Source organism: Neofelis nebulosa, chromosome 8 (assembly GCF_028018385.1).
Source record: "Neofelis nebulosa isolate mNeoNeb1 chromosome 8, mNeoNeb1.pri, whole genome shotgun sequence".
In the NCBI taxonomy this organism is placed as follows: domain Eukaryota; kingdom Metazoa; phylum Chordata; class Mammalia; order Carnivora; family Felidae; genus Neofelis; species Neofelis nebulosa.
This window is the reverse complement of record NC_080789.1, coordinates 27,878,445-28,022,623: the sequence shown is the minus strand read 5'-3', so window position 1 is coordinate 28,022,623 and position 144,179 is coordinate 27,878,445. Positions and strand designations below refer to the sequence as shown.

The following is a 144,179-nucleotide window of genomic DNA, read 5'->3' as shown; positions in this document are numbered from 1 at the left end:
CATTTTCACACCCACAGCAAACATCTCAGGGTGAATTAAAAGTAATTCTTTTGAATTTGGCCTCTTTTTTCCTCTTGTCCAACAGTGAATTCTGGAACTCCTTGACAAAATATCTAAATTACAAAATTCACCAGTGTCTTCTCCTCACTGGAAAATGAGGTTGTTCGTGGTTTTTGACCATAAAACTTATGCAACTTGTTCTATCAACTTCCTCGAATCATTATTCCCCTTCTGCTTCACCATGATAATAATTATCATGGAGTCTTGGCAGAGTCCTTGGATAATCATCTCTAATGTCATACATCAGCCTTCCTGTCTCCGCAACCTGAGCAGAGGTTGGCATCAGTCTTCCCGATGTTCCACCAAAATGCTGCCCCTCTCTGACGAGCCAGATGAGTCTTCAGTTCCCTTGGCAACCCCAAATACTTCATGTGGTCCCCTAAATCTTCTTTAGGGTTAGAAAGCAAAAGGCCTCCATTTGCTGGGAAGGATTCAGAAGTAGTAGGAGGGATGACAAAGCCAAATTAAATTGAAATGAGTAAACACAAAGCAATACAGTTTTGTCCATAGAATAAAGTTGGAGAAGCTAAGAACGGTCCACCGTATCCCCAGGTGCAGCCATATGATTGGACCCCATGGCAATTAGCCCAGCCAGACCTGTGGGATTTGCCCAGTCTTCATCAGGCTGTCTTTCCATCCATAATAGATCCCAGAGCAAAACTGCATTGACGTTCCAGACGGCATTTTAGGTATCAACCAGCTTTGACTCAAATAGATTGGTGGAAGGAAAACAGTAATGACATTGTTTTCCAGCTCTTGGAACCCGTTCTGAGTTTTAATCACATAGACAGTTCCCTTCAAAGTTTAGTGCCCGTTCCATTTTGCAATATTTGAAGGGATATAGCCAGTGCCACATGTTGAGGCATTTATCCAATTCGTTTTCTGTACCTGAAAAATGCAGGGAGTCAGCAAATATTAGGCCCACCTGCTGCCACAGATCCTCCTGTAACCAATGTCCACACTGAGCATCAATGACTGTGCTTTTTTCACGCACTCCAGATACAGCCTCAAAAGAGTTCTCTGAGCGTCGGTCGAAAAGCACTCAGGGTTGACAGTTAGGATGAAACTTCTTCCTCATCCTGGACATGCCCTTGCTGTTCATGGATTGAAGATTTATAATTTTAGCCATTCAGAAGCACCCCTCAAGAACATGATAGCTGCATAACTTGGCTTAGTCACACAGTTGAATCACTTATGATGAAAAGATCCCTCAGCTGATGAGTGAGCCTAACGCCTCCCAGTATCTGTATCTCAACACAACATCTTTCTCTCTCCTGCTTTCAAAAAAAAAAAAAAAAGTGTTTATGAGAAAAAATATGGGCTGTGGTAGTATTTATTAATTTGGAGATTTCATAAAGGATCTTGTTATTTAAAAGTCCACTATTATAACTACTACATCAGTAGCCATGCATACCACCTCCCTGATTCTAAACTCATTCATCCCCTCCTGCTATTATCTCAGTCAGGGACATAAATATTCAAACACTTGTTCAGAACAGAAACCTGGAAGCCAAGTTTGAAGTGCCCTCTTAGCACCCCATACCCCAATCCATGAGAACATCCTATAGATTCTACCCCCGAATACATCATGATCTGTTTGCTAATCTTCCACTTCTGTTGCCGCCATCTTGGTTCGGGTCATCATCATCTATCTCTTTGCTAGAATGCTGGTCCTGACTGTTCTCTTCTGCCTCTTCTACCCCACTCTCTGTTCTGTAGCCACAGATGTCTATTTGAAAAGTGAATCTGATCATGTGTTAACACCCCCCCCCCCACCACCACCAACTCCCTCACCACCAAATGCACATTCACAGGCACTGGAAATCTTTTAATATATGCCCACTGTATGCTCAAAGTGTTGGTCTGCAACAAGGTAAGGAATTTACATCAGAACATAAATATAAACCAGCACACTCCTTTTTTTATTGAGCAAGTCTTGCTAAACGTGTGTCTGCGGGTGTGCATTTGTATAAGCTCGGTACAGTGTTCTAGGTGACATAACTGATTTACATCCACACAAGCTCTTTTTCTTATCACAGACGGGTAGCAGTTTGCCCACTAGCAACCCATGTTCAGACCTCAAGCTGAGTAGCACAGGCTTCCCAACCCCAAATAATGAGACTCCTGCCTGTCTCTCAAACTTGATTTTGAGCCCTTCTTCCTTTTATTCCTCTGCTGCAACCACAATGCACTGCTTTTGGCTTCTAGACATAACCATGTTGTCTTAGAGACATAACCATTGTAACCATCGCCTCTCCTAGAGACTTTGAACTTGTTTTCCCTCATCTGAGAATACCTTTTCCCTGACCTTTTATTTAAATGACACTTCCTCAGGCTCTCCTTCCCTGGCCACTTAGGTAGAACTTCCTCTCTATTCCCTATGACCATTTGGTCTCCAATTTGACACCAGTTTTTTCCATCTGCAAGTCCATATTTATATGTGCTGGGCTGCTAATTGTTTGTCTTCATGAACAGACTGGAGGCTCCATGAAGGTAGAGCCCTTATTGGTCTCTCTGGTTTCACTGCCCAGAGAATCACTGCTTTAGGCATGGCATATCCCTCAAGTGTGTTATGGCAGATGGAAGCTTAGAGAACACACGGCCAGCCACAGTGACCCTTCAAGATGTTAATTTATTTCTTCAAGTCTTCCAAGGATCATTTGCAAAATCTGAATAAGAACTAGATTCTTGCACCCAGGTTGCCCAATCTACAAGTGCCCAATCTCTCACTTTATAATTGCAACAAGTCTCAGCCAGTTGAAGGCTAGGCAACCTATAAAGGAGAAACAGAATTACTTCATGTGAGTAAACAACTCATTATCCTCACTTGGGATTTTCTCACTCTGAATCACTGCAATGTTGTCATGTGCATTTATGTCATTGTCATTCTCCTTAGAGACCCCATCTTACAACAGCTAAAATTTATTAAACAGCCAAAAATTTAGATGTCAAACACTGAAGTCTCCTCAGGGAACAAGACCACTCGGACTCACCTTCATGGAGCTCATGGTTCAGTGAGAAAAACCCACCGTAAACAAATAATGAACTTGAAAAGAGCGGTGGGTGGGGAGAACAGGGTGCTGCAGGAGGTACACACTGAGGGACACTAACAGTTTTTAGGGGTTAGAGAGGATGGCACCCAAGGATGGATAGAAGGCAAGTAAGGGGGGCAGAGGAGTGATTCAGGCAGCAGTGGGGCTGGAAAAGGCCAGGGGAAAAGAGCAGGCTTGGTAAGTTCAAGTCCAGTGGGGCTGGACTACAAAGTAACGGGAACGAGAAGACAAGGAATGAGGCTGGTGGGCAACCTGGGGCCAGATCTTCTATGGCGCAGCAGGGAACTTGGACTTTATCCTTTTCTGCCGGGACATGACATGCAACACCTCCTGTCTCCAAACCTCCTACCTAGAATTTACTTACAGTGATGTTGTGCATGAAGCACCTGCTGAATACATGTTAGTGACTATTAGAGGTTCATTAAAGGATAGGAAATGATGAGCAAAAATAACTGAGACAATGTTAGCATCGGAGGAAGACAAATTGTAATAGAAAGGACATGTAATCCATATACTATGTGACTCAACTATGAAGAATATTTGTCTGTGTGTGTGTGTGTGTGTGTGTGTGTAGTGCTAAAAAGTATTTTACCAAATATATGGTAAGACTGTATTTGAAACGTTTGTAGGCAGTCAGTAGCCAATACCCGAAACTGGAAAATCAAGAAATATCTGTAGAAACAGACATTAATTATTAGTCATTATTTAGAAATAGGAAAGTCAATACCAGAATGAAGAGTTGAAAGATTTGTAAGCAGTCACTTCTGAGGTAAAGAACTAGAAAAGGGAGATAAGTTGGGCTAAGTTAGGGCCGGGCACTGTTCTTATTTTATTACAATCCTTGTATATGCTTTACTTTGTTATTTTTGCGATTATAAGCTCTGTATATGTGTGGCTTTTTGACAGAGGTATAAAAAAACAGACACACACACACACACACACACACACACACACACACATCCCTAGAGAATACTAATCTAAAGAGAAAAAAGAGAAAAGAATAGAGGGCAGTCAAGATGCCCCCTACTGACCTTTTGCGGATGGTTCTATTGATGAGTCATTCCCCTATCTGACTTGCCTGGGTTCCTAAACCAATCATGTCAGCAGCAGGAACACAGCAGCCCCTTTTGCCGGACGTGTCATGGTTGGACTGCCAGACAACTTTTGGATTTGTAGTGCTGGGGACAAGCATGTTTACCTGCTGAGATTCCCAGTTGGCTCCACTGAAGGAGGCCCTGAGTACAGATCAGGGCCCCAGGGAGGCAAATCTTTCAGGAGTTCCAGAGCTCTCGGGGTCTTCAGAGGAAGCCAGGACATGAGGGAAGTGTGAGCCCCATGTGCAGGGAAACAAGATCCAGAGATGGAACTCGTTTTGATTTGGCCGACTCGTTCACTTATGGGAAGTCAATGGACCCACCAGATGCTGAAGTGTTACATCTCACTACTTCATACCCCACTAGCTGGAGATGTGCGATACTTAACAAGGACAAAACTCAAACAATCTTCTACTACCGATGAAGGAAAAAAATAGTGAGGGGAAGATCATACTTGAAACAATCTCTTGAAGCAGGGAAGCTGTTTTTAAGTATTTTCAAGGACTTTAGAAGGACTCCTTTTACTGACAGTGTTAATTAAAAACTGTTCTTATTTATTAAAGCAATTCCCCTAATTTTCTCTACCAGACAAAATTTTATTAGTCTACTTTCAGTGACTGGATATACTTGAAAGAAAAAAAAAAGTGCTAACATGTTTTATAGATGAAGATTTTTACTTCTTCAGAATAAGTTTTACATGTAGTGTTATAAGTTAAGTGTTATGTTTCCTAATGCAATTTCTCCACACTTAATGTCAATGAGGATATTTATCTCTTCTGAGTACAGGGTGGTTTTTTTTTTTTACTAAAAACAGAATATTTTCCCAAAACAAATGCCAACTATTTCCTCATTATATCTTAAAAGGATAACTTCCATGTAAGTGAATGTTCATGTCAAATGTTATTAAGCACAAACAGCACAATAACTAAAAATAGCTCAAATATTGTCAAAAAATAGCCACATCTTGTCAACGAGCTTGTTCTAGCCAAGTTCCCCATTACTTGCACAATCTATATTTTGGGAAAGACAGAACCTAATTGTTTCCAAACAAAATTTCAAGCCTGTATAGGGTTTTCTTCCTCTGATTGGTTTCAGTTTAATGAATTAATCTTTTAAAAGGGAGAATGAAGAAAGAGGGGCTCCTCCAAAAACTCACTTAACATGTGCATTTTATCAAGGGCTTTAATTATAAAGTTTAATGGATAATTTTCGTTACAATCACCTTTGGAGAGATTTCAATTTTTTTAGGGCATTACTTTCATCTTTTGCCTTACATTTTTTATGGACAGATAGAAAACAGCAAATGCCAACTTGGAGAAAAGACATTTAATGCTATTTGGGCCTGAAAGCAGAGTGAAAAATTTTTTTCTAATGCAATTCAAGCAATACTGTATTAAAAAAAAGTTATCAGCTCATTCAATCACCTCTTTTAAAGTAAAAAAGACAAGTTACTCATTTAGGACCCCCGGTAAACTTTTCCTGAGGTCATGAATGTTACTCAATAGATTTGTTTAGTACCCCTTTAAAAAGCACCAAAATTTTAAAATTGAAAGCATAGTTTGTGGGCACATGGGGAATATGAAGAAGTCTAAGACACAGTTCTTATTCCCAGTCTGATTAAATTGGGAGAAATCATCTTACTGTGGGCATTTTGTCTCAACTGAATTAGACTTCTCTATTAATAAGTCACTTACAATTCAGACAAATTTCAACACTGGTCATGCAAGCGAACAATTAAAGTCCTCGAGGTGGCAGAGAGAGAAGAGTAGCAATGGAAACAGATCCACACTAGAGCTTGGCATTTTACTGGTGGAACGCCCTCGAAATGGGATCCTTAAAAGCATCCTACACAGTGACTTCTACAATTAAGGGTGCTATACTTTATATAAAATCTTATTTAATCCTCACAACACTTTGAGGAAGATCCTATAAATATTCTCCTTTTACAGATAAAAAGACCAACACACAATGGAGGTCGATAGTTTGCCCAAGATCACATGGTTTATTGAGTGGCAAAGTCGGGAATTAAATCAAGGCAATTTGATTCCAGTACATGTGCTTTTAACAAACATTTACAGAGTGTTTATACCACTTTGGTTTAAACGTGATTATGCATTGCAGAGACATATATCTTCATGGGGAAAAAACGGGTGTGTGTGTGTGTGTGTGTGCGCGCGCACGCGCGCGCGCGTGCGCGCGCGCACATCCATGCGGCACACATGTGTAAGCATTGATGTCATTACAGATGTCTTCTGGATGGCAAGACTGAGTGATTCTTTCCTTCTTACTTATGTGAACTTAAAATTTGTTATTACCATGGGTGTGTGATGCTCATGTAATAAAATAAATACAAAATGCCACTTCAAAAGCAAAATTAAATAGAAACAACTCAAGTTGATTTAATGACTAAGTGAAGACAGTGGATTCTATTATCTCACTATTATTATTAACAATAATAATAGCTGTTTAAAAATAAACATTTTAAAAGATGCACAGGGCTGTTTGCAGGCATTTTTCAGGAAGAACCCTGTACCAAGCCCTGTACCCATATTATCTCCTTTAACCCACACAATTTTTCTTACAACATAGATGTTATTTATCATCCTCCCTTTACAGACGGTGATGGTGAGATACAGAGAGTTTGTTCTTTGTCCCGTAACTACAAGTGGCAAATCTATAGTCTGAAGCCAATCTCCAGAGCGTAAACTCCTAACCTCTTCCATGAGACAGGGGTGCTGGCTGGGAAGAGAAGGCACTTCCAAGCCTGGAAGCTCTCAATTCGGAGACTGAGAGATGTGGAAGGACTGGTGACGATCTAAAGTCAAAGCTAGACAGCTGGAGTCTTTCTCTCAATTCATGTCTTAAGTAGAAAACATGTAAAGCCATTTTAAAGGTCTCGACGCAGGAAGAGGATTCTTCTTAATCTTTAGTATTTTGTAAACATAAAACACTTAGACAGCCAAAATACTTGTCAGTATGTTATGGCCAATTTTGTTTAGTTTTCATAAAATCAAATACAGAGCCCAAGGTTCTAAAAAATACGTCCATAATTTAAATTTGTTTTAAATCCCAAATTATAAACATTTGCATTTCATCCCGAAACAGAATTTAATATATGTTTAGGCTAAAAATTCTATTCGAAGCATGATATAATCACCTACGCATCCACTAAGAGGACATAAGATTCTAAATAACCAAAGGGATGAGTTTGAGGGGCAAATTTTTATTATTATCCTGGAAGAGATAATTATGGAAATTTAGATGTGTAATGGCATATGGATTTTTAAATAAATTATTGTGAGACACTAATTAATCTTGACATTTAAGAAATTACTCATGAGACCTGTTCGCATATTTTGACAATATGTAGAAAGTTTGGCTGTTTTCAATCCACCTGATGCTAACAGAGTCTCAGATTCTACAGATAATATTCTTCCAGGATGTTGTTGGAAGTGTTCCTTAAACTGCAGGAGCAATGATACACATGGTTATGGAGTGATTATTCACCTATTTTGTTATTTCATTTTTTCGCTCACAGTGATGTTTAAATAAATATCTCCTGAGGCTGTTAAGAGGTCGCAAAAATCTCTGCCATAGTTACCATCTAGTTCTTAAGACAGGATGCAAATGTAGCTTAAGACAATTCTTTCCAAGCGAGTGTTTTGTGAATAACTGAATACATTTCCTCCTAAGAGCAACTTGAAATACTTCAAAGCTGGCTTATTAAGAAAGAGTCTCACTTTCTCTTGCAGAGCCTTAATTTTCATTAAACTCTTCATGTTTTTATCCCCAGTGGGTTACTTAGACTGGTTTCCTTCCCCGTACACAGGGAGAATTGTCTATCTATGCTTCTTTAGTACTGGACAGCACTGTGATACATTTCAAGCCCTAACCATACATGCATGTTAAAAATAATTATATACTGCCTGTCACCCCCTAATGGCATTGTCTAGTGGACCCATTAAATTGTTACTAGGTCTTCCTGTGGCACAGAATCTATCAAGCTCTTTGCTTCCTGCTGGAAGGGTCTGAAAAGCCAAGAGACATTTTCCTCTCTTTTTCCTCTCCCCACTCTCAATCATCACTCCTACATTTAACTGAGTTCCTAATTCCTTTTGCTTCTTCAGGAGAAAAAGCACAACGGCTGTCACAGGCAAAAATGTTCTTTCTCGCCCTTTTGTCTCCAGGCAGATGAATCAATAAAATATGAAGACAAAAGTGCTCCATGTTCTGGCCAAGGATGAATGTTCACCAACAGATATTCCTGATTGTAAAGGGAAGCATTTCATCTCAGGACCCAGATCCCAGAGACAATTATTGATGAATCCTGCAATACCATCAAGAATAAAACACTCTTCTCCCAGTCTCAGACTTGAAAGAATTTTCTTCCACTCTTCTTTTTTTCCTTCATTCACACCTACCAACCCAAGTCGGCCAACAGTGCAGACTTTGGCTTTGCATCAGACAAAGCTGTCCCCTCTCTGCCTCCTCATGTCCCAGGACAGGTCACTTAACCTTTTGAATCTTCAGTCCCCACATCTGCGACATAACTATCAGTGGTTTCTACCTTCTAAGTGATCGTGAGTACTAAATAAAATAAGATTTCTAAAATACGGGGCCCCGTATCACACACAGGGAAGGCACTCAATAGATGTGAGTTGCTCTGATTATAATTATTGCTGCGATGTTTTTGCTCTTTTCCATTTCCATTCAATTCAATACAAATTTTTCAATCCTTCCTATGGTCAAGATGCTAAGCACAGCAGTACAATTTTTTTAATGTTAATTTTTGAGAGAGAGAGAGAGAGCAAGAATGGGTGGGGAAGGGGCAGAGAGAGGGAGACACAATCTGAGGCAGGCTCCTGCTTCTGAGCTGTCAGCACAGAGCCTGATGCAGGGCTCGTACCCAGGAACTGAGAGATCACGAACTGAGCTGAAGTCAGACACTTAACCCACTGAGCCACCCAGGCGTCCCACCGGTACAATTTTTAAACACAACCTCTGCTTCAACAAAGTAATAGTCTACTGGTAGTGACAAAGAAGAACTTAAATAACTTTAATATAAGGCAAGATATGGTAGATGACAAAAAGAGTCACCGAATGCTCCAAGACAGTGCTTCTCAAACTGTAATGTGTGTATCAGCCGTGGGAGGATCTTGTTAAAATGCAGATTTTGATTCAGTAAGTCTTGGGTAGGGCCTGAGATTCTGCATTTCTGATAAGCACACAGGTGCTGCTGATGCTGCTGGTCTGAGGTCTATCTTAATTTAAGCAGCAAAGTTCTGGGATGTTTGCGTATGATACAAACAGGGTTTGTACTTAGCTAGTATACGTCAGTATATCTGTACTGGTTTCTTAAATGCTAAATACACTCTGATTGGCCATGATCCATAACCTATTGTTAAACCTATGGTTGAGTATCACTCTGGCTATAACCACTACACTACTCTGGTAGACCGCGTAGAGGTCAAGTTTGGTTTTAAAACAGGAGGCGTGGCGTTCAGGGAAGGCCTTGAAAGATTAGCAAAACGTTACTCATTTCTACTTGCTTGTCTAGTATACCCACTCTACCCTTCTCAAACACCACGGTTACTGTTCATTTGGAATATAAAGTGCCTTCCGATGATTCCCTCGAAAACAGTGCTCCTCTGAACCTTCAAGAATAGATGACTTCTTATAAGAATTATGTCGCAATGGGTCTTCCCATGTTCTTATGGTTTCGTGGCAGCTGTTTCTGATTTTGAAATGAAATTAAACAATAAAAACATGCAATGGCATCCTCTATATTACAGACAAAAATCCCAGCCCCTCTCAAGTTGAGGCCAACCGTTCTTGTGTTCTGGTGGCCAGATACCCACTGTTGACTGGGATACCAGTGTTTCACTGGGGGCTTTCACATAAAAATCCAGATACCCAGCTTGGAAAATTGGGAAGTCCACCTGCCAGGAGCCTAAATTCACACCTGGAAGCCATCAGCTGGGACAGCACAGCGGACTGCCTTGGGGGTTAGGGGTTGGGTGGGGGTGGGGTGGGGGTTGCGGGGAGGGGGAGCTATGTTTCAAAGTCTCCATACTCCAGGCAAATCTCATTATCTATCACATCTGACCGGCTTTACTCTCTCCTACAACTATGTAGGTATTTGAGTTTGTGATTTCATCCTCAAAATCCCAGGAATCATCTTGATTTAGACAAAAGTATACGGTATGTCATTAATGACACAGAACCACTGACACATGGTGATTTTCAGAATACAAGGACAGCTAGCTTTTTTCTAGGACAATAAATCTTAATATAATAATCAGACCAACTTGAAAGCTTTAGCTTTCTTGATTTGCAGACTTTGTTTTTATCCATCATTTCAGTATTTAGTTCCAGTAGTTTGTTTCTTTCCTTCCCTCTTGTGGACATGAAAGGGAATCTGAGTAAGGAGAAAAAAGGTAAACCAAGGAATCAATACCCCATTTCATGAGCAAAACATTTCTAAAGGTTATGCCAGCAACTTTGTGAACCACTAGAGAATTCACATAAAGTAAAGAAACCAGAAAAAAGAATGTGTGACTTTTCCCAGCCTGGGTTCTCTACTCTCAGGATTTTATTAGCAACTCGGTAAAACCTGGGTAAATCACTTTGGCTTCTTATGCCTCATTTATGCCTTGTGAGAGTTCAGAAAATCTAGAGAAGTAATAACAAGAAAATAAGTTTTGACTCATTTTAAAAGCTTTTCAGATTGATGATGTATTTACTCACTTAAAATATTTTGAGATTTTTTTTCCCTTCCATATTTAAAGGTAGTCAAAACTACAAAATGCACCCATACCAAGAAAAAAGAGGCACTAATTGACTTCTTTCAGATACGAAACATTTTATATATTTTTAAATTTTCAAAATAGATGACCATCCTCTAGCATAAGTGTTGCACAACTGGAAATACAGAGGGGCTTCTAAGGAAGACAGGATCGCTGCAGGTTTAAGGATTTCTTTTCACATAGCTTAAACTATATCACTGTTTCTCCATTTGGCTGGATGGCGAATGTGCTGGAAGAACCTGGCTTGTTTTAAAGTTACAAAGTGACATGAGGGGAGGGAGGTGGGAGACTCCCGCGCACAAAGTGACATGATACCGGGGCTGATATCTGACCCCATTTAAAATCCATAGGTTCATGAATATGGTATATGTGGCATCAGCACAGGAGCTCGGAGTCCACAGCCCCGGGCAAGGACCGCACCCCTCACCTGAACTCAAGGCCAGAGCTAGTGAATGCTACCTCCCAAGGTTGTTGGCAATGATCGAGTCAAGAGATTGGAAAGAGCTATACTGCTGAGAAGCACGACTCAAAAGCAAGACACGATTCAATGAGTAAAACGCTTAGAATACTGCCTGGTACCTACGTCTTCTTGGTTTAAAAAAAAAAAAAGTTCCTAAGATCTGTGGTTCTACACACTATTATGAATCTCTTGGTAGGTAGTTACACAGAATATTTCCATTGTTGGCCTTTTCTTCATTCACTATTTATCCCACCCTAACACCTCCATAAATAACTGTAACACAGAACAGATTTGGTCTTGCTAACACTCTTACCAAAAGGTCATCGAAAACAGACGCTTAATTCATGGGAAATAGCATTTAATATTAAAAGGTACGTAGGACAACCAACGCACTAAGTTAAAAGGATACCATATAGAAGCCGAAATCCAGGGTGCTATTCAAAATCCCAGCCATTAGGAATGGCTCACAAAGCAGCGGGGAAAGGAGGGACCCTTTCCTAGGTGAGCATCACCAATGATTCCTGGTGTGGAACCTCTGAGGCAGCAACCCGTCTCCCGGCTTCCTCCACTTATATCCTTCTCATCACAGCTTCTGCTATACACCTGTCTCCTTGGATTTCTCCGACCTCTACCACTGACACACCTCCAGCCTCAGAAGATGGATTCCTGCCTCCCTCATCACTTCTCGCTCTCCAGTCAATGGGCAAGATGCTATTTCCCCATTTCTTGACATAACTCAGATCATACGACACCTGCATGTATTGGTGGTGTTATGGATAAACTGTCACTTCTTGTGTATTACCAGTCTCAGGAGCACTGCACATCGATCAGCTGCCTATTGTGTATAAGGCACTGGTGAGTAGAAAGCTAAATAATTTCCTGTCTATAAGCAGTTTATAACATCTAAGGCATCTATGTCGTTTTCTCGTATATAAAAAGGTATATAATTTTTTAAAGTATGATTGTATTCTGTAGGAGTACAAAGGAAGGCAATCGTCTCCTTGCTGGTCTTTCCATCACCTTCTAGCCCTTTACCCTCCTTTACCTTACTTTATTACTTACCTCCTGTATCTCCCTTACATGATACATATCTACTTTTTTGGTTATTTATCAGTAGCTATTCCCAACTGCCAGAATGTAAATTCCATGTGAGCAGAGACTTTGTCCTTGATCACTGCTATGCCCCAGCCCTTAGAGCACTACTTAGCAAAGGGAAGGCCTTCAATAAATATTTGTTGAAAAGCAGGTCTTCCAAAAGAAGTGGCATTTGAGTTGGGCTTTGGCCAATAAGAAAGGCCTCAATAAGTGAGACATGGAGAAAAGAGTGTTCTGGAAGGAGGCTTCAGCAAGAGCACGGAGGTTTCGAAGTACAATTTAAATGAGGTAACAAAGTGGTTTTAATACCGAGAAATGAAAGGCTATGGTGGAATTTAACTATTTAATTTTAAGAAAGAAAACAATGTTTGCACCAGCAGTGTTCTATTTTAGACATTTCAGTGACATTTACGGGCCAACCTTTAAGTAGTCTTAGAGTAATTCAGGTCCCAAGTGGATAAACTGCAAAGTAAATATACACTTATTAACAATATGGAGGACAGATTGAATCCAGAAAGTAGGGGAGCTACGGAAGAGAAGGAGAAAAGAAAGAACGAGGAAGGTGGGGGGAAAAAAAGAAAGCCAGAGCTCTCACCACAGCTTGCAGAGTATCCTTTTATTTTTTTTTATATGTCTTCTCTAAGAAACCTGTGTTTCCATTCCTGCCTACCCTGCTTTAGCGGCCCCATCTGTGGGTGACCGCCATCCTGGATTTTGACTCTTGGTGATGGTACCGCATCAGGGAAAACAGATGGGAGTTTGGGGGGGGGGGGGGAGGCGTTTTAGTTTCTGCTAACTTCTCTTAACAAAGACGGCAAGTTTCCATCATCTATAGAAATCTCTTGCAATTCAAGAAAAATCCAATACCATTGCCAACGTGAGTCATTAATGGGTGTGAGGAAGAACAAACATTGAACTCTGTCTCTCTATTTCCACACGCCTCTTCCACAATGTGGCAACCTGATGATTTTTTTTTTTAAGAACAATGTTTATAGCTTTTAAAATAGTATTTGTTTAATGGATTTATGTCCAAATCATTCCTGTGGAAATTCATGGGCTTGCAGGGGATGTTTGTCTGCCACACTGTTCCTACCTGCCCTGAATAGGCTATGACCTCACGCCTCTGTCTTGCTTCAAGTCAGAGGTAAGTCTCTCCTCAGCATTACAGATGCCTTACTGAATCAGCTCCTGGGCTGTAGCCCAGGTAAGGTAGGCTATAGATGTAAGGTTCTCCAACCTTTGTTTTGGTCCAGCTTTCGACCATGTCATCCCAGCCCATTTTCTGGTAGGAAATTTAAAACTCGTCATGTTTCTCAGTTCCCTCTAGGTGGAGGCTTCCATTGTCCTCACCGGGGAGAGGGAGCGGATGATGAGTTACATCACATCTGCCTCAAGAAGGGAACTGTATTGAGGAACAATTTATTCAAACTCATCAGGTCTTAATTATTGAGAGCATACAGCAAAGAATTTGAAATTCGGAGCCAACTAGAAATGCTCATTTGGCCTCTAAAACTCTAAAACAATAAAAGTCCTTAGGGAAGACTGCATTGCTCCTTAGTTGCCTTAGAAAACAGACGAACCCGACAATTCCAGGAATTTGGATATTGAGCTTACCAACCAGCCACCCGTAGGGGATGCCAACCCACAACACTGCCTGCAACCAACTGGGTGATGTGGGTTAGACCAACTCTGGGAACATTTTCGATGCTTAAAAAGAGCCCAAGGGGGACCAAACAGAGAATGTGGTAAAAGTGTCCATTGACTTTTTTTTTTTTTTCTGTTCATCATCCTCTTGAAATAAAAATGGATTTTTTTTTTTTTTAATGCAAGCTAGAGAATAAGCACTTCCATTCTTGCAATCCAGCCAGGTCTGGGATGAAAGCAACTTCTTCAGAAAAACAGGATGAAACAGCAGCACACAAACCATGTAGGGGAGAAAGGATTGGAAGATGAAAACTCTCTTAGTGTCCTCAAAACAAAAACTTGATCAAAGCACGCACCTCCCAGTCTTGAAATGCGGTGTAAAGACTTTAGTGTGGGGAACAAAAGACTCAGGGAGGAAGAATGAAAACAAAGGAATGGCCAAAAGAGAGAGATGGGGTGAAACATCGCCATTCTTCCAAGACCAGGAACGAAATTCGTCCCAGAAATAAAGGGCATAAAAGAAAGACAACTGCAACACAGCAATAGAAAGTGCGCATGACACGTTGGGCCAGGAAGCCAGTATGACAATATTTTCTCATAGGACGATATTCTATTTCATCACCATATGCTTTAGGAAAATCCAATATGTTCCTGCCAGACTTCTAACATTTTTTCCCAAGATGGTAAAAGCTTTAGGGAACGTGTCAAAGATACTTAGCACCCACTGCATTTTTGACTATTACACATCAGTAATTCTCTGGCTCATGAATTTTAATAATTCCATCACAACCCAGTTTGCCAATCACTGTCCCCAGCACTAGCTGATGAAAACACATGCAGCAGCAGATCCTGTTTGGGTTTTGTTCCCGGGCGCTGTTGAATCTGCAAATGGAAATTAGATAGGTCTACAACTCGTTTAAAGAAAATGTATGCCAAGATGGGATGCAAGCGTGATTTGAAGAATTATTTCAAAACATGGGTCGATGCTACTTCAAAGTACAGCTCACGAGGTACCCAGGGAAGGAGTGAACATTAAAGGTTTAATCACTCAATCACAGACAGACTACTGCAGACTAAGTAACTCAAATGGGAATTCCACAGGACACGAACCATGAGTCGCATGTGCCATTGGCTCCTCACACCCCTTGGTGGGGAGCACTTTCTCAGCTGCGCGCATCCACAGCCTTCTCCCCGCACCCTCCTGCATTTGCGTATTTCCATCCAAATTTCTGGTGACTGTTCCGGCTTCGTCACCCATGACGTACCACACTTGGACGGGTGGCCAGTAAACCATAAGGTGGCATATAAAAACCGAATTCGGTGCTACACCATGCATCAGGACGTGTGAGCATCAAATTGAAATCATCTGTTTTTATCTGGCTCCCTTTTCTTCGATTTTCTTTCTGTCAAAGGCTAACTTTACCCCTCCGGTCACCTGAGCTGCAAATGTGAGCGTCTTTCACACTCCTCCTTCATTGTGCTCTCCAGTTACCAAACTCTGTTAGTTCTCTAGTAACTCCTAACGCAGCCTTTGAACCGTTGTCCCCTTTCTAGTCCAATTTCCCCAAGCCAGACCCTCTGCGTCTCAGACCTACACTCTGCTAAAAATCACTCCAGAGCTTCCTGCTCCCAGCTTGAGTCCTGTCCAATTCAGCCCTTTTGTTCACACCTGGGAGATCTTTCTAAAAATGCTACTTTAATCTTGTGGCTCCTCTGCTCAAAAGCACTATTTACCGGATAAAGAACAAAGCCCCCGTTTCATAGCCCACGGCCAAGGTAGGTACCCGACTCTTTGAAGCTGCACCTTCCACGGCTTCTCAAAACAAGCCCTTTGAGGCAGGTGCATTGTTCCAGCCCCAGAAACTGAGCAATTGCCAGTGGCTGCTTGCCCTGCCCGAGGCACCTTCCTCCTCTTCCCACCTATGAATCCTAGTTCCCGTGAGGCCCCAACAGCTTCCCGAGCCACCTCTGCCCACTGGCTCTGTCTGCCTGGACACTCACTCGGGTGCTCGTTCAAGGTCTGCGCCTCCTCACAGGGCTGCTGGCCTGCCGTGCTGCTGTTGAATCTGCAGAGGGGGCTTTTGTTTTCCCCAAATAGATGCAAGCTTTGGGAGGACCACCGCCTTCAAGTAACATTCATTAAGCACCTGCTGTGTGCAGAGTCCTTCTTGAGGTGCCACAAAGATAGAGCAATATCTCAGTTAGGGCTGCTATGACAAACTCCCACAGGCTGAGTGGTTTATAAACAACACAAATGTATTTGTCACAGCGTTAGAGTCTGGACGTCAGAGATCGGGGTGCGAGCATGACCAGGTTCTGATGAAGAGACCTCCTTTCCAAATTGCAGAGGACAGACTCCTCACTGTGTGGAAGGAGGCAAGGGATGTCTCTCGGAGCCTCTTTTATAAGGACAGTAGTCCCATTCGCCTCATGACTTAACTGCTTCCCAAAGCTCCCACCTCCAGATACCGTCACCATTGGGGTTGGGATTTTAGCCTATGAATTTGGGAGGTCACAAAAACTCAGACCGTCACGGGAGCATTATACTTCTTTGGCTTTCCATGACAACAAACAGGGCACTGTGCATATCACAGCTGTCCCATGTGTATTCTGAGTGAACTGATTTCCATAAGTTTTACATTGTAAAATTATGATTTCACAATCAAACTGTCAAAATTAAATCCCATAAACGCCTTCCTCATTTCATAGTAGAGAAACTATGGTAAAGAAAGATGGAAGATCTTATTAACCCGATGTATTGGTAACAAAATTAATATCTGAACACACATATTTTTCTTCTATTTTCATGCTCTAACTGGCAAACCTTTCTATGTCACTTCAAGAAAGATGTGCCCTAGATTCAACTTTTCTTTCCACTGGTAATTAATGAATTGTTCATCTGCCCGAGGCACTTTCTGGCTTCCGTCCCCTGTCCAACAAAGCACGGAGTCTTGCGTTCTGATCTCTCATTTTTTCATACGGTTCTCCTAATTTAGACTCAATCATGAGAAGCTCAAATCCTGTGGAACTGTAGCCAAAGTCAAACAAATGAAAATAGATGTTTCTTACACTCACATTCCCATTGCCTCAATTTACAGCTACACAGATAATTCCTGAGTTTCCTTGATAATTATGGGAATTTTCCCAAAAAAAATGTGTTTGGTCACATGCCTAGTTTCCATTAGATAAAAACACATGTGAATCCAGGAGTATCTTATATTTATCATAAAGAGACTTTGGTGCAAGAAGGATTGATAAGGCACATGCGTTGTCTTCACATTGTGTTAATTGGGAGGATGAGAACATTCCAGGTGGTAAGTCTTCACATTCGTTTAGTACAAACAGGTGATTCAACACTGAAAATCAAACAGCCCAAACAAAACATAATTTATAAACACATACATTATCAAAAGTACATAAAATGAAACAGATGCGCAGAAAAAAAAAAAGCCCTAACACTAAGATATTAACAAAGGTTTTTTTCCTCCACCTGAGTAGATCCATTCATTCATTTATTCATTCATTCACTAAGCATATACTCTTGGAGAATTTATAGTGTCAGACACTATGTTAGGCATTGAGTTGTAAGACTTTTTTCAATTCTCCAAAGTTCCATGACAACATGTATTAATTTTATGGTGAAAAATGAGCTTTTTCAATTATAATTCGTTGTGATGGTTAATTTTATGTGTTATGTGTTATGTGTTAACTTGGCCACAAAGTGCCCAAATATTTGGGAAAACATTCTTATGCGTGTGTCATAAGGGTGTTGTAAGTATGAATATGCATATGTATATAATATGTAATGTATGAAAAATGGTTGAAGATAGTTTAAGATAAAGTTTAGCATATGGCACCACATGGCCTGCTGAACAGTTCTCACGAAGCACTGAAGCTCCTTTAGAGATGAGGGTCTGATAAAAATGTTGTTCCTTCCTATCTACTTACCTGGCTGTTTACTTGTTTTTCCATCATTAAACATAAAGCTTAAAGAAACTGATAATTAGGGCTTCATTAAAATTAAGAAAATGTGTTTCTTTGAAGACTCTACTGACAGAGTGAAATGCACCAAGCCTGGAAGAAGATACTTGTAATGTATGTACCTGACAAAGTACTTGTATCCAGAGTATACAGAGTATGCCTAGAAATCCGTATGAGAAACACAGACAACCCGTTAAAAATTGGCAAAGGATTTGAATACGCACTGTACAAGTGAAATATTCAAATATAATTAAACATATGAAAAGGTACTAAACATCATTAGTCATCAGGAAAATGCAAATTAAAATTACAATAACTTACCCCAGTGCACACCAGAATGGCTTGAAATTTATATAACCTAGGGGCATGTTGGGTGGCTCAGTCGGTTGAGCATCCAACTCTTGATTTCGGCTCAAGTCATGATCCCAGGGTCGTGGGATAGAGCCCCATGTCAGGCTCCGTGCTAAGCATGGAGCCTGCTTGGAATTCTCTCTCTCTCTCTCTCTCTCTCTCTCTCCCTCTGCCCCTTTGCCCCTCTCCCCCACTTGCACTCTCTCTCTCTCTCTCTAAAAATTAAATAAATAAATAAATAAATAAATAAATAAATAATCTAACCCGACAATTCCAAGTGTTGACAAGAATGTGAAGGAACTGGCATTCTCATGCACCCTAGTGGTAGTTTAATGCTGGTTGGTAAATGCCATTTTGGAAAACTGGGAGTACCTACAAAAGCAGAGCATTTATATCACCTATGACCTAGCAATTCCATTCTTTAGCAAATGCCCCATAGAAATGCATGTGTGTACCAAAAGACACACACAGGAAGGCTTGTAGCAGTAGAAATATGACAGCCAAAACTTGAAAACGACTCAAATGTTCTCGTCAACAGTAGACTGGAGCAAGACACTATAGTATTTCCAGAAAGGCAAAGTAACAAACCACTGCTACCGGCAAAAGTGTATGTGAACTTCAAAACAATGACTGAAAAAAGCTAGCTACATGGGAGTGTATATTGTCTGGTTCTATTTACATAAAGTTCAAGTCAAGCATAACTAATCTCTGCTGGTAGAAGTCACGGTGGCGGCTTCTTCTGTGTTTAGGGGGTGGAGTAACGAGGTTTCTGGGGGTGCTGGCGGTTTTTTGATCGAAGTGGTTGGTTACACAGGTATTTTCAGGGGATAAAATTTCATTTAACTATACACTTACAATTGGTGCGTTTTTCAGCGTGTATGAAAAATAGTTGAAGATAGTTTAAGATAAAGTTTAGCATATGGCACCACATGGCCTGCTGAACAGTTCTCACGAAGCACTGAAGCTCCTTTAGAGATGAGGGTCTGATAAAAATGTTGTTCCTTCTCATTCATCTCCAAAAGAGTCAGTGATCTCTTCTCTTAGTGTTTTCAGTAAGGACAGCCTTTTGACCTGGATTGTGTTCTTCATCCATTTCTTCCTGTCAAAAATCCTTTCTTCCCCTTTAAGACTGAGTAAGCAGTTCCATCTTCTTGATGAAGCCTTCCTTGACTTCCTCAGGAAGCATTTTGATCAAGCTTTACTGCTTCATCGTCCACCGGTCACGTTCACTGCATCTGCCTAAATCCCAGTGTCCCTGGGGGCACTTTTTATTTTCCTTTAACTGTTTATGGCATTCTTCCCTCCTATTTTAGTTATTTCTATTTTTGTGTTTTCACTGCTTAAAGGGAAAGGTTACTTCTTCACCATTGTTTAAAAATATTATCCTATTCTATAGACAGCGCCTTGGACCTGTGTCTACTACTTATCCTCTCACAATTTCCAAAGTCACATCTCCTGCCAGCCCTCTCCCTGGAACGAGTCCTGTGTATCCACCTGCCAACTCCTTATCCCCACTGGGATTCTAACAGGCACCTTAAACTTCACATGGCCAAACCCTGACTCAACCCCCTCAAACCTGCATCTTCCATTCTCTGAATAAATGGCGACTCTGCCAGTTGCTCAGGTCAAAAACCTTGGAGTCATCCTGCACTCGTCTCTCTCTTTCTCTCAACACCCTATATCTGATGCATTGGTAAAGCCTCTCAACGGTGCCCTCAAGATATAACCTGAGGCTGACTGACCCCTTCTAGATACCTCTGCCACGAGCACCTTCTTCAAGTCACCATAGCCTCTCCCCTGAAATATCCCAACAGCCACCTGTCTTTGAACTTCGCTCTTCGGTCTGTTCGCACACTGGCTAGCATATCCTTTTAAAAATCTACGACAGATCACATCAGCCCTCTGCCGACAGCACCGAAATGGCAAAAGCCCTTGTCTACCCAATCTCCTCCACTTCTCCTCCTCCTTTTCCCCCCTGCCCCGCACCCACCCCCTGCTGAAACCCTGCTGGCCTCTGTGCTATTGCTCCACTGCCCAGGCATTGTCCCTACTCTGAGGTCCCTTCCACCAGGAACGCTCTTCCTTCTAGGAACCAAGGTGCTCACTCCCTCACCTCCTTCAAGACCCTGCTCACACATTACCTTCGCAGTGGCCAACCTACATTAGATTGTATTCCCACTCTCCTCACTCCCCTCCAGCTCCGTCCTTGCCTTTCTTTCCCCCCCAGCACTTAACGCTGTCCATATTCTTTTTTTTTTAATTTTTTTAACGCTTATTTATTTTTGAGACAGAGAGAGACAGAGCATGAATGGGGGAGGGTCAGAGAGAGAGGGAGACAGAATCTGAAACAGGCTCCAGGCTCTGAGCAGTCAGCACAGAGCCCGACGCGGGGCTCGAACTCACGGACCGCGAGATCTGACCTGAGCCGAAGTCGGCCACTTAACCGACTGAGCCACCCAGGCGCCCCAACACTGTCCATATTCTTTATAGACCCTCTATATATTATTTAGCTTTGTGCTGTCTGTCTCCTCCAACTAAAATGTAAATAGCACAAGGATAGATATTGGTATCTATTGTATTCATCAGATTCATGAATTCAAAAATTCATCAAATTTTTGCTGGATTCATGAATAAACAGTAGGTCCCTAACACATCACCTAGGAATGAATGGATAAATGAACAAACAAAATAACCCATAGAATTTAGTTTTCCAGAGACACCATGTGCCAATTTCTATCCTCCTAATTTATTTTACCACGTTGGATAGAAATCTTTCCACATTTCACATTAATCTGCCTCCTTAAATAGATGGTATAGACACCATTTAACTCTGTCTTTGTGACTCTGGGTCATTGACAGGAACCTATGTTGCTGTACAGAGATACCGTCAAAGGTTATCAAAACTTGTACAGTTGGCTTTCCCTCCAGTAAGTTCCGTGTCTGCTGTTATCGTTTCTCTCCACCTTCCCACGGTGCTTTCTGCGAATCTATTTTGGTCGAGGCTTTCTCTAATTTGCATTTTCAAAGTCAGGCTTACTAAGCTAGTTAGAAATGTGTCTGTTGGCCCTGAGTGACAACTAAGGGCTTCTCCAAGGAGTCAAATTCTAATACTTCAGTCCTCATGTGGAACTGAACATCCCTTTTACTCCTCAGAAGTCAGTCTGCTTCTTTCCCAGTTTTACTAGCAATCGAAATGACAAGGGAAATGACTTCTGAACACTTGAGAAAATGAGCTACTAATGAAATGTTGGGTAATATTTATATGAATATGCATTCCGTGGTATGTATATGTGCAAACATATGCATTGTGAGATATTTCACAAGTCTTCTTCAACACTAGCCTTCTTCAACACAAAAGGCAATGTAAAAAGCTGGATTATACTATTGCTAACTTACTTTTTTAAGGAAAATTATGTACTAAAAATTCTCCAAATTTGTTTCAGTTACATAACACACTCATGCTTATTACACTTACTATTTGCCTTTTCTCAGGTTCGAATTTAACAAAAAAAAATTGTGAATTACTTTCCAAAGGTTGGAATTATTTTAATTGCTGTTTAGAATATGATGATCCTAGTTCAGTCACGTAGTATTAGTTCCACCTCTCTGTGCAACCCATTTAATAGCCCTTTTCGCCTGTGGACACAGGAAGTAGTTCAGAAGTATTGAAGATATGTAACCAGAACCCCTTTAAGCCCAGGATGACCTGATTAGGTTAATAGAAGCTCCATGAACAACTTAGCCATTCTGCTGGGAAGCATCCATTGTATGAGGACCCAAAGCAGTAATCTGTCCTGGTCTATTCTATAAACTTTGTCCTGGGGTCAGTTGCTTAAAGCCACAAGATTCTTTTTGTTTTGGTTAGTGTTTTGTTTTGTTTTGTTTTTACTCTGTCAACAATGGAAAAGCAAAACATTGCTTCAGAGAAAGACACTTTTAACTTCCCAAGGCTGATTTCTGTTTCCGGTGCTCTGAGCCACGCCTTCCCACACTGATCTCCCAATTAGGCGTGTCTTCCTTGCTGTCTTCATTCTGCCTTACTTCCTCAACAGAAGTTCTTCCCTTCCCCCCACTACCCTCCAAAAATGACTTGAAAGTCACTAACTTCGGTTTATGTCATAGTGTTGTGGGCTGAATTGTGTCCTCCCAAAATTCATATGGCATAGTCCTAACCCCCCAGCACCTCTGACTGTGACTGTAAGGTCATGTGGGCAGGCCCTAATCCAATATGACTGGCATCCCCCTAGGAAGGGGAGGGCTTGACACGGATGTGTGAGCACACATGGAAGATGACAAGACGATCCGAGAAGAAGGTGGCATCTGTAAGCCAAAGAGAGAGAGGGCTCAGAAAAAAACAACCTGCTAACATCTCAGCCGTGGACATTCAGCATCCACAACTCTGAGGGGGCAGAAAAAATCTGTTGTTTAGCCCACCCCGTCTGTGGTCTTTCGTTATCGCTTACTTATTGTAGCGAGGACTCTTCCTAGTTTTAAGAGTTGTTTGAAGAAGTAAGCAAAACATATGATGTTCCTAATTTTATTATATATGACATTACAGAAAGTTTTCAGATTTGAAAAACTAAACAGCATTATTACATATCATATCATTGGGCCTCCGTGTTCAGTGTGCTATAAAAAATATAAAGTTCTTAATTACATCCCATTTGAAACATAATCTTTGACCATGGATTTGCACATGTCCTATAATTTTGTTCTGTCCTTTGACAATTGAACTACAGTTGACTGGCTTAAGACCAATAAATGTCTAATTAAGGATAAATTGTCTCAGTTTTTGGCATCCATATAATTTCCATCTTTTCCTAAATTGAATTAAGTTTATGAGATCAAATTGCTCATCATTAAAACCAGCACTCTCACACTTTCCTTTTTCCATTCCATGCATTTTTATAAAATATGTCCAAAAGTGCAATAAAATTCACATTACTGCATAAAGCACTGCTATAAAGAGTAAAATGGAAGATGCCCCCAGAACTGAACTATGAGCTGAGAGGCAGCTCTCCCAGGCTAAAATCATCAATTTGTCTTTCCACAGCCAAACGTCCAGATTTGGCCTGGAGAAAGCAATTAAAGGATCAAATGTGCAATGCTCCAAATGTGGTTTATATGCAGGTAATCACTCTCTGCTGGCTGAGTGCCTTGTTCTCAATAAGCAATAGCTATTATTACTGTTGTTGTCATTTTGATTATAATTTTTGGTGTCATTGCATAAATGTACTGTGTTTCGTGTTGCCTAGCAGGATTGCAAGGGCCCACAGTCTTCCAGCAAACATTTGTGGAGCCCTGACTGTGCCAGGGGTGGGACTGGGTGGTGTGGTGAGAAGGACTGTGCCCTTTGGTGGCTTCCACGCCAGCAACAAGTTATATAAATGAGCAGATCAGCCCCAGGGCAGCATGGCAAATGAAGCGCCCACGTGTGTGGGGGACGCTCAACTATCCCCCAGCTATCTGTCTCTTGCACAGAAGGGTCACGAGAGAACAATCCGGGGAGGTCTGAGAAGGCTCTGAAAACCTGAACAGGGGAGCAGAAATTTAAAACTTATCTTCGATCACAGTGTTGGCTGCATAATTTGTGTTTCAGTGTTTCTGTAACTGTTTTTCAGGTTTGCTTTCTTCAGAGGCCTCTCTCCTTGGCTGACAGAGGACCAGCTTCTTGCTGTGACCTCCCATGGTCTTCCTCTGTATGCGCTCATACGTCTGGGTCACACTCTCCCCTTCTTCCAAGGACAACAGACATTGGATTAGGGCAGGCCTATGTAACTTATCTTACCTTACGACCTTTTTAAAGGCCCCATCTCTAAATACAATCCTACTTTTCTGAAGCACTAAGGGTTAGGACGTCACCAGGTGAATTTTGGGAAGACATGATTCAGCCCATAACACTGTGATGTGATCTAAAGTTAATGAGTCTTGGGGCGCCTGGGTGGCTCAGTCGGTTAAGTGGCCGACTTCGGCTCAGGTCACGATTTCACGGTCTGTGAGTTCGAGCCCCGCATCGGGCTCTGCGCTGACGGCTCAGAGCCTGGAGCCTGTTTCGGATTCTGTGTCTCCCTCTCTCTGACCTCCCCCGTTCATGCTCTGTCTCTCTCTGTCTCAAAAATAAATAAACGTTAAAAAAATAAATAAATAAAATAAAAATAAAAATAAAGTTAATGAGTCTAAATTCAATTTTTACTCTTCTTTTGGTCACTGCTTAGCAATATTCTTTTAATAATTCTACTAATCATCATGCCCTTGTATGTACAAAGGTTTCATATACACTTTTTTTTTTAGCTCCAAGACATTGAGTATGGAATAGACACTGTTATGTTTCAGGTGAGAAAACTAAAACCCAGAATTGCAACGTTGTCTGATAAAGCTTAAGTAGTTAGTAAGTGCTACAACAAGTTGTCTTGGTCAGTTCGGCTGCTGTAACAAAATACCACAAACTGGGTGGCTTATAGACAACAGAATTTTCTTTCTTACAGTTCTGGAGGCTGGGAAGTCCAAGATCAAAGTGACAGCAGGTTCAGCATCTGGTGAGAGACTGCTTCCTGGTTCATAGATGGTTGTCTTTTTACTGTAATTTCACATGGCCAAACAGAGGGAGCTCTCTGAAGCCTTTTCATAAGCGTACTAATTCCATTCACAAAGATTCCACCTTCATGACCTAATCGTCTTCCAAAGGCCCCGTCTCCTAATACCATCCCTTTGGGGGTTAGGTTTCAACATGTGACTTTTGGAGCACACCAACATTGAGTCTATAGCATAGGTGACTGCTTAGACCTTCTGACCTCCTTCCAGAAGACCATCAGATGTCTAGTCCAGGGTACTTTCTACTATACCATCATGCCCTGTGTTATTGGGAAGCAACTCTCTTTTATAAAATGTAGAGCTATGATGTGGAACGTAACAGCCGATGCTTTCCCCAATTATCCAGACTGTCCAAACAATTCACATTAATCACAGACTCATAAATAAGAAGATAAGGGGAATTCTAAAAACCAGCTAGTTCAACTCTCCACATTTCACTGATAAGGAAACCAAGGCCAAAGAATGAATAACACGTCCAAGGTCACATAAGAAATAAGCTGGAGACTAGGACTAGAAACCAGTCTTCATCCTTCTATCCTGCTGATAATTCAGTAACTTATTAACCAGACGTCCGTGGAGCAACACATGTAGCAATTTAGAGAAACAAATCCACAGCCAAAGTCTCCTGGACTGGAACATGTTTTCCATGATCTACACCAGCTGTCACTTAAACTCCTAGAACCTGGTTCTCTTCTGAAAAATAGGAATAATAATACCAAGTCAGAGTTAAATGAGATAATACAGGTAAAGGACCTTGAGTTGCAACAAATGTAGTAAGTACTCCATGAGGGCCATGTTCATCTTTATGACATGTTACATGGGTACTATGTAGCTACTGTAATAAATAACATGTTAGTTTCTCAGAGCTGGAAATGTTTTGCCAGTCCCAATGCAGGATTGTGGAATAGAGTTTCACAGACCACAAAGGACTGCCTTCAGTGGCTGCCTTTGGGGTTACTACTCCAAGTTTAGGAAATTTAAAGATAGAAAATTGCTGAACCCAGTGAAATGCCAGATGTTTCAAACAGAGGAGTAGGTCTCCCAGTCAAGTCAGTATCACATCTGGATACATACTGGTCATTAACATCTCTCTCAGTAATATCCATACAGTACTAAATCTAAATATTCTTTTTTAATTTTTTTTTAACGTTTATTTATTTTTGAGACAGAGAGAGACAGAGCATGAACAGGGGAGGGGCAGAGAGAGAGGGAGACACAGAATCTGAAACAGGCTCCAGGCTCTAAGCCATCAGCACAGAGCCCGATGCGGGGCTGGAACTCACGGACCGTGAGATCATGACCTGAGCCGAAGTCAGACGCTCAACCGACTGAGCCACCCAGGCGCCCCTAAATCTAAATATTCTTAACAGAGAAGAATATCCTGGATTTCTGTGTATAACTTCGCTCAGCCTTTACCAATTATAATGCTCAATGCCAGATACATTTTTGCTAGTGGGTTACAACCACACAATTAGCACCCTTTTCTCCCCGTGAAAGAGTCTACATTTCTGACACTGCCAGAGGAAACAAAGCAATTTTATTTTTAAACTACCATTGTTTTTAGTTCCTTTGTCCACAAAACCATAATGAGACACACACGGGGTATCCAATTTTAGATTTGGTGTGCTACCAGGATATTTTCTTTCAGGAGAAAAAAATTAGAGGAAATTACTGTACAAATAATCATGTCCCTCTGGTGACTATGCTGGTAACCACTGGGCAAAATAGTTTGTCACTCCTGAGACTTTGTCATGGAAACCATCATATCTGAAGTGGCCCCTAAAGAAACTGCACGTTCCTCATGACCTTCCCAAATGGAAAAAATCTGGTTTGAATAAGTTAGAAAGGCAAGAAGAATTTGCCCAGGAGTCATAGACTTTATAATCTAGGTTGAGTTATTACTTTTCTTAATGCAGAAATTTGGCAAAAAAAAAAAAAAAATCAAATAAACATTCTGAGAATTTTATAGAAAGAGAAATCTCTGGCAATGATTAAGTTCAGCTAAGTTGGAGCCCGATCTTTCAGCTAAAAGGCAGCAAAGGTGGAGAACCCCAATTCGAACTCAACTGTTAAGTCATCCCTGACACTTGACTGTGATACAGCTGGTCCCACAACTTCCTGTTTTGTTTTGACTTGCATATATCACTGAGTAATTTGCAGAAATAGGGATTTTTTTAAAAATTACATACACATATAAATTGCATTTGTATATAAATTACAGCAAGAAGATTAGAGGCTACAAGTCCATTTCTTGTTTTTTTGCTTTGGGTAAAAAATAAATGAAAATATACAAAAAATATTCAGGGGAGGAGATCATTATGAGACAGAAATACATGCAATTCTTTCCTCCCCTTCTGTTTGTTAAGCTGGGAGAATGAGCCTCTCCTCTCTGCTCTTTGGGCCTCTAGAATATACCCATGCTCACACATATCAAGAATTGTATTTCCATTGGTCTTTATGCCAGTTCTGAGAGGGAGGAAGAAATGCATGAGAAACATGGGCTCTGTTGGGCACAGCTCCAGGCGTTCTGTCATTCATTGTGCCAGCTGCCCTTCAAGGAGACTTCAGCAGCCCCAAGTAGACATAAAAAGTAAGCCTCAGGGAAATTAAGTGACTCCATCCAGGTGAGGGCAGAGTGAGAGGTGGGACAGCATCTGTCTGTCGGAGGGCTGTTACAGACATCACTCGATTAGGACCTGCCAGATATAGATACCCTCCCACCCCCCTGCCACCCCAGCTATGGGAAAGGCCACGCTTGATGTTTGTTTTTTAATTGCAACGAGATAGAAATTTCAGAAGAGAAAAGAGGGGAAATTGGGAGGGGAGGGAGGAGAAGAGGACATTGAGGAGAGGAGAATCTGGGAACAGCACCCTTGACCTTCTAATGCTGTGGGTTTAGAAGGCTAGGCTGCCAAGCTGCTCAAGGACCTGTGAAGAAAATAAGTTCTCTCCCTTCAAAGAAATGTCTTCAGGAAAAAAAAAAGTGCCATGAACAGCTTTCTTTTCCCAGAAACTAGAGTGTTTTCCCCTTAGGTCAATGACCATTAGATAACTGACCCTATTTTCATTTTTGTTTTGGCCCCAAAAACTTAGAATGACATTTACAGCTCAATTTTATTAACTCTGTAGTTAACTCTCTAGTCCGTCTAAACATTTATTCCATCTTTCTACCTGGCCTTGTCTGTTTATAGTTATGTATTCTCAGGTACCATTTTCAACTATTGTATGTTAGCTAGTAAATTATATATGCTTGTAGACAAACGCCATTCTTATGTGACCAATAAATAAAATAAATAATGATTTCATGCATCTGATCAATTACCTGATATAGTTATTAGCATGTATTAATTTTCATTGACTATTTAATACGCTTACTTTGCATTATGGCTTCTACTGATTGTATTCAAGTTACTTTTCCCTTAGTTCAGTCAACAAATATTTATCAAGTGTTCACTGTATGCCAGACACTGAACTGTGTGCTGGGTTCCCAATGAAAGCAACACACACACAGCCTCTGTTTTCAGGAAGATGTTGCAATTGTCACATGAAAAGTACAAGGAAGAAGAAGTACAGGGTGGTAAGTGAAAAGTACAAGGAGGGAGAAGAAGGGGGTGGACTAGAACCACCCTTGGACCTAGAACAGGTGAACTTGAGCTAATCCCAGGGTTTCACGACTGCCCCAGGAAGGTCACATTTGACTTGATATCTATAGGGCCTTAATGAAGATAAGTTGGGGAGCATTTCAAGCAGAGAAAACAACACGTACAAGGCTCTAGGGTACAAAGAGCTTTAACGGCAAGGGAAGGAGGTGATCTTGAGGTAGGAAGATTGTGTCAACATGTAGAGAGACACGTTAACCTAGAGAGAGAGTCATACTGAAGATTCTTTGTCCCAAAAATGTTGATGAGGCTATAAAATGACGTGCTCAAAGTCATCCAGCCAGTGAATAAGGATGTGTATAAGAAATATCAACATAGCAAAACTGAATCAGCTTGTAGCTAATAATACATGCTAAGGGGAAAACTGAAATGATCTTGAAAATTATTTCTTTAGTGCTTTCACATATAGGGCATTATCAAAATTGCTGTTAAATCAAAAAAAATCAACACAGATGTTGTTAAATAGTTATTATTAAATTTAGTCTTACATACCCCAGTTTACATAGGGCAAAACTGATGTTCAGAGGAGTTAAGTGCTTTGTTTGAGATTACTCCAAAACAGTAGCAAAACTGGGAGTAGGACTCAAAAAAAAAAAAAAAAAAAAAAACTGGGAGTAGGACTCAGGACTACTGAATCCACATCTTGTGTTCTGTCCATGAAGCATGTCCCACGTGGTGCTTCTCTGATTCTTTAAATTCATGTTCAAGACTGGGTCCCAGGGAACGAGCCAGAGGATGAAAACTTTTCTGTAAAACTGCCCTTGAGCTGTTATTGAGGCATATAAATGACAGCGAAGAAGAAGATGTGAGGTAGATTTTATAAATTATTCTAATAAATGGGAAGTCATTAGATTATTCATGCAAATGCATGATCAATCTTGAATTTTTACAAAGGAAAGAAAACAAAACATCTTTCACCACTGAAAGGTAATTTGAAATTTGTTACACTTAAGATGTTAAAAAATCGAGGCAAACCTTAGCTGTGCATGCTTTGATTTTAAAAAGCTTTCACTCTTGGGTGGGAAATCAAACGTTCTTATTCCTATCCCTCATGAGAGGAAAACAAAAACTTGAAGGAATATAGAGGAATTGTTTTCTTTTTTCACATAAACAATGTTCTACTGTTGAGTTGTTCTTGTAAAAAAAAAAAGTAGCTTTAAGCAACGTCAAGAAATGCAAATGGGGTTTCATCAGAATGGTACTCTTGACAATAAAGGAGAAGGAAATCTCACGAGAAGAAAGGAGCCATAGAAGAGAGACGAGAGTCCCCTCAAAGTCATTTGGCTCCAGAGGCTGAAGGATCACATCAGTTGTGCCACAGCAAGAGTTATTGGATGGTCTCAGCTCTGCTTCCGTTAGCAGGCCCCACCTTCCCTCTCAAGCGCTGTCTTCCTTCTCTACACAACCCACGGCGCCTGTTGAGATCTCCTGGGCCTCAGGGAATGCGGCTGTGACCCTGGGCATGGTCTCTGCCTCCCTGGCCATTAGAGCTCATCGAAACTCCCTGCCCCATCATAATCACTATCAATTTTGTCCTCTGCTCCGCATCTTTTCCCTACCTTATACCTCTGCTTCCTCATACTTTTAGATGACCATTGCTTTGGTTTGTTTACAGCCCCACTAGACCTCTGTGGCCCTAAGGCCTCAGTCTACCTGAGTTCTGTCCATGGGAGTTTTGGGCGTCAGCCCCTGCCTTCTCTATTTCCATCCTATATTCCTCAATTCGCACCGTGAGCGAAAACCTGATTGGCCTGGTGAATGGCCATTCACCCATTCTGATTTTGACACTGCTGTATCTAACAGGTCCTGCCATTGACTGCTGTTGGGCTATGGATTCGCCACCCTTGGTTCAGGCAGTCACCACTCCGCCAGCAAGCTATAGCCAAGGGTAACATCATGGAGAGTAACATGGCATACGACACGAAGACAAGCTCTGATCTGAAGTCCGTGTTAAAATGCCAGCTCTGGGGGCGCCTGGGTGGCGCAGTCGGTTAAGCGTCCGACTTCGGCTCAGGTCACGATTTCACGGTCCGTGAGTTCGAGCCCCGCGTCAGGCTCTGGGCTGATGGCTCGGAGCCTGGAGCCTGTTTCCAATTCTGTGTCTCCCTCTCTCTCTGCCCCTCCCCCGTTCATGCTCTGTCTCTCTCTGTCCCAAAAATAAATTAAAAACGTTGAAAAAAAAAATTAAAAAAAAAAAATGCCAGCTCTGTCAGCCATGGGACTTTGGGCAAATCCCTAAAGGCTTCTTCTATAAAAGGAGGGGGATTGTAACGTCTGTCTCACTGGGTTGTCGTGAGCACTAAATGAAGTAACACATGGAAAACCTTACCACTGTGTTTAGTACCCAGTAAGGGCTCCATTGATGTCAGCTGCTATTACTGTGGGTGTCTAGTGACAGTCCTCAGCAAGTGGCCACGAGCAGGCCAACTGCCCTTGGCTGGGGACTGTGGATCCAGAGAAAGTCATCAAGGACCCTGCGCAATCACAAGCATACAATGTCTTCAACCTCGGCTCTACCTGTCGAAGCTCACTCACAGATCTTTTTAAGTGGGGAAGATGCTGAGAGGGCTTTGGATTTTTTTTTCTACATGAACGCTTTTCACATGACCAATTTAATCCACAAAATCAATATACACAAATGTGGGTAACTGCGGGAATAGGCTGTCAAAAGTGCCCTTTTTCATTTGAGCCTTCTGTGACATACTCCTGGTTGTTTAGCCAGGTTTTTATGGTTGTTTAGGTATTTGTGTGGGTGTGTATGTACAGGTGTGTTTTAACAAGAACCCCCTCATTATTATGTGACCTGTTGAGATCTACAGGAATTATCTGGTAACCTGGGAAATTAGTTTATTTAAATCTGGTTCAATCAGGCCTGTTAAGTCACCTAAGTAGAACTAACTAAATATTTTCATTTGAATTAACAATTGTAACTGTTATATAACAATACAGAAATGGGTTTGGTCCAAGGCAGGGTGGTTAGTCTCTGACCCCATCGGAACTGGGTTAGAGATGAAATGGCCTGTGACACCAGCCAACTCTTGAGATGACATGAAATCACTGCGTTCCATTGTCCGACTCCAGGGAAGCACCTTTCACACTGTGTTCTAGTATATACCATGACAAAAAAACGCGACTTCTGAAGTCTAGACGATCCAGAAAAATCTCACTAGGGAAGGGAGGGGGGCAGGGCTCACAGACCAATGTTTGTCAGAGGTTGAAGTATAGCTCTCTGACACAAAAACCTGAAAATTATAAATTGGGTTATGATAATTCCCATTTTCAATGCTTCCAATAGCATAGACATGAGTTCTTTACCGTGTGAGAGTGCTGCTGCCTCTCTTTCTCTAGCTCGTGGTTCAATACACATAAGCTGCTCTGCTTCCAACCTGTGCCCAGCACATACCAAGGTCTTTCCCAGCTCAGGGGCCCAGTCCCCTGTGAGTCTTCTCCCTCACCACCCACCTGAGATTCCTCCCACACAGCCAACTCATTATTTCCTATCTCAATAAGCACCCTAATGTGTTTCTTACATAGCACCTGTCATGATTTATAATTATTTTATTTATAAGCTCACTTGAATTCTGAGATCTTTGTTCCTAGACTCAAGGCTTTCTGAAAGCAGAGACCATCTCTGTTTTGTTTACTGTTAGGCCTCCAACATTTCGCCCAATGCCTAGCCCACAGGAGGTACTCAATAAATATTTGTTGAATAAATTAAAGACAGGAGGGAAATCGAAGGGCAATTCACATACTATAGGGAAATAAATAGATGTCTTGTTCTTTAAATGGGTGAATTGTATGGTGTAAATTGTATGTTATGTGAACTATGTATCAAAAGAACTGTTCTCAGAAGAACAAAAACTTACAAATGGAATCTATGCTCAGAACTTTGAGGCTCCTTATAGGATTGTGGCATGCAACTTCATTTCGTGCACAAGTAACGCTTTACAAACAGAGGAGAATCGTGTTAATAACAAAGAAACAGTGAACTGCCGCACCATTCGTTGGTTATTAAAGGGCACACCAGCCCTTAACAGAAACTAGAGACCAACAAACCACAATTAGAGGGTGGCTGATAATACATGTGCCTAGACAGGGCGTCCCGTGATGCCTACTCAGCCTTTGGAAGACCAGAGACTGGACGAGGTAAAGAGGAAAGTGAACTTTGTTTCTGCTGCAGTGGGATCCAAGAGGTTGGTTGGGAGTGGAGGGCAGGGGAGGATTAATATCTTCTCCCCATCAGCTGTGTTCACTACTTGATCTCCTAAAGCATTCAAATGTTAAAATCTGATTACAGAAAAGCTTTTATTTCATTTTTGCCATTTGTATATCTATACCACTTGAATATGGGCAAAGCAATCTGTAATTATTATTTTTTGCCTTTATTCAAAGTACTATTATGCTGAACAGGTAGGTTGATGTTTCAAACTCAGCTATATCTGGGCCCTTTGTATGATGAGAATAACAGAATGTCCCAATCAACTTAAAATAACTCACTTGGAGGCTATCTTCTTAGGAGATGCCTGTCCTATCTGTAGATAAAGCTACTTATGGGATTTTGTAAGCTCTTTTATGGACCCCTAAAGCTCTCTAAAATTTTTTCTGGATCAAGGTGAGCATTTACAAAATAAACCATCAGTAACCATTTGTATGATAAATAGGGTGTAAGTAGCTCCTTGTTCCATCCTATAATAGCAGAGAGTCCCTTGGCTTAAAGGAATCAGGTCTTTGGTGGAATGTCCTTGCCTCTTTCTTTACAGAAAATGGTAGAAAGTAAAATTCCCCTTACAGAATTAACCATCTCTTAAAGGTTAAGATACCGCTTGGATTCAACACCTCCACAGATCCTAGAAACTGACTAATAACAGGTGCTAAATTAAAACTAACTTGGGTCTGATCCTAACTCAATCACTCTGTGAGATTATATATGACATAGACAAGTTATGTAGCCTCTTTAAGACTATCTTCCCATCCGTATGATGGGAATAGGAATACTTACTACCTTCTCTCGGAATAGGAATACTACTACTTCACGGATGAAGTAAGACAGAACACAGCAATCACAGTGCCTGGCTCACAGAAGGCACCGCAACAGTAGGCCTTAGTTATTATTTTATTCCAAGAGAAAGTTCTGTCAAAATCATATGGTGTTTCCCCACACACCAAAATACCGTATGATGAAAGCGAAACCCCTCCAAACCTCAGTTTCCCCATTTTTAAAGAAAAATAAAACAAATAGCAAAAGTAAGAATTAAAGAAGAAAATACATATGACAGCCATCTGTAAATTATACAGCTGCATTAGCCTTATTTAATATATTAGTTTTATCATTGGTGCTATCAGTACTATAATACTGGAAGCAATCATAACACAAAAATCCACAACCAGTTCAGCCTCAGGATTAAAGATAATGAAGAGACGTTATTTTGTTTCCTGAAGGGAGGAAAAAAAAAAAAACACAAAAGAAGAGAATCATTATGGAATGCAACAGCACATATCAGTGTTAATTTTTTAAAAGGGCAAAATCTGTTAACGTTTTCAACCTTACGGTTTGCACCAATGAGGAGGGAAATAAGTTAAATATTCGTACGCACATGCAAGGAGAGTAAGACAGGATCTGGTCGTAAGAAGGATTCCAAATCCTGTTGGTTTCCCTGGGGCAAAATGCAGGGATAATATGACAAAATATAGATGGCCGTCAAAAACGATATCATGAATCTGACCTCAAAATTTGGTCCTTGGCAACAAGTGCGAAAGCATCTCCATGGCACAGAGGTGACCTATTTTTGAGGCTAGAGGAAGGAATTCTCAACTTTGAGCAAGCATCAGAATCATGCAGAAGGCTTGTTAAAACACAAATCGTGGGGCCCTACCATCTCCTCTGAATGAGCAGGTTGTGGTGCAGGCCAAGAATTTGTGACAACGATACTGGTTTCTACTTTGAAGACACCGGATCGATATAATATAGGTATTTCTGCAGTAATGCTCAACTCCATGAGGATGGTTGGAAGGAAAACATGATAGTGTTTTGTTTTGTTTTTTAATTTTATTAAGGAATAATTAGCATAATTATTATATGCTATTATATACACAATAAATATAATTGTGTGTATTTAAGGTGTATGACATGATGATTTGACATACGTATATGTTGTGAGATTATTGCCAAGATCAACATAATTAAATACATCCATCACCTAACATGCTTATGCTGTACTCCTTTTTTCATTGTGTGTGTATGCATGCGTGCGTGCGTGTGTGTGTGTGGTTAAGAATGCTTGTGATCTACTCTCAGCAACTTTCAAGTACATAATACCATATTATTAACTACAGTCAAGATGCTGTACTTTAGATCCTCAGAATCCGTTCTTCTTATAACTGAAAATGTGTACCCTTTGACCTGTATCACCCCATTCCCCTTCCCCCAGCTCCTGTCAACCACCACTCTGCTGCCTGTTTTTATGAATGCATCTTATTTTATATTCGACATATAAGTGATATCATACAGTATTTGTGTTTCTCTGTTTGGCTTATTTCACTTAGCATAATGTCCTCTGGTTTCATCCATGTTATTGCAAATGGCAGGATTTCCTGCTTTTTTATGTCTGGATCCTATTCCGTTGTGTGTGTGTGTGTGTGTGTGTGTGTGTGTGTGTGTGTGTGTGTGTGTGAGAATATGTGTTTACCACATTTCCCTTATCCACTCATCCATCAAAGGACATTTCAGTTGTTTGCTATTGTGAGTAATGCTTCAGTGAAAGGGGAGTGCAGATATCTCTTCAAGATACCAATTTCAATTCCTTCATATATATATACCCAGGGATGGGATTGCTGAACCATATCGTAGTTCGCTTTAAAATTTCTGAGGAACTACCATATTGTTTTCTATAATGACTGTACCAATTTACCTTTCCACCAACAGTGTATAAGGGCTCCCTTTTCTCCACACCCTTGCTAACATTTATTATCTCTTGTCTTTTTGGTAAGAGCAATGCTAAGTGGTGAGAGATGATACCTCATTGTGGTTTTGATTTGCATTTCCTTGATTATCAGTGATATTAAGCACTTTTCATATACTTATCGGTATGCCATTTGTATGTCTTTGGAAGAATGTCTATTCAGGTCATTTGCCCATGTTTTATTGTATTATTTGCTTTTTTGCTATTGAGTTATATGAGGTGGTTTTTTTTTAAAATATATTTTGGACATGGACCCCTTATCAGATATATGGCTTGCAAGCACTTTCTCCTCATCTATACCTTATATTTTCAATTTACTGATTGTTTTCTTTCCTATGCGGAAGCTCGTTAGTTTGATGTGGCCTCACTTGTTTATTTTCATTTTTGTTGCCTTTGCTTTTGGTGTCTAAGAATCATTGTGAAGGCCAGTGTCAAAGATCCTTTTACCTATGTTTTCTTGTAGGAGTTTTATGGTTTCACGTCATACATTTAAGTCTCTGATCTATTTGTGAGTCGTGTAAGACAGGGGTCCAGTTTCATGCTTTCACATGTAGATATCCAGGGGTGCCTGGGAGGTTCAGTCAGTAAAGCCTCTGACTTCGGCTCAGGTCGTGATCTCGAGGTTCTTGGATTCGAGCCCACATCAGGCTCTGTGCTAACAGCTCAGAGCCAGAGCTTGTTTTGAGTTCTGTGTCTCCCTCTCTCTCTCTGCCCCTCTCCTGCTCTCAAAAATAAATAAACATTAAAAAAAGTTTTTAAGAAAAGATGACATGTAGATATCCAGTTTTCCCAGCAGCATTTATTGAAGAGACTACCCTTGCTATCCTTTCCACATTTTTCATTCTTGGAGCCATTGTCAAAAACTGGTTGACCCTATACGTGTGAGTTTATGCATGGGCTCTCTATTCTGTTCCTCTTTTATACCCCTACCACACTGTTTTGATTACTATTGCTTTGTAATATAGCTTGAAATCAGGAAGTATGATGTTTTCAGCTTTGTTCTTCTTTGTCAGGATTGCTTTGGCTATTCAGAGTCCTTTGTGGTTCCATAAAAAATTTTAGGATAGTCTTTTCCTATTTCTGTGAAAAATGCCATTGATATTTTGATAAGGATTGCATTGAATCTATAGATCATTTGGGGCAGTATTGACATTTTCACAATATTAATACTTCCCATCCAAGAAAATGAGAGATCTTTCTATTTATTTGTCTTCAATTTTTTCTTCAATGTCTTATAGTCTTTAGTGTACAGGTTTTTCACTTCCTTGGTTAAAATTATTCCAACGTATCTTATTGTTTTGATGTTATTGTAAATGAAATTGTTTTCTTAATTTCTCTGTCATATAGTATGCTTTTAATGTCTAGAAATGTAACTGATTTTTCTATGCTGATTTTGTATCCTATAACTGTAGTGAATTCATTTATTCTAATAGTTCTTTAGAATGTTCTATATATAAGATCATATCATCTGCAGAGATAATTTTATTTTTTCTTTTCTAATTTGGATGATTTTTAGTTCTTTTTCTTGCCTAATGGCTATGGCTAGGACTTCCAGTACTATGTTGAACAGAAATGGTGAGAGCAGGCATGCTCGTCTTTTTCCTAATCTTATTGGAAAGGTTTTTATCTTGTCACCATTATGATGTTAGCTGTGGGCCTGTCAAATATGGCCTTTATTATGTTGAGAAGCATTTCTTCTATACTTAATTTGTTAAAAGTTTTTATCATTGGGGCGCCTGGGTGGCGCAGTCGGTTAAGCGTCCGACTTCAGCCAGGTCACGATCTCGCGCTCCGTGAGTTCGAGCCCTGCGTCGGGCTCTGGGCTGATGGCTCGGAGCCTGGAGCCTGTTTCCGATTCTGTGTCTCCCTCTCTCTCTGCCCCTCCCCCGTTCATGCTCTGTCTCTCTCTGTCCCAAAAATAAATTAAAAACGTTGAAAAAAAATTAAAAAAAAAAAGTTTTTATCATGAAAAGATGTTAAATTGTGTCAAGTCCTTTTTCTGCACTTCTTGAAATGATATTTATCCTTCATTCTATTAATGTGGTATGTCAGATTCATTGATTTGCATATGTTGAATCACCCCTGTATCCAGCTTGAATCCCACTTGATTATGGCAAACGACCCCTTTAATGTGCTCTTGAATTCAGTTTGCTAGTATTTTATCGAGAATTTTTGCATCTATGTTTATCAGGGATATTGGCCCATAATTTTCTTAGAGTGTCCTTGCCTTGATATCAGTGTAATACTGGCCTCATAAAATGAATTTGGAAGTGTTCCTTCATCTTCAATTTTTTTGAAAGAGTTTGAGAAGGATTGGAATTAATTCTTCTTTAAGTGTTTGGTATAATTCACCCATGAAGCCATATGGTCATGGGCTTTTATCTGTTAGGAAATTTTTCATTACAGAACATAAGGGTGTTTGATTTTAAATGGAAGTATCACCATAAAAGATGGGGAATGGGAAGTAAAAAAATTGAAATTATGATCAAGATGCTGTTATTTGTGGAATATCTGTTCTGCGAATCAGTGGAAACCAGGGATTCCTCTGACCCTACTGGCTTGGTGAAGTCTCAAAGTGTTGGCAGGCTCCCAAATGATCCCCCAAAATGCAACTTAAATGCAAACGAGAGTCAGTTTGGCCTGATGAAGACACCACAATCCTGGGCACTGTTGAAAAGATGTGAAAGGATGGGAGAAAGTCATTCAGCAGAGACCTGAATGTTGTTCTGTCTCTTTATTATTCAAGTTGAGCAATTTCCTCTGGTATTACCAGATTCCCAGCTGTGACTGAATTCCAGGCCCATGAAAAGCACTTTTGCTATTGCAACTGGGCAAAATTAGGGATCATAATGGCCAGTACCTGTCTGGGGCTCACTATGCACGGGGCACTTTACATGCATTATCCTATATAATCCTTATATCAGTCTGTAAAGTAGGAACTACTATAATTCTGCACACCTCCCCCCCCCCATTTTTTAAGGGAGAAAACCGAGTCTAAGCAAGTGGCTCTGAGTCACAAAGCCAGTAAATAACAGAGCTGTATTTGAAAACAGAGCTCACTCACTCCTGAGCCTGGTCTACACCCAGACAGAACTTGGCACACATGAAGGATGATCTGTGAGGTACGTATCAGGAAGATTTCACCGGCGCCTAAGAGCCTTTAGAAATCAAACACATTTCTCTAAGTGTATCTTCCCACTCCTCCTGAAACACATGATTATTTCTTGTTGCCATTATACAACAAACTACACAGAGAGAAACAAACAGAATTCCCTTTGTTCCATCAGCCTCATAAATATTTTTTATGCTATTACAACAGCAGGAATTCTCTTTGTCCATAGACTGTACATTGATTTCTACCGAGGCTGGGCTGTCCTCTTCCCTTCTTTTATAGGAATCTTGGTCTTTCTCTTAGTCGCCATATGTCCCTAAGCTAAGGAAACAAACATCTGAAGAAAGCACATGGTTTCCATAATTCAGCACCTAAAAATACTTCATGGGTTTGCCTTATTTAATATTCCCAACAATCTGCAAAGCAGACACTGTCCCCCTGTGTCATGCATGAAGAAATGAGTGCAGGAGTATTGGGTATCATGGTTAATATCATGGAGCCAGCTGAGATGCTCTCTGTGTCCAGGTCCTTTGACAATAAAGCCTACTCTTTTTCTTTCTGCCTATTCTCCTTGCTCTTTCCACTGCTTCTACACTTTTCAAGCATCAATTCCATAAAGCCTGCATAGGAAGGGGGAGTGCAATGTCAAGAGGAAAAAGAAATTTTGTAAATAAAAATAAAGTCCTGGTTTTTCAAGGTCTTGGTAGAGCACTTACCCCTGAAACCCCACAGCATTGGGACCACTATTGTCATTCACCTGAGGTCTATGATGATTCTTTTCCCTTGGATTACCTAGAGAGGAATGAATTCCACGTGTTTGCTTGCATGACAGGATAAACTGCCAAGGCCAGTCTTACTATCAAGGGTTTCTCTGTCTGACATTTCAGCCTGACCTGGTGAAAGCAGTCGGGAAGGTACAGACCTTGTCCCCCATGTTTGAACTGTGTAATGTTATACTGCCACCTTGTGGTCCCTTCGTTGCGAGCTCAAAAACAAAGCCAGAGCTTGACAAAACCAGCAGTGGTGGAAACCAGTTTTGGAACTCGGGCTGAAGAAGTAGAAGTTTGGGAGAGAATATAGGAGAGACGTCCCAATTTGTCAGGAAAAACGTTAAGTCGTATATGTCATAAAATAATTTCCTGGTCAAGGGTACAGGACCTGGAGTCAGACGACCACAGTTTAAACTTACCGACTAAATAACTCCCTCTTTGGGCATTTTTCTTGTCTATATCATGGGAATAGTAATAATGTCTCAGGACTGCTATAAGAATTAAATGAGATCGTGCATGCAAAGCGTGTGGCCTTAAGCCTGGCACATAAGTTTCGCTGTTACTGTGGAGCCCAGACAAGAAAGCATGCTGTCCTCTCCAAAGCTCCAAAAGGTCCTCTCTTCCCTGTCACTTCCTGGGACCTAACCTTAACCCTCTCCCTTCCCACTCTGCTGTTCTTTGGTTTGAGGCTTAAACATTTCATCTTTCCCTACCCCTGAAGCGTGACTTTGGGGGAGTCAAGCAGAACACATTTCAAATCTCATCTTAATCCTCTAGCAGTTTTATGACTTTTGCCAAGTCATATAAACTTCCTGAGCCCAAATTTCCTCCTCTGTAAAATAGGGTGAATAATACCCATGTCTCCAGATTATAGAGAGAACTGGAAATAACATATACAAAGCATCTGGCTCAGTGTATTTCTCATAGTTGTGGATTTTTTGTTTGTTTTTTATTAGTTTTTTTAAGTTTGTTTTTTTTTTTTGTTTTTTGTTTTTTACTTATGTATTTTGAGGGAGAGAGAGTGAAGGAGGGACAGAGAAAGGGAGAGAGAGAGAATCCCAAGCAGGCTCCACACCATCAGCACAGAGCCCTATGCAAGGCCTGAACTCATGAACCATGAGATCATGACCTGAGCCAAAATCAAGAGTCAGATGCTCAACTTACAGAACCACCCAGGTGTCCCATCACATAGTTGTTTTATTCTTCATGGTGATCATTATTATTGTCATTATTACCTGTATGTATCCTTCCCCAATCCTACCCTTGTCCTTCAAGAAGCAATAAAACCTTTAAGCTCATCTTACCCATCAAAGGTCCACCAAGTAATTGGAAAAGAAAGAACCAGTCCTTCCGGTGTCTCATGATGCAGCTCCAATAAAACATTATTTTCCCATGATTTCATAACATATTTATTTTCTCAAGGCTAAAATTGTTCAAGGCAATTTGCTCACATTTTGATGTTTCTAATATGGAAGTATATTTTATAATCAATAGGTACTTCTATATTTGTTTCTTCTCTCCAACCCCTAACTCCCTCAAAAAAAAAAAAAAAAGATATAAAGGTACTACTAAATCAAGGTTAATCTTATATTTAATGACAACTTAGGACTCAAGAATATAAGTGGATTCTGCTTTCATCCACCCTAACATCCCAAAGTCTGGATCTATGGTGACATCTTAAATGTTCTTAGCCATATGAATAGGAATTTCAAAGGTACAATGCTCCTGTATGTGAAGCAGTAATGCTAAGGAGACTGGGGTGAGGGGGTGGGGGGACCCAACAGCCCCACCCACTCAGCAATATGACGATCCCCTTCCCTTGCAGCACAGAATGAGATTGGAACTCTTGTTTTTCCCACTTCTCCATGTCCCAGAAACAAATGACAAGCCCTGAGCCCTCTAAACTCAGGTGGGAAAGATTTGCACTTTCTTCTGCATATGCAGACAGCTAATCACTCCCAGGACACCTGAGCTGGCAGGGCAGATGCCGAACACTGAAATTGCACGACCTTGAGCCAAGTAGGAACCTGTACATTCGGTCACTAAGGTACAGCCGGGATCGCTGCCTGGGTTTCTAATGAATGAGGACTTGTTGCCTAATTGAAAACAAGCCTAACATGCTTCATTCATTAGTGTCAGAAGAAAGAAAAAAAAAAGAGAGAGAGAGAGAGAGAGAGAGAACACATCCTGATGCCAACTTTTCAAAATTCCCTCTGGTCGGTTTTCCTGTATAAAAACCAGCCCATCATCCCCAGTCAGCCCGAGACTTGGCAGCAACCTTTTGGGTCCACCCCTTGGCACTGAAGATAAAATGACCTTTGTAGTTGCTTCTTTGGAAAGGTAACTTCAGTGCAGTGGAATAACTAATAGGGAAGAAGGAATAAGTAAACATTTCACTCTGGCCTCGACAGGCTGTTTCAGCCACAGAGTGCGGCTGGTAGGTCAGCCAACCAATACCTTTTGCTAATTCTTCCAAAGAAAAACAAAGTGAACTTGGACACCCCCGGGGCCCTAGAGAATGTGCTGGCAGCCAAGCTCAGCTACCGCCAGTAACTGCAATATCTTAAGCGCTAATGGCTTACTCTTTCTTTTCTCTTCTCCATGCACCTCTCCTGAGGTTCCTTCTCACTGTCAGTTGTCCAGGGCACCTGAGAGGGAGAGACACCCACTAAGACACAGGTGGAAGTCGTCAAACAGATTGCCTTTAGCTGCCAGTGACCCCAATGCACAGATTTTGTGCACAAGTTCCTTCTCAAGATAAACCATTAAAGGCAATTAAAATGAGTGATCACAGCTGAGTTATTATGTCAGGGTGGTGCCCCCGCTGCCGGGAGCAAAGCAAAAGCTAAAGAGGGCTTGGTTTCAACTGAATAAAGATTTTTCTGAGAGAAGTCGCTGCTGGGTTGCCTTCAACCCAACTGTGGGTCTGTGGGAAGGCTCCAACTCCTGTGTCTCCATAGCCAAAGTCAATCTCCATAGAAATAAAGAAAGCTTATCAAAGAGCTGGTCTAGAAAATGGACTGCATTCTGGGCTACTCAAGGACAGAACGAGCAGAAAGATCTTAATCCCGAACAAGTGAAAACTCTCCAGCTGAGGAGTACCAGACGGGAAAGGGATAACAGGAGGATCATGGGAGGCTTGCAATGATAAAAATAGTAAATCATTTATCTTCAAGGAACTAAACCTCTCTTGCTGGAGAGAGACTCTTACAAGATGAATTAACCGCACTCCTCACATCTTTTAACTCCGTGTCACTTCCTAAAAGCATCAAGGAGTTAAGCCAACTTATGACACAGTTTATTTCATTTATTCCACAAACATTACTTGAGGTCCTACCACACGCCAAGCATTCTACAACGTCAAAGACGCTAAACCAATCTCAGTCTGCACAGAATATACAGTCCCTTGGAGCTGACTGCCCCTGCAGTGAGGTCATGCACTCTGGTCAGAGTCCAGGCAAGTGAGGTCAAGTTTAAGCTCTGCCATTGACCTTATGTATGACCATGAGCAAATCGTATAGGTCTCCCCAACCCTTAGTAAAATGAGGGCTATTTTTGAGCTGCCACATTGTTTAAGCTCAGGGCATCTTGAAGGCAAGATGAAACTTGTGGGAGCAGGCTGGCCACAGATCTTCTGCCCTCAACTTTGACCTCAGCTCTTCTGCCTGCTTCTGGTTTAATACATTGGAGGTCAGGGGCACCAGGGTGGCTCAGTCGGGTAAGCATCCTACTTTGGCTCAGGTCATGGTCTCACAGTTGTGAGTTCGAGCCCAGCATCGGGCTCTGTGCTGATGGCTCAGAGCCTAGAGCCTGCTTCACATTGTGTCTCCCTCCCTCTCCCTGCCCCTCCCTCATTCATGCTCTGTCTCTCTCTCTCTCTCTCTCTCTCTCAAAAACAAACATTAAAAAAAATAATACATTGGAGTTCATAGTATTGTTTTTAATATTTTTTAAGTTTGTTTATTCATTTTGAGAGTGAGAGGGAGCACAGGAGGGTCAGAGATAGAGGCAGAAAGAGAATCCCAGGCACTATCAGTGCAAAGCCCAGCGTGGGGCTTGAACTCACGAACTGCAAAATCATGACCTGAGTAGAAATCAAGAGTCAGATGCTTAACCAACTGAGCCACCCAGGCATCCCTTGGAGTTCAGAGTATTTGAAGGAAAAAAATTTAACAGCTAAAATGAATTTTGAAAACTATTGCTCTATGATTTTAATATATTTTTAATGTCTATTTATTTATTTTGAGAGAGAGAGAGAGCAAGCAGGGGAGAGGCAGAGAGGGAGAGAGAGAATCCCAAGCAGGCTCCGTGGTGTCAACACAGAGCCCGATACAGGCCTCAAACTCACTAACTTCGAGATCATGACCTCAGCCAGAATAAAGAGTCGTATGCTTAACTGACTGAGTCACCCAGACACCCCTGCCTTAAATGATATTAAAGTCCATTCCCATTCTGTGGTTTGTTTTCCCAGATTTCATGGAGTTTTTCATCTCTGGTAGATAAATCACCCAGGGAAATCTCTCTGAAAATAGTTCCTCTCCTTGGAACACAGACTTCTCTCATGAATATTATCCTACCACAACCTTGCATGGCTTGTCCATCTCTCCTCTGAACCCAGATTTCCTCTTTTCCTCCATCAAATATAAGTTCACCAATATATGGTCATCGCTGGTATGATCAGCTCATTTCCTCTCTAAATTACCATACTTGACATCTTTTTCCTAACATAAACCACGGTGTTTCCTATTTTCGCCAACATTATAGGCAGCTTGTCCTTCCTGGGGAAGATTTTGGGTTTTGTTGCTTCACTGTCTTATATTCCAACTTATTCTCAGAAAGGATCTGCAGGAATGCATAAAATACAAGTGCACGACATCTTTAATCGATATCAAAGTAATTTATATATACACATTTAAAAAAATAAATAGTCTGAAGAGAATTTTAAAAATAGTCCCACTTCCCAAAGCCAACTACTTTAAATCACGTAGCTGTTTTTTTACAAATCCTGGCCATTGCTTTCCTATCTCTTAATAATATGCCGATATTGCTATTTGTTGATTTTTACACTTTTTTTTTTTGCCAGATCCATTGATTTCTGCTATTATGAATGAGGAGTTAACACTCACCTTCCCCATTTTCCCTAGATAAGTGTGCCACTATTTTACGTAAATCGATATACATTTTTCTACTGTGATGATTATGTATATGTCGTTTCTGGAAAGGCCAAGCAGTTTGCTAAGCATGCAGCTTAAATGGGAATCTAAAAGTGGAGAAATAAAGGCGAGGAAATAAAAGAGAGCTGGCAATAATTTAAGATTTAAATGCATACTCGACAATATATGAGTATTTCTCTGCTTCCATGAATAAACCACCACTGAGATCAGTCTCGGACTTACAACGTGCATAAAAATCACATGGGATCTTGTTAAAATGCAGATTCTGATGCAGTAGGTCTGGGTGGGACTTGAGATTCTTGCATGTCTGACAAGCTCCCAGGTGACGTCGATGCTGCCCGCCTATGAACTACGTTTGCAGTAGCAAGATCGCCTCTGATGATTTCCAACTCTTCTCCACAGAAAGCCCTGGCTCTTCTCAATAATCTCAGTCTGTTCCGTTTTCTATTCCAGAGTGAGCGGCAACGTGGCATTCACCATAAGTACTTGCACGTGGGGAGGAACAGGTGTCCCATCTCTGTCTTGCAGATGGGAAACACTTTGGCAGGTAAGGGACTCATGCGGAGCTAAATGACAAAATTCTCTAATATAGAAAGAGTGCTTCAATTTCCACCTTCCTTGCTAACAGTCTCAGATGATGTCTAAACACTTGGAAACAAGCTACAGAGCATGTCTACCTTGCATCTGATGGAGGTGCAAGTCCCTAGGGTAAGCAGAGGACCAGCCATACTTCCTGTTTCTTTTTAATTATCTCCGTTTCTTTGCATTTCTCCAGGGTGCCCTCTCTTTGCTCATATCCACCTGGGCTGCCAGCAATCTAGAGACACAGGTTGATGGAAAAGATACCAAAGGAAGCCCTGCTCTCCTCTACTACGGCTGTCCTCCATCACGAAAGAAACTTCCTCCAAATAGTCTTAGAAAGTGGTACCTGTCATTTGTTACAGATATAAAGGCCAGTGGGTGCTATAAATGTTTAACCACTGACTGGCAAAAAAATGAGGCCCTGATTTGTAGCATTGCCAAATGCCATTGTGTAAATATTCCCACTCTGGCCAATTTCAAGCAACCGATGTGACTTTTCTGAACACGGAATTAGAAGGGGACGAGTACAGTCGGCTCTCACGAGCTGGTCCAAGCTGGCTCCAGAACATTGCAAGAAAAGCCTATCAGTTTAAAGCCAGACAATTAAAGCTGTATATTCAGTAAAGATTTACAGCTGTTTTATCAACCTTTTCATCACCTCCCTTTACTACCAGATGAAGCTGACCTGGCAAGGTCTTTAACAGTTGATAATTTTTCTTTATTACAAAGTATTTGGCAGAAATGTTCCCACCACATAAATTAGGCCCTTGGTCTGTAGATAAATAGCTTTCTTTGTCTCCTATTGAATATTGCTTTGGACCAGAGAAATAGAATTCCCTTCCTGATGGTTCCCATGCATTTGGTAACCCTCTGGAAAGAGGAGGGGGAAAAAAAGTTGCTACTCATATGCTAAAATTAAAATTAAAAACATTCTAGTATGTGCTTGTTGTATATCTCAAGGAGTTTATTTCTGATATTATAAAGGTGTGTTTTAAATAAACACATTCATGGGGTGCTTGGGTGGCCCAGTCGGTTGAGCATCCAACTCTCAATTTTGGCGCGGGTCAAGATCTCGCGGTTCATGTGTTCGAGCCCCACATCAGGCTCTGCGCTGACAGTGTGTAGCCGGCTTGGGATTCTCTCTCTCCCCCTTCTCTCTGCCCCTCCCCCACTCGTGCACTTGCATGTTCTTGCTGTCTCTCTCTTAAAATAAATAAATAAACTTTTAAAAAACACATTCATAAACTGAATTTGCTGTCTGAAGGAAACTTGAGAAAAAATTTGTATACAGAAACAGAAAGATCTTATGCCTTTTGATCCACTGGATCTTAAAACTTTATAAGTGATCAATCTCTAGTAGTTTAAGAATTGTTAGTTTAAGCCGAAAATAGAAATTTTAGGAAATATATATATACTTTGACGGCTAGTCGGGGTTACGGAAGTTCAAACATATTTGCCTGAGAATAAATGGAAGGTGAAGCTAAGTGGATTGCTAAACGACCACAAATTATTTCCCTCCTTGTATAGCCGCGTCCTTTGCTATATGACTTCGCAACTCCTCCCATTAATATGTGAGGTTTACTTCTAGCTCTTGAATGTGAGCTGGCCTTGTGACTTCTTTGGCCAATTAGAACATGACAAAGGGCACGTGTGGTGCACGACTAGGCTTCAGGAGGACTTTCAGGAGTTCCCACTTGCTCCTTTGGGGAACCTGGCATCATGGGAACCAACCCTCCCGGGAGACAAGAGACTTCTGACCCAGCACCTAATCACACCTGCACCCAGCCCTACTTGCTAAGCTATGGAATCTGATGCTAAATGAAAGAGTGTTTAAGTGTTTATGTACTTAGTTTTATAGGGATTGTACAGCAAAAACTGCTACAATCACTTCTAGATTAGAGAAATCTCAAAAGGCACACACCACAAAATGTGATATGTGGATCTTTTATTTTCTGGACACTGACTGAAATCAACTGTAAAAGAACATTACTAAGATAAATGGGAGAAATTAAAATGAAATGAGTATTGAGGAATTATTGCCAATGTTGTGAGATGTAATAATGGCACTGTGCTTAGGTTCATAAAAAGTCCTTGTCTCTTAGGGATATATATATATATATATATATATATATATATATATATAATATTAATTATTATTTATTAAATTGTATAAATATATAATTATAAATATAATCATATTATATAATATAATTATATTAATTAATATATTCATATATTATTAATTAATAATAACTAATATAAATTAATTTACATATAATAAATATATATATATATTAAACATGTACCTACACACACACACATACACATACATACACATAGAAATATTTAAGAGCCGGAGCACCTGGATGGCTCAATCAGTTGCGCATCTGACTTTGGCTCAGGTCATGATCTCCAGGTTCGGTTTGTGAGTTCAAGACCCATATCGGATTCCCTGCTGTCAGCGCAGAGCCTGTTTCAGATCCTCTGTTCCTCTCTCTTCTGCCCCTCCCCCGCTTGCACTCTCTCAAAAATAAATTTAAAAAACATTAAAAAAAAAAAAAGAAAAGAAATATGTAGGGGTAAAACAGCATTATGCTTGGAATTTGCTTTAACATTCTCCAGTAAAGCAAAGAAGGGGGGTGGGCAATGAATAAAAGAGACAAAACAGGCAAATGTTACAGTGATAATGTTTGATGGTTGATAATGGCCACGTGGCAGTTTGTTATACTATTCTCTCTTTTGCATATGTTTGAAAACTTCCAAAATAGTTTCTGAAAATATTTCACCTGGGAAGAGGTTCTTAAGGTTATTTCTGGGATTTTTCCAAGTACCTGGAAAGAAAGCAATCACTGAATAGAAAGTCCATGTAATACAATCACTGGCCTGATTGCCTGCTCAAATAAATAGCAATAAATTTCACAATGCCACTGTGGAAGCAGAAGAAATCAAGTAATGGAGGTGGCGATTAGATTAGCTGGAAAGCCATGGTAAAAGTCAAACCCCAGAAAGTAAATCAGTTTACAACTGTAAACCCAACATGCACTGAATGGAAATTACAAAGTGGATAGGGCAAGGACAGGGAACGTGGCTATTCTGATTTTAAGGCCAGTATTTTTCCACTGCAACATGGCCGCGGCTTCACTTCATGACATTGGAGCGGCCAAGAGTTGCAAGCAGGGCTCTTGTGGTGGTGAGTGAAAAATGCAACCTAAGTTAGCCTAAGCGGTGAAAGGTTAACTACTAGATTTGTTAGTTAAGGTGTTCATCACTAGCTGCTTAAAAAGTTAAATCCCCGGATGTCAGTGTCTTCACCCAATGAACGTTTATTTTATGCTGACGCAACTGTTCAAGGGCGGTATCCTAGACAGATGGCTGCAGGAGTCGCCCTTCCCCAGATCCCTGGCCTCTCACCCAACGGATAGGGACATGAAATGAAAGATCCCTCATGGGATGTGTCTGCGGGCTAAGCCTGGAAAGAGGCTATATGTGCTTTGGCCACATTTGGTGAAAACTCCAGGCCATACCCAACTGCAAAGAGGGCTGGGAACTGTAGGCTAGCTGTGTGAACTAGAGGAAGAAGTGGGTTTTGGTGAATATATTGTGCTTTCTGCACAACTGGACTTCACTCCTGGCAAGACAGAAGTGATACATTCCGCACAACTGGGTCCAGGCTCCCACCGTGATGAGAGGTCTCTCTCACACTCTCTTTTCCTACCTTGTTTCTATCATGTTCCATCTCGCCTCTGCCTTATTCTGTCTGCTGTTTTTTCGTTGCTTGATTTGTCATCTGCAGGATGCTCAGGCATCATATTGCTTATAAATGTAGCCAGCAGACAGGACGTAGACACTGACTTTCCTTCTACATCACAAAATTCAGTTTCAGCCATTCATCGAAACATCCTTGTTTCCAGTGGAGTCCCATCTAACAGAAATCGCAAAGGTGGTATGCTAAGCGTGAACATTTAGGAAAAGCTGAAATAACATGATCCCTCCCTCTTCATGTTTTGCGGGCAGGAGGACATACAAGTAACAGAGAAGACAGACAAGATGGTGTGTGTTACGCAAGAATTATAAACAAAGTGCTCTAAGAATCCAGAGAAGAGTGCACACATGGCCCAGAGTTGGAAGAACTTCCCAGAAGGGTATGTTCACATTCCTCTACAGAAGGAGGGCCATTCATAAAGAGGAATCGGTGTCCAGAAAAGTATAGAACTGAGACCGTACGTGCATTTGAAGGAGAAAATTAATGCATTTGGACCACAAAGGCCACAGGGTAAGTAAACAACAACAAAGATATAAAGAAGTCTAAATACACAAGGTCTTTTCTACCAAGCTCAAGAGTTTGATTTTGTTTTCACTTAGACTCTCTCCTTGACCAGACTCCACTGAGGACTCTTCTGAGCTAGGCCTCAATGTGGCCGAGGAAAATCTGAACAAATACTAACATGATCTCTAACAGCTCAAGGCTGTGCCCCTAGAATGACCCTCATCCCTCCTAAGGTGCCTGCCCAAGGAAATTCAAGGCGGCCAAGAGAATTTATTATTTGTTCCAGCCAACACCTGAAGGTAGAGCCACTTCCTGTCCCCTCACCTCCAGGGACACGGAGGAGCCTAACTTGAATAAGTGCCAACTAGCAAAACCAGATGGGTTTCACACAGACCCAACCCCCTTTCCACTTTTATAATTTGTCACTGCCCTGACCCTAGTGAGCCCACCAATCCTTCCCTGTTCCTCATTCTCCCCTTAAAACACCCAGTCACCCTGTACAAACCAAAATTGTGTTCAGTTCACGCTGGACTCTTTTCCCCAGGGTGGCAATATATTAGTGACTAGAATCTGCTCTCACCACTTCCCCTAGTATCCAGCTTCGTTTATCTTCCACCGTTACCATATATATAGGTAATGGAGGCTTTTGATTCAGAAGATAACCCAATGTGGGGCTCATGTGGGGCTCTTTGTTTCAGTTTTGTTGCTGTTTTTCTTGTTGTTTTATGTCTAAGAAGCGTAGCAGGTGAATTGGAGCAAGATGCACCAGACACCTGAGGTCCAGAGAGGAAGATGACAGAAATAATGCAGGCAAAGGAAGGTGAAGCCTGAGCTAAGTCTCTGTCAGAAAAAGAAAAGAGAGAGCGAGCGAGCAATTTCTCAATTAGAATTTGCAAGATTTGGCTACTGAGTGGATGAGGTCAATGAGACACAGAGGAGCTGGAAAAGTACCTGAAGTTTCCAGATGGAGACACGGATGGAGGACCCCATTGAGTTGTTGTTTCAAAAAGACACATAATTCATGTGAGCCATATTTCCACATGTTTAAGCTGTAAGAAGAACGTCACCAAAGAAAATTCACTGCGAAGAGATTTGTGTATCAGAGGCTTCCAAAGCGATTATAGAGCACAAGACAAATTAAAATAGCAGGGATTACATCATGCGAAGTTTGATTGCTAAATAGTACGTATGGTGTTTCCAAATGAAAACCAAGGTCAGAAATCGAAGTCCACAACTCTTATCTCACTAAATATTCTAAGTTTGAAGAGCTGAACCCACACACGCGCGCGCGCGCGCACACACACACACACACACACACAGAATGTTATACTTAAAAAAAAAATTCATTCCTTTTTTGCATGAAATCCAGATTAAAAATTAAGGGAATCCAGAAACTTATGCTGGATGCTACCTGCAGTAATTTTAGTTTAGAAATGTTTAACAGGAAACAAATCACAAGACTAAACATTTCAGTGGAGACTTTCTACATGGCATTACCTGGAATACTGCACAAGAATGGACTAGTGATGTTTTATAAGAAACTCACAGCAAAGGTTTTAGAAAAATAAGAGCCATATTTTTTTTAATATTTACCACAAATATAGGAAACTAAAATTGAGAAAAGTGTCTAAAGGACTTTAATCCTTAAAATTCTTTTGAAAAAGGATATAAAATGCCTCATGTTTCCCCTGACCCAACTAAATGTGGCAGAATTGAGCCCAGGGAAGAGACTTGGAAACCAGAATACTTCTTTAAGATTATTCAGAAAAAGTAATTATGCCCTCATTTGTTCTAAAAACATTTTATATAGTTTTAATAAAAACAAGATACTTGCACCATTCATTGATTTTGCCTAATTATCTATTGCAAATGTTGGAAATGTAACAAAATCCCCACCGTGGGGAGCTCCCCATTCCCACAGTGCCTCCTTTGCTGAAGATGAAGGGAAAAAGCAAACACTCTTCCTCCTGGCTTTGAAAAAGCATCCTACACCATAGGCAAAGCCCAAGCACAGTTGTTCTGGGGAGCTGCAGAGCAGTGGTGGAAGGCAGGGAGGCCCCCAGAAAGCACTGAATCTGCCCCCCCAAGACACGAGTGGACAGTCTTGCCTCTATACCAATTATCCATGGGACTCGGAGCAAGTCACTGAAACCCTCTGCAGCCCTAAATGGTGAACGATTAAAGCTTGTCTTTATTAGATCTTTGCTTCTGAGTGCATGTGTGAGGACAAAGTCAGATAATTCATGCTAGTTTGGGCCATCATGTCAGTTTCCTCTTCGAATGTGGTAGATTCATAATGGTTTTCTTGTCGTGTTGACCAATGTGTATCTTTTGTATACAGTTTAAGTATATGACACAAGAGAATGGAGTGAGAATAAGCAAAATATCGCTCAGGCAGCCCTAAAAAATAGCACACTGGATAAGTCTTAATCATCCAGCTCTGTTAAGAGGGAAAAATCAACAAAAGAACCTGCACAACTTTCTTGAGAATGATCTAGGAGATCAATAGATTTGATGACTCCCAAAACATAAGTAATCACTATCATTTTATTAATAGGAGTGTAGTATCTATGAAGTGTAACATTCAGTTCCCTCCCCTTCCATCTAAATTTGCATTCGTTATATCCCCACATAAATTAAGGGATTTTAATAATTTTCTAACAGTTATCACCTCTATAGTTGCAAAAAACAAATGCTTGTTCATTTGCTGTTCATTAACGAACATGAAACGGGCATATGGGAAATGGAGTCAACATCGATCCGTTACACCAAAAAATACGCTTTGTCTCAGTTCCAGCTAGGAGACATCATTGTTGGGACAATATAGGCCTTTGCAAAACCTCCTTCGTGTCTATGGAGTCAGGCACTTGCAAACGTGCTCACAGACCGCAGCAAGTAGAGGCAGAGAAACTAGATTTGTGGGTCTTGAATAATGCTGTTTACTTGGGATTTCAGTGCTCAAACGTGTGATTCTGAAGACTTTTATTGCTCTTTAACAACCCATCAAATATGGCCAAAATAACAACCGAGGGATAATAATAATTTTAGAAACATGATTTTCCCTCGCACCTTGCCTATGAGCCTCTCAGATCACTGCCTCCCCCTCTCCTCCTGTCCAGTTCCCCCTCACAGAGGACGACTTCATGTGCATGCCCAGGCTCTTTTTTTTTTCTATTAAAGCTGTATCTTCAATCCTCTACCCCCTCCCCCAACTTCCATCCCTAGTTCTCTATCTTCTCTCCCCACACACACACACACAAAAAATGTCAACCATGAAACCATCTGCTTGCCAGAACCCCCCAGCCTGGTCAATTTTGCTATCTGTGGTTACGCATCATTTTGTGTCTTGGCCCTCCTAGTTGGGTGAGGATCACTGTCTTTTCATGGCCATCCATTGCCAAGCTGACCCTCTGTTTACATGTGACCCAGAGGCAGGGACGTGACTGTGGTGACAAGACTGGAAGGAAGGGTTGCTGTAGAGCAAAAGATTGCTCAATTTGATCACTTTCTCCAAACTGATGCCTTTTCAAAAATTTTAAGCCAGTATGTTGACATAATGATTAAGATGTACTAAACATCATCACAAAAAGGAATGTAAGGTGAGAGTTGTAGTTAGATGGTAGTTAACCTTCCTTCCAAAAGGGGACCCCTTTCGGTGCTTGCTTTTCTGTCAATCAATGGCCATCGACACTGGCCCCTCCCACTCTCCCATCCTCCCCCTCCTAGGCCCACCCTCAAGGCTGAGAGACCTGTGTTATCTGTGCACTTCCTCCCCTGCTATGAGAACAAGGTTCTGCTGGTATTTGATATTGGAATGAACTTTTAAATTTTAAAAAATTTGTCAAGGTAAGACAAGAAAGGACAACAATAATCCAATGTGTTTATATGTGGTTTGTTAATACTTGCCAAATTCCTTTTTATCCTTTAATATCTTGTGTAGTGGGTATATGTCTCCTTATATTGAAGAGGAAACTGAGGTTAATGGTAGTGAAATCAGTGACCTAAAATCACACCATCATTAGGATCCAATCCCTGGACTTCAACTCCACGTCACTGGCAAATATAATAAGTTGGTTCCCAACCTATGTTGGGATTAACATAAGTTAATAGATCTTAAATTATGAAAGATATTAAAAGAGTCTAAAAGAAACCAGACTAAAGGCAAGTGAATATTTTAGTACTTTTCTATTATTATTTTCATTATTATTAATGACCCCCTGGTGGGATATTTTAGGATATTGATGAGCCTTGACCTTGGATGCCACACCATCATGCAATTATTAAGTGTCAGAAGAATTGATAGCTTTTAGAAAGTAACAGCAAGGCTGAAATTAACTCCCAGCCAGTATGCAGTTGACAGCCGCTGATGGATGAGGGTGAGTTCAAGAAAGATGTGGTTGCAAAGGAAATCACATGTTCCTGCCCCCTGAATCAACCAAATCAACTCAACTTGGCTCAGATTAGCATCTGTGTTTTCCCCACTCTCACTTGAACTCTGGTAATGGAAGGAAGTAAAGGCCTTCCCTGTTTCTTCCATTGACCACTGAGCTGAAGGACATTCATCTGTGGGTTCCCTTGTTCAATGTAAAGAACTTTTGACCATGGAAGAGATTTTACAGCCAGTTGGAGCTCAGAAGGCTCTGTTGTCTTCTGGTTTTGTCAACATGATCTGAATGTAAGTTAGAAACAAGCAGTCCAAATAAAAACTTGGAAAGGGAAAATAGAGGTCAGGAAAAAGATGCCCTTTAACACATAGGGACTTTTTTTTTTTTTAACTCCAGAAGACAAACAATTCCTGGAAGAGTGGGGTTTTTTATATCAAAGTTAGCTTTGACCTTTGGCTTGACTGGCATATTCCTTCTGATGGCTCTTAAATAGAACCTCTCCCACTGTGGGGTGATTCTAAGCCCCATTCCTTGGATAAAAATCAGAGACTCTAGTCTCCAGCTCTTGGTGTTTGGGCTGGCGCTCCATTCCCACCCCTCTTGCCAGTTCTCTGCCGGATCTAACCTCTTTTGCAAAGGAGGAGGAAAAAACCCCAGGGAGACTTTGGGAAAGCTTGCAACATCAGTCTTGCAAAGGGCACCATGACACTGTAAGCACTGGCCAGGACACAAGCGGAACCTGAAGACATTTAGCCAGAAAACCTCAACCACATAATCACGAAGATGATTATGACCTTCTCAGAAGGCCACACTTTTCTTCTTCTTTGGGCAGATGCTGGAAAACCGTGGAGGAGGAGAAGTGTACAGATACGTGAGGTCTAACTCAGGACTGTGAGGAGGGAGGGAGAGACTGGGAGAGGAAGAGCAGGACCAGTCTGCATACTGGCGACTCTGTAAGAAAAGCATCTTGCTGTTCGGTGATGTGGCTTCTTGCTGAAGTATTGGATGTGACTGCCAGTCCTTAAAGGAGAAAGCCGTGCCCCGAGCAAGACACAAAAGAAGAAACCAAAGATTGAAAACAATGCCCTTCCAGTGCTGCGGCTCCAAGCGCATGGACCCCTGTTTCCCCGGGGGTATGCCGCCCCAACTCTCAATGTCTCCTCTTGGTGACTGCCATCTGAATCATGGAGCGAGATGAGCCTCGGAGTCCTAAGTAGGAAAGTGGGCTTCTGGCAAGTGAGCGTTCCGGAGCCCGGGTTGGGGGACTGTGACAGAGAAACTGGGAGCAGTTCCAAAGCTAGGGAGAAAAACTGATCGTGGGAGGGGTGGTAACAGGAACTTTCGAACTTCCTCCACCCTCCACCCCTCACGGGTCCCGGCTTGAAGAGCTTCCCCACATCCTATTCTCGGCTGTCTTGCTTTCTACCACACTTTCAGCAACCTCAGAAGACCCTCTTCTTCCCCCCCCCGTTTCTTACTCATCTCTTCTCTCCCATTTGAGTGGTTGGGGGGTTGCCGCTCATTGTTTTAAGCCACCCCAAGCCCACTTTTCTAAGTAGTAGGAGTAAATAACTAAACACTCACATGAGTAAGTAAACAAGGTCAGCCTTAATCTCAACCCGCCTCCAGGCTTTAACTCTTCCCGTGAACAGGACCCCCGAACCTGAGTGTTCAGGCCCAAAGCTTTGTCCCACAGCCAGGTCTGCTGGCTCGGCTCTCTGGTCAACATCTCTACCCGGTGCCCGATGAGCAAATGGCACGCAGAGCCCAGAGCCCCAGAGAGCCCTCCTCCCCGCATCCATCCCAAACTTGCACTGTCCCTGCACTCCTGACTTAGAGCACGATGATCACTGTCCACCCTTCAGCCACACCAACACTCCAAGCCACCTGTGATTCCTCTCAAATGGGACATCTCGATGGACTAATGACTAATCAGCCCATGATCACACGTGGGCTAAATATCTGTGTAGTTGTGAAATACCCTCATCCTTGAATCCACATCATCTCCCCTCTCTCTCTCTCTCTCTCTCTCTCACTCCCTCTCCCTCCCTCTCTCTCTCTCTCTCTGCAAGCCCTTTCACAGTCCCAGAACTCTGTACCCTTCCCTAGGGTATTGCAACAACTTCTTTCCCAGCCTGCCTCTTTCCTACCACTGACCCTGCCTGCGTAGGGTGCACATTCAGTTCATCATCCAAACCAGGACACTTCTGAGTGGAAGGGGCACTATACGTGATCACCCCGGGACAACAGGCATAACCCAGGTCTATTCTGGATGTACGGGTACATTGATCCTATAGCCTTCTGGGCAGCCTGATCTTCCTAAGGCTGAACTCTGATCTTGCACAGCCTGAATGAAAACCTGCGCTAATTCATTGGCACACATCAAATAGATGTCTTAACACAGCGTTCAAGAACATAGCATTCAAAGCTCTGCCCCAGCCCTCCATCCCATGGTTTCTCGCTACCTTTCTTCCTTCCCTGCCACTTCCACCAAGCTCAGGAGTCTATGCCCTCCTATCCCCAGTGTTTGACATTTGCCTTTACCTTTAATATCCTCCCCTCCCCCAACCACCACCCATCTCCCAATATCCAAATCTTATCTAGTTTCCAAGGTCCATGGTAAAGGCCACCTCCTCCAGGAAGCCATGCCTATGGTCTACATGGCAGACTCTGGAATCAAGCTCAAGCTGCCTCAGTTAAGACGGCAGCCCATCCATTTACAAGTAGGCCATTTGACAGCTTACTTCTGTGTTGTTCTCCTCCTCTGTGAAAGCTCACAGAGATGCTCTGGGGATTAACTAAGTATAGACTGAAAGGTGTTTAGAGCAGTGTCTGACCCACAGAGAGTACCTGACGAACGTGGGCTATCATGATTACCTCCAGATGTATCTTTCCTACATATGTGCAGAGCCCTGCTTTCTATATAGCTCCCATAGGACCCTCACCACATTCTACTCTGTACTTCAGGGTTTCCCAAGATGAAATATTAAGACTCTTAATCACAGTAAACAACACAAAAACAACAGACACGCTACTTCATGGGTCCACCCCACCTGATATGCAGACCCTCCAGGTAGCCCGTATTATTCCCAAAAGTAGTCAGAATTTTGGAGGAAGGGCTCCCTCATGGATCTTATGGTATTGGGGGATGGGGCCACATGCAAATAACCCATCAGTGAACACAGCCGCCATAAGTGCTGTGCAGGACCAGCACTGTGGTGACTGGAAGCCTGAGAAAGTGACAACAGAGCAGAAGGAAGGTGAAGAGGGGTAACAGGCCAATATGGGAGGGGACGAAGGAATTCTCCACAGGGAGGGAAGCCTGTCTAAAGGTCCTGTGGCAGGAAGGACCACGTCACGTTCAGGTGGCCAGGGAGTGACAGCACAGAGAGCAAAGGACAGTGAAGTGAGGCGGCAGCCAGAACACCCCATGGGCTGTGTTGAAGAGATTTCACCTCATCCTGAGAGCAATGGGGAGTCACTGAAGGGCGCTGAGTCGAGACCGGGCGGGTTATTTGTCTTTTGAAGCAGTCCCTCTAGCGTGGAGAATGTAGGGTCTACGCTAATCCAGAAAGCAAAGGGAATTTGAGCAAAGGGAATCCACCTTCCTTTCTTATGAGACTTCTCCAAGTCTGTAAGATCGAACATGCACGGGGATCTCTAGGGAGATGGGGCAGTTAAGATGCAGATTTTCACACATTTGACCGTGGAACTCTAATTGTTTTTCTTCAAGCCATCTATGATCATCTCTTAAAACATTGTTCCTTGGAACACCAGTTTGGGAAACACTGGCTAGGCTTAAACTAGAGTCCAGGCTACTCAGGTGTTTATGTGTGTGAACCACACATAAAGTCTCCAGGGCAGACCTATTCACTGAATTTTCCCACAGTTCCTAGCAGGCAGCTTTCTTGCAATGCGTGTAAATGATGGTCCTATTGACAGTATTATTATTGCCATTATTGCTATTATGACCATTAGTTACTATTTATTGAGAACTTGCTCTATAGGTGGTTGACACTAAGTGCTTCACGTATCTTATCTCATTTTTTCCTCATAAAGTCCCTCTTAACGTAGTGGATTGTTAGCAGACGAAAATAAATTTCCATGCGGTTTTAGCAAAGACATCATGAAGCCATCCAACGATAATCTCAAATTCTTAGCAATTAATTTCACTGATTTTATTTTCCTTTCCTGTTTTACTTTTTTTTTTCTTTTCGAAGAGGGGAGGGGTGGTGGCATTTTAAAGCCATCAGCGAAAGCTCTCTGTAGCATTCTCTGCCCCTGTCAGGTGTGGCTTTTTGGTAATACTGCAATTATAATTATGACAAACTTGAACAGCTAATTTTAGAAAATGTTTTTCCACAAAGCAGGAGTGAAATGACAGCTTGCTCGCAGATGAGGAGATGATTCAATATGCAAAGGACTTTTATTTGAGAACCGGGAGCTAGAAGATTTAATGATCAGGTACTAAAATCCTTTTTGGCCACCCGCCCAGCAGTCTCCTCCCCGGAGCTCAGCTCAGCCGCAATCAGGCAGCCACCCTCCCTGCACTGGCTGCTCTCCCTCTGGCCTGGGAGGAGGGGAGCGCTGCGTGGGAAGTCCCCCAGTCCCCAGGGCTTGCAGTAACACCATCAGCCTTCAGGAGTCACACCAGCTCTATACACTCGAAAGCTAACCGGAGAAAAGCACCACGGATCATTTAATCCCAAAATGCGGCCTGAATCGCCCCCACAAAGGTGCAAGATGTCTCCTGAGAAACAGAAGGTTGAGTTGGTTCCAGAGAAATGCATGTTTTCGTGTTCGTTTTGACCTTCACAAATACCTGGGCCAGTTTGTGCGCGCTGACTGACCAATAACAACGATGATGGTGGGGGGTGGTGAGGAGAGCGCAGAAGGGACGCTTTTTCTCTCTGTGCGGAATTATTCGGAACGTGCAGATAGCTAAAGATCAGAGTAGCAGTTTTATTACTGACAGCTGGACGGGAGAATGTGACATTAGGGCTTCCTGAGAATCCCCCTCTCTGAAGAATTTACCCCCCCCCCCCAAAAACAGTAAGGATTCCCATTGACAGGACAGAATGTACCTAGATAAACTTTCAGTACAGTAAGGAGAAAGTGAAAAAGTGCTCCCAATGCACAGGGAGCTGAACAGTCTCGGTTTTTCTCGCAATCTCTAGCCAGAGAACCATTCCTCCGCTGGTAGGAAGGAGGGAGAAGAGGCACAGAGAGGAGATGGAGGTCTTCTTCCTGATCTTTTTTAATTCTGGGGATTGGGGTAAAAATCCCAGTCCTTCTACTAAACCAAGAGGTACGGAACTTTCCCACAGATGTAATCAGCATTGGAACCACAGCAATACAGGCTAACCTTTACCTATCACCAAGAACGCCAGAGCTCACATCAACCCCAGGAGGGCAGTGCTAATTCCAGTCCCCATTTTACAGGTGAGAAAAGCCGGACTTTGTGAGGTTAATTGACTTATTATCTACAGAGTTAGTAGGTCAGCACTCACATTCAACTCTGACCCTGAAGACCATTTTCAACCACTTTTCTTTGCCGCCTTAAAATGGTGCCACTAAGTAAACCCAAAGGTCTGATCTCCATAAGAATTAGTGCTAAAAGAAAGACTTTGGGTCTGTGATTATAAACTAGAAGATAAAGTTATCTACAAGTTAGTGCTTCTGACTCCCAGGGGCCAAGAAAGTCTTTCAGTGGCTTCGGCCTATGTGGGGAGACTTTTCAAAGCTGTGTGGCTGGTTCCCAGCTGCTACCAGTGACAGTGCAAGGCACCAGCGCCTGACAACCTGCTGTGCCCGCTGCCCCCAACCACCAAGGGCGTGGCCTTCAGAGCTGGAGAAGAGCCAAGGGCGGGAGACGTTACTCACAGTAGCTGGATCTAAATCCCATGTTTGCTTCATGTGGAATGTCTCAGAGGCCAATATAAGGAGGAGCCCACAAAGCAGGAGCTCATCTGGACTCTGTTCCCTCGAGCTCCCCTGAGATGTGATTTGGGGGGAACAGATTGCCCACTTCATAAGCAAGCGGTCCATCCCTATGTGTAAGTAGGCAGCCTCTGAGATGGCCCTGATGTGGGAAACAAAGGCAGAAGGAAATGGCAGATAAAATTAAATTTCCTTATAACCTGAAGCCCATTGACAAATACTTGAAGCAGGCAAACTGAAAGTTTCTCTAGGCACTCCCTACTGTCTTAAGGCTGATGCTTTGCTAGAGGGAAAAAGCTTAGCTTGACAATTGGTAGGCTTCAGTATCCTGTGAGTCTTCTATAGCATATGAAAATCTCATTGGAAATTTCCCCTGGACTTTACCTCCCTCAACCCCATAGTATATAACCAGTCTCTCCATCCATCCCGGACAGCTCTTTCTGCCCACAGGTCCTGTCCCCATGCTTTAATAAAATGACCTTCTGGGGCACCTGGATGGCGCAGTTGGTTAAGCGTCCGACTTCAGCCAGGTCACTATCTCGCGGTCCGTGAGTTCGAGCCCCGCGTCGGGCTCTGGGCTGATGGCTCGGAGCCTGGAGCCTGTTTCCGATTCTGTGTCTCCCTCTCTCTCTGCCCCTCCCCCGTTCATGCTCTGTCTCTCTCTGTCCCAAAAATAAATAAAAAACGTTGAAAAAAAAATTAAAAAAAAAAAATGACCTTTTGGCAACAAAGATGTCTTCAAAAATTCCCTCTTGGTCGTCGGCTCTGGACCACCCCACCATCTCCCCAAATACCTCATCAGCCCCCAGTGAACCTAACCTCCTAGCACTCGTCTTGAGTGTGTGTGGCCTGGACCTGCAACTCACTTCTTGCCACCTCCAAGATTAGGTTACAAAAAGACCATGACCCCTGTCTTGAACACTCACCCCGTCCTGGGACACCCGCTCCGAGGGAAGCCAGCTGCTATGTTGTGAGCCGCCCTAGGGAGAGGCCCACTTAGCAAGAAGTGATGTCTGTAGCCAACAGTCAGGAAGGAGTTGAGACTGCCAAGTGACCCTCTTCCACTGGAGCCTCAAGGTGATCACAGCCCTGGCCAACCCTTTGCTTGCAGCCTCTTGAGAGGCCTGAGTCAGAGGCTCCCCGCTAGGCTGCCCCTGTGGGGTTTTGACCCACAGAAACTGTGAGATAGTAAACATTTCTTGGTTTGTTTTTGTTTTTGTTTTTTAATTTTTTAATGTTTATTTATTTTTGAGAGAGACAGAGACAGAATGCAAGTGGGTTAGGGGCAGAGAGAGAGGGGGAGACACAGAAGCAGAAGCAGGCTCCAGGCTCTGAGCTGTCAGCACAGAGCCTGACGCAGGGCTCGAACTCACGAGCCGTGAGATCGTGACCTGAGCCGAAGTCGGATGCTCAACCGACTGAGCCACCCAGGCACCCCAACACTTCTTGTTTCAAAGTCACTAAGTTGTGGGATAATTTGATCTATAATGAGGAGACAGATCCATGGTTGAACGCGAAATGGTGACCCCTAATGCTTCTAACAGATTCACCTGTTAATACTCTTATCCCTATAATTATCTGTGGGGGAGCAGAATTTCTTTGGGTCCCTGACATGGTAGCAAATAGGGCTTGGTGAGTTTGCACTTGAAATTTCAAATATAAAAAGCTCTGCTTTCCTGTCCTTATCTGCCCCTGTCTAGCCCAGCACCTGCCTCTTCTAGAAGAGCAAATCATGTCTGTGTCATCAGCTTCCTTTCTGAGGACCTCTCCTAAATTATTAAGTGTCTTTTTTTGTATGTTTCTGTTCTTCTTTAAGTCTCTCTATACATAAGCATGTATATGACATATTTTCCTTATATATTGATACAAACTGTCAGCTCAATTATATGAATGAATGAATGAATAGGATTGTATTAAATGTGCTGTACATTTAATAAAGATGTGCCTTTATCCACAGGGAAACTGCAGAGTCATTGTGCTAACTGGTAAGTGCTGTAGCAAAAAAGGAATGAAACTGCCCTTGCTTTACTAAGGAGCAATGGAGCAGATTTGCACCACATAGAACAATTTACCTCCTAACCGAATATGAAAACAGAAATCGTTAAGTGTCATTTCATCACCAAATAGTTCATCAGTAAGAGTTCTTTTTCAGCATCTCTCACTTTCCCATTATAACTGCCTCTCCATGAGTTTTATTTTCCTCATATAAAGAAATAATTTTTGCAGACAAACACTCTCTCCCATTTGTTCAAACTCAACTCTCAAACTCTGAAAAGCTCACGACCCCATTTGGCTCTGGAAAAGAGAGAATGAGGATCCTCTACAAATGAACCCTACTATAGAAAGACAACTAATTGGTCTTCCGTGGTGGGTCAGAAGGATGAACACCACTGTGAATACAGAATAAGATATCCTTGCTCTTGTGAGCCATATGCACACACTCTCAATCTCTTCCCCCAAAGTAGCTATACTTTTCCCAATTAAAATCTGAACAGTGATAAGGATTTAAACCTCAGTGCGTAATTGGTTACTATGTGATGCTTAAGATCTCCCGAAATACAAGAGAGTTTCCAAAGCCGGATAGGCTCTGTAACGCCACACATTAACTTTCCCAGAGGAGAAAGCAGGTAAAATATCCTGCCTCATAAGCAAACGAGACACTGACTTTCATGCTTTAGGAATCACATTTGCACATTCTGGAAGCAAACATTGTGTACAAAACTGTCACCAGGTTGACCCTTTCCTCACAATGCTTCCGCCTGATGCAATTTCCGTCTCATTAGAGCCATCTATGCAAATAAGATGGAAAAACAGGCAGCCAGGTTACCATTAACAATGAGGCGATGCAGTGTGGATGTGTGTTGTGCTTGCACGCACACACAGCTGTTAAAGGTGGGGCTGGGACCAGGCGATGTACGGTTTTGTCAGCCCGGCAATTCTCTGCACATAGAAGGCACTCAGTAAATACTCGTTGAGCGAACCACTAAATTTGATTCTCACAACAAGTTATGAATTAGAGCTGGTGTTCTTCCATTTTACAGATGGGAAATCAGAGATTCACAGGAAAAAATGTCTAAACTTACATAACAAGGAATTAGAAAATCTGGAAATCAAATCTGATCTTTTCACTTTTGAGTTCGTGCCTCTCTCTATCATTAAGTAAAACACTCAGTAGACGGAATCTACTGTATTTACAAAGTGTCTATAATGGTGCAATGCTATGATTGTTTTCATTACTTTGTTATTATTGCTAATATTGCATCTTAATATCTTTTAGATGAACAAAATGTACATGAGCTTTGCCTTGCAGGAGTATATCATTTAGGAAATAGAATAAGACAAGTACATAAATAAGTATTTGTGGGGCAGGCACCTGGGTGGCTCAGTCGGTTAAGCCTCCGACTTTGGTTGAGGTCATGATCTCGCAGTTCATGGGTTCAAGCCCCGCATTGAGCTCACTGCTGTCAGCCCGTTTGAGATCCTCTGTTCCCCTCTCTCTCCGCCCCTTCCTTGCTCTCTAAATAAATAAATAAATAAATAAATAACTATTTGCTGCAACCTGGACAAGCTTGGCTTGAACCACTTTCCAAGATTCAACAGGGGCCCCAAGCTTTCCACCGGGTCCAGTGGGAGTGGGCACATCCAAGCTCTTGCTTTGCTGCCTGTGCTGGCTCACTTTGGGACCACGCTGCAACAGACAGACATGTGCACACGGCCACACACCGAAAAGATTTCCGGTTATGGTAGAATTTACTGAAGGTTTACAATAGCAAGGTTAACATCTAGTGGTGCATTCCACTTCAAATTCAACCGCTGGTTCAGGTTAGACAGTAAGTCTCTCCGTTCTTAAGATGCCTTTTAGCCAACCAAGCATCCAGGAAGTTTGGCCACTTCACCCCTGAGGAAACCCAGCCACAGTGCTTGTCTGGATGTCTTCTTATTACCTGCACACACACACACCCCTCTTGCTCCGCTGTCCTTTATCTCCTTCCATTTATCTTTCCTAAAGCACAAGACCTTCATCTGATTGTCCCCTTTATAGGAGTATAACCATCACCTTTGTTCTCTTGGCTCCTGCTGAACGCCAGCACCATCTTGGCCTGCAAGAACCTTATCAGCGTATCAGTGTTTTTTCCTCTTGAAGAGTTAGTCCAGTGCCAGCTGTTAAAATAATCCACTAAATACCTTGTTACAACTGTATTATTCCAAGGTTGATTGAGAAGCTTAAGAAGATAAAACAAAATTTGTAGATAGAAAGAAAAGGAAGACTTCCAGTTATAGGTATTGAAATCTGAAGTGAGGAGGTTAGAAGGCAGAAGGGAATCCCAGGCAACGGGGACCCCATAAGCAGAAAAGGGGCACAGTTCTACCCGGGAAAGATGTTTGTTCCAGGACCCAGGATTACAGAGATAGAAATGGGGGAAAGGATGGGGAAAGCACTCTGAAGTCAGAGTGTGGAGGGGTTTGAAGAGAACTTCATTTCAGTCTATAGGAAGTGGGAAGCTATTTTTGAGCAGGAAATTATTTTACAGTCTCAGGGTAGGGATGAGAAATAAAGAAGATCATTTATCAGCACAGAAATAACTTTCCACAATAGCAAAGAAATGTGCACGAAGGATGAAGGAAGACCAGAGTTCAGGTTCAAGAGTTCTCCAGACCATTTCCTTGGCTCCTTAGGAAGCTCCTTAACTGTGCTGACCACAAGGTAAGCAATCACTCGTGTCTGCCACTGTTGTCCGTCAACAGTTGTGATCATCCACTGATTACGATCTTACCGCTGGTAGTTTTCCTCCAACTTGGAATAGAACAAGGATCTCACCCTGCCTGTGATACTCCTCCTATGAATAGACTTTGGCCAGGAGGTGCCAGTTGTGAAGGTGTCTGAAGGCATAATACATAGGAGAGGGTGTAATCTATTGATACACAAACAATTTGTACATAGACTTTAGAGTGGGACAGATTTGAGATTAAACCTAGTTCTGTATTTACCAGCCATGTGACCACAAGCAGGTCAATTAACTTCTTTGTGAGGACCAGATACAATTGTAGCCTAGATTACATGAGTGAACCTCTGTCAAACAGATTCAAAGAGGCAACGTATGCAAATATGAAATGCTCACTAAATAAAAGCTATCGTCATCATTATCATCACCTTACTCTTCCTACACCTAGATGCTAGGGAATTGAGCAGAAATGCCATGTGTAGGTCTCTCCTACTGTACTTTCCTGGGCATCAGGATCCCTACATAAATCACGTTAGGGTGCTGCCTCATCCTGGCCTTGCCAGTGATAAAAGATGGCTGACCCCAGGTCTGTTCAACTTTCCTGTCAGCACACCCTTCTGCCCTGTCACCACCTCGTGCCCACCTCCTTCCCTAGCACATCCTGTTCATACTCAACTCCAGGTTTTATTGGAAAGCCCCTCTACTTCTCTGTGCTTAGCCAAATCCCAATGCTACTGCAAACAGGAACTGGGCCAGGCGCTGGGAGAAACACCAAGATAAACGAGGCCTAGCCATGCCCTCAAGGAGTGTGCAAATCAGCAGCAACTGTGTCTTATTCATCATTCTGCCTCTGAATCTTGGCACAAAGAACTCTACGTTGCTGTTGCCACTATTGTTGTTATTGCTTTTGTTAACATTTAAGTGCTTGCTATCCTGAAGTAGTAAATTAGTCTTTACTTCCGATGTGGAACTCTTTTCTTGCACTGGAACACTGGAGAATAATGAAAAGGGTAAGACAGATAGGCAAAGAATAAACTAAGCATGCTTTTAAATAGGCTTTTACTGGTGTATATTTGATCAGGAAGTACCGTGGCTAATGAACCAAATGTTAGAATCAGAACAATCTATAGTAAGCTTCTTGGAGCCAACTCTCAGAGATAATGACAGAAGCAGGGGAGCAAGAAAGGATCAGAGAAATCTATAAAATAAATAATAATAAATACTACTGATAAAAATCTAATACCTAGGGGCGCCTGGGTGGCTCAGTCGGTTAAGCGGCCGACTTCAGCTCGGGTCATGACCTCGCGGTCCGTTGAGTTCAAGCCCCGCGTCGGGCACTGTGCTGACAGCTCAGAGCCTGGAGCCTGTTTCAGATTCTGTGTCTCCCTCTCTCTCTGCCCCTCCCCCGTTCATGCTCTGTCTCTCTCTGTCTCAAAAATAAATAAACGTTAAGAAAAAAAAATTTTTAATAAAAAAAAAAAATCTAATACCTAGATCCATAAAACAGAGATACCCTATGACCACATAGTCATTTTGCTTCTCCCAAATCAAAAGCCATTGTTTCTCACTATTTCTTTGGTGCAACAGGTGCTGTGAAGTCACACAAGACTACGCCCTGAGATGGTTCTTCAGTTCTGATAAGAATGACCCCTCCTTTGTTGCTCAGACCTCCACAGGATAGAAAATTCTTAAAACATGGCCAAAGACAAAGCTGCCAGAATAAGTGTTGCCGTTAAGTTCTTTGGTGTCACAGATAGTGGTTATAAGGCCTGTGGATGTCTTGGCTTACCTGAAAAAGGTAAAAATGAGGATTCCTGAGATGCTAATTGATGAAGGAAAAGTCATAAAATATACATGGTGGTATCATCGTCCTCAACATTTACTATGAGTGGCTTTATAACAAAGGCTTGGCCAGTGATGGGCTTTGGAGAGAGCACTGAACACGGAACCAGAAGTCAGGATTCCCAGGTTTCGATGCCAGCAGCACACTGGAAGCTGAGTCATCTTAGGAAAATCATTTAATATCACTGGGCTTTCTTTCCATGATTGAAAAATGAAGGTGTTTCGACTGGTGACTCTGTACCTTCCTCCAAGGAAGTTCTCTTGAGAAGGCTGTGCCAGGAGGAGAAGCCATTGTCACCATCCATATTTTCTGTGACTTTCTTTTTGTTTTCAGCCAAATGGAAATTTTTGAGACTGATTTTGCTGCTGGCAGAAACCACGGGAAAGGAAGGAAGCACGTAGGAGTTTTGACCAAAGGTATCTAGAAGCTAAGAAATAAAAACATGAGAAAAAAATAGATATAATGAGCCAGGATAACTCAGTCATGGACCTTCTAATAAGACAACTGTGTCTGCAAAACAGTGAAGTAAAACCACATTCAGAACCAAGGAAAACATGTTGGAACAATGAGTGAAGGATGCTTCCATTTCCCTAATCTCTGGACAATGCTAATATCAGGAGAGAATAATTAGAGCCAAAACTTAGCAAAGTTAGCCTTAGTTTATGGATCCACTGAATTAGAATTGCTTAAACAGGGGTACCTGGGTGGCTCAGTCGGTTAAACGTCCGACTTGTTATGATCTCACGGTTTGTGGGTTAGAGCCCCACATCAGGCTCTGTGCTGACAGCTTGCTCACAGTCTGGAGCCTGCTCCGGATTCTGTCTCCCTTTCTCTCTGCCCCCACTCACACTCTGTCTCTGTCTCTCTCAAAAATAAAGAAACATTAAAAAAAATTAGAATTGCTTGTATATCCTTCAACAACAACAACAAAAAAACCAAGGTTCTGCTACAGGGTTCTGCTGATGAGAAAATGTCACGAACATCAAAGTGGTGCTTAAGTATGGGGCCTTAAACATTTTGAAATCCAGTCATTTGGGAGTAGAACAAGAATTCACTTGAAATAATCCCAGAAATAAATATGAAGGATCTGTCCTGATAAATGTCAAGACTCTATTCCTGTGGTCTTCCCAGGACAGTTTTAAGTGAGAAATATATATGGCAGTGAACGGCCATTGGAGTACATCTGCTTCATAGTGTGAATAGGTTCATTCCGTATGACAAAGGTGCCATTATTATGCCTTGTGACTTATAACTTCCAATGTCCTTCTCCTGACAAATGTTACTAGTCCAACGACTGAGAGAAGCAGAAGTCAGATAGACCTGGTTTGAGTTACAGCTCTGCCGTTCATTAGCTGAGAGCTGAGTGACAATTTGGACAATGTACTTTACTTCTCGGAACTTCAACTTCTACATCTATAAAACAAGGATATGATAATGCCTTCCTCCTGGGGATTTTGAGAATGGGTTTAGAAAACTACCTAAAATATAATGCAGGGACAATAAATTGCTTTTATCTTGTTGTTGTTGTTGTTGTTATAACCTGCAAGGGCATGGTCCTGGAAGACTTTTTTTTTTTTAAATACCAAAAAGCTATGTGTATATCCATTTGTTTGTGAGTTCCCAGTGACTTAGAAGGGTTGAAATATATGGGCCTTATATGAATTCAGGGTGGAGGTGGTTGGGGGAAGCTGCTATGAATTACTGGGTCCAAGATATTTCTTTCATCTAGTAGTGGTAGTAGCAGCAGAAGTAGCTAATAGAGGGGCGCCTGGGTGGCGCAGTCGGTTAAGCGTCCGACTTCAGCCAGGTCACGATCTCGCGGTCCGTGAGTTCGAGCCCCGCGTCGGGCTCTGGGCTGATGGCTCGGAGCCTGGAGCCTGTTTCCGATTCTGTGTCTCCCTCTCTCTCTGCCCCTCCCCCGTTCATGCTCTGTCTCTCTCTGTCCCAAAAATAAATAAAAAAAAAAAAAAAAAAAAAAAAAGAAGTAGCTAATAGAACTAGTAACGAGGCATCATTTCAGCTGCAATACTAGAAAAAACGAAAAGACCTTTCTATGTAAACTGAGACTGTTAGCTATGTTCCTCCCTGGAGACATACGCTAAATCTTGCATGAGTTGAAGACTGGCTTGACAGAGGCAGAGGGACACAGCTAGAAGCTGAGAAAAAAAACAACCCAGTTTTTGATAGTTACATGAGCTGGCATTACAGATAAAATCCAGAAAGCCCTAAATGCATGGCCATTTTTCCCTAAGGCATTTATGAAGTTTCCCACAGTCTCGCGATGCTTAGGCAATGAAATTTCACAGAAAGGAGTACTCTGTGACAAGCATGCCACAGACCTCATCCTTGAGACATCTAACAGAGGTGGACCAAAATTAACTAAATTCAGTGTTTACGTATGTGATACCGAGTCAAAAAACTACAAGACATGTCAACAGTCATGAAAAACAGGCTAGTAATCAAGAGCAAGAAAAAAAGCAATACAATTAGGTCCACATATGACCCATACATTGGAGTCAGCAGACAAAAACTTTAAAATAGCTATAATAGGGGCGCCTGGGTGGCGCAGTCGGTTAAGCGTCCGACTTCAACCAGGTCACGATCTCGCGGTCCGTGAGTTCGAGCCCCGCGTCAGGCTCTGGGCTGATGGCTCGGAGCCTGGAGCCTGTTTCCGATTCTGTGTCTCCCTCTCTCTCTGCCCCTCCCCCGTTCATGCTCTGTCTCTCTCTGTCCCAAAAATAAATAAAAAATGTTGACAAAAAAAAAAAAATTTAAATAAAATAACTATAATAAATGTGCCCCCCAAATGGTAGAAAGCTGAGAAAAATAAAAAAGAAGGTAACACAGAATCGTATCTATTAAAATAAGAATGGGAGTTCTAGAACTGAATGAATAAAATATCTGAAATTAAGAATTCATGGGTGGGTTTGACAGTAGACTAAAAGTGGAAGACAGAATTAGTAAAATCAAAAATAGGTCAATAAAAAATTTGCAGACTGAAGCCCTGAAGTTTAAAAAAGGGGGGGGTGGGGAGAGAATGTTAAAACAATGTTCCAATGTTAAAACAATTTTGTATTCTTAGAATAAGAATATTCTTTGAATATCCTTTGAAGTCTTAGAATAAGCCACCCCCACTGCAGTCGAGCAGCGCCTCTCCAACTTACGTCAGTCCGGCTCTTTCCCCTCTTAGAAGGTCAAAACACTACAGCTGACATCCCTTGGCTTGCCCCAGGCTAGAGCCTGAGCTTCCCTCATCCTGTTATCACCACCCTTAAAGACCTGAGGACCAGGAGCTGGGCCACAGCCACAGGTATCCTTGGTTAGCATAGAAGTTTCTTGCCACCATATTACTGCTCCAGGATATAGCCTTCTGAACACTGACAGAGCAGATCTTCATTCTGACACAGCCCTAAGTGTTACAAGTGTTTATTTATTTAGAGCGAAAATCTGCCTCTCTCTAAATTACAACCTAATTCTGGTGTGAAGCTATCCAGAATAAGACTATTACCACACAAAAGTTGTTTAAATGCAGGAGGGTCTCATATACTCCCAGCTGTCTCATATAAGCTGAACATCTCCATTTCTGTTGACTAAACCTTACCTCTCTGTTACGTGCGACTCTTTTAGATAGCTGTGATAGAAACCTAGCCAACCTCGGCTTTAAAAGGGAGAATTTATGTCACAGCTGGGAAATGTAAGGGATTAGAACTGGCTTCGTGCATCCATATGCTTTATTTTCCTTGAGTTGACCTCACTTTGGAGAAGGTGTTTCCAAATGGTAGCAGGTATGGCCACGAGCAAAGCCCAGTTGACGCCATCTTCACAGCATGTGGTTGAAGATCAAGCAGTACCTGCTTCTTGGAACCCTAGCAAGAGTCTTGATTGAGCTGGATGGTAATTCTTGTCAACTACCAACCAGTCACATTGGTGATAAACTGTTCTGCCTGACCAGCCCTGGTTCTGTGTTGAGTGGAAGAGGGAAGGAAAATCAGCCCCATTCCAACCGAAAGAAAAAGGATACAATTACCAGAAGGGGCTGAAGAAAACCACTCTCATCTAGCAATGTCCTGCTACAGATTACGGTGATATCAACAGTCTTGATTACATTTTTTAAAGTCTGCACAATGGTGTTGGAACTTGTGAAATAATAAGAAATATATATTTTGGTTTCTGCCCCTGGGTCCTGACACAGAGCTCCTAAAACCCTTGTCATCCCCTAAGCAGTAGGGGTTCTTAGAGCATCTTTTGTTCCAACATTTGGTCTTTGACCTGAGTTCCTGACACAAAACTCCTAAATCCCTTGGAATTTCCTGGGTGATAGCAATGTCTTTTGTTCTAATGAGATGACTCTGGGTGGGCTCCAGAATAGCTCTCGGATGGGGCTGGTTATCAGAAAGACGGGTCATAATCAGCAGCATGGAATGTTCAACCCTGTCCTCTATCCTCTGAGGAGGGGAGAAAGACCAGATATTGAGTAATAATCTAGGCAGTGGTAATGAAGCTTCAATAAAAATCTCTAAAGTAGAAGTTTGGAGAGCTCCCAGGTTGGTGAATACATGTTTGTGGCAGGAAAGTGGCATACCCCAAATCCATGGGGACAGAGCCATTCTTGTATTCCTTATCATAGCCTTTATTACATAATAAACCAGTACATGTAAGTATCTCCCTGGGTTCTGTGAGCTGTTCTAGCAAATTATTGAACCCAAGGAGAGGGTTGTGCGACCTCAATTTACAGCCAATTGATCAGCAACACAGGGTACAACCTAGGATTTCTAATTGGCGTCTGAAGTGGGCACAGTCTTGTGGGCTGAGCCCCTGACTCGTGGAATCTGCCGAATTCCAGGTGGATCGTGTCAGACCTGCACTGAGTTGTAGGATACCAACTTGGTATCAGAGAATTGGTCAGCATGTAAAAAACCCACATATCTGGGTACAGAGTGTTGGTGTGAGTAGGACTAGTGGAAGCAGAGGGAGAAAACGGTACTAGTCCCATCCATAAGGGTCATGACCTAATCGCTTCCCTGAGTCCTCACCTAATACCATCATATTTGAGGGTTAGGTTCCAACATATGGATTTGGGGAGGACATGTGCAGACTATAACGGGACCTAACTTTACCTGTATATTTTTCACAGAGCAATGTGGGGAATAAGTTTAGGAGTTCCCTGAGCTTGCACCAATGGGTTAACAAGGCTTCAGACGAAAGCGTATAGAACGGGCAAACAGGTAAACAGGGTGATAGACCACCACAGCAGCGTGAAATTGCCTGGAGATAATTAACAAAAGAAAGGTACCTTGTTGAGCCTGAGGTAGCATGCGCTGTCCATCTTATCCCCTAGAAAAGTTAAGATCAACAGACACGCCACCCGGTGCCTGCCATAAACAGCCATCTGCTCGGCACCAGGATTTTGTTTTGTATTGACCCAAACCCCTAACACCACATATCTTCAAACCCTCCTTTCTCTCATACACATGAGTTAATAATCACTGTTTCTCTGTCTCTTTCTGCATGTCCACCACGTTTGTAAGCCTTCTGATCCTAATACATATGGAGCAAGGACCCTTGCTCGGGGGGGGGGGGGGGGGGTGGGTCTTGTCTCCTCCTAGACATTAGCCTCTCTCGTATTCAATTCTGCATCTGCTGTCTGGCTGACAAGAGAGAACTCCAGACTCAAAGTCTGACACAGGGCAACACGTTTCTGTATTGCTTATATACATCCACAATATATAAATATAAATACATGTATGAGCATGTACACACACATACACGCTCATATTCTTTTTAAAAATCTAGGGGTGCCTGGGTGGCGCAGTCGGTTAAGCGTCTGACTTTAGCCAGGTCACGATCTCGCAGTCCGTGAGTTCGGGCCCCGCGTCAGGCTCTGGGCTGATGGCTCGGAGCCTGGAGCCTGTTTCCGATTCTGTGTCTCCCTCTCTCTCTGTCCCTCCCCCGTTCATGCTCTGTCTCTCTCTGTCCCAAAAATAAATAAACGTTGAAAAAAAAATTTTTTTTTTTAAATCTATAAAGCATGCTGAAATGCTACAGTTAGGAAGTGAGTGCATGCAAAACTTATTTCCTTTTTTGTACGATTTAAAAAAAATTTTTTTTAATATTTATCTTTAAGGAGAGAGAGAGCATGAGCAGGGGAGGGGTAGAGAGAGAGGGAGACGGAGACAGAGAACCTGAAGCAGGCTCCAGGCTCTGAGCTGTCAGCATAGAGCCTGACGCGGGGCTCGAACTCATGAGCGGTGAGATCATGACTGAGCTGAAGTTGGATGCTCAGCTGACTGAGCCACCCAGGCGCCCCTGTATGATTTTTAAACACTTCTTTAAAAGCTTATTTTTGAGAGAGAGAGAGCAAGGGAGGGGCAGAGAAAGAGGGGAACAGAGGATCTGAAATGGGCTCTGTGCTGTCAGCAATCAGCCTGATGCAGGGCTCAAACCCATGAACTGTGAGATCATGACCTGAGCCGAAGTCAGACCTTTAACTGACTGAGCCACCCAGGCACCCCAATTTTTATACATTTTTAATATCTAAAAATAAAACGTAATAAAGAAAAATTTTAATCTCTTTCATTGTGTATCCTAGTCATACACCATTTTCTTGGATTTCTGTCCTACTTCAATCAGTGAGGGGGGTTGTCTTGTGTAATTTTGACCATCTGTCCATTTCATTAGCCACACCATCTATCAGGGGCATCCACAAATCTGATAAGCAGGACTTCTAATCCATCATACAAACATTTGTAAAAATGTTGATTGACACAGAAACTTGTGACCCCTCTGTATAGCCTGCTGTCCAACTTACCTTCATGAGTTTTTTCAGGGTACAATTGATCCCCATTATCCTACCTGAACTCCAATTTAGCCCACATTTGCCCTGAAAGATAGCTGGAAAATCTTTGTTAATTTCCACGTTAAAATTAAAGTATACCTCATACACATACAAAATTCTCCTTACATATGAAAAGCAGAAAATAAGAATATAAAGCATTGGTTTTTCAGACAGTGACATATAGATCCCTGGAATCTTTCCTGAGTTGATTGACCCTGTGAGCTGAGTTTCTAACCATGTACAAAGAGCACTCCTAGGCTAAAACAAATTGGATAGCCACCAAATACAGCTATCTCTGTCTGCTAAAAGAAACAAGAAATGAAACTAAGTAATTCCAAGTGATTATTTAACTTTCTAATGTATTATCAGCCTTGTACACTGATAATTCCCCAACAAATGCACTTGCCATGCTAATCAGTTTCTGATTATAATAATCTCCAGAACAACAACCTGAGAAATATTCCTGCATGCAAAGAAATAAAAAATATTATCAGGTAAGGTGCTTTTAGTCATAAAAGTTTAAAGATGACTTTATTTTTATATAATAACTGTAGGTTGTACAAATAGTATATACCTATTACATTTTGAAAAATATTTCCATCTATATACAACAAGACAGTAATATGACCTATCTCACAAAGTCCCTTTGCTTGAGAAGGACTCATAATTGTCAATTGAGAAAATGGATCCACCTTCTTTCCATTTAGAAATGATTCTACTTTGGGACACCTGAGTGGGTCAGTCATTAAGCATCTGGCTTCAGCTCAGGTCATGATCTCACCATTCGTGAGTTTGGGTCCCACTTTGGGTGAGCTAGAGCCCCACTTTAGTAAAACACAAGCCCTTCATGAGCCCCACTTCTCTCTCTCTCTTTCTCTCTCTCTCTCTCTCTCTCTCTCTCTCTCTCTCTCTCTGCCCCTCGCTCACTTGCACTCTCTCTGTCAAAACAAACAAACAAACAAAAGAAATGATTCTAGTTTATGTAACAAACCATGTTTTCTCTCTCCACCCCCCACTTCCTTTGCTGTCCTCAGGAACATTTTCAGAAGAGCAGAAGGTTTATGCCTCTCCGTTTCTAGAGCTCCTGCTGCTTCTGCTTATTCACCTCCTGAAGTCTTAATTCTCTGTTTATAACACCACAGTTGGCTACTGTGGAGATAATTTTGACATAATCACACTAGAATTATGACTTGGGGACAGAGAACATAGTGAGGTGGGGGAAGTCTTACAACGGTTCCTAAACCACAACGAAAAACCAAAACCAGGATAATTTTCAGCCAAATTATCTGTTCTAGCTTTACTACATTTACAAATAAAATTCACAGACTCATTTTCCCCCCTATTGGGCTTTTAAGACTCATTTCCAGGGTTATTATTGCAGTCATTAACTTCTTCACAGCCAGAATTCTGACAAGGGAGGCAAACTCAGTCACTTTTAAAATGTCATTACGAAAAATTGGTTGAGTCAAGCTGGATGAAATGTGCTGGGTAAGCCAGCAGCAGCTCAGGACTTCAGCACCAGTCAGAAATGAATTTCACACGTAAATCTCATCTCCACTCTTTCCAAAGTAGGCGATTTGCTGCTGGTTTAAGCAACATCAGTAGAAATTCATTCACGGAAGTCTAAGTGTTACTGTAAGCCCCTGTTGAACGTCAAAGCAAAATTCAAAGCAGCCCACACTACAATTAAACGAAAGAAATAGACCCCACGGTGCCTCCGTTGGGTGTAGGCAAACACAGATGGGCTGGTACAGAGCCAGGGCCAGCCTAAGGAATTGTGAAATCGTAGCTGTGCCTACTTCGTGGGTTTCTGTGATGTGTGGTTGCTTGGTTTATTTCTACTTCTCCAACTGGCTTCTATCCCTCAGAAACACTAAAATCATACTTCAGGCCAATCTGATGTCAAAGAGTAAAAGAAAGATATGGCTCAAGAGGTTGGGGATGTCTCTGGTACAGCTACATACCAATTCAAAAACATTTTTTTAAATGCTTTAAAATTTAAATTTTAAATTTTAAAATAATTTTCAAAAGTTAAATTACTATCGAAAAGACTGTAGTTGGCACCGCCTATTGGGCCCCCCTCCCCAAGTCACACTCTTGAGTAATCCCTTCCCTAAGAAAGTGGGTAGGACCTATGATTTGCTTCTAATCTATAGAATATGACAGAGGTGATGGAATGTCACCCCTGTGCTTATGTTACAGTAAATCTACAAGACTCTATCTTACCAGACTGGAGGGAAAAACTGCCCCCTGGCCTTGAAGAAGCAGGCTGTAGTATGATCTGCCTATGGAGAGGAGAGTATGGCAGGGAATTATGGGTGGCTTCTAGGACTGGAGATCCTCAGATCTACCATTACAAGGAACTGAATTCTTCTGACAACCACATGAGAATTCCATATCGAGGATTCCTAGATGATGGCAAAATAAAGACAATTTCAGATATGAAACCGTTTGGAATATGTACTGCCTAGAAAGCTTTTGTTTTTTTTAAATGTGTTTTATTTATTTTTCGAGAGAGAGAGAGAGAGAAACAGTGCTAGCAGGGGAGGGGCAGAGAGAAAGAGGGACAGAGGATCTGAAGCAGGCTTTGTGCTGACAGCAGAGAGCCCAACATGGGGCTCAAACTCATGAACCATGAGATCATGACCTGAGCCAAAGTCAGATGCTTAAACAACTGAGCCACCCAGGTGCCCCAGCCTAGAAAAATTTCTTAAATAAGTACCTCAAAGAAGTTGAGATATATTTAGAGGCATGGAGACTAATAATTTTAAACATGGTTTCATTGAGTTGTATGACCCTAAAACCTACAAGAAAACTCAAATAAAAATCCTACCTCTTTCAAACACTAGGGAAAAATTTTTTTGTTTAGAAATTGGCCAATTCAAAGATATGTATTAGCCAGCAAGTCATATAAACAAGTAAGCAAACCAGGATATAATCTGTCAGCCCAGACGTACTTTTTTAAGGACACTGTTTACTCAAGCAGAGCATACATAAACAAAAAAGTGCTCCTAGCATGAGCATACCAGAGAATGAATTTCCACAAAGACAATACACCCAGGTACCAGCACACAGATCAGAAAATTGAACATATAAGCATCCCAGAAGCCACGCTCCTGCCTCCTCCCAAAGATAAAAACCATTATCCTAACTTGTAAGACTATTGATGAACTCTGCCCATTCTTGTTCATGTGAATGGAATCACAGAGTCTGGCTTCTTTCATTGAACATTATGTTTGAGGCTAGAGCAATTGTTCCTTTATTTTCATAGGTGAGTATATCAGTGTATCTGTCAGTTGGCGATGGACATGATATTGAAATTAACACTGGGGTTTTTCCAGTTTGGGGCTATTATTTGTAGTGTTGTCAGAAGAAATAAGACCACATACACAATGACAAATAGGACGCAACACTAGCCTCAGGAATATTGTAGGAACTGGCAGAGAACGTGGTGAAATGGATGCTGTTTGTCCCATCTGAAACATAAAGCCTGTCCTCAGGTCTACTCCTTTTATATAGATATGGAAGTATTGGAATATGGACATCGCGTTGTCAGATTAGTTAATAAAATTAACATTTTCTTTTTTTAATTAATTAATTTTTAAATTTACATCCAAGTTAGCATATAATGCAAAAATGATTTCAGGAGTAGATTCCTTAATGCCCCTTACCCATTTAGCCCATCCCTCCTCCCACAACCCCTCCAGAAACCCTCTCTTTGTTCTCTGTATTTGAGTCTCTTACGTTTTGTCCCCCGCCCTGTTTTTATATTATTTTTATTTCCCTTCCCTTATGTTCATCTGTTTTGTCTCTTAAAGTCCTCATATGAGTGAAGTCATAGGATTTTTGTCTTTCTCTGACTAATTTCACTTAGCATAATACCCTCCAGTTCTATCCACGTAGTTGCAAATGGCAAGACTGCATTCTTTTTGATTGTCAAGTAGTACTCCATTGTGTATGTATACCACATCTTCTTTATCCATTCATCCATCGATGGACATTTGGGCTCTTTCCATACTTTGGCTATTATTGATAGTGCTACTATAAACATGGGGGTGCATGTACCCCTTCAAAACAGCACACCTGTATTCCTTGGATAAATACCTAGTAGTGCATTTGCTGGGTCATAGTGTAGTTCTATTTTTAATTTTTTGAGGAAGCTCTGTACTGTTTTCCAGAGTGGCTGCACCAGTTTGCATCCCCACCAGCAGTGCAAAAGAGATCCTCTTTCTCCACATCCTCACCAACATCTGTTGTTGCCTGAGTGATTAATTTTAGTCATTCTGACAGGTGTGAGGTATCTCGTTGTGGTTTTGATTTGTATTTCCCTGATGATGAGTGATGTTGAGCATTTTTTCATGTGTCGGTTGGCCATCTGGATGTCTTCTTTGGAGAAGTGTCTATTCATGTCTTTTGCCCATTTCTTCGGTGGATTATTTGTTTGTTGGGGTGTTGAGTTTGATAAGTTCTTTATAGATTTTGGGTACTAACCCTTTATCTGATACGTCATTTGCAAATATCTTCTCCCATTTTGTCGGTTGCCTTTTAGTTTTGCTGATTGTTTCCTTCACTGTGTGGAAGCTTTTTATTTTGATGAGCTCCCAACAGTTCATTTTTGCTTTTGTTTCCCTTGCCTCTGGAGACGTGTTGAGTAAGAAGTTGCTGTGGCTAAGGTCAAAGAGGTTTTTGCATGCTTTCTCCTCAAGGATTTTGATGACTTCCTGTCTTACGTTTAGGTTTCTCATCCATTTTGAGTTTATTTTTGTGTATGGTGTAAGAAAGTGGTCCAGGTTCATTTTTCTGCAGGTCGCTGTCCAGTTCTCCCAGCACCATTTGCTAAAGAGACTGTCTTTATTCCACTGGATATTCTTTCCTGCTTTGTCAAAGATTAGGTGGCCATACATTTGTATGTCCATTTCTGGGTTCATTCTCTGTTCTGTTCCATTGATCTAAGTGTCTGTTTTTGTGCCAGTACCATACTGTCTTGATGATTACAGCTTTGTAATACAGCTTGAAGTCCAGGATTGTGATGCCTCCTGCTTTGGTTTTCTTTTTCAAGATTGCTTTGGTGATTCGGGGTCATTTCTGGTTCCATACAAGTTTTAGGATTGTTTGTTCTAGCTCTGTGAAGAATGCTGGTGCTATTTTGAAAAGGAATGCAAAAATAAACATTTTCTTTAAAAAGCTTGCAATCCAAATTTTTCTGTAAAATCTCTTAATTTTTAACGTTGGGTTAATTTTTTTTAAGCTAAAGGTCCAATCAGAACTCCAGAGCTTTCTGTCTCAGATGCAGATATTGATGAAAGAAAAATAGCTTGTGGACTTTAGACTGCCTGGGACACATCCCAGGTGGCTTTCTCCACAACCAAGATTTATCCTGATCCAATAACCTAGACCAGAGACAAAAGCATGCAGAGAGCTCCCCCTCTACAGTATAGGAGAGAATCTTCACGTGTCACACTGAGACCTAAAGGGCCACCTTCACTTTCAAGGCAGTTGCCCCAGGGTCTTGAAGGAAAAGCTGACCTAGGGATTGCCTGGTCAGCCAGGGCTCCCCCTCCCCATCCAAAATTCCTCCCAACTGCCCTTCTCCTTAGAAGTTGCGCTATTTTCTTTCTTGGTAATAACTTTGTGGCCTTTCTGTAGACTCTTAATTTTCCTATTTAAGTTACAACCAGAGGTTGGAAGTTTCTGGATGGGGATCAAATATTCCATTATCATGTCTCCCAGGAGAGACAGTTTTATAATCATGCATGCGTGAGGAGACTAGGAGATAAAGGACGACCTTCCTTCTACAAACCAAAAGCTGAAACATTCTATTCATTTTTCTTTCTTCCTAAAGTGAAACAATTCATTTCTAGCCTTGGCAGGAACTCAGACTCTTTTTTGTACTGGCTTCATGCTGGTAAAATAGAGAAATGCCCTTGATGCCTCATTTTTGGTATGGTGGTGGGGATAGTGGTAATGGTTGAAAAGGGAGGAGTTCAAGTCATTTTCCACAGTTCTAAGTGAGTGATGTTCTAATAAGGCCAAAAGGGGAACATTAAAGACTAATGCAAAGTTTATCGCAAAGCCAAGATGGATAAAATTAGACCCGGTTTTCCCTATGGCAACAGTTCTCAAATTTCTAACAAATGTGAAAATCCCCCCAGGAGGACTTGTTAAAACACAGACAGGCAGCCCCACCCCAGCATTTCCAGTGCAGGAGGTGGGGGAAGGTGAAAGTTTGCCTTCCAAAGGAGTTACCAAGAGATGCTCATGCTGTTGATCCAGGCACCCCACTCTGAGAACCACTGACAGCAGAAATCTTCACAAGAAGTACATGTAACGATTCTAAGCAATGAACACATCAGTAAATTAGGCTTAATTCAAGTTTGTTTGAAATTGTTTTTATAAAGATTCTGCAGATATTCTGTAGCATTGCATACATTCTTGGGTCCTGCTTAAATGGGAATGCTGTACCTGCACATATTCTTCCATTCCCATTTTAATTATTTGAAGATTAACACTCACGGATTTGTTCCCAAGTACGATGATCATTTCCTCTATTATTCGGTGCTTATCAAAACAGCCCACGAATTAAATAGAGCCACACAAAATGTTTTCAGATGCAAGCAAAGTCAAGTTGAAAGGAATGATTCTCACAACTTTAGAGAAAATAAAGAGAAGAGAACCACCTCGCAGAACAATCAGTGACTATTACTGAACACCTGGAGGTAAGGAAAAAGCCACATTTGCATCATTTCTGAATAGGATCATCCACTGTTCAACAAAAACAAATCACCAGACTTTGTCTTAGCCGGTCTTAGTCTTAGATTCTGAACTTTCTTTTCTTTGGGCTTTTTCATAAACAAATAACTAGAAAAGTCTCTAAGGAGGAGAAAGGCCAGTTCCTCATTCAAATTCGCCTCAAGTTCACCTGCACTCGGCCTGGAGAGTCCATAGTTACAGGTGTGGAACCTGTTCTTCCGAGCCTTCGCCTGGCCATTCACTCTGGATCTGCTAACTCCCTTGTCGGGCCACACTGGGACAACGTCACCTTCGGAGGTAGACCATCCCACTGGTGGTAAAGCCAACATTCTGGGGCTGTTTCCCTCTCAGACTTTCCATTTGTTTAGATTGCTACCAGTTTCTCTTGGTTCTGGCTGGCTGGTCTCTTCAGGTCTGAGTAGAATGGGTGAATCATTAATCTGTGTGGTTTAAATCTGAGGACACAGAGATTCCTTCCCCGACTGTGTGGGTGGTGTTTCCTAGGTTCTTACAAGGCTTGGGAGGTCAAAGCCTGGTAAATCTTTTTAATGATCATGTGTTGTGTTTGTCTTTCAGAGAATATAAAGGAGAAGAGTTAGCCTTACTTTTCTGTTACCTTTTGACTCCTTACCAGATCCATGGGGGTAATCATTTAGGGAGGGCCTCCCAGGAGCCCATGCATTATATCCACTAATCCCTGCAGCCACCCAGGGAGGGAGGTACTCTGACGCCCTTTCATAAATGTGGCCTGGAGGCTGACAGAGGGGGTCACAGGCTAGCTGGCAGTGAGGTGGGGATAGCCAGCAGGTGGTAGACTCCAGAGGCTGGGCTCTCTGCTCTCTGCAAACTGCCATCCAGAGACCTGCTGTATTTAAAGTTTCTCCGATTCTGCGGTGAATCATGTCAGCCATCACTACTGCTTTAGTTCCAATATTTCAGACACCGACCAATAAATAGTATTTAATGACTCTTACATTATATGGGACATAATGACTTCCTACTGGCCACAACAACTGGAAACAAAATCCAAAGCAGGGTCCTAAACCCTCAGAGGAAGAGAAAGAAGTCACAAAGACCAAGGGGAAACCCAAGGACTAAGAATTCTGATAAAGCTCTTCTGCAAGTGCCTATGGAAGCGTACTGAATCCTTTAGTGGTGTTGCTGCCTAGAACTTGGACGTGGCTATAAAGGAGAAAATAATACAATTTCCTGGGTGTGTATGTATGTGAAAGTACCTGTACCTCAACTTGGCCATTTGTTCCTTGAGAGAATGAGGAACAGGCCGCTCCAACTCAGGAGCTGAAAAGAAACCTAGTATCATCAATGGTGACAATAGGCCTCTCATTCTTCTCCATCAAAGCTGGTAGCAGCCTTTCAAGCAGCAGCAGAAATTATTAATCTTAGAACAAAATCAGTTCAACCTCATTGTAGCTAAAATGTAAGTTTCTTCACTGGTATCACCCTCTTCCATCGTCCCCAAAATAAGGTACATCGCAACGTACGTCACACATTTTTGTCCTACATGTGAAGTTTTGTAACTCCGCTCAAAATATTGAAGCAAATATTTTTTTAAATGTTTATTTATTTTTGAGAGAGAGAGAGGAAGTGAAAGAGAGAGAGAAAGAGAGAGAGAGGGCACAAGTGGAGAAGGGGCAGAGAGAGAGAGGAAGACACAGAATCTGAAACAGGCTCCAGGCTCTGAGCTGTCAGCACAGAGCCCAAGGCAGGGCTCAAACCCACGAACTGTGAGATCATGACCTGAGCCGAAGTCGGATGCTGAATCAACTCAGCTACCCAGGCGCCCCTCAGCAACTCAGTATTAAGAATTGCAGATTTCTTTTGTAGGTAAGAGTCGAATTGACTTTAATTTGTATCTAAGAAGTTCCTTGAACAACTCTCCAGTCTAAAATCTAGTATTTTAGTTTCATTTGGCCTTAAACCAGATGAGAACCAGACAGTAAACATAAAAGAACATGGAGTCCCCCAAATCAATGTCACAGTATTGTCATGACAACATCATAACATTGGACTCCTATTCTTTATCGATGTATGAACCTATGAATCCTCTCTACATAGGGTCATTGGACCTCTATGCCTGAAACAGACTGGAAGAAACAAAGGGGAGAGAGGCTGCTTTAGGCAAGTATCCCAACTGTAATGAGAAATAATGGATATGAACTTGAGAATATATCGGTGTGAAGCCATTTAGTCATATGCTATAAAAATCTGTAACAATTATTGTATTCTTCATAAAGCTATGGTAAACATAGTAACAACCATTGCATGTCAACTAGTACTATGAGTGATAATCAACATAAAGAGGCTAGGTCATCAAGAAAAGATATACAGCTGTTCAGTGTTCTCTATTATCAAGTTGAGGAGGTAAATAATACACTGTAGAAAAAGATCTACTAAAAAGTGTTGTCAGTGCAATTAAAATCATGGAGTACTAAAGAAAATTATTAGTTATCCTTAAAATTTGGCTATTCAAATGTGTTCATTCCCAATGCATTCCAGATGGCTGAGTTTTGCTTTAGAATTACAAAAAGACTTGCTAAAATTGTTACTGGAGATTTCATAATATGTGATCAATTACTGATACGTCATCTATAAACAAGCCCTGCACAGTCTGAAACCACTTCCCACGTTGTCCATGGCAAAGGAAGATAGTATCTTATCCACAGCCCCACACCAGGCCTGTAAGTAATTGAGAGGTGACTCTTACACAGTCTTTAGCAGGATGAGTAAGGATCAATGCTTTCCCACACAAAGCTACTTTCTTCATATGGTAAACTACAAAATAACAGAGCTGTAGTAAGTCATTTCCATGTTGCCATGGATCAAGTTGCCAAATGGTAGAATCAGTTTACCTTGAGCATGAGAAAAGTATAATCGAGAGATCATTCTGCATTAGTGAATCCTAGAAAGCACCTCTAATCACAAGAAGTAGGGCATTTGGGTGACATATGGGTTTTTCTTTTCAGATTTGCAAGTTATTTTTCCAAAATACAAGGGTAGACAAAAACCTACAATGCCTTTTGCAAAATTCTTTACAGCGATGACTGAAACCATGCTTCATCCTGTAATTTAAATCTTGAGGGAAAGGGTTTTGTTGTCGTTGTTGTTTTTTTCTTAATACATATATATTTTTAAACTTTTATTTATTTATTTTTAAAAGAGAGAGACAGAGAGCATGAGCGGGGGAGGGGCAGAGAGAGAGGGGGAATAGAAGATCCAAAGATGGCTCTCCATGGACAGCAGAGAGCCCGATGCAGGGTTCGAACTCAAGAACTGCGAGATCATGACCTGAGCCAAAAGCAGACGCTTAACCAACTGAGCCACCCAGGCTCTCTGTTCTCCTTGTTCTTATAGCCTTATATCCCTGAAATACACCAAAGCATAAGATAGATAGATGATAGATTAGATTAGATAGATAGATAGATAGATAGAGAATGTAAGAAATGTTAATGTATATTTAATTGTCTTAAAATGGAATAATCAAAAGGTGTTGAGCTTTGTGGCTTCAGAAAGTCTCGTAGGTCACTAAGGTTTTTAAAACATTTTTTGTTTCAACCTGGAAGGCATAAGTAAACAGTATACAAATTTCAACATACAAAGTATTCAGATGGGAAGGTTGGAATCGTTTATGTAATTTATCCTCAAAACTTAAAGGATGCTAATAACTGGTCTCTACCGATGTCCCGTGACAAATTAGAGGTTTTCACCTGAAATTTCAGATACCTTTTTTTTCTCACGTTGCTCTCCCTTATTTGCAAAAGACTGCACACTCTGCTCTTCCTCACTAAAAATGCAACAACCTGCATGTAAATTTTTCCTCTGGAAGAGGGCAAAGACATACCAGAGGAAGAGTGGCACTTGAATTCAGAAACTGAACAACCCCAGTGTGGTCCCAAGAACAGCAAGTCCAACAACGTCCCCTGGAAGCTTCTGGCAATAGGGGCTCTTAGCTGCATAGGAAAGATGGAGCCACCCTGCCCAGAGGTACAGATAAGAGGCTGTGGGGCATCTCCTCGGTTCTCCGTGAGGAGTCTGTCAAAGAAGCACTGTGAGAACCAGGAGAATCTTCTCCACTTTGACCAGCAAGCCCTAGACCGCATCTCTACGTCTCCCACTTACAGGAGATTAAGGGGCAATGTCTGTGGAGCGTCGTCACACTGCTGCCTGAGCAAGAGACCTAGGAAGTGCTCACCTGGAAGGAGCCTGGAAGCCAGCAGGAGCCTGCAGGCTCTCCATGTTACCTCTCCAAAAGTCCGCCTGGAAGCCCAAAGAATTCTTCACATTCTCTATCACCCTTGAGACTCCAACCAAGATTCCCTCCAGATCCCCAAAGGTCCTCAACACAACTGGCTCATTTGAACCCCTTCTCCTATCTATGGCCATACCACCCTGAACACATCCAATCTTATCTGAACCCCTTCCCCTGCTTCAGCCCATCAGTGGGGGATCTTTTCCCCAGGCCTCTCTTCCAGAGAGAGGAAGCCACTCACCACCCAGCCCTGCCACAAGGCCTCCTGGTTCTCGGGTAATACGGTGTCAGACCTCCCATGCTCGATCAGAGCACTACAAGGCAAGATGGATCTCTGGGTTGCCATATTACCCCAGATGCCATGAGTTCCTATGATGGGAGACAGCACAGGAAGTCACACACTTTTCAGGACATGTTGGCTCCAAGTAGTTTGGAGAAGAGGGAGAACAGAGGTCTAGTTCACTTTCTTCTTCTAGAGTAGAAGGTCAGGTTAGCGATGGTCTGTCGGCCATTGGATATAGTAGAGGCAGCCCTCTTGCGATCCAGGCCATTGAAGACAGCCTGGTAGGGCTAGTTTAAAAGCAGAGGAAGAACGAATTGTTCAAATATCTAATCTTCTCCCCCTCCTCACCAAAAAGAAAATATCCAGAACATTTTAGCTAGGAAAGTTCATTGCCTCTCTTTTCCAGATGTCTGCTTTGGAATTTGGGGTGGATTTAAGCAAAACTGAAACGTACATTTGAAAAACTTATTTCAGAGAGAATTGCACCCAGCCAGCTGTGCACGTCTTTATTTTCTCTAATGCTGTGAAAACTGTCCACTGCTGACTTTTCCCTCTCTGTGGCTGTTCTGACATAGCAAACCTGATGGCACATTAATCAGGGCACTTTGCTTTACAGCCCCCGAGTCGCTTAACATTTATGGGTGACAGAGTCTTAATTTCAAGAGTCTCCTTGAAAGGCAGAGCATTTTGCTGTGGCTTTTTGGGGCAAGGTATGACGGCCACATGCGGTCATGGTTTTCATTTTGAATTGCCAATGACTTGGCCCTGTGGCTTAATTAACATCCACTTAGTAATTGGTTTTGTCAGGCTGAGAAAATATAAAGGCCAGAAACATTCAACAGCTCTTCAAAGAGAAACTCAGAGGACAAGGATAAAAACAGCAAGATGCGCTGTTTGAAGCTAGGACGACCTTTCAAAGGTCTCTTCTGACAGATAGTGTCTGTCTTTGAGAAGCAGGTAGACTGTGTCAGAAACCAGCTCTGGATTTTCAGCATGGTCCTCAGGGATGCGCCGGTGGGCTTGCCATTCTTCCCGGGGATGAAGAGCCTCTGTGACAGCAAGGGCAAGATCCATGCTCAGTTTCACCCACCCCGTTTGCAAGCTGGGCAGGAAAGCCCTTATTTCATTTGGAAAGTCACGGAGAAATTGTCAGGAAGTGGCCATTGTTTTATTACAGGACCTCAATCCTCAAGCAAAATATTGCTGTTGTCAGTCGGAGGAATGCGATCCGTGCATGCCATCTTTGTTGATTTTAACCCTCTTAACCCCAGTTGACCTAAACATATCGACTAAGGCTGAGGACATTTACAAAGCCACACAGGAAAATGCAGATTATCGCGTTAGTGTTTCCATTAGCTATTCCTATATGACCAACCACCCCAAACCTCAGGGGCTTAAAACAACCAGCTATTTTTTCTTATGTATCTGTGCATCTATCAGGTGTGAGTTGAAGTAGGCTGGTCTCAGCTGGGTAGTTCCACTCTGCATGTTCCTCATCTTTTTCACAGAACCAAAGGGTATATTCTTCTTATGGTGGAAGGAGAGGTTCGGGAAGACACTTGCAGCATGGGCTCGGTGTCTGTCCTAATTCTACTGGCCAAAGCAAGTCACATGACTGAACTCAGTGGGGGTGGGGTAGGAAATTATGTGTCACCTACATGGGAGAGCACGGAAGTGTTACTTGGTAAAGGGTGTGGATACAAAAGTTGGTAAAGAATGGAATTATTGATACAAATCTTCTACAGACACAAATGAGAATAAAGCTCTAAAATAATACCTGATTCAGGTGTGTCAGAGGAAGGGAAAGAGAGAGCAGTCTCAGAGAAAGATGATGATGTTAGAGTCGATCATGCAGAGTCTAATAGGTGTTTGGGATTTTGTTCCTTACCCTAAGAGCAGTCTGAAACCACTGACAGGACGGACACGGCCAGATGGATAAAGGGTGGACATGACATTTAGGCGAGAGAGGACTCCAGCAGAACAATTAGAATGTTCAGATACGAGAAGTTAGTAGGCTAGGCTCTGATGAACACACCGGAGTTAAAAAGAAGTATTTCAGTTGAGGAGGTATTAGGAGGTAGAATCATCTAGACTTTGTGAATAGTAGACCATCAGGGTGAGAGGAAGGAAGTTGTCAAGAATGACCTCCAAGCTTCTGGCTTGCATCTCTGGGTGGCAGATAGTTCCATTCACCAATCTAGGTAACCATGTGCGGACAGGTGAGGGAGGAGAAGAATTGGGAAGGGCGGGTTATAGGTCTTGATGTCAAGTTTGGGCATCTGACCTCGGCTCAGGTCATGATGCGGTCCACGAGTTTGAGCCCTATGTTGGGCTCTGTGCTGACAGCTCAGAGCCTGGAGCCTACTTCGGATTTTGTCTCCCTCTCTCTCTGCCCCTCCCCCTCTCGTTCTCTCTCTCTCTCTCTCTCCTCCTCTTTCTCAAAAATAAAACATTAAAATAAATTAAAATTTAAAAAAAGAATGCTTCCTAGAGCAGGTAAAATCTGTGTGCAGCTCTGATAATAAGATGGAGTTAGCAGACATATAGTTTAAGTGATAGGACACAACCAGCCATTTGCAAAAGATAGCTCGCAGGTAATTTTTACTGACATGCAGAATCTTTGTAAGATGATAACAGAACTAGTTTTGGTAAATTCAAAGGAACCTGGGTGTTCCTGGGCAGGGAACCTGGGTGACTTAGTCAGTTACATGTCCGATTCTTGATTTTGGCTCAAGTCATGATCTCACGGTGGTGACATTGAGCCCCGTGTCAGGCTCCACACTGAGCATAAGCCTACTTAAAGTTCTCTTTCCCTCTGCCCCTCTCCCCTGCTCTGTTTTTTCTCTCTCAAAAAAGTGTTTTTAATAAAATAAATGAATGAGTGAATGAATAATATGTCTATTAAATGATATAAACCATGAGCTAGCAAACTACGGCCTCTGGGCCAAATTCAGTCCTCCATCTGTTTTCATAAATAATTTCGCTGGAACACAGCCACACCCTCTGATTTGAAAACTGGTCTTGGCCCTCTTACAAGCCAATGGCAGAGTGGCACTACAGTCACTACAAAGACCATAGTGCCCATCGAAGCCTAAAATGTCAACAACCTGGCAGTTTATTAAAAAAATTTGCTGACCCCTAGTATATTCAATGAAGAAGTGCTTGCCTATATGTGTATCAGTCAGTCACAACATTTTTTGCCTTATAGAATAGACATGAACCCTTTTGTAAAAATACTGATTCTTCTTTTATTATAGGGTTTTAACATGTGGCCTGACAATTGAGCAGGCTCATATAAGTGAGGGTCCAATCTACTCTCAGTTCTGAAATCAGCTCAGGGTTATGACCTTGATTCCAGGTTTTCGTGAACTTTTTTTTTCTTGCTGCCATTCCCTCTCTCCCTCTGTACTATTCCTTTGAACTCACACTCACTCCAAACCTTCTCCTATCACCAAAATACACCTTCTGGAAAAAAAAGTCTTTATAGTTCATTCTTACTAAAGTGTGAAGGACTTTAGGCTTAAGGGATATCTGTGCTCATCTTTCCAAGTAGAGCAGTGTATCCTTTCCTTTTGGGGGAGGAATTCCTCCCTAAACCTATGTCTAAGACACTGCTGCATTTCTTTTCCATTTGTCTGCTTCCAGAGTCAAGACCTTCCTGAGGGCAGAGACCTCTTATTTACCTTTAATCTTTGTAAGACGATGCCTCGGTCACTTAGTCGGTTGGCAGGCAGACTGGCAGGCGGCTTGACTTACAGTGTCACTTATCAATCCCTGATTTATTTGCGTTTTGACAGAGGACATGACTTGAGGCCAAGCGATGAAGGTGCATTGGTGGGATTTTAAACATCAGGAAGGAAACGGAGATTTTATGGGCAGGGAGATCTTTCTAGCCCCCTTAAAATTTATAACAGAAAGCCATCTGCCTCACTTTATTTTTCAGTCTTCCCTGAAGCTGAAAACGGAAATGGACAAACCACCTCTAGGAACCATGCTGGGCGTGTCTGACCACAGCAAACCCCTCAGGCATAGGCTCTTGTTAAGAATGTAACAGACCCCACCTACTCCCTCTCAGGTTTCCCTTAGGAATTTGACAAAAGACCTAAGTATGGCCCCAGACCACCCCTTATACAATGGAAATGAGCCAATCAGGAATGGACAACCCAGCACCTAGAGCTCTCGGGGTAGAACCTGAGAAGGAACAAGGGGGAAGGGAGGGGGTGGTGACCAGAACCTTATAAACAAGGACCCTCCCCTATACTCCTGGGGCATCACTTTGGAATGTCCCCTCTCTGTAAAAAGAGCATTCCTACTATTCTCCTTTTCTAATCTTACATTCTAATAAATTTTTGCCTGCTGCTCATTTCGTGTCCACCTCTTCATTCTTTGAAGCGGCGACACAATGAATCCTGAGTATTGTGGGTAAAAAGCCCTACAACAGTAACATCGGCACAAAACCCAAATAGCAAGGTATTCGAAAATCTCTCGAGGAAGAAACCAGACAAAAACATTGAATGCCAGTAAGACATCCCCCACCCCCACCCCCTCAAGTCAGATCTGAAGTAGCACAACATAGTGTTAGGGAGCTTTTAGAATCAAACTCCCTGAGTTTGAACCCTGTTTCTCTCTGGCAGTGTGGTCTCAGGCATGGTTCTTAACTCAAAACCTCAAAATCTTCATCTGTGAAATGGGGATGCAAATAGTACTCATCTAATAGGCTTTGGATGTGGTAAATAGAGCAACACAAATACTGGTGTTTTGGTTTTTTTTAAACCATGTACTCATTCATTCATTAAGCACTTCCTGTATGCAAGTTACGGACCTGTTCTCTCTAAGATATTCTGATCTCAGAGTAAAATGGTCTGTCACCCGAAGTTCATCTGAGGTGTCTGAACATTAAATTCAATACAATATTATATCCTCCACAGACTTTTATTTAAAACCTGACATACACGTAGCACTGTCTCTAAAGCTTGGGTGGCACCAGAGAGGGAGAACACCCTGTCCTGGCTCTTGCAGAGCCTACAAGCTTGTTAGAAATGTATCAACTAGAGACTAATAGATTGTATATTGATTGTTGGGTTGTTTGGTTTTTTGTTTTGTTTTTTTTTTTTTTTTTTTAGCTTTTTTGAAAGATTTCACACTCCACAGCATCATATTTTACTGGATTGCACTTTCTTTTTTTCTCTCAATGTTATTGAGATATAATTGACATACAACATCGTATAAATTTAAGGTGTATATTACAACGATTTGATATATGTATATATTGCAAAATGATCACCACCATAAGTTTAGTTAACATCCATCACCTCATATAGTTGCAACTTTTTTGCCCTTTGTGGTAAGATAGACAGTATGTTGTTAATTAGTCAGAAGAGGAGACTGGGGTCTCAGGGAGACTGAGCTGTGCGTGGCTGGAGGGCAAGGCTGCCGGCCAGCTTCCTTTCACAACAGGAACCGTGTGTTATTCTTCCACTGGCATCAACTCCTCTAGAACGGACGCTCCATGTACGCAGGGATCATGTCTGTTTTGTTCACTCCTATATCCTTAGTGCCTAGAACACAGCCCGGCGCATAGTGCATGTTTATTTAAGAAAAAAGGAAGTTAGTCGGTGAGTTAGTTAAGTTAGGAGAAGCCTGGTAGGGGAAATTGCATGATCCCTTTTGTGTTTTGTATATTTTCTCCTCCAGATACTTTTCTCCCTCCAGCATCTTGTAACCTTCCCCATCTTCCCAGCCTGAATTGTGTTTCTCTCTTAAGCGTACCTGGAGTTGCTGGGCATTTGCACAAGTATTGCCTCTTCCCCCTGGGCTGTATTGCGACTTCCATTCCACAAGGACAGTAGCCTGAAAAGCTGGTGAGAGCGGGCAGCTACCAGTACCAGCAGCTGCCCTGGGGGTGGCCCACACGTGTGTTTGGTAACTACTGCAGGGTGAGCCCTGGAGGTCACAGCTTTGGGAGTTCTCCACACTGATGAGACTCCACAGGCTGGCTCTGTTCTGTGTTGAAACTGGCTTGTCAGGGATGAGTCTTCTGTATGTTCACTCCACATTCATGAAGGGGCCACTATGTAGCAGGCCCTGGACAAGAGCCACAGGCTCCCTGTCCTTTCTGAAGTCTCAGTTGGATTCTAGAAAATGGAATCTTTTGGTAGAAAGTTGAGCTGGAAATTATAGTCAAACAGGAAAAGGAACGTTCCCAATTATCTTCTGAGACTCGTAATGGAAAAATGTATCCCAGATTTCACCGACTGGCAATCTATTTGTCATTTCTCTGTTGATTATTTTAAAAGGGGATATTTGGGGCGCCTGGGTGGCTCAGTCAGTTGAGAGTCCAACTCTTGGTTTTGTCTCAAGTCATGATCCCAGGGTCGTGGGATCAAGCCCATGTGAGGCTCCGTGCTGGGTGTGGCACTTAAGATTCTCTCTCTCCCTCTGCCGCTCTCCACAGCTCATGTGCTCGCTCTCTCTCTCTCTCTCACTCTCCCTTTAGCCCTCTCTCCCCTGCCTATTCTCTCTCTTTAAAAATAAAATTAGGGGCACCTGGGTGGCTCAGTCCATTAAGTGTCCAACTTCGGCTCAGGTCATGATCTCACGGCTTGTGGATTCAAGCCCAGCGTCAGGCTTTGTGTTGACAGCTCAGAGCTTGGAGCCTGCTTCAGATTCTGTGTCTCTCTTTCACTCTGCCCCTCCCCCGCTCATTCTCTCTCTCTCTCTCTCTCTCTCTCTCTCTCTCTCTCTCTCTCTCTCTTTCTCTCTCTCAAGAATAAACATTAAAAATAATAAAAAAATTAAAATTAAATTAAAATTAAAAATAAGAAAAAATAAAAATAAAAGGAGATAGATATTTTTTAAGATTGTTTCTGATTCTTTTTTTTTTTAACTTTTTTATTTATTTATTTATTTTTGAGACAGAGAGAGACAGAGCATGAACAGGGGAGGGGCAGAGAGAGAGGGAGACACAGAATCGGAAGCAGGCTCCAGGCTCCAAGCCATCAGCCCAGAGCCTGACGCGGGGCTCGAACTCACAGACTGTGAGATCGTGACCTGAGCTGAAGTCGGACGCTCAACCAACTGAGCCACCCAGGCGCCCCAAGATTGTTGCTGATTCTTAATTTGCTCCTCTTGTATAATCAACCCATAGTTCTAAGCAAGCATTCCAAATTGCACTGTCTCTCTTGCATAGAGTAAAACACCATGGTTCTTAAAATAGAATACCTACCTTGTCTAGTCACACAATTACTGGAAAACCACCTGCTGGAAAAGGTATATTTACCATGAATTTTACTATCAGGCAAGGATATCACATCCGAGGAATGCAGCCTGATGAGCTTGCCTGGTAAGAAAGAAACCACTGGGCAACATTCATAGCAGGAGGAAGAGTTAGATTATGCCTTATCCAAAATATAGTACCTTCAATAAGATTTTTACACCATTAAGACACACATATCACCATAGGGCAGCAGCTAACCCCCGTAATCTCTAGTATTTTTCATTATTTTCCTTTAAAATTTGCACCCAGGAATTAGAAGCCAACAGTTCTTGGTTTAAGCCCATTGCAAAAAAATGCAAATGATGCACTAGTCATATTTCTAAAGGAGGAGCTTTAATTATTCATCTTCCAATATTTCTGCCAAGATAAAGGTCACCGTATAATTACTGCTCCCACCCACTGGCATGGAAACTGAGAGCAGTGCTCCTAAATCCTTGATTCACCAGAGACAGAAAGGGTCTCACTACAGGTGTTTTCCACATAACGAAGCTGAGGCCCAGGAAGACCCCATGCCAAGGTCAAACGTAATGAAGGTCAGAGTTGGGAATCAAGTTGGCCAGTGCCCTTGCCACTCACTTGCACTACCCCCTTTATTAGTCTTCTGTGGCCTCTATAATAAATTACCACTAACCAGGAGACTTAAACAAAGAGAAATTTACGTTTTCACAGTTCTGGAAGCCAGAAATCCAAAATCAAGAAACGCAGAGCTGGCCTCCTTCCGAAGGTTCTAGGGAAGGACCTTTCCTTGCTTCTTCATCCGGGTGTTCCTTGGCTGGGGCTGCACCACTTTAATCTCTGCCTCTATCTTCAGATAACCTTCTTTCTTCTCTATGTCTATTCTCACCCTGTCTCTTATTAGTACACGTGTAGATGGATTTAGGGCCCACCCAGATAATCCAGAACAATCTCATCTCGAGTTCTTTCATTTAACTACACCTGCAAAGACTTTAGCCAAATAAGATCCCAGGTACGGGTTCCAGAGTTTAAGACATGGACCTATCTTTCGAGGAGCTTCCATTCAACCCACTCCGTGTCTTCTTCTACCCAATGTAACCATCATTATATCAATTAAAAAATAAATAAATAAATAAATGTAGTGCTCTAACGTGGTTTGTAGTATCTTTCTCTTCCCCCTATTTACAAGTCCAACTTGCATATTTAAACTTTGAATTCTGGCTCTGTGTTCACTCGCAAGGCAACCTTAAGTAAGTTGTTTATCTTTCCCTATAAGCTTCAGCTTTCTTGGCTCTAGAATGAGAACAGTAAATTCCACTTTGCAGGGTGCTTGGGAAAATCTACATGATAATGATGTTAAAATACTTAAGTGGCCAATAAGTGCCAGCTGATTTTAAATTAGAATAAAATATTTACCAAGACCAATCTGTTCTTTACCATGTGTATGCATTCGAGGTCCACGGTATGGGGGTTGGGGACACATCTCCACCAGCCAGAAACTCTTCTGGCACTAATGTGTAAGAGTAGGCTCATTGTTGACTGTTGATGCATGGGTGTGTGGCCTGCTCAGCAGTGGGAGGAGAATTCTCTGGATTCTCTAAATTGTTGCTCTCCCAGCCCACACCACGGACCTTTGAATCTTCAGTGGAAGATAGAATAAGGAGCCGTTCTGGTACCAGAAAGGAGACAAGATTATTCCAGCAACTATGGGACTAGTCTCTTGGGATATGACTCCCCTGGGGCAACACAACTCAGGATTAGAGTGGTTGTGTTTGGGTTTCTGGATGCTGTGTGGGGTGGAGAGGGAGGGGAGGGGGGATAGGCCGACCAGCCCAAGAGGGCTGCAAAGTCTGGGTCAGGTACCTGGTTACACAACCTCCTGGGTCCAGAATTTCATCCTGAAGCAAATAACCAGAATAGCCAAGCATCGAACGAGCAAACAAAAAAGAAAAATGCGTTTCTCAAGGATGTTTGTTTAGTTGTGCGCTTCCAAACAAATAAAGGCAGCATAAGTTATACTGTACTTACACAGAGACAGCAGACTGCCAGCCACACCCCAAACCCCAAACATGTTTGTATTTATTGTTAGTCCACCTCTTAGTCTGACCTCTCTCTAAGGAAATTAGGTTTCAAAACCTTCCTTCCACCCCATTCCACACAGTATGCCACTACCCTATGCACACACCATTTTGTTTGGGGGAGGGAAATAAAAACTTCTGAATTTGTTCCAGATTGTTTCTAGTGAATAATCAGTCCAGAACTAGACACAAGGATCCTGCACACATGCCATTTTTCCATAGAAAGCAATTCTATTTGTAAGAACAAAATGAAGATAACCAGTTTGGAATCACCAACACCCCTCTTACCATGAGACCTAAATTCAAAGTCTTTCTGAATTCTCTGCAACCATTTGCATTAACATCATTAATCCAATGATCCTAACAGGCCTGGCTGCCACAGACATGGGGTTCTTGAGAGAGTACCCAGAAATCTAATCCACTGCCAGGCATGGGTGATGCAGGGGCAGGTTTTCTTTACCAATTCGTGTCTCTTCATGTTACTATATGCAGATGTTCTTTCTTATTGTTTTTCTAGGTCTTCATATAATTACCCTGTGGTTCTTGATATTTTTATTAACCCATGGGCTGCTTCTTATGAACATAAAAGGGCCATGTCCACACAGATTCTGTTTTCCCCTTCCAGGGCATGCCCACCTTTCCAGAATGAGCATCATTGGGTTTTGAACACCAAGGCAACAAAGCCGAGGTCAGGGCTCAAGGGCTGTGCCAGCCAGTTGTCTTCCCTCTGCTCCATATGTGCAAACTGAACTCCCAAACCTGGCCTGTGTGCTCCCAAATGGATGCTTTATGTCAGAAGGTATCCTGGATAAGGTAGAAATGGATAGAGTAATTTAACTACCTCTAATGAGAGCGGGGGAGGGGGGAGGAGGATTCATACTGCACTTTGCTGTTGTGAATGCATATGATTATTTATTTATGACTTAGAATGGAAAAGCACATTCATTAGAGGACTGTCTGTGTATCTTTCTATAGATCAACGTGTCTATTCCTTTAAGAAGCTTATTTGAATACCTGCTCTATGTCAAGTGCTATGTGAGGTACTTAGGTTCTGTAATATATAAGACACAACATGAGCCTTCAATGAAATCATTATAGAGTAAAAAGACAAGGTGAGGGTAGAAGAGGGAGGGAGAGAGAGGGATGGCTCTTCCTGAGAGGATCAGAACAGACTTTTGGAGGAAGAGAGTCGAAGCTGGAATTTAGACATGTATGTGGGTTTGTTTGCCAGGCAAAATGGAGATCGGAAGGCAGATGGGAGCTACCTGAGCCAAGGTGTGGAGACGTGAAGGGCAGGGTACATTTAAAGAACAGCGAGCAGCTTGCTATCACTGGATTACACATTCTGCAAGAGTTCATATCAGGAAACGACAAATGACGATTCTGGGCGTGTGAGAACCCTCACATGAAATGCTTACGTTTCATTTATTCAAGAAATGTTTGTTGAGCTCATACTAAACAGAAGGATTTAGAACAGGAGCTAGGAGCTTAGGGTAAGGGAGGAGATAAGACATAAATCTGCAAACCACCTTATAAAGTAAGACACTTTCCACGAGGGAGGCAACATCAGAGAGGTATTTCATTCGTGTGCCTCAATAACGATGGATTGAATACTAAATGAATACTCACTACATTAAGAAGTAAGACATGTTTGGCAAGAAGCTGGCAATCTAGTAGAATAAATAGAACATCATATCACAGTTTATTCAATAAGCAATGTAATAGCATTTATTGACAGCTTACTAAGTAAGTTCCAGACACCGATCTAAGTGCTTTATGTTGATTAACTTCAATCGTCCTCACCCAATAGGTAAATATCATTATTGTCTACATTTCACAAATGGCAACATCAGGCCCAGAGAGGTTATCAAATCCCTCAATCACAGCTAAGATTAAAATCCAGACAATTTGTCTCTACATTCTTAACCATCACTCCAGAGAACTATGGAAGCAGGGGAGAGAAACACAAGCCAGCCTAGACATGGCTGGGGAAGACTCGTCCTTTTATTCCACGAGTAGTTATAGGATTATAGTTATAGCTTATAGAATCTTAGGAAACTACCAAACTTCTGATACTCACCAGATTATGAAACATCTAGAGTTCAAGTTCAAGGGTAAACCTTTTCCCCAAAATCCAACTAGGTTACATTTCTCACTCACATGATTAAAATTTTTCCATGCCCCATCCAATCCAGGTTCATCTATCCCCTCAAACACCAACTCTAATCATACGCTTCTAGGATCTTTATCAAGAGAAGTATAAATTTAATGGGGAAACTGCTAATATTTCTTTTCAGGGATCCCCTTACATGCTCCCAGCATTTTATGTTATCTAATGGCTTTGGAATGGCACTGTGAAAATTCCTGGCTGGATGTGCAAACTGTTCATTTATTATGTATCAGTCTAATTATCTTACATCCATGAAATTAGAATATATTTCTCATTCAAATCACTGTAACTTTTCCATCTCCTAATTCAGCCCCCTCTATCCTCATAACCACTATAGGCATTGGGTTGGCAAATAGCAAGAAGGGGAGAATTGTAAGAAGTTAATGATTTTTGAATCATCTCTAATGATCTTATTATGAAACCTCATCATATATAGACGGTAAAAGAGTCACAAGAGGTCCAAATGCCAAAAGATGACCTTGTTCTTAGAGAAGGAAGTCCAGGATGGAGAGATCTGTGTAAGTTAGGATAGCATTTGCCTGCAGGTAACAGAATCCAACTAGAATGACCTAGACAAATAAAGAGTGTTTCTCCTGTAATATGACCAGAGCCCAGGCTAGGCCAGGTGTCAGCAACCTGCCCGTCTCCTTCTGTTTTTCTGTTCTGCTGTTATCTTTGCAAGACCACTGGTATGCTTTCAGATATCAAGCCATATTCCAGACCACAAGAAGAGCAAAGATCAGGGATGCCTGGGTGGCTTCGTTGGTTGCACGTCTGACTTTGACTTGGGTCATGATCTCACAGTTCATGAGTTTGAGCCTCACCTCAAGCCCCATGTCAGGCTCTGTGCTGATAGTTCAGATTCTGTGTCTCCCTCTCTCTGTACCTCCCCTGTTTCCTCTCTGATTCTCTCGTTCAAAAATAAATAAACATACCATATATATAAATATTATATATATTTTTTATATATATTATGACTATATATATATATATATATATATATATATATATATAAGACAGAAGCTATCAACTCTGCCCCCTTTGAGAAAGTTTTTCCAGAAGCCACATCCTGCAACTCCTGCTTAAACCTCATTGCCATATTTGAGTCACATGGCCTCAGAGCAAGTCAGCATGTTAATTCTGCACCTGCCGCCAAGCAAAGCAGAGTTTTGGTAGCAAGAAAAATGGAGAGCACACACATTGGGTTAGCGCCTAGCAGTACCTGCACCATTATCTTAAAATTTTCCAATGAAGATAATAGAGAGGGAGAAGACCAGAGAAAGATCAAGTCAAAACAGATTTTAAAACTCAAGGGCACACAGCTAATTAAACACCAGCCTAATGTGAAGTATTTTCCCTTTTAAGTTACTTAACAGATAATCCCTGGCCCTAAATCTCACAAGATGACTAGGAGTCGGGCTTGGGGGGGGGGGGGGGGCAGGAAGAGGGCAAACACTGCCAGTGTGGGCCGCTCTGTGTGGAAATTACAATCCATTCCCTGTTTCCAGAAAACAAATTGCAGAGTAAGGAATATCAAGAAGGTAAATGGGCCAGGTCATGAGAGGCTCATGTGTGTGCTTAAAAACATGTCTTTCTGGTACAAGACAAAGAGCCACTGAAGTGTCTGAAGCCAAGAAGGACTCGGTCACGCATACATTTTAGATAACTTGGATTCCAAGGGGGTGCTGGTGGCCACATCCATGGATCCTACTCACCTGGGAGGCAGTGTGCATCTTTTGCACATGATTTACACTTCTGCCTTTGAGGGCTTTCTCCTGGTATCCTTCTGAGTCAGAACATTTCAGTCAGGTATGTTTGCATTGACATTTCCAGGTGAGCTCTCCCGTTTGCGGGTCAATCAAAATCGTGAATGGTCAATAAGCCTCCCAAAGGTGTTGAGTACATGCGAGTGAGTGAGTGAGTGAGTGTGTGTGTGTGTGTGTGTGTGTGTGTGTGAGAGAGAGAGAGAGAGAGAGAGAGAGAGTGAGAGAGAGAGAGAGAGAGAGAGAGAGAGAAAGATCACAGCCCTCCTGTGCTTGGAACGTGCAGTGGCCTCCAAGTCCTTCTGAGAAAGCGGCCATTAACCAGGCGGCTAGCAGTCACTTCCAGATGCCCAAAGGAGGCCTGAGGGAGGACCCTCTCTGTGTGCCAGCTCTAAGCTCTCCTTTCATCTCTCAAGCACAGGTTCTGTGAGCATAGGCAGAGTTTTGCGGTGCTCAACTTCCCTGGACTTGAGGTGTTCCCATGGGAACATTCCGGTGTCAGATGTAGCTGCAGATTACCTCTGCCACCCCCTTCTGCTACCGAATTCAGGTCCCATTTGCTCCTTCTCCTTTCACTGCAGACATGTCATGGGGACAGCTATTGTGACGAGTAGGGAAGGGGGTCTTCAAAATATTTCATAACTAATAGAACGTGTGCAGTAACCAGTCAGAATGCATGTGTCACCAATCAGGACAGGTATCAGCCATGAATTACTGGAACCAGCTGAATACCAGTCTTGGTATTAGGCATTAACTTACAGAGATGTATAAGGTATGGGTCTTCTCGCAAAATCTCCTCTTGTCAAATAATTTACCCCAGGTCTAGGACCTAGAATAGGTTCACCAGTGACAGTCACCATCGGGGAGCAGAATGCTCTCTCTGTGCTGGGGGGCACCTTCCCATCGTTGTATTGGTGACCCCACCTCCCTCCTGGCCTTCAGACTGGCACTGATTTTCCATCCAGGGTGGTGGCATGTGGAGGCAGAGGTCTTGGTGACAACAGATTACTGTTAAAGCATATTAGAGAGGGGCAGGTTTAGGGCTAAGTTGTCTGCATCTTCAACTTGGTTGTGAAAGAAAAGAACAATCGTGCTGTTCTGGGGACATCCTCCATGAGTCTGAAGGTGAACTTTGAAAGCTGAAGGTTATCCTTCCTGGTAGTCTTTAAACGGGTTTTGTTTTTAGCGGCGCCCTCTTTACAAAAGCATTCTTATTTGGAAATCCAATCCAGGTGGAATTGCAATGCTGGAAGCTGGGGAAAGTCCCACAGGCTCACCTTCAAGGCATCCCCAGAAGCCCTGGACCCCTGACAACATCAGGCTCATTCCTCATTCACAAAAGGGGGAAAGCGAGACTCGGACGTGATCTAGGGCTGGTGTCAGACGGCTTGAGTCAGACAAATGGCACCTAGGCTTTTAACTGCTAACCATACCCTTCCTCCCCCTCTGTCCCCTTTCCCCTCTTCCCCCTCCAGCCAGCTTGCTTCAGCCACTCAGCATGGGCAGCGGCAGGTTCTGTGTATGGAACCAGGAAGCCACTAGTGAATAAATCATAGCTAACATTTCTTTGCTCCTCACTCTTTAGGGACCCCTTTCACCTCTTCTGTCTTATATGACACAACAATCTGAAGGGGCGGACCTATGCCGGCCGACCATGCCTCCTCCCCTTGAGTAACCTCCCACTCACCCGTTCAAACTTCCCAATCAAAACACGCCTGGCGACCTGCATAACAGGACTCCAACCCTTCCCCAGCCAATTGGCTGAGGCCACAGCCATTACCTCACCAACTGCCCCTAGACCCCAATAAAACCTTTGTGCTTTTGAAACTCGCTCTCTCTCCCAGGTATCTCACCGCTGCGTCGGTGCAGGTAGGGGATTGAGCTCGAGCTAGCTCGAATAAAGGCTCTTTTGCTTTTGCATCGGACTCGGCTCCCTGGTGGTCTTTGGGGATCACGAATTCTGGGCATAACAAATCCACATGAACATGTACTGTCTCCTAGGACATAATAACCCAAATGAAACAATCAAGTGGGGTTAAGCAATCTACTCAAGGACAGATCCCTAGAAATTAGAACTCGTTCTAAACACAGCAGACGCTTAGCACAAGTTAGTACACTTTGAGAGCAAGTGCTCTGCATGGATTAACACTCAGAGCGGTGTTTCCCAAAGGCTGGTGGCCCCAGAGCAGAGCTTCCATATTAACCTGAGAAACTGTCAGAAATGCAGATTCCGGGGCCCATGCCAGACCTTTTAAATTAGAAACTTCAGGAGTGGAGCCCCAAACACAGCAACCTATTTTTTTTAACAAGACCTCCAGTTGATTCAGATGCCAGCTAAAAAGTTTGGGAACCTCCACACTAAGGAACACAGTCATATTTCGATCTCCCACGCAGCCCTTACTGGGGGGCCCTCTGAAGAGCAAGTAGGAGATGTCCCTTCCCCTGGGACCTCAGACCTCAGCGGTAACTGGTCCTGCCTGCATTTATGTCAGGAAGGAGCCCAGGAAAGTCTGCACCGTTCATGGTGCTTCTAAATCATACTAATTGTTCTCTCTTGTGTGCCTACCATCACGGGAAATACCACATAGTATAAGATATGCAACATCTTCCACGGTACCCCACCGCATCTCCTTTTCAAGGAGTTTCGAACAGAGTCTCCAAGTCCCAAAATCATGGTACATGCACTGCTTCTCAAGCTTTGATGTGCAAATGTGTCATTTAAAGATATTGTTGAAATAGAGATTCTGTTTCAGCAAAACTTAGTATTTGATACAGATAATAAGATTGTGGATTCAATAAAGACTTTCAAGCTTCTCCTGAACGCTTGTGTCTCTTCCCCAAGGCCCTAAAATTATCCCCGAAGTTAGAAAAGCAGACAGAAATTTGCTAAGACCAGAGACCCCAATTATTGCCGTTCAAATTGGACATAATAATTTACCACTGGGCATTCGAGGGCTAAGAGTTGCGAAGCTGATTCGTCCCTACCAAGATTCCACCATCTCCCCTTTAAAAAGATCAATAAGGTGGTCAGAATGAGCGAGATAATCAGCTAGACAGTTGCCTTTCAGGGTTCCAGTAGGAAAAGTCCCTCAAGCGCATCCTTTGTAGTAAATGCTGCTTGGGTAATTGCTTCTATTTGATTGAAGTATTCTGCAGAGTCTCCTGATGAATTTAATAGAAAGGAGACAGACCCACAAGACATTCATTTTGTAGACTGAGTCATCAGAGCATTTCGTCTAAACCTAAGAGACAGTTCCCGGCTTTTTCTGAGTAGCATTGCAAGTTGATGCAAATGACATAAAAATCGAGAGGCCAGAATCTAATCCCCACTTCCTGATAATCCCCAAAATGACTTTCTTCTCAATTGAAAGAAACTCCCAAGGATTATTTGGATGGTGGTCAAGGACAATAGGGCTCCTATTTCAGGAGTCCTCCTAACCATACATGGGGATTATCAGGTCCATGCAATCTCCATGTATCAAGTCTGGCCAGGCTACTGAAGTTGCAGGTGGTGGCCTGGTGTATGGTAGAATGGTATAAACAGGACTTTCTGACTTCAAGAAATTACTGGACATCTTTAACACAGTTCATAAGTTTCTCCTCAAGTGATGGGGGAAGAAAGCTAAACAATACTACAAGAGTAAAGAAGCAGGGCAATGTCACCTTAAGGTAGCCAGAGGACACCGACCTTTAAGTTGTGACATTGCTTTATTTGCTCATCTGCATAAATATAAATATTCATTCTGTGATTCTCAAGAGGAGAATCAAAGCAGGATAAATTCTGTTGAGCTCATTTGAAAGGGCAGGTTTAGTAAACCGCTTTACTGATCTGTCACCAGCTATTTGAATTACTAATATATGTTCTTTAATTTCACCCGGCAGAATGCAAAAAGCCAAGATGGTGTTTCTCCCAGAGAGGCACGGAGAGTGTTGCACATAGTCATTTTTGTTTCCATTAAGCCTCTGGTAGCTAAGAAAGTAAGAGATGGCCAAAGAGCCCCTTCATCCCACTTTATCTTTGCGTGATAGCAGATGGCACGTGGAGTTTAACTGATATCATCGCATCCGTGACAGTGGCCACCGAAGGTGCCAAATGATGCCATTTTGTGCAGCGAAACATGCTAATTGCCAGTGGCTAATGAGCTCTGCAAAAACAAACAAACAAAAAAGGAATCCTAATATTGTGATGCTTTACAACCCCAGATTTACAACTTGATACAGCTTAGGAAACAGCCCGCTTGTTGAAGTAAACTTGCACAAGCGTATGCCCCAGCTTGCAATCAGCACCATGCACATTGGGAACGCTGAAAAATTAATGAGCTATTACAGAAACACATTCCACACGTACACATCTACTTCTGGGAAAGCCAGCTGGATTAATCCTAATAGGTTTTTAAAATTCATTCTTGATTCCATCAATTATTGAAGAGTTATAAGTCGAGATCAATGATCCCTGGTTCTTTACTACCTCAGACAAGGACTGGCCATAATCCAGCCTTTCCTTCAGGCCTGCTTCATTGACATATCGACACGCCTACAGCCAGCAGAGCAGTAAGCCTTATGGGTAGTGGCTGTGCCTCGTTCTAATAAAAAATCTACCCACGTGGCCTCCAATCAGTTTGTCATCCGTGGACACACACACACACTGATTTTTTTTTATAAGTCCTATAGCGAAATCAAAAGCCCTCTGAGGTTCCAATCTATGCTGTTCTGACTACTGCTCTGTGACCTTGGCCAAATGAATTACCCTCTCTCAGCTTCAGGTCTTTCCCTGTAAGGAAGGGATGGTAATAGTGCCTGTCTCATAAGGTGGTCATGATGAGTAAATCAGATAATGTTTGTAGGAGCTTACCACAGAGCTGGGCGTGTGGTAGACGCTCAGTCAGTACTGGCCACATTATTGGCAGTATTATTTTAATTGGAATTTGTGAAACTACTTGTTCTCCTAACTGAATATATGAATGACTTTCACATAATTTTTTCAAGCATAAGAAATCTGTATGAGTGTCTTCGTCAGCTTGGACTGCTATAACAAAATAGCACAGACTGGCTGGCCTAAACAGCAAACACTTATTTCTCACATTCTGAAGGCTAGGAAGTCCAAGATCAAGGTGCCAGCATGGTTGGGTTATGGTGAGGGCTCTCTTCCTGGCTTGTAGGTGGCCACCTTCTCCCTGAAGCCTCACATGGCTGAGAGAGAGCACACTGGTATCTCTTCCTCTTTTTATAAGCGCCCAGGTCCCATCACAGGGGCCCCAACCTCATGACCTCATCTAAACCTAATTACCTCCCAAAGGCCCCGTCTCCAAATATACCAATGCATTTGGCAGTTAGGGCTTTGACATACAAGTTTGGGAAAGACACATTCAGTTTGTAGGGACACAGTCTAAACATCACAAGCTTCAAATCATCAACTACTGGTTCAATTCTGACACTGTTTGCACCAGGGCTGTGGCTCATCGTTCATTCTCATTTAACCCTTCTTTAGGGACATGATTGGGCTGTTTTCCTGGCAGATCTGAGACTGCCTGTGGTGCAGCCTTTCCTGGGCTCCTTCCTCATAAAAATGGAGGCAGGGCCCATTACTAGTCGGGTGTGCGGTGCCAGGAGAAGGGGAATCTCCCACCAGCTCTCCTCCAGAGCAAGGAAGTTCTAAGACATGCCAGGGAGATAGAACGTGCTATCAGACGAGAGAGACTTACCTAAGGAAGGGATGCTCCTACAAGTCTACTCCTAGAAGATGTCCAATCTATTTTTAAATCTGACAGGCCTAGTTTTTCCCCCTGAAGGAGCAACATGTTCCACATGTGCTGGGTGACTGTATGTGCCAAGCACTGGGCTAGATATCTAAGACACCAAGATGCCCTCTCCTAACTCACAATTGAGAAGGTTGGACTGACATGAAAATGAGAAAAAAAAGAACGTGCTAAATGGCTTGCACAATGTTGGAGGTGAGTAGGCAGTGGTGGAGATCCACAAAGAGAATAATTAGGGGAATGACAAAACGTTCAGCAAATGTTCTCAGTAGTGAAGGGAAATTCATTTCTTGAAGCCTCATTTTCAAAAGGATACAATATTTTCTCCTCTTCAGATTGACTTGTCTACTCGCTCCTTCATCTTTGGAGCCTTATTTATCAAGTAATTCATATCTCCATAAATGATAATCCACAAGAATATAACAAACGCACTGCTATGTTATAACGGATTCCCCCAATCTATTACAGATTTTTCCTTTCTTGCCATCCTTCCTTCTCTCCTTCATTTCTTCCCAACGATCAACAGCAATACTAGTGGGGTGCTTGGGTGGCTCAGTCGGTTAAGCATCTGACTCTTGGTTTCAGCTCAAGTCATGATCTCATAGTTTGTGAGACCCAGCCCCTCATCGGGCTCCACACTGACGGCGAAGAGCCTTCTTGGGATTCTTTCTCTGCCCCTTCTCTCTCCCTCTCTCTCTCTCTCTGTCTCTCTCTCTCTCTCAAAAATAAATATATAAACTTCAAAAAAACAATATTAGCAATAAAAGCAAACACATATATGTTTCCAGCTACCAGGCACTGATTCTGTTATACGTGTTCCTGTCTACGTATGTCACAGTTTACACATGTGGATTCATTAATTCTCACAACAATCCAACAAGGTAGGTCACATGACTATCCCCTTTTGCAAATGGGTAAGTCAAGGTTTGGAGAGGCTGAATAGCTTGCTTGAGGTCACACCGCTCTTAAATGGTAGGGTGGGGTCTTGCCCCCTCCCCAGCAGTCCCAGACAATCTGGCTCTGAGTCTGTTTTGGTCCTGACATTGCCCTGCTTCTCCAAACGTGGGGCTTCACAACCAGACTTGAACAGTCTTCATTCGTTTCTCTTATCAGAGCTCTCAAAAATCTTGCCTGTTCCTACCGATTCAATGTCATTTTTGTCAACCACTCCAAAATGTATATATCCACATATGTCCATTTTACTCTAGCTCCAAGATACCAGTGGCTACTGCAAACTTCCATTCCATCCACCTTTTAATTATTAAGTTTGAGACCCCAAAATTAACCTTGGCTTATTCCTTCTCTTTGCTCTCTATATCCTTTCAAATATGCTTCAAATGCTTCTCATTGCCTCTCCTAGCCAATACCACCAAAGCAGAAGCACCAAGGTTTCCAACAAGGGGTCTGTTACCCTAAAGAGCTAATATGACCTCTCAAATGACTGTCCCCTCCCTCCTCACTGGTATGTCCACCAAGCATTTCGGTCAAGAGGTTGGTCAGACCCATGGAAAGTAACAGTGAGTGCCCCTGAAGATAGAGGGCTGGTGCCCACTTTCCCACAGCTCCAACACTGCTTCCATTGTCTCAGTTTCTTTATTTTCCCACTGCCTGCTGATTTTTTAATTTCCACAACATGCAGTCACTATGGTTTCAGACAACAACAAAAGGCATATGTCCTAAATCCTGTAGGAGGTCTCCAGCTGGCTGCAAGATTCCTTTGCTACTGTGGAAGCTAATGAGCCTCTAATAGATTTCTTTCTCCGGTGCCATAACCCTACCAGAAAAACCAGCCACAGCCCATGAGCACATTCTAGAACTATTACAGTTCTCCTTTCACATATATACAGGGAGCCGTCTGCCCACAACAGCAGATAACTCATGCCTTCTCTTGCTCCTTAACGTAAAGTTGAGTAACTTCACCAAACTGCTTAGATCCACCATTATGCACCATACATCATGCACCCTGAGGCAACAGAACAAGTTAAAAAATTATCTGTGATAAACATTCATTTGAAATGCAGCCAAGTAGACTTCAGAAAGCCCTCCACATTGTTATGAGCGTTTCTTCCCGGTTTCGTTGGTAAAATGAACTCTTTAAGTGGATAATTCACGATGTTGCAACAGACTACTGAATGAGTCAAATAAAAATATAAAAAGATCACAACATATTAAGTTTAAAAACCAAGTTGCAAAAGGATGGGTAAACATGACACCATTAAATATGAATCATAAATACCATCAGAAAAAGGTTTTCAGGAGTTATCTAGACATAGGGATTATGGGTTACTTTGATATTGTGTGTCTCTCAACTTTTCTGCCATAACCATGATTATCTTTGTAATCAGATTTTTTAAACTAATATTATTTTTTAAAAATTGTAACAATAGCAACAATGACAACAAAAAATGTGGGTGGTTCCATTCTAAGGAAACTAGAGTTTCTAGAATATTCTGATACTCTTTAGCACAGAATTATCATGTTGGACAGTCCTTTAACATTGGGCTTTATTTAGTCATCTGCTAAATGATGAGTTGAAATAAGACATCAGAGGCACCTTCTGTTAAAGTTCTATGATCCAGTATTTGGAGAAGTTAGGATTGAGAAGGACATTCTATCTCCCACAAGGCAAGTGATAAACTAAAGTTTATCTGTCTGCTGAGACTGCTATATATGATTGTCCTGAGTCTTGGCTTTTTTTTCCTTTTTATAAGTAAAACAAGATATTTAGACTAGACATCCTCAGAGGCCAATGTCCTCTGGATCTAAAATTCTGTGGTTCTATGGGTCAGACTATGACTCAGAAATGGCTTTTTTTTTTTTATGTTTATTTATTTATTTTTTTTGAGAGAGAGAGAGAGAGAGAGAGAGAGGCAGAGAGAGAGGGAAAGAGAAATCCCAAGAAGGCTCCATGCTGTCAGCACAGAGCCCGATGCAGGGCTCAAACTCACTAACTGTGAGATCATGACCTGAGCCCCAGAAATGGCTTTTCAAGTGTTAGTGGCTTACAGACAAAATGTGCAATCTTTTCTCATGCATATTAGAGAATGGAAGATGCTGTGGCTACTAAAGTTGTGTCCTTAAAGAATTCGTGTTTGAAAATCCTATTTCTAATGTTCTTTAAGCAGGGCAAAGACAAACAGGCACATACCTGACCTGGAGAACTGCCTGTCCTCAGTGAAAATTACAGACTTCAGGGACTGTGAGTTCCACTGCCATAACGTAACTCAACTTGTTTGCTGCAAGGCTGGGTTTTTTTTTCTTGTAGTCATTATTTTAAGTTGTCAGATTATTCCCTTGTTCATAATACCAGCAGAGAGCAGGAGACAAACCCGAGGCAGAGCAGAACATGGTCTGCTCTCTCTAATGCACACTGAAATCTGGGAGAAGCTATTTTATCTTAACAAAGGTAATGGCTATAACGGCACTTTGTAGACCAGAAAGCCCTGTACAAATGTGGGAAGTTGTTATTATTATTCACATCTCTGGGCCCTTTTAAAAAATGTTTATTTATTTTTTGACACAGAGAGAGAGAGAGAGACAGAGCATGAGTGGGGGAGGGGCAGAGAGAGAGGGAGACACAGAATCTGAAACAGGCTCCAGGCTCTGACTGTCAGCACAGAGCCCAACACGGGGCTTGAACTCATGGACAGCAAGATCATGACCTGAGCCGAAGTCAGACGCTCAACTGACTGAGCCACCCAGGGGCCCCTCTAAGCCTTTTTTGATAAGATAACTTTTTTCTTAAACTCAAGTTGGCTAACATACAATGTAGTCTTGGCTTCAGGAGTAGAATCCAGTGACTCCCCTCTTATGTATGACACGCAGTGCTTATTCTGGAAAGTACCTTCCTTAATGACAGTCACCCATTTAGCTCATTCCCAACCATCCCCCTCCAGCAACCCTGTTTGTTCTCTGTATTTAAGAGTCTTTTATGGTTTGCCTTCTTCTCTGTTTTTACCTTAGTTTTCCTTCCCTTCCCCTAGTTCATCTGTTGAGTTTCTCAAATTCCACATAGGAGTGAAATCATATGATATCTTTCTGTCTCTGACTGACTTATTTCATTTACCATAATACCCTCTAGTTTCATCCATGTTATTGTAAATGGCAAGATTTCCATTTACATATAAATGGAAATAGAAATTTTACATAAATATAAAATATTCCATTTTATGTATCTCTTTATCCATTCATCAGTCAATGGACATTTGGGCTCTTTCCACCTTTTGGCTATTGTCGATAGCACTGCTATAAACATTGGGGTGCATGTGCCCCTTCAAATCAGCATTTTTGTCTCCTTTGGATAAATACCTAGTAGTACAATTGCTGGGTCATGGGGTAGTTCATTTTTAATTTTTTGAGGAACCTCCATATTGTTTTCCAGAGAGGCTGCACCAGTTTACATTCCCACCAACAGTGTAAGAGGGTTCCCCTTCCTCCGCATCCTTTCCAACATCTGTTGCTTCCTGAGTTGTTAATGTTAGCCATTCTGACAGGTTTGAAGTGGTGTCTCATTGTGGTTTTGATTTGTATTTCCCTGATGATGGGTGATGTTGAATGTCTTTTCATGTGTCTGTTGGTCATCTGAATGTCTTCTTTGAAAAAGTGTCTAAGGGATGCCTGGGTGGCTCAGTTGGTTGAGCGTCTGACTTCGGCTCAGGTCATGATCTTGCCGTCCATGAGTTCAAGCCCCGTGTTGGGCTCCGTGCAGACAGCTTGGAGACTGGAGCCTGCTTCGGATTCTGTGTCTCCCTCTCTCTCTGCCCCTCCCCTGCTCATGCTCTGTCTCTCTCACTCTCAAAAATGAATAAATGTTAACAAAAATTTTTTTTAATTAAAAAAAAAAAAGAAAAGAAAAAGTGTCTATTCATGTCTTTTGCCCATTTCTTCACTGGACTGCTTGTTTTTTCGGTGTTGATAAGACAACTTCTCAAGGTCTCTTTAAACGTTAAAACTCTTATTTCATGATGCTTCAGTAGTTAATTTCAACAAGCATTGCCAGTGGAACCTGGATCAGACTTCCCAGTTCTGAGGTTGGGGTTCTTTGAGGGTTTGGGGCAATAAACTGGAGAGGGCTCATTAAATTCTGAAGCATAATTCAAAACAACATCAATTTAGATTTCTTCTCATTATGCATACTATGCTTCCCATGCTTTGCATCAGGAGGAATTGGCACCCCAAAGTCCCTCAGAGAGAGGAAACTTCGTTCTTACTGATATGTAAGTTCTACAGTCTGAGTAGTTTGCAGAACCACTAGCAAGAGGGATACCCGGGGCCTGCAGTGGGAAACATGGTTTTGGAAATCACCTGTTCCTGCTGCTTTGCAAGTCAACTCACTGAGGTGGAAATGTTTTGTTCTCTCTTTTCTCCCATGTCCAGGATAAAACCTGGAATGAAATCATGGAAACATATCAGAAACTTCCTACCAATTAATTAGACTTGAGAAAGCAGCAAGTGGCCGTGTTGGAAGTCTTCACAGGTGAATGCGTTGATTTCTTGGACCATTTTATCAGTTCCTAAGATGGTAATGTGGCTTTCAGTTTCATAGTAGATGGAAAATATTAATTTGATTCTTTGGGGACTCATTTCTCCCTGCCATGCTAAAAACAGGAAGTTGAGGGGAAGGTCCCTTCTTTCAGGGAATCTGAAGAAAATTGCATTTATGGTGTATTTTTGTTTATCTGCTGCTTGGTGTCTCTTTGTTCTCTTTTTTAAACATGGCCTGTTTGGATTGTGTGAGATCTTCTGAGTAAACTAGTCCAGCTCCCCATCTGATGTCTGAATCTCTTCTGCCTTTTCACCCCATGTTCATACACTTCTAGAGTGAGGGAGCTCACTGCCATCCTCAAAGTACCTGTCCCACCTTCGGTCAGCTCCCTCTTTTGGAGCTCTTGTTCCCTCTGAACAATGCCAAGCAAGTCTTCTTATCAGCCACAGGTCACAGATTTCTGGGGCAACCATTCACATGTGATGCAGTGGGGTCAGATTCCACAGTATATTCGTGGTATCTGTGGGAGAAATGGTGCCCCCGACGTTGTGTGCTGCTGCAGCCGTGATCGAGTGCAGTTATGAGCAGAGAATTCCTTGGCAAAGGATTCCTTTCCAGGGCAAATGATGGGCAGGGAGCAGCTGCCTTCCAAGATGACAGGGGAGGAAGAGCCACATTGCTGCCAAGGTTGCCTCTGCCCATAAGGCTTTGGCACTCAGGCTACCCTCTTACACAGGAAAAAATGCTGTGCTTGGAGACTTGGGTTCAAGTTCTGGATCTGCCTCTGGCTTTGACCTTAAGAAAGTCTAGTCCACCATTTCCTAAATCAGGGGTTGGCAACATTTTCATAAAGGTCCAGACAGTAAATATGTTAGGCTTTGCAGGTCACGTGGTCTTTATTGCAACTACTCAACTTTTTTGTTGCAGTGCCAAAGAAGCTATAGATAATTTGTAGGAAAGAAAGAAAGAAAGAAAGAAAGAAAGAAAGAAAGAAAGAAAGAAAGAAAGAAAGAAAGAAAGAGACTGAGGGAGGAAGGAAGGAAGGAAGAAAAAAGAAAAATAATGTGCATAACTGTATTACAATAAAACATTATTTGAGTAGCAGGCCTGGTTGATCCCACAGGCTGTCATTTACCAATCTCTGCCCTAAGATATAAAAGAGGGATGACGATACCATCTCTGGCTATCTCATAACATCTAATCATTGCCATGATCAGATTAGTTTCTTTGACATCTATCAGGTGCTATACAAATGTCAGTTAAAATGTAAATAATATTGATTGGGTAGGTCACAATGTTATGTACTTTACCGGCAAAATTTAAACCACAAAGACACTCAGAAAATTAAGACTTAGAGATGATATCTGTTAGGGTACAGAAAACTAGCTTAAGTAATATAGGATTTTATTGGCCCATGTGGCTGTAAATGTCACAGGTGGGAGAGAGTTCAAGGTTGGTTTGATCAAGGAATTCAAAACCAAGGAAAAATTTCTTTCCATCTCTTATCCCTGCTTTCCATAGCATCAGTCTCATCTTATGACAGTCTTCTGTTATAGTCACAGATTGGCTGTCCTTGAGGCCATAGAGAGAGAGAGAGGGACAGAGGAGATCTCTTCTCAGCATTCATAGCCAAAGTCTTCATTTTCATTCTGATTGGACTGGCTTAAGTCACATGCCCTCTCCTGAACCAACCACTCTGATGAGGAAGGAAAGTGCTAATTGTCTTAAAACAATGAAGGCCCATCTCTAAGAGTAAGGTCATTGTGATACATGGCACATCCGAGGCATAGGGACAAGTAGATCCTGAGGTGAAAACCAGAAGATGTTATCGAAGGGGAGTTTTGGGTGGTAACCAATAGATGTTCACTATGGAGCACTAACCCCCTGAGCTATGCTACCACCTTTGCCCTAATAAACAGCATAAGAATTATTTAATCCCACTATAAGCTACACAAACTTTTCAAACTAGCGTTTTCTGGGGTTTTTTTAAGGTCAATTTGAGTTTATTTATTTTCAAATGTCCCAGTGTATTTAGAGGATACATATCTTCCTTTACACAATCAATACAAGTTTCCCAAAGTTATTTGTTGTAAGTCAAGTGGTAAAATAAATCTACCAGAAGACTCACTATTTTTTTAAGTGGCAAAATTTTGTATAAGGTTAAGAATCTTATAGCAGAAATACTATTTCTTCTAAATTTTCTCAAAGATTCTGTAGCAATGACTTCTGTCTCTTACAATTATGGTTTTTAAATACTTGGATGTTTCCAGATTTCCAGACAACAATACTCAAGGCATACCTCAGAGATATTGTGGGTTTGGTTCCTGCCCACCATGATAAAGTGAATATGGCAATAAAGCAAGTCAAATGAATCTTTGGGTTTCCCAGTGCATATGAAAGTTATATTTACACTATATTGTAGTCTATCAAGTATGCAATAGCAGTATGTCTAAAAAACAGTGGTTTACCTTAATTTAAAAATACTTTATTGCTAAAAAATGCTAACCACCGTCTGTCTGAGCTTTCAGCATGTCATAACCCTCGTGCTGGTAGAGGGTGTCGCTTCAGTGTTGATGGCTGCTGACTGCCTAGGGTGGTGGTTGCTGATGGCTGAGGAGGCTGTGACAATTTCTCAAAGCAACAATGAAGTTTGTCACATCAATTGACTCTTCCTTTCACTTGAACACTTAGAGACCACTGTAAGACTATTAATTGCCTACTTTCAATATTGTTGTGTCTCAAGGAATAGGGAGGCCAGAGGAGAGGGAGAGAGATGGGGGAATGACTGATTGGGGCAACAGTCAGAACACAGACAACATTGATTGATTTTAACTTCACCCTTTTATATGGACGTAGTTCGTGGCACCCTAAAACAATCACAATAGTAACATCAAAGATCATGGATCATAGATCACCATACAAAATATAATAATAATGAAAAAGTTTGAAACATGAGATTTATGAAAATGTGACACAGAGATAGAAAGTGAGTAAATGCTGTTGGAAAATGGCACCAATAGACTTGATCAACACAGAATTGCCACAGACCATCAATTTGTAAAGAATGATATATCTGTGAAGTGCAAGAAAATGAGGTTTGCCTGTACACGAACTTTGGGAAGCTCTAAGTCAGTGGTTCTCATAGTGGGGGTCCCTACACGGGCAACATCAGAATCACTTGGGAACTTACTAGAAATATATGTTCTCAGACCCCATCAGAGACCTACCGAATCAGATACTTGGGGGGTTGACACTAATGTCTGATTTAACAAGGCCTCTAGGTGATTCTGATGCAAGTTCTAGAACCATTCACTGCATTAATATTTTTTAACGTTTATTTATTTTTGAGACAGAGAGAGACAAAGCATGAATGGGGGAGGGTCAGAGAGAGAGGGAGACACAGAATCTGAAACAGGCTCCAGGCTCTGAGATGTCAGCACAGAGCCCGACGCGGGGCTCGAACTCACGGACTGCGAGATCATGACCTGAGCCGAAGCCGGACGCTCCACAGGCTGAGCCACCCAGGCGCCTCCACTGCATTAATTAATATGAAAATGGAAACTGGAGAAGACTGGTGGTCTAAAGTCCAGTTTTTTCACATCTGAGCTCTTTGAAATAATTGGCCCCTTTGAATGTTTCATCATATTTTTACAAAGTAGTCCTGTTTCAATAAATTGATCTCTAGTGTATAGAATGAGGGCAAGTTATCTGGAGAACTGTAGTTCCTTCTTGATTTGCTGTTGTTTTCCTATTGTATGAAAGCATCTGATCAAGTAATAATAACATAAAGACTCCCTTAATGTCTCATTAATATTTATGCCTTTCTCCAAATCTAAACATCTTCCCTGTTATCAGATATTAACTCATTAATTGTTTATTTTTAATTTCCTGAATGTACAGGATATTTGGGTCTTTTGCAGAGGAAGGAATAAATGAAAATTTAGTATGAATGTTGTTTTGGTCTCAAGTTAGTGCCATGGCAGGAAGAGAACCTTTGAGACTTTTCTGGCCCCCAGAAGCAGAGAAGGCCCATTTGAACAGATTATGTTCAGCAGGACTGTTGAGGGGGCTCATGCAAGCAACAGCGACTTCGTACAGAACAGCACCTTTCCCATATGTGTTCTATGGAGCTTAAATGTCATCATTTGTATTTAGTAAAATTCTTAAACCTTGAAAATACTGGTTGCTACCTTGTTTTGTAAAGTTATACTCAGGTTTACGTTCAATGTTCTCCCAAAGGGCAAGTTTCAAAATTGAAAAATATAAAGTAATGTGCATTGCATTTTCTAAAAAGATCTTCATGAATACATTAAAATATCTACAAACTCATGAATATCTTCTGGATGTAGATTTATGGAGACTTTTTGCAAACCTAGAAGAGTTAAGTCAGGTGAGTCAAAGCAGGAAGGTTCCAGTAGCCATGTTTTAAAATTAACCAGAAGGGGGCATCTGGGTGGCTCAGTCAGTTAAGCTTCTGACTTCAGCTCAGGTCATGATCTCGAGGTTCATGAGTTTGAACCCCATGTCGGGCTGTGTGCCGACAGCTCAGAGCCTGGAGCCTGCTTCAGATTCTGTATCTCCCTATCTCTCTCTTCCTCCCCTGCTCATGCTCTGTCTCTGTCTCTCAAAAAATAAATAAATGTTAAAAAATTTAAAAAAAATTGTTTATTCCTTACCCTTGGAAGTATCTGTACTCTTGTCTTCTTTCTCTCTGACCCTAGACAAGCTTCGATTTTGTAAACAGTGTTTTTGGCATCATCAAGGACTATGCTGAGCCTTCTGAGACCTCACTACTGATGGATTTCATCTCCATGCTCACAAAGGCAAAATCCTTCTGGGACATCCCAGTTTCATGCAGTAAATTCACCCACCTCCCAGGGTAGCTGTTTACATCCCCTTGATGTGTGCGTGTGTGTTATTGTGCTTGAGAAAGTTCCATCAGCACCCTCCCACAAAGGAACCATCATCTGATGCTCTGTCAGTTGACATTTTCAAAAATAACTGGCAGGTTTCTGTTTGCCATTGTCACCTCTCCTGTGTGGGTTTTATTAACAGAAAATTCTGCACTCATGGAAAAACCATTTCCAAGTCTGTTTTTTTAAATTGCTTCAACTTACAGCAATATTCATGGCAATAGTTAGTGTAGGCTAATTACATGGTTCAGTTCTTCTTCTAACGAGGTTCCTGGCTCTCGGAAAGGAACAAAATAAACCTTCACATTTATCAACACCCTTAATAAGACTTCTGCATGGAAGGAGAAGAAAAGAGGAAAGTCTGTACCTTTGGTATGATAAATGCTATTTACTTCCTGAGTAGATATTTGGACCTTCTCCCCCACTTTTCCACTTTGACCTTTTTAATCCATATCCTCATTTAGCAAAATTTAAATTTTTACAATCCATTTAAAAAACAATGTAGGAAAAAATTTAAAAATAAAGTAAAATAAACATAGATTGAGATTTATTGAGCACTCACTAAGTGCTTAGGTGTGGAGCTGAGACCCTATACATGATAATGTGCAACATTAGATACACTCCCTGGTCCCGGGGAGTTTTCAGTCTAGTGGGGGAGAAATTAATCCAATAATGATGCTAATGATACAATCAAATTGAGATAAATGCTGGGGGGCAGGAAAGGAACATAAATATTGTGAAAGAAAGCTTCTAGGTTGGGGCAGATGGTGAAGTAGTTACAGATAGGAGATTCTTTGGAAGGCAGTGATGCTCGAGGTGAGATATGGAGGGAGTAATTACTAAAGTGAAACAAGCATGAAATTAGGTGATAGTAAGGAGATCTTAAGTAAATTCTGAAAACAGATTTGAATAAGAAATGCTGTGAAAAACAAGAGGAAGAATGTAGCATCGGGAACTAGATAAAATCTCAATCCTTCAGAGTCGGAACGTATTTACAGGCAGTTTTTAGTCAATAGTCTGGAGAAATAGCAACTTCTCGTCAAAACACATAAGTTGTATTCATCTGCTCCAGCTGCTATAACAAAATACCACAAGAGTGGGCAGCTTTGAAACAACAGAAATTTACTTCTCATAGTTCCGGAAGGTGGAAGACTGAGATGAGGGTGCCAGCATGGTCAGGTGAGGGTCCCTTCTGGTCCCATTGTATCCTCACAGGGCAGAAGGAGGTAGAGATCTCTCTGGAGCATCTTTTAGAAAGGCACTAATCCCATTCACAAGGCGTCTACCCTCATGACCTGTTCTCCTAAGGGCCCACTTCCTAATACCGTCACATTAGGGGTTAGTGTTTAACATATGAGTTTGAGGGGACACCAATATTCAGACCACAGCATGAGAGCACTTTACAGACTACTAAAGCATGGTGCATCAATAGACTGTTTGCCAAAGTCTATAACGTAACCCACACGTGAATGCTTCACATAATGTTACAAGTGTGCAAAGGTGGATTATAAAAGCTTTTCCTAAATTTAAAAAGTCCTCTGTCGGTCAGGTTAAATTCATATTTGTACCACAATAACAGTCCCCAAATCTCAGTGGTGTGGCTCATATCTCACTTATGCTCTGTTTCCCTTTTTTTGTCACTGTCCTCGCTCTGGGACCCATGCTGAGGGAGGAGCCACCACCTGGAATGTTACCAGTCTTCCTGGCAAAAACATAAGAGATTAGGGCAAAGCACTCACTGACTCTTCAAGTTTCTGCCTGAAGCAACGCACGGCCTGTCTATTGATACTTCAAAGGTCAAAGACAGACACGTGGCCAAGCTCACCCTCAGTGGAGTGGGTACGTGCAATCCTCCCCAGGAAGGGGAAGCAGAGGAAGGGTAATACCACAGTGCCTCACAAGCAGCTCACCAGGGCAAGACTGGGACATTTGCTATTCACACGGGAGCCATTTAGTACGTCACCATGAAGGAAAATGAGGGTTGCAGAGGTTAGATAACTTGGCCAAGGTCACAGAGCTAATAGGTTGTGGACCTGGATTTCTAAGCCTGAGTCTGCATGGTCTTAATGATAGCCTCTGGGCAATGGCAGTTCTCAAGCATCTCAGTGCCTCCTGAGAAGACCTGCTCTCTATTTCCTGCCCAGGCATCAAAGCCCCCTACTCGAAAATAAACTCACATCATTGTCTTTCAAATTACTTCTTGTTGAAGCCAAACTGTGACCTTTCTCCCCATAGCATTTTGTCTGCTGAGGTCCTGTAGCAAAAATATTTTCTGGGTTTTTGTTATCTCTGTCTTTACTGCTGTCACTTCCCTTAGTGGCTTTTTACACTGGGTCCGCTTTCTCTACTCCCTAGAGTGGTAACATTATCAGAAGCACATCTGTCTTCCTTCTCTCGCTCCATCACATTGTCACACTGTTGGAAAACTCTTAATGGGACACATTACTCATTATTTTAATAAATAGGTCTATCAAGGAGCACGTAGGTTTAGCAACATGGTAGGCACTATGGAATCCTGAAGAAGAGTGTCTGAAGCATTGGCTTCAGAGTGACTGTCATCCCAAAGACACACTTTGCTAGGCTGGTGGCACTTTGATGTGTTCTGTTTGACCCTTAGATATATGAACATATACATATGAATTGGCCATCTGCCTTATACTAAAATAAATTTGAGATGGCTTACAAATGTGAAGTCTTTTTTTTTAATGTTTATTTTTGAGAGAGAGCACAAGCAGGGGAGGGGCAGAGAGATACGGGGACAGAGGGTCTGAGGCAAGCTCTGTGCGGAGAGCAGAGAGCCTAATGCAGGGCTTGAACTAACGGACCGTGAGATCACGACCTGAGTCTGACGCTTAGCCAACAGAGCCACCCAGACACCCCCAAATGTGAAGTCTTTAGAGCAGGTTTCAGACATTAAACAAGAACAATGAAGACAAGGGAAGAGAAGTGCTAAGCCCAGTACATTTAATAGATGCCCCCCCCCCAAATTTAATGCTATATTTTTAGAAGCCAGCAGGAAAATTAAATTTATGGATATTTTTGAGGACTATTGGATGAAGTGTAAAATGTTGCTACTTTAATCACTTACTACTAACACCAGCTTAACTAATCAACCAACATGAGCACTGAAATCAAAGGTGATATTTGTATCAGAAACCATGCGGGATATGTAGGCCTCAACAAAGGCAACCAGAGGTAAAGGGTGAATTAAATTAAGATATCCAAAGGAGGGGTACCTTGGTGGCTTAGTCGGTTAAGCTTCTGACTTCAGTTCAGGTCATGATCTCATGGCTCATTAGTTCAAGCCCCACCTCAGGCTCACTGCTGTCAGCACAGAGCCCACTTCAGATCTTCTGTCCCTTCTCTCTCTGCTCCTCCCCTACTCATTCTCTCTCTCTCTCTCTCTCAAAAATAAACATTAAAAAAAAGATGTCTTAAGTAGAATTTTCTTTAAGCATGTGGGAGATGGGGGGAGTTGGTTTCTTGAGGAGTGAACTGTTTATTATGGGAATACCATTTCGGTTTTTAAAATGTTTATAATGAAGACGACCTGTTTCTATCCACGCAGTCACAGCTCCTGCTTGATAACGGTGACTTTCCAGTTTTCCCTGTTGTGATTAACGGTACAGGTGAAGAGAAAGTCCATGCTTTCCTTGACTATGAGTCTCCTTCTGCTTCTCTTCCTGCGGTATTTCTGAGGCAGCCTCTGTCAGAGCCACCAGACCTACTGCCTGAATGACTTAGTCACTGTCTTTTATCTTGAGAGCCTGAGGCAAAGAGATGACTTTGGAATTTATTTAAAAGGAAAGTATCATTTTCTTTTATATTTTTCCTAAGACTCTTTGGACATAACAGGTACTGGGAATTATTACACCCCAATTAAATGGGAAAGAAGATGAATGCTCAACAATACATTTTAACTACAAATCTGCTTTCCCCATAAATACATGGTCCACTGCACACTTTGGAATTTTAAATGGTGCATATCTGGAAACATTATATCATCTTTCTTTCCTGAAATTTGGGTAGGGCTTAAAAATGTTTTCTTTGTTCATTGGTTTGTTTGTGGAAGAAATTGGTACAGTGTAAGGAGAAAATAGAACAAAAAACGAGGCTTTGTTTGTGACCAGAAGTTTGGCTTTTGTGCGATTTGGTTACAGGAAAATCCTAGTGCGCAAAAGCCTGAAGGACCCTTTACGTTGTAGTCTATGTGAATGGCGGCCCCTCGGACACCTCATGGAGCACAACAGAAATGTTGGCCCTGACCCTGTACAACATGGCAGCAGTGGCTTCCAAAGTGCCAGAACAAGGAATTTCTGCTGGGGAACTTAAGCATTTGTTATTAGCTTATTTGTTAATAAGCAAATCTTGAAGGAGTTTTCCTTGACTTCTCTAGCTGCTTTGACCAACCCCCTTCCCTTTGATATTTCTTTAGTCTGACCTGTACCTTTTCAGTATCATGCCAGAGCCCTTCTGTGTGATCCAGAGAAAATGGTCCAAGCTTTTCCAGAAAACCAGCTCTTCCCTGCAGCTGCAAGTAGCCCCGCCAGAGCATCAGCTCAGAGGCAAGGCAAAGGAGGAAAGGCTGCCATTTTCCCCAAAGACTTCGCTGTGGATCAGTGCACCTTTGCCACGGCCCAGATGTGCCAGAAAGCCTGGATGTGGAATGACCCAAGAAAAGAAAAATGATCTTTGGGAAGAGACTTGGCTCCATTTTTGTAGCTTCAGCCTTTCAGTATTTAATTTGCTACTCAAACTGAAGCTCATTAGATTTCCAAATATATGAATAACCCTACTGCAAAAGTTTTCCCTGGAAGCTGATGGATTAGACTCTTAGCCAGGGACCCAAACTGGGAAGAATCCAGGTCCATTTCTCTCCCTTCCAAGCTAGGACAGAGATGAATTTAACAAAGCTCAGCCACTGCTTCCAAACAACTGTGGAAAAATCTCATATCAACTCGTTTACATTTACATGTGAAATATATATAGCAGCCAAAGATAGTTAGGGAAAAGAAATAGGGGGTGAAATGTTGTAATGGTAACATACAATACCCTTACAATGCATAATACTTTACCAGGCACTTTGTCAAACATTTCTTTTAATCCTTAGCACAAAACTATGAAGTTGATTACATGTTCCCCATATGTCCCTGAGGCTAAGAAAGATTATGTGACTTTATAAGGTCACATGGCCAGTAGGTGGCAAAAAAGAACCTGGATAAAAGCCTTCAGGCAAAAAAAAAAAAAAAAAAAAAATCCAATGGTCTTTCCACCAGAACTATTTCCAACTCCTCAGGTAAATTTCCCATTGCTGGGGAGCTGTTAGCCTCATGAAACAAAACTGAGGAGTCAGGTAGAGGCTCTGGAAGAATGGAAGGTGCATCTGCCTTCCTCAGCCCCATGGTACGAAGCAAAAGCATCACCACAGGTAGTTAATCATAATATGACAATACATATAAGATATACAATACATATAAGAATACATATAAGAATTATAATGCTTATAACATGTAATAATTATAAAATAATAATAATAATAATAATAATAATAATAATGTAATAGTAAGTAAAAATAATAAAGGTGACTCATCCTTGAGCCCTAGTTATGGCCAGGCACTGTGCTGCGTACTAAACATCTATGATCTCTTTGTCTATACAGTGCCCCTGTGAGATCTGATATTATCCTCATTTTTCAGGAGCTTAGATAAATTAGGCAACTTGCTGGAAGATACAGTCGTTCAAGGAAGAGGCCGGCAGGATTCCAGTTCAGTCCTGTCTGAAGCTGACATTCGTTCTCCTACTATGCTCTGATGTAAGCGTGGTTGGGGCACCTGGGTGGCTCATCAGTTAAGGGCCTGACTTCAGTTCAGGTCATGATCTGAATCGTGGGTTGTGAGCTCGAGCCCCACATCAGGTAAGGCCGAGCCCCACTTCAGGTAAAACACGAGCCCTGCTTCTCTCTCTCTCTCTCTCTTTTTCTCTGCCCCTCACTCACTTGCACCCTCTCTCTCAAACAAACAAACAAACAAACAACAAACAGCGTGGTTGCAGAACTGAAATCTGTGTCATGCTATGGGCTGCCTGGAATTGGGCTCTGAATGCACTGGGATGAATTTACCCCCGTACCACATGGGCCTGGGCTCTATGAGTGTCTGTACGTTGTGTTGGCAAACACTGATGGGAGTAGAATGCTCCCTGCTCTTTCCTAAACAGTCAGGACGAGACAGAGAAAGAGACAAAACTTTATACTAGGTCTCTTCGTGCGGTTCGACTAAACAATGGCTAAGACCTCTCTCTACCTGCCATAGACCGAGTGTTTGAGAAATACCAGACACTGTTCTGGGCACTTTGCGTAGATTATCTCATCAAAACCCCTCACCAACCTGATGAAATCATCATTCTCATTATCCATTTCACAGATGAGGTTTAGGGAGCTTAAGCATATTTCCCAAGATCCCACAAACGCTGGCTGCCCAGCACCATGCTGTGTCCCACCAAGACAGATTTATGAGAAGAATGTTTGATTTGGGGCCCTGAATTCCTTTCACTGATCCCCTAAACACATTGGATACTTAGTATAAAACAAAAGCAGATCCTATTGATCTAGACCTATCCATTGAAAGGCCTTTTATGTCCACTCTTTCTTGATAGAAATGTTCTTTTCTTCCCTAATGCACCTGAAAAATAAAGCCAAAAGGGGAGATAAAAGAAAAACTCATAGCTACTTTTAGAATCATCAAATAGCTTTATTCTCTCTTCTGAGGATTTTCAAAACTCTAAAAGCTTCCAATTACCTGCCTGGATCTTTGTCTAAATTATTTACCACTGATACTTCTTGCCTGATATTGTTATGTGGGGGAGATTGTGTGTTGCTACGTTTACCTGCACTAAAAGTGGGTGCTGGCCACCAGAGCTGTCCCCTGAGGCGTGGAAATATGGGGCAATGGCCTGGGCCTGTGTGTTTTGAGGAAACCCATTACTGGAGCTCCCAGCCACCCTGGCTGGAATGCAGCTGCCAGTGAGTCAGCAAAGAAATCAGCCACTAAGCCCACAGACGAAGGCCCTCTCCCCCCACTCCTCTTCTCACAGTTTCCACCCCCAGCCTCTCCACACCTGCAGTTCCAGCGTCCTTCCTCATCCTTCCCAACCTTGATGAGAATCACAGCCATTTTGACCAGATGAGAACTTGGAGGTGGTCTAGAGACTTCTGCAATTTTCCAAAACAGGAATCTGGGGTGCAGAGAAGGGAAGGGGATCCTCAGAAAACCTTGAAGCCTTGCTCCTAGAGTTCCATTCATCATGCACCCAAGTACTCACTTTCATGACCTGCCATTGGTATATGGGGAAGTGGAAAAGACTGTGTCTGGCAGAATTCCTGTGAGGAATGAGCCCTGAATGTTTTCAGAAGAAATACTTTGGTAAAGCTGCTAACGTGGCCAGATGAGAAGCCTGTCCGTGGTGGACGAGGTCAAACTGTGAAAGACAAGCATAAATTGCTAAGCAAGAGGCTGAGAGCGAAAGGGAGCAAAGTTCAGGGGTAAGGGAGACAAAGAGCTCTCTTTTCAGAGAAGAGAATGGCACCAGAAAAATGGCGGAGGGCTGTGGGCTGTGTATTTGACCCCTCCCCACAACCCAAAATCTTCAGTAAAATAAATACGTAATTCATAAAGTGTTTGGCAGGAGGGGGTTAACAGTGGAAACCAACATAGGAAACGAACCAATGGACCTGGCTTGGCATTTGTCCCATGTTGTTCAAAAAAGAAGTATGTGTGCAAACAGGAGTCCAGGGGCCAGAGAAAGCCATTGGAATCTCCGTGTCTCTCAATGAGTTTCTAAATATCTACATAAGGGCTTTGGACTTCCCTGGGCCATTGAGTCAGCTGTACCCAGATCTCCAAAATGCAAGGGCTGACATGTGGGCATAAAGATGGATGCAGCTGTCTTTGGGGAAGCAAAGAGAATCTCTATAGTGTGCCTTAGCCCACTTGAGACTGGTCCTGGAGTGCCTTGGTCACAAGACAAAGGATTTAACCTGGGCCTGGACTGAGCATAAAAGTGGAAAAGGGGCAATAGCCTGCCGCACAAAAAAATGTTTTAAAAAATTTTTAATGTTTATTTATTTATTTGGGAAGAGAGAGCACAAGCATGGGGGGCGAAGAGAGAGAAAAAATATCAAGAATCCCAAGCAGGTTCTGTGCCGTCAGCTCAGAGCCTGATGTGGGGCTCGATCTCATGAACCATAAGATCATGACCTGAGCTGAAATCGAGTCAGATGCTCAACTGTATGAGCCACCCACGTGCCCCAAGAAAAACATTTAGTTAAGGGTAGGACCCTTTTACAGCTCAACTCAGGTGGGAGAAGAGAAGAGGGAGAGAACACACTAACAGTACTAACAGTACTTTTTGATGCACCTGTGTGCATAGCAGCCAAACACTGGGTTCCATTCGTCATGTGTCATCAAAAGCCAGGGCCCCTCCGTTCAAGACCATGTCGAATTCCAAAAAACAGTCCAGCAGATGAAAGAAATGGAAGAGCCGTTCGCACCTTTACTTGTGTCTCTCAAATGCCTTTGATGGAAATTCAGTGTATAACCCATAGCAGTACTTACTAAAATCTTCCCGGTGCTTGCACACCTTGCAACTGCCTTTTGGCCCAACCTCTCCCTATTGAAAATTGTCTGTCTTTATCCCTCCTCGTTCCTGTCTCTGCTCTATATCATGTAGATCAACTTAGCCTCTTGACTTCTGTTTTCACTTTCTCTTCATTGCCCTGAATCTCAGCAACAAAGGAGACTTGAAGAACTGCCCCAATGAACAAAATTCCTTCCTTTCCCTTTTACCCCCATGTGCATCCTCAGTTCTCCTAACTGTGCATCACAGTGAGGACGGGAGCAGAGCTGGTGAAACCAGAAATCTCCACCAAGGGCCAGGGAGAAGGGAGAAACCAATGGGTGAAACTAAACTCTTAAGTGAGAAGGGAAGACAAAGCTGGAACATGTATATTAATATATCTTATCACTGCCATGGGTAGACCGCGCATTCTCTGGGAGATTTAACAAATTTCACACTTTTCCAGCAAATCAAAATCATGATGAATTTCCAAACTATTTAGGAGGATTGGGTGGTGTCACATGGAGGGCTGAGGACGGCTGCCTTCATCACCATTACTGGGGAGACAAGACATCTGAACAAGGAGTCTTTGGTTTCTTTAACTGGAAAGTAACAAGTCAGTAATATTCAATAATACTTCTTTTTTTTAATTTTGTTAATGTTTATTTATGAGAGAGAGAGAGAGAGAGAGAGAGAGAGCAGGGAAGGGGCAGAGGGAGACAGAGAATCAGAATCAAGCTCCAGGCTTCAAGCTGTCAGCACAGAGCCCGACGTAGGGCTCGAACCCACGAACCCTGAGATCATGACCTGAGCTGAAGTCAGACACTTAACCGACTGAGCCACCCAGGCACCCCTCAATAGTACTTCTTAACCATATTTAACGACCCCAATTTCCAACCCTGATTTTGGCACTGGTGGGTAGATACTTGCTAAAGACAGTTTAATATGGAATTTTCAAAACCAAAGTCTAGTCCGCGGCTTATAAACTTTCCTAGCAAGCTCACAGGTATGTCATATAATTACTGAATAAAGTCTCTAAGAGTTTCCCGTGTCCAGGCTTCTCAGTGCCTTAATAGAAGAAGTGATATTCTGAAAGTCTGCTTTTGGCTTCTGCAGTGGTGTGAGCAAAATGAACAGTGAGGACGGCTCCACCTGCCTGAGCTGCTGGTGGCCCCACTGGACAGGTGGGGTGACTCGGCACCTTGTTGCTGAAGAATGTCTGGAAATGGAGTAGAGACTCTATGGAGAAAATCATGATCTACAGCATCAAGGAAAAGATGGAAAGGTCAATCAGTAAGTCCCTGAGATAGGTGACCCAGAGCTCCAGTCTAAGTTTACTCAAAGCGATGGAGGGCCCCGTGGCTGCTGGGAACCATTTGGACTTCCACACTAGAAGGCAATTCCATTGACTTGAGGTCATGGCTCTCGGAAACATGGATTCGAGTGGGAGTGCATTGTAAATCAAACACGCAAAACAATGGACTCCAGTCACATCCTGGCAGACCCGATGAGAACTCCCACGCCAAGTTTGTGCAGGACGTGGCTCTGTCTCCAAGGCGTTCAGAAGTGAGTTCAGGCAGGAAAGACCTACTTCCCAGATGATTGAAAGCACTTTGTGTTTCACATCCATGCTGAACCCACACACAAAGCAAATGGGGGTAAACACCATGGGGAGCCTTTCCGGAGGCTAAATTACCATTCATCTTTTTTTTTTTTTTTTTTTTAGGTCACTGAAATCCAGAGCTCATCTAAAATTATGCCAGCTGCAATCTCGAGAACTGAAATTTGGGAATAGGAACTAAGCAAGTCCTCTGATGCCTTAAGTTTACTTGTGGAGCTTTCTTTAACTAAACTCAAATAAAGAAATCTTTGATATATACCCATAAACCAAGATTTCCTGGGAAGCATCCAAAGGAAGCAACTCAAATTGACGATTATCAGCTGTACAGAAATAATACTTTTTTGCAAGTTTCAAAGTAAAATGGTCATTCAGTTGGGAGTTTCTTCCCTCTTTCTAAATTTTTTGTTCAAATTCTAAAATGACCCTAGGAACTTGAATTGAGCTTATTAAGTGAACAAGACAAAAACTCAAAGCAAGACTTTTTAAAACTTTGCAGATTATTACTCATTTTGATAGGTTTGTGAGATGGGGAACAGCATCTTTTCTGGAGATTTCTCAATAAAAAAAATAGATCCTTATCATTGAGGGAAGAGACTCCTGTGGCTTCCTATAAGTCTATGAGATTAAAGATGAATTCTCAAGAATCCCACCCACCATGTGATTCTGTGGGTCTATGACTTGCCCTCCATATTTCCAAAAATTATTTCAAAAGCTCATTAGTAATATGTTATTTTAATGTGGGAAAATTAATATAAGCCTTCAGAAGAGAAAATGAGTTCTTGTCAAAAAGCAATAATCATCCTTATGAAGTTAATGTAGGTTTTACGATTAGTATAAAAGATACGTTTGTCCTTGTTTGTCTGATTTTCCCCCCTCTAATTAAAGACTATATGGTGTAGGGACGAAGAGAAACCTACAAAGGCTTTATTAATATTATTGAAATAAAAATGCACAATACATTTCCAACTTACTAAATTAAATTAATTAAGCTTCATTTTTCTCTTCAAGAGGCTGATTTCAAATTAGTGCATTTTTCTAAGACATTTAAACAACAAGCAATATGTTAAATGAACCTAAGATACGGTTTGGCTCCAGGGACAGTCAGTGTTTGTAAATGATTTCTGTGGATCTTGGTTAACTTTTATGCTGCAATGTCACATGCATTTAAAAATATATTGATTGTGTCTCGTTTTTCAGGGATCCTTGAAGGAAAAGTGAAGTGGCTTGACAATTGCCAAAAATGTAGACATCTACGGAAGATTACTGTGTGGCCTCCACTATGAGATAGAAACAAAAAGCTTCATTCCAGAGGTACAAAAATGTTCAATTAGGACTTACGTCCCTCCCCAGAAGTTTGGTACGTAGATGGAAATTGTTAAACTAGTCTTACAAAGTCCCCAGCTGTCCACTTGAATAATAAATCTAATTTTATGAACCAGAAGTAAAGCCTTCATCCACATGGCATTGTATGTGGGAGGCTGACATCATCAGACATTCTTGGGGTGGCCCTTCTGAGCAGTTTTCCATTCTTTCCCATTCTCAGGTCCACCTTCCAGCATTTCCTAATGTTGCAAACCTTCTAGGTAAAATGTGCTGCCCCGGTTCCTGGAATGTGTTCTCTTTTAATCACTAACAATATCTCTGTGATTTTCTCTCCTTGTTTTTCCTGAAACATATTTTTAAAGAACACATGGCAGAAAACATCTTGTCACCAACCACCAGACAACTTTTCTAAGAAGGAAAATTAACTCTTGCAGGCAAATAGCTGCTTCCTTTAAAAATTCAACATCTTTGGGGTCACCTGGGTGGCTCAGTCAGTTAAGCATTCAACTTGGGTCATGATCTCATGGTTTGTGGGTTGGAGCCCCATGTCAGGCTCTGTGCTGACAGCTTGGAGCCTGGAGACTGCTTCAGATTCTGTATCTCTTTCTCTCTCTGCCCCTCTCCCACTTGTGCTCTGTCTCTCTCTGTCAAAAATAAATAAACATTCAAACAAAATTTTTTTTGATTCAACATCTATGCTATCTTGTAACTTGTCCAATCATTACTAATTGAAGTGTGGGAGGAATCGCATTTGCTCTGTATGGCCAAAGGCAATGGAAAATGTGGATCAGAGCATCCTAGGGACTCATGCAGACTCTGGCTTGATCAAAGACTTCACAGCATAACTAGCTCCAGGCCCTCCATTTTCTCCCTATGAAATGGGATGACCATAAGGCTGTTGTTAAAATGAAGTAATATACATGAAGAGCTTCGTTCATGGTCTGAAATACAGTAAACACTCGACATCACCTGTTATCATCATCATTTTACTCCCCCAGTGACTGGGGCGGCCACCCTGTCAATTGGGACCCTATTATGTAATACACGCTGTGCTAGGTAGATACCATTGGAGAATATAAAGTAATTGTTCTGTATAATCCTTTCCCTCTGGCTGAGAAGCTCTACCATAATGAGCAGACCTGCAGCGTAAGTTCAGAAAAGCTAAGAGTCTGTGAAGCTGGCGTCCTGGGGTGGTCCATGGGGCTGGAGGTGGGTTTGGGGGTATAGAAAGGATAGAGGTCCCTGGAAGGACAGGAGGGATTACATCCCAGATGAGAAGCATAGCAGGAAGAAAGTCTTGGAGGCAGAAGCCACCTGGCAGGTGGAGACTCTAGCAACATGGTTTGAGGTCCAGAGGGCGAGCCCCGAGGCTGACTGCCAGGCTCACTTCCTGGCTCAGCCTGTTGTGCCTGTGTGACCTCCGGCCCCTACAGCAATCCTGCCACACTTCAGTTTCCTCTCTTTGTTGTGAGGATTCAATGAGCTGATGGATAGGCACTCGAAAGAATGGCTGGCGCCCCGCCGGTGCTCAGTAAATACTATCATGATCAGAAAGGGCTGCCAGACTGAAATAAGATTTGCATTCACTCATTTATTCATGTCTGCATAGACTCTTGATTAGTCACCTGCTGTGTGTGAAGCCCTGCCGGAAGTGGGGTTGCCTATTTATGGTCATGTGATCCAGGGGGCGGAGCTGGGCGCTAATTCCTTATTGAATACACCTCGTTGAGAATCTCCTCTAATTTAGGGAGAGCGCTAGATGGCAGTTCAGGACACAATGCCCACCTGGCAACTGCCCTTCAGGAAAGATAGACATGCCCAGCAATTGACCTCAAGGGGCTGTTTCATGCATTTTTTCCTTCCAGTGAGTTATGCAGAGAAGTTACACTTAATCCCATGTTATAGGTAAGGAATCTGAGGCTTAGGGAGGTTCTAGAATCGTCCTCAAGGCCACCTGGCTGATTAAATGGCAGAGATCAGACCTGCACCAGGCCACCTCAGCATAGCAGGCTTCCAGAATCACAGCAACTACCTTGGAAACCAAGCAGAGGGACCCAGCCAGAAAACTGCTGGCAACAAGAAGTCATTGATCTCTTGGACAGGAGCATGATAGGTTTAAAGGGCTGTTGAAGAAAGAGTTATCAGAAGCAAAGCACAAAACGGCACGGAGCTACAGGAGGGTACCAGAGCACAGAGACCCGCTGCAAATTCCTCAGTGAAGCAGGGTGGGGTGAAAAGAGCCGGGCCTGGGCTTCTCAACTGTTCTTGACCTGCAGGCCATGCCCCTCCCACATCCTTTCGAAAAGATGACAATTTTCATTTTCTTTGATGTTATCACCACTTTAAAAATAATTTTGCATTGTGACAAAACCAAATCAAAGTAATGAAGCAAAACACAGCCCTGTGCTCAAACATGACTCTCCCTCCAAAATCCGCCTCCACCTGGAATTATCAGAGATTTTTATGGACCCCTGCCCTCTCTCTACCAAATTCCCAACACTGTAAGGGGCACTGACCTATCCTAAAATGTTAGAAAGGGACACAAATAGAAAAAGATAAATGGGAGAGATGTTTCAAAGGCAAAAGCAGGAGGACCTTTTGATGGACAAAGTGGGTGAAGAGGGAATGAGTCGAAGACGTCCCCAGGTGTCCTAACCTATGTGCTGAAAGGCTGGTTGAGCAACACTGAGACTGGCGGAGAGAGTGGGTCAGAGAGTCAGTTTTGAGGCTCGGGTTTGGGCATCACGAGAAGTCAGGTGGAACCTGGAGGACATGCCCATGACCATCTCTCGGTGAAGAGCCACGTGAAGATGTGCATTCACACGTCATGCGGGAGCGAGGTGTTTGTCATGGAAACCTGGATGGGATGCTGGCTCTGCCATCCCTGGGAAATCGCTTTTTCTGTGTGGTCCAAGACGAGTCACCGGCATGTCTCCATTCTAGCCGGGGGGAAGTGGAAAGGGGGACAGGAGATCAGAGCCTTGCTGTTTAAGGACATGACCCAGAAGCTGTACACTTTTGTTCATATTCATTGGTCAGATTTAGTTGCTTGGTCATATTTAACCACAGGGGAGCTTGGAGATATAGTATTTATTGGAAATGGACATGTACCCACTAAAACTCAGAAATGCTGCTACTACAAAGGAGGGGTGAAAAGTTTTTGAGGGACAATCAGCAAGCAGTCTTTGCCACAACCTGATTTGCAAAAAGTAAGTTTCGTAGTGATGAAATACAATTTGTAAAAAATATTCAAGGACAGGGGTGCCTGGGTGGCTCAGTTTGTTAAGCGTGCAACTTCAGCTTGGGTCATGATCTCATGGTTCATGGGTTCGGGCCCCACACCTGGCTCTGTGCTGACAGCTCGAAGCCTAGAGCCTGCTTCAGATTCCGTATCACCCTCTCTCTCTGCCCCTCCCCCATTCATGCTCCCTGTCTCCCAAAAATGAATAAATGTTAAAAAAATTTTTTTTAATTTCTTTTTAATGTTTATTTATTTTTGAGAGAGAGACAGAGCATGACGGGAGAGCGGCAGAAAGAGAGGGAGACACAGAATCTGAAGCAGACTCTGAGCTGTCAGCACAGAGCCCAATGTAGGGCTTGAACCCGCAAACTGCAAGATCGTGACCTGAGCCGAAGTCAAACGCTTAACCAACTGAGCCACCCAGGCGCCCCAAATTTTTTTTAAAAAAATTCAAGGATAGGGGCACCTGCATGGCTCAGTTGGTTAAGCATCTGACTCTTGATTTCAGCTTAGGTCATGATCTCATCATTAGTGAGATTGAGCCCCACGTTGGGCTCTGTGCTGAGTGGGGAGCCTGCTTGGGATTCTCTCTCTCCCTCTCTCTCTCTGCACTGCCCTCACTCATGCTCTCTGTCTGTCTCAAAATAAATAAACATTTAAAAAATATATTCAAGGACAATTCCAGATTGAATAAAATATCTGATATGCAAATATAGAATCTTTCCTCTAAACTTAAAAGAGAGGAGAAAATAGAATTGAATTCTAAATATTTTATCTACCAACTTAACCTTAAGCCACATAGTTTCCTGGGCTTACAGCACCTGAGAAAGAACTCCTAGACTAATATTAATTAGCTTTTTAATTAATTTACTTATTTTTCTTATATTTATTTTAAACATATGTTACATCTGCCTCTGAATAGACTGCTTTTTCCTCTGAAATCATTTATATTTAACCATTTATTTTTCTAATTTCTAAAGGATAGAGTAGAATAGGGAGGCGCAATTCCTCATTTTATTATTTTTTTAAGTTTATTTGTTTAGTTTGAGAGAGACAGAGTGGGGGTGGGGCAGAGGGAGAGAGACAGAATCCCAAGCAGACTGCAAGCTGTCAGCGCAGGGCCCAATGCGAGGCTCGAACTCATGAACCGTGAGATCATGACCTGAGCGGAAACCCAGAGTCAGACGCTTAACCGACTGAGCTACCCAGGCGCCCCTCCCCATTCTATTTGATTTCTCTTCTACTACTATCCCTTTCTTAGGGAAAAATATAAAAGGCCATTTGCTTTAAGTAACTATGAAAAGTGATACCAGAAAAGTTTATAAATATAAAGCTACATGACGAACGTTTAAACATGGATGGACACACTGGAAAGCTCAAGAGGCAAATCGCTTTACTGTCTTAATCAGCTAGCGCTGTCATAACAAAATACCACAGACGGGGCCACTGTAAGGACAGCAATTTATTTCTCCCAGCTCTGGAGGCTGGGAGTGCTTGATCAAGTTCCCAGCCAATTCAGTGACTGATGAGGGCTCTCTTCTCAGCTTGCAGATGGCCTCACTCTCAGTGCCCACACGTGGCAGAGAGAATCGGCTGGCTTGTACATCCTCTTGTGACGGCACTAATCCTCCACCCTTACACCCTCACTTCATTTTACTTACTCCTCGTAAATCCACATTGGAGGTTAGGGCTACAACATATGATTTGGGGGAGTGGGCGGGGGACACAATTCAGCTCACAGCAATAATAAAATGCCTTTTTTTCTGGTCAAGTATACCTTGGCCAATGACCACCCAGATGGGTCGAGATGCGAAAATATTGCAAATTCCATTAGTGGATAGATGTGTCCTAGGCTTAGCTGAATCCATTGCAAATACCAACTGAGTTACCTTGGATCCACATGAAATACATCACAAATACAATGTCTTTAAAGGCGGAAGCATGGGCTCACATCAAGTCTCTGCTTTAGGGGGAAATCGGTTTAACAGTAATGCAATTTTCTGATCCACATGATTGGAGTTTCCCAAGCTGCGAGCCTCCTGTGCCCTGACACTGCCGTCTTGCTTTCTAAGGGATTCTTTGATTCAAAAAACACCACCTTCTGCTTACTATTTCCAGCCCCAATTACACCTTTTTCTCCTCAGAAAGCACAAGATTCCTAGGTGTTTATATGTTTCTCTTTGATGATTTCCTCTTAGTTGTGAAAACTAATTGCAACAAAAAGGTAAAATGCTGCTATTTCTAAATAAGTCTGCTAAATAAGCTTAGAAATATTTCTAAATCAGTTGTGTTAAAAAATATAGAAGATTGTTATACATAAGATTGGATTTCATCCTCTAAAAAATGGAGGCATGATGAAATGGAGGCATCCTCTAAAAAATGGAGGCTTTTTTTAGTCTTGCAGCTCTGAACTGAAAAACAATACCAAAAGCAAATTACATTTCTTAAAGACGTCAAAGAATGCATACATTTTTAGAACGACTTCGTCTGTGTACTAGTGAGGTAAGTCCCAGAAGCCTGGACTTTTGGCCTCACCTGCCTAAGCAAATGAAACAAACGAAAACAAACCACTTTCATCCATGGTGGCCTTTGTCCACCACGGTGGCATTGCCGGGATAGCAGTGCGCATCAGTGCCTCCCCAGGTTGTCCGCCACAGCAAAAGCAGCTGCTGTCCTGTGCTGAGGTGATCTCCATCCCTCATTCTGATTTGAAAGCTCACGGGGGGTTCTGAGAAATGACGATTTGGGAGCCAGGGGTGGGAGAGAGTCCCGAGCTCTCAGGGCCTACTTGTATATAAGAGCTGCAGAAGCCAATTCATGGGCAGCTGGCATCACAGACAAAAATGTGTGTGTGGCTAATGCCACAAAATCTCTTCTGAGAACAGGGATTTTTCCCATCACTTAAGCGTTGATGGTTACCACGATGGTTGTTGTTACCGCACGTTAAGCCACGGCCTCGGGGTCTACTAAAGGCTTTCTGATCTCCCCCTTCCCAGTGTGCTCCAAGTGGTAGCGGGAGGGGGGCCTCCTCAAAGGCTCTCAGACACCTGCCCTTAGAGTCGGGAGGAGGAGCTACGGTCTATCTTAGGTCCTCGGAGATGTCCATTGTTGTTTCATTCTGCCTCTTTACCAAATGACTAGCTTTGCACAGATACAAGATCGCGAACTAGATAGTTCACATCTTTTTTTTTTTTTTTTTAATTTTTTTTTCAACGTTTTTTATTTATTTTTGGGACAGAGAGAGACAGAGCATGAACAGGGAGGGGCAGAGAGAGAGGGAGACACAGAATCAGAAACAGGCTCCAGGCTCTGAGCCATCAGCCCAGAGCCTGACGCGGGGCTCGAACTCACGGACCGCGAGATCGTGACCTGGCTGAAGTCGGACGCTTAACCGACTGCGCCACCCAGGCGCCCCATAGTTCACATCTTTTAATAACCTAAGCTTCTAGGCAGCATGGTGGTAAGCTGCGCTAAATAATTTAAGGCTCTTTAAGCAATAAAATAGATACCCATTAATCAATCTATGAATAGCTGATCGGTGTTTGGGAAGGGAACGGTGCCACCAAATATGAAGAGTCACAGTTTGGAAGGTCAGATGGCCTCCTATTTTAAGCTACCCAGACCATCCTATCTGAATAAGTCAAGCCCTAAAAAATCTCTATCCCCTTCACAAACTTGACGCGAACACAGCTTGCTTTCACTTCAAATAGTGGCAGAAATGAGAGCAAGTGAACGAATGGCAGCCCGTATTAACCACAAGCTAATATGCTGGTTTCATGCTTCGCAACCGGATTCCAAAACAAAGAATGGCATGTTTTAAATTCCTCTATCTTTTCCTCTTTGCTATTTGATGCACAGTATATGTCGTGCAAATCACGATCTTTGACATTCTTTTTAAAAAACTCAACATCTTATATTCAGCATCTTAAATAATTCAATTATTTACAAATAATAGGCATGGAATCTATTTATTATCAGTGTTAGATTCCACGGATGGATGGAGTTGGCCAAAATGGGGCTCCCCTTTCTGATTCATCTAACATAGCACTAGAGAGACTGGAACTGAAAATCTTCCCACTCATGTGATGGAAATTTAAATGTTTCCCAGTCATGGACCTCACCCATTATTTATACAGACAATTAAACTTGGGGACCTGGAACACTATGTACTTTACGGCTTTAAATCACTGTGTATTGATGGAAGGCTTTTGTGTGTCTCACGTCCATGAAATATAGCCAGACCAACACTAAACCATCCTACACACCTAGAAAATTGATTGGAGGATTAACACAACAATCTGTACAACTTGAACCACAGAATTCAGCAGGTACGCGGCGTGGAGAAGTGAACTTGGGGAATGAGAAGGTGCAGGAAGGGAGGTACTTTTGCGAGTGGAGAGAGGACGGAAACTGGGTGGGGCGGGGGAGGGGGGGTGGAAAATACGGGAAAAGCACCCCTCCACAAAAGCAGCTGGAGAGAAAGTAGAAAATTGGAAACAGCCGCAGGGACTAAACTAAAAAGGGAGAAAGGAGGAAGGAGAGGGTTTAAATTCCATTAAGACTGTAAACAAGGGGAGCGCAAAGGCTGCAACTCCACAGCTCCATACCTGGAGGTGCTCTGATGGGAAGGGCAAATCCCCAGGAACAGAGTGGGGTCCGGGAGGTTCTCGGGCCACACAGGGAAAAGCAGTTCCACTGCTGGAAGGACATTTGGTAGAGACTGTTGAAGCCACCTGGTCCCAGCAGACCCCAGAAAACGGCCACATTCGCTGGTGCTGGAACAAGGTCCTTAAGGGTGAAGCCTGGTGCCCGATGTGTGTTGTGATTTTCTATAATCCCTGATGCGCTGCTGCAACACTATCTCGCGAACTTTTTCTGAGGCGGGCTAGCACCTGGCCGTAGTCCTGGGGCACTGGCAGCAGCAGGGTCCAGCAAGCGTTCCTGGGTGCAGCCGACATTCAGCCATTGCTCATTCGGCCATTGCTCAGTGAGACCCTCCTGCAGAGGGGTGGACCGGGTCAAAGCCGCAGTCCTTCAGAAGTAAGGGGCCGGGGAAAACAGCTGCATCTGAGACAAAATTCGGGAGAGAGGTACTACCTGGGGCCTGGTCACAGAGAGTGAAAAAGCGGGGAGTGGATGAAAGCTGAAGACAGAGGACGGGTCCGCGATTGCTGATCCTGAAGAACAGACTGGGTAACTGAGTGGCGCCATTTTTCACCGCCCCCGCGCAAGCGCATACGCACCTATGAGCGCCGCAACAATCCACCCCAGTAGGCTAGCAGCGCCATCTAGTGGAAAGCGGCGCCGTTACACTGAGCCCCACCCAACCGGGCCAACTTCGATCTTCAAGGACACAAGTCTCACTGCTGGCTTAGTTTATCAACTATAAAGCACGGACTTTAAACTATAAAACACTGTAAAACACTGACTACAAAACACTGACTTCTAGGGGAAAACGAAGTAATTTCAGTCCTACTTCAGTTTGTTAATAGGTCCATCTATTCAATTTTCTTTTTTCTTCTCTTAAACTTATTTTTCTTGAATACAGAAAGAGAAAAAATTCATTTTTATTTTCAATTTTTACTAAAAATATTTTTCTTTAATTTTTATTACTATATTTTTTACTTTTGTGTAAAATTTTTCAAATTCTATTTTACTTCCATTATTTTAGTCTACTTCAGTGTATTCACCTTTTCAAATTTTCAAACGATCTCCTTTTTTTTCCTTTTCTTGTTTCTTTTTCTTTTTTCTTTTTCTCATTTCTTTTTTTTTCTTGAATGCAGAAAGAGAAAAACTTCATTTTACCTTCAATTTCTATTAAAAATATTTTTCTTTACTTTTTTAACTATATTTTTTGCTTTTATGTAAATTCTTTCAAATTCTATTTTACTTCCATCATTTTATTTTAGTCTACTACAGTGTATTCACTTTTTCAAATTTTCAAACGATTTGCTTTTTTCCTTTTTTTCTTTTTTCTCTTTCTCATTTCTTTTCTTTTTCTTGAATATAGAAAAAGAAAAAATTCATTTTTATTTTTAATTTTTAATAAAAATATTTTTCTTTAATTTTTTTCTACTACATTCTTTACTTCTGTGTATATTTTTTCAAATTCTATTTTACCTCCATCATCTCATTTTAGTCTACTTCAGTGTATTCATTTTTTCAAATTCTCAAATAATTTCTTTTTTTTCTCCCCCCCCCCAATTTTTTTTCTCTAATGTGTCAAAGCACTTTCAACACCCAGACCAAAACACACCTAGGATCTAGCATCATTTATTCGATTTGTGTGTGTGTGTGTGTGTGTGTGTGTGTAATTTTTTTATTTTAATTTTTCTACCTCATTAATTCCTTTACTCCCTTCAAAATGACAAAACGAAGGAATTCACCCCAAAAGAAAGAGCATGAAGAAATGGCAGCCAGGGATTTAACAAACACAGATACAAACAAGATGTCTGAACCAGAATTTAGAATCACAATAATAAGAATACTAGCTGGAGTCAAAAATAGACTAGAATCCCTTTCTGCAGAGATAAAAGAGTAAAAAATAGCCATAATGAAATTAAAAATGCTATAACTGAGCTGCAATCATGGATGGATGCAGCGGTGGCAAGGATGGATGAGGCAGAACAGAGAATCAGCGATATAGAGGACAAGTTTATAGAGAACAGTGAAGCAGAAAAAAAGAGGGAGATTAAGGCAAAAGAGAATGATTTAAGAATTAGAGAAATCAGTGACTCATTAAAAAGGAATAACATCAGAATCCTAGGGGTCCCAGAAGAGGAAGAGGAAAACTTCCAAACTCTTTCTATGAAGCCAGCATTACCTTGATTCCAAAACCAGACAGAGACTCCACTAAAAAGGAGAACTATAGACCAATTTCCCTGATGAACATGGATGCAAAAATGCTCAACGAGATATTAGCCAACCGGATCCAACAATACATTAAGAAAATTATTCACCATGACCAAGTGGGATTTATACCTGGGATGCAGGGCGGGTTCAATATCCACAAAACAATTAATGTGATTCATCACATCAGTGAAAGAAAGGACAAGAACCATATGATCCTCTCAATAGATGCAGAGAAAGCATTTGACAAAATACAGTATCCTTTCTTGATAAAAACCCCCAAGAAAGTAGGGAGAGAAGGAGCATACTTCGAGATCATAAAAGCCATATATGAACGACCCAATGCTAATATCATTTAATGGGGAAAAACTGAGAGCTTTCCCCCTAAGGTCAGGAACAAGACAGAGATGTCCACTCTTGCCACTGCTATTCAACATAGTGTTGGAAGTCTTAGCCTCTGCAATCAGATAACACAAAGAAATAAAAGGCATCCAAATCGGCCAGGAGGAGTTCATACTTTCTTCTGCGCAGATGGCATGATACTTTATATGGAAAACCCAAAAGATTCCACCAAAAAACTGCTAGAATTGGTTCATGAATTCAGCAAAGTTGCAGGATATAAAATCAATGCACAGAAATCGGTTGCATTCCTGTACACCAACAATGAAGCAACGGAAAGAGAAATCAAGGAATCGATCCCATTTACAGTTGCACCAAAAACCATAAAATACCTAGGAATAAGTCTAACCAAAGAGGTGAAAACTCTATACACTGAAAACTATAGAAAACTTATGAAAGAAATTGAAGAAGACACACACAAAAAATGGAAAAAAGATTCCATGCTCCTGGATAGGAAGAACAAATATTGTTACAATATTGATACTACCCAAAGCAATCTGCATATTGAATGCAATCCCTATCAAAATAACACCAGCATTCTTCAGAGAGCTAGCACAAATAATCCTAAAATTTTTATGGAACCGGAAAATACCCTGAATAGCCAAAGCAATCTTGAAAAAGAAAACCAAAGCAGGAGGCATCACAATCCCAGACTTCAAGCTATACTACAAAGCTGTAATCATCAAGACAGTATGGTACTGGCACAAGAACAGACACTCAGATCAATGGAACAGAACAGAGAACCCAGAAACAGACCCACAAACGTATGGCCAACTAATCTTTGACAAAGCAGGAAAGAATATCCAATGGAATAAAGACAGTCTTTTCAGCAAGTAGTGCTGGGAAAACTGGACAGGGACATGCAGAAGAATGAACCTGGACCACTTTCTTACACCATACACAAAAAAAACCCTCAAAATGGATGAAAGACCTCAATGTAAGACAGAAAGCCATCAAAATCCTCGAAGAGAAAGCAGGCAAAAACCTCTTTGATCTTGGCCACAGCAACTTCTTACTCAACACGTCTCCAGAGGCAAGGGAAACAAAAACAAAAATGAACTGCTGGGACCTCATCAAGATAAAAATCTTCTGCACAATGAAGGAAACAATCAGCAAAACTAAAAGGCAACCAACAGAATGGGAGAAGATATTTGCAAATGACATATCGGATAAAGGGTTAGTATCCAAAATCTATAAAGAACTTATCCAACTCAACACCCAACAAACAAATAATCCAGTGAAGAAATGGGCAAAAGACATGAATAGACACTTCTCCAAAGAAGACATCCAGATGGCCAACCGACACATGAAAAAATGCTCAACATCACTCATCATCAGGGAAATACAAATCAAAACCACAAGGAGATACCACCTTACACCTGTCAGAATGGCTAACATTAACAACTCGGGAAGCAACACATGTTGGCGAGGATGCGGAGAAAGAGGATCTCTTTTGCGTTGTTGGTGGGAATGTAAGCTGGTGCAGCCACTCTGGAAAACACTATGGAGGTTCCTCAAAAAACTAAAAATAGAACTACCCTACGACCCAGCAATTGCACTACTAGGCATTTATCCAAGGGATACAGGTGTGCTGTTTCGAAGGGACACATGCACCCTCATGTTTATAGCAGCACTATCAACAACAGCCAAAGTATGGAAAGAGCCTAAATGTCCATCGATGGATGAATGGATAAAGAAGATGTGGTATATATATACAATGGAGTATTACTTGGCAATCAAAAAGAATGAAATCTTGCCATTTGCAACTACGTGGATGGAACTGGAGGGTATTATGCTAAGTGAAATTAGTCAGAGAAAGACAAAAATCCTATGACTTCACTCATATGAGGACATTAAGAGACAAAACAGATGAACATAAGGGAAGGGAAACAAAAATAATATAAAAACAGGGAGGGGACAAACATAAGAGACTCTTAAATATGGAGGACAAAGGGTTACTGGAGGGGTTGTGGGAGGGGGATGGGCTAAATGGGTAAGGGGCACTAAGGAATCTACTCCTGAAATCATTGTTGCACTATATGCTAAGTAATCTGGATGTAAATTTTAAAAAATAAAATTAAATTAAAAAAAATACGTGGTATGAAATAAACAAATAAATAAATAAATAAATAAATAAAAACGCTATGTATTGGAGGGAAGTGCTTTTCAAGATCCAGAAAGAATCGTTAGGTGGAGTTTAAGCAATTGTTTCTAAAAATTGATTTGGTTAAGGACGCACCTTAGGTATGTGCATCAGTGTCGATTTCCTATTTATTGCATTATTTTCTTCTTTACTTTGGGAAACTTGAAGGTTCAGGCACTGGTTTAATGTGTCCTTCGCTTACTGCTGAGCCGTGAACAGTAATAAAAGAGGTTGGTTCGTGTATGGTACTTGATCAGCCCATTCCACTAGACCGATTGGTGGTCAAAAGTATCGATCCACTCCACATGTCTGGCATGTGTCTATTTTCATCAGTCAGCTTAGCTGTTTGCCATCATGGAGTTTTATATTGGCCTTGTTTTGGTAATAAGACATGAATCCAATTTAAATCTTTGTAAGATACAATGCCTGGTTCCTATGTGACTAGCACTCACTCTACGAATTAATTCTGAAAAAACTGTTGGACTTGGTTTCCAGTGCTTGGATAACTCAACTCTACCACTCACTAACTGTGGCTTTTTTTTTTTTTAATGTTTATTATTTTTGAGAGAGAGAGAGAGAGAGAGAGATGTGCACGTAAAAATGTAAGTGTATATGTCAAAAATACATATCATCTTATTCATTTGCTCAAGCATTCCCTGAGTGTCTCCTGAGAACCAGGCACTCTGTGGGCACCCTGGAGTTAGAAAGACAAATAGGAAACAGCCCTTGTTTTGGGGGGAGTCCTCAGAATAATCAAAGATCAATAGTAAACCCTGATGTGGAAGCCCTGGGACTCAGTTTCCTCAGTACTGGGGGAATGGCCTGTGTTCAGAAGGAAGCAGAAGGGGATTCTGCCGCATGTACAGGCTCCTAGGAGACCTGCTGAAGCCAGGCTGGCGGGGGTGAAGGGATCACCTTTCTGTCCTAAGGGAGGAGCAGGAAAAAACAGGAGCACTACCCATGGTTCTCAACTCCCAAACCAGCAGCCAAGCCCAGAGCTTTATTCACAAGCATAGTGTGGCCTTAAACATGGCGGAGAAACACTACACAGTGAATGAATGAAAACACACCTGAATAATAATGGCAAACATTGACATCGTTGTGTTATGTAACTAAGTTCTGTATGTCAATGCTTCGCATGTTAACTCATGAGTGGAAGCAAACTTTCCCCAAGAGCAGATGGGCTCCACGAAGAGGCAACATCTAGAACCCGAGCCTTCTGCCCTCGTCTGTTCTTTCCACTTCTGCTGGGATTTGCTGAAACGTGACCTGCGCAGGCTGAAAGGCCTCATATTTGAATCGACTGTGACCCCTTGAGGTCTGTGTAAGCTGAAGTCTGCCTAAGGCCAGAAGACATTTCTAGAGGAAATGCCCCCTAAAAAGGGGAGCAAAGCCTTTGTCCGTGAGTGTGCTCCCCAGCCCCATCCCTGCCACTGCCCCCGGGGAGCCCCCACCCCCCTCCCTGGTCAGCGACGGCAGAGGGGTGTTGATAGGCAGAGACTCAGCATGGGGGCCCAGAAGTACTTTTGTCTGCTTGCTTAGTTTACTTTTTCATGGGGAAAAATGCCATTACCAGAGGCCATCCTAGGGCAGGAAATTTTTGTCACTCCAGCGGCCACAGTCAGAAGGTGGTAAACCGACTTGAGGGCAGGAGGCCGTCAGAACCCCAGGGCAGGAGTGGAAGCGGCTTACTGAGGCTGGGGGCTCAGGTTAGTGTCGGCCCTGCCGGCTTTAGGAACTCGACTTTCTGGGAAATCTCACATCCCTGGATTACCTTGGGAGATGCAGGTTTTTTCTTCTCTATTCCTTTTTTTTTTTTTTTAAATAAAAACTATCTTTTTTTAAAGCTGTGTTTCCATCATTTTTTTGTTATTTTCTAATTTGTTACTACTATCTCGTCTTCTATACATTCATGTATTTTTTTCCTCATTCCTCTCATCTATTATTTTGACTGTCCAGATAGTACATGAACCAAAATAGCTGTAGGATGGGAGAGAATAAAGGGCTAAAAAAGAAGAGATGGGGCTTTGGAGTGATTGACAACCTAGTTTCAAATCCCGGCTGTATCATTTGCAAGCTGTGTGACCTGGGGGAAATGAAATCTGCTTCCTTATTCGTTAAGTAGGAACTAGATGACTTACTCAGTTGCTGTGTGGTTTAAATGATACAAAAAGGAGGGGAAAAAATATACAGTGCCCAGGAATAAGGATTTAATAAATGGTGTCAGTTATTGTATTAATTATTGTTAATTGCTATATTAGAATGTCAGGCAAGAAAAAGGGCGATTCTTGACCACATATTTTCTCTCCTCGTTTTATTTTACAAGCCTCGCTGGACCAGTTCCCCTGCTTATAATGTTCCCTGTACCCATGTTACAAATCAAGCAGATGACGGATACCTTGAATAATTGAGAACTACAGTTACAATTTTTGAGGATAACGGATTCCAAAATCCAGCCAAGAACAACCACCTCAACTGAAAAGCCTCACTCCCTACAGAATATTTATAAGGAGAAAAATCAAGGGGTAAAACAAATTCACTCAGATCTTTTTTCCCCAGAAAGTCATTTTAATAGTCCTCCCATCTCAGAGAAGCTGACAGAATGTCATGCCCTCAACAGACTTTGTTGTGGTAGAATTTAGGAATTAGGAAGTTTAGACTGCTATGAGTATTACCTGTGATACTAGAATAATTCTTGCAGTTAAGAAAATGAAAGTCTTGGAGCATCTGGGTGGCTCAGTCAGTTGAGCGTCCAACTTTGGCTCAGGTCATGATCTCGCCGTTCACGAGTTCGAGCCCCACGCCAGGCTCTGTGCTGACAGTTCAGAGCCTGGAGCCTGTTTCAGATTCTGTGTCTCCCTCTCTCTGACCCTCCCCCATTCATGCTCTGTCTCTCTGTCTCAAAAATAAATAAACGTTAAAAAAATTAAAAAAATAAAAGAAAGAAAGAAAGAAAGAAAGAAGGAAGGAAAGAAAGAAAGTCTTGCATTTGCTCTGATTTTGAAATGAGGCCCAACCTCTTCCAGTGAGTCTGAGTTAAACCCACACATTTCATTGAATACAAATAATGACAGGGGACACGCATCAGCTTATGATCTGCCAGGAATAAAAAGTCAGTGCTCTCCTCCTTCTCTCTGAAGTACTCCTTGGTATGACCAGAAAGAAGACAAGCCTGGTTTGGTTTTTGTTTGTTCCCACACATAAATTAACTGCATGGACTGCAGAATTTTACTCCCTGTGTTGTATTAGAATTTCAAGGAAGAAGTTTTTATTTTAAAAGCACCTGCCAGGGGCGCCTGGGTGGCTCAGTCGGCTAAGCATCCGACTTCAGCTCAGGTCATGATCTCGCAGTCTGTGAGTTCGAGCCCCGCGTCCGGCTCTGTGCTGACAGCTTGGAGCCTGGAGCCTGCTTCGGATTCTGTGTCTCCCTCTCTCTCTGACCCTCCCCCGTTCATGCTCTGTCTCTTTCTGTCTCAAAAATAAATAAATGTTAAAAAAAATTAAAAAAAAAATAAAAGCACCTGCCACATTAAAAAAAAAAAACAATAAAACAAAATAAAAACACGAGAATTACTCTTTCAGTATCTCCTGTCATTTCTCTAAGAGACCAGCTGGGTAATGACAGAACAGACTTTCTTTTATAAGCACAGAAACCACACCAACACATTTCACATAATTTGTAGATGCTGAATTTTGAGTCAATTTTTTGGCCTGTTAATGAAGCACTCAGGAGACTTGGTATTTTTGGTACATCTTACTTTGTCTATAACCCTTGCTTCCATGTGATTTCACTTTAAATACAACAGTAACATTTTAAACAGGAGTGGTGGATGAAAGAGACAACAGTTACCTTGTTTTCCATCTTTTTATTATCTGTATTTTACATACACACTATCCACCTAGCATGCTAAATTTCTTCTAGAAGGTGCCCATTTTCCATCACATAAGCCATAATTGCATTTCATCAAGCTGCAGAAGTTGTTAGCTAAGGAAGAAAGGGTTCTCATATTTAAGTGGGCTCTCTTTGGGCATGGTAGTGAAGTCTTGCTCTAGGAATCAATTCCCTTTTTCTGTTTGTTATCTACATAAACTTTCCATATTCATTGAGAATATTCAAAAACTCTAGGTTCTTGTCCTGAGAAACTGGATTTAATATTAAACGATTTCTTTTGCCTATGTAACCTTTTTCTAGCGTTTGGGCTGAGAAATGCTTTCCTTGTATGACATGAAAACAGATATCGACGGTGTGTACAGCAATGTTCTTATTCCAAACCCAAAAAGAAAATATCAAAGTATGTATCTCAGTCGTGCAGGTTTTGATTCTTCAGACCTGACATAAGGAAGAATCTCCTCCCAAGCCTCTTAAGTAATGGGAAATGGGAAAGTTTGTGTATTTCCTTCGCCGGCTTTGGGAAGGGCAGAGGTTAAGAGGGGGAAGGATGTGGACATCTAGTCCCTATCATGCTCAGAAATCTCAAGAACTGACCACCTCTTCACACTCACAGAGCCAACACAGCTCCTTCATTTTCGCCTGGAGCAGAACCTCAAGCAGCCTTGGAGTTGCACAGCTTACTGAAACAACGGGAAAGAACTGCTTTGGATTGCATGATTGACTCTTAAGGTGTTCCGACTGTGAACGTCCTGGTATGCAAATTATGTGACGTCAGCTCAAATGAGGGGCCACCGCAATAACGAACCGCCTTTGAAGATACGCCTGTGTTCAGAAAAGAGGCCAGTGTTGACTCAGCTATGGCACTGAGAAGCAGCCGCCTGACTGGTTTCTCCATCTTAGAAGTTTTCTTTCCCCAGGAAGGTTTTCATCACGGCAACAACGTAGCCAATTAACGCAGTGTTGCTTTAGCCCTAATAACTCAATTTCCAGGGTCACCTCCCCCAGTCTGCTTTGCAAATTATGCCACTTGTTAAGAACCATTTCCATACAAAATGGAAATTTAAGGAATTCAATTTTCTTTTTTTTTTTTTAATTTTTTTTTCAACGTTTTTTATTTATTTTTGGGACAGAGAGAGACAGAGCATGAACAGGGGAGGGGCAGAGAGAGAGGGAGACACAGAATCGGAAACAGGCTCCGGGCTCCGAGCCATCAGCCCAGAGCCTGACGCGGGGCTCGAACTCACGGACCGTGAGATCGTGACCCGGCCGAAGTCGGACGCTTAACCGACTGCGCCACCCAGGCGCCCCAAGGAATTCAATTTTCAAACTGTTTATATTCTCAGTGCTCGTTTTTCTAGTCATCACGGACTATTATGATTCCTTGATTATTCATAACTCTTTTCCCAACTTCCATACCATACTCATTTAATCCATTTGCATTTTCATAGATGATTAGAGGTATTTGTGACATATTAAAGAAAATGGGAAACATGCAAGTGTTTCATTACTCTTAAAGAGCAAGTCAATAAATACAAAGGAAAATATTAGTCCAGATATGTGAATAATTGTCAACATTCTCTCTCTATATATTATATATATATAGTATATATGTATATTATTTTTAACAGAAAACATGGACGACACAAATAACAGCAGCAATATCTTGCTTCACCAAGAACCAGGAAACCAAGAAGATAACTTTACGTCCGTCGCCTGCAGAATCCTCTGAAATGTAGGAACCTAAAACAAGTGGTGCATTTTGTAGACATTAGGATTAAGGTATTCTTTCATTCAAACTTTTCTGACACTTATTTAGTGATGAGCTAGAAAGAAATGTGCATTTTAAAGGAGTTCCAGAATTTGAGAATTTGAGCTAGGAAAATCCTCATCATAGAGGAATAATGACCGCAACAAATTTGAACTCTGAGGAATTTTTTGGCAGGTATATACTGATACCTTATCATGTTTCAGCAGGGCTCGCAAGAGGTTGGAGTGAAGTATGGTGCTATTAGAATTTGTA

General features: G+C 42.1%; 1 protein-coding gene and 1 long non-coding RNA gene across 2 annotated transcripts in view; both read left to right on the top strand.

The window, feature by feature from the left end:
* The window catches only part of LOC131519102 (uncharacterized), a 12,461-nt gene extending 3,891 nt beyond the window's left edge, over positions 1-8,570 (top strand). The window contains exon 2 of the long non-coding RNA XR_009265462.1: positions 8,399-8,570. This is a non-coding gene — a long non-coding RNA (uncharacterized LOC131519102). The remainder of the gene's footprint in view (positions 1-8,398) is intronic.
* Positions 8,571-70,377: 61,807 nt separating this feature from the next.
* Positions 70,378-143,895, top strand: PLEKHG7 (pleckstrin homology and RhoGEF domain containing G7). The gene is given in 26 exon segments (XM_058682208.1): positions 70,378-70,444; positions 75,588-75,834; positions 80,248-80,432; positions 83,980-84,317; positions 84,320-84,678; positions 84,879-84,966; positions 85,863-86,024; positions 88,331-88,519; positions 98,344-98,409; positions 98,411-98,477; positions 101,810-101,854; positions 103,665-103,669; positions 106,816-106,902; positions 109,060-109,192; positions 113,437-113,558; positions 113,890-113,990; positions 117,770-117,882; positions 123,806-123,888; positions 123,891-123,984; positions 125,510-125,609; positions 125,972-126,069; positions 131,021-131,099; positions 138,425-138,579; positions 142,460-142,518; positions 142,521-142,559; positions 143,788-143,895. Coding segments are annotated over 26 exon segments (3,189 nt in total).
* Positions 143,896-144,179: the final 284 nt, after the last annotated feature.